The 143,167-nt window shown below is 47.7% G+C and overlaps 3 protein-coding genes across 7 annotated transcripts in view; 1 reads left to right on the forward strand and 2 right to left on the reverse strand.

Annotated features, from left to right (window-relative positions):
- Nucleotides 1-20,093: 20,093 nt before the first annotated feature.
- DHRS7B (dehydrogenase/reductase 7B) lies at nucleotides 20,094-88,828 on the forward strand. 3 transcript variants are annotated; one of them, XM_030827421.1, is made up of 7 exons: nucleotides 20,094-20,173; nucleotides 70,527-70,705; nucleotides 76,778-76,887; nucleotides 80,754-80,970; nucleotides 81,530-81,622; nucleotides 85,524-85,676; nucleotides 87,751-88,828. In XM_030827421.1, exons 1-7 carry the CDS (start codon nucleotides 20,154-20,156, stop codon nucleotides 87,954-87,956), a joined length of 978 nt encoding a protein of 325 aa, XP_030683281.1. In that variant the 5' UTR covers nucleotides 20,094-20,153; the 3' UTR covers nucleotides 87,957-88,828. The 3 variants fall into 3 exon arrangements, with proteins under 3 accessions (XP_030683281.1, XP_012359228.2, XP_030683282.1); XM_012503774.2 differs by lacking the exon at nucleotides 20,094-20,173 and adding an exon at nucleotides 64,329-64,646; XM_030827422.1 differs by lacking the exon at nucleotides 20,094-20,173 and adding an exon at nucleotides 70,157-70,170.
- A 5,956-nt stretch (nucleotides 88,829-94,784) lies between these two features.
- Nucleotides 94,785-111,281, reverse strand: TMEM11 (transmembrane protein 11). 3 transcript variants are annotated; one of them, XM_003281118.3, is made up of 3 exons: nucleotides 109,723-111,281; nucleotides 106,567-106,858; nucleotides 94,785-95,671 (listed from the first exon to the last, which is right to left on the reverse strand). In XM_003281118.3, coding segments are annotated over exons 2-3 (519 nt in total). In that variant the 5' UTR covers nucleotides 106,569-106,858; nucleotides 109,723-111,281; the 3' UTR covers nucleotides 94,785-95,154. The 3 variants fall into 3 exon arrangements, with proteins under 3 accessions (XP_003281166.1, XP_012359230.1, XP_003281165.1); XM_012503776.2 differs by lacking the exon at nucleotides 109,723-111,281 and adding an exon at nucleotides 109,085-109,553; XM_003281117.4 differs by lacking the exon at nucleotides 106,567-106,858.
- A 24,406-nt stretch (nucleotides 111,282-135,687) lies between these two features.
- The window catches only part of NATD1 (N-acetyltransferase domain containing 1), a 14,665-nt gene continuing 7,185 nt past the window's right edge, over nucleotides 135,688-143,167 (reverse strand). Inside the window, exons 2-3 of the mRNA XM_030827423.1 lie at nucleotides 140,919-141,037; nucleotides 135,688-140,235 (exon numbers count right to left, since the gene is read on the reverse strand). Of these exons, the coding sequence (XP_030683283.1) occupies nucleotides 140,119-140,235; nucleotides 140,919-141,037 (236 nt within the window). The 3' untranslated portion in view covers nucleotides 135,688-140,118. The remainder of the gene's footprint in view (nucleotides 140,236-140,918; nucleotides 141,038-143,167) is intronic.

Here is a 143,167-nt window from a genome sequence, read left to right on the forward strand (position 1 = left end):
TAAGACCCTGTGTCAAAAAAAACAAAAATGAGCCGGGCATGGTGGCTCACTCCTGTAATCCCAGCACTTTGGGAGCCCGAGGCAGGCAGATCATGAGGTCAGGAGATCAAGACTACCCTGGCTAACACCGTGAAACCCCAGCTCTACTAAATATAAAAAAAAATTAGCCGGGCGTGGTGGTAGGTGCCTGTAGTCCCAGCTCCTCTGGAGGCTGAGGCAGGAGAATGGTGTGAACCCGGAAGGTGGAGCTTGCAGTTAGCCGAGATCGTGCCATTGCACTCCAGCCTGGGCGACAGAGCGAGACTTTGTCTCAAAAAGAAAAAAAAAAAAAAAGATGTCCTGCCATTTTGATCTGGCCCAAAGTATACCTTCCATGTATTGATTTATGTCTTTGCTTATGGCTCCTGTCTCCCTCAAATGTATAAAACCAAACTGTAATTCAACTACCTTGGGATACTTTCTCAAGACCTCTTGAGACTGTTCCCTGGGCCAAGGTCATTCATATTGGCTCAGAATAAACCTCTTTAAATTGTTTACAGAGTTTTGCTTTTCCATTAATGCTGTGTTATTGTGAAACTAAATGCTGTGTCTATATCCCAGATAAATCAAATAATATCACTAAGGTAATGGCTAATATGAAAACCCAAATAACCAATCTTTCGTATCCAAAACGTTCTCTAAGCAACTGGCTAAATAGCTGGTTTGGCTCTTGGGAAACTTGGTGGTAAAAGTCATGACTTATTCTAGAAATTACAAACATTTGTTGTGTTTTTTCTTGTTTTTGTCTAAGTTGCTGTTACAACATTTGTTTACAATTGAGTCAGTGTGGCTTGGCACAGAGTTTCGCACCTGTAATTCCAGCACTTTGGGAAGCTGAGGTGGGTGGATCACTTGAGGCCAGGAGTTCAAGACCAACCTGGCCAACATGACAAAATCCTATCTCTACTAAAAACACAAAACTTAGCCTGGCGTGGCACACACCTGTAATTCTAGCTACTCGGGTGGCTGAGGCAGGAGAATCACTTAAACCCAAGAGGCAGAGGTTTCAGTGAGCCAAGATCATGTCACTGCACTCCAGCCTAGGCAACAGAGCAAGACTCTGTTTCAAAAACAACAACAACAACAACAACAAAAAAAAAACCAGCTGGGCGTGGTGGCTCATGCCTATAATCCCAGCACTTCGGGAGGCCGAGGCAGGCAGATCGCCTGAGGTCAGGAGTTTGAGGCCAGCCCGGCCAACATGGGGAAACCCTGTCTCTACTAAAAATACAAAAATAAGCTGGGCGTGGTGACGTGTGCCCGAAATCCCAGCTGCTCGGGAGGCTGAGGCAGGAGAATCACTCGAAACTGGGAGGCAGAGGTTGCAGTGAGCCGAGATCACACCACTGCACTCCAGCAAGCGAGACTGTCTCGAAAAATAAATAAATAATTGAGTCAGTGTGACTCGAAAGACTAAAATAATGATCACTTGAATAAATCACATTAATTAAAAATGTAACCAAGTAACCTGGCTCAGGTCACAAAGTCACTTCCTTCATGTATTTTTTAAATTTAGCCTATACTGGCCGGGCACGGTCGCTCACGCCTGTAATCCCAGCACTTTGGAGGCCAAGGCGGGCGGATCACCAGGTCAGGAGATCGAGACCATCCTGGCTAACACAGTGAAACCCGTCTCTACTAAAAATACAAAAATTAGCTGGAAGTGGTGGTGGCGGGTGCCTGTAGTCCCAGCTACTCGGGAGGCTGAGGCAGGAGAATGGCATGAACCCGGGAGGTGGAGCTTGCAGCGAGCTGAGATCCTGCCACTGCACTCCAGCCTGGGCGACAGAGCGAGAGTCTGTCTCAAAAACAAACAAAAAATTGGCCTATACTTCATGAGTCTTATAGTTCATCCAATTCCACTGTCTTTTTTTTTTTTTTTTTTTTTTTTTTTTGAGACGGAGTCTCGCTCTGTCGCCCAGGCTGGAGTGCAGTGGCGCAATCTCGGCTCACTGCAAGCTCCGCCTCCCGGGTTCATGCCATTCTCCTGCCTCAGCCTCTCCGAGTAGCTGAGACTACAGGCGCCCGCCACCACGCCCAGCTAATTTTTTGTATTTTTAGTAGAGACGGGGTTTCACCGTGGTCTCGATCTCCTGACCTCGTGATCCACCCGCCTCGGCCTCCCAAAGTGCTGGGATTACAAGCGTGAGCCACCGCGCCCGGCCTGTCCAATTCCACTTTCACCATAAGACATGGTGTCTTAGGAATAAGTCTTCCTAGTGACATGGGACTAAACTCCCGGACATAAAAAGAGTCTGAGAAATCCCAGCTACTTGAGAGGCTAAAGCAGGAGGATCACTTGAGCCTAGGAGTTTAAGGCTGCAGTGAGCTGCAGTGAGCTGATTGAGCCACTGCACTCCAGCCTGGGTGAGAGTAAGACCCTGTCTCTAAAATAAATAAATAAATAAATATTTTTTAAAAATTAAAAAGGAGTTAAAACTATTGAGTTCATCTACAATGCTTTCTTCAAAAGATCTTGATGAAAAGGGGAGAATGTGAAAATAAAATGTAAAAGCTGTTGGAACACCCAAAAAACACATTAAGACTCGAGAGAGATGTGACTGTGATTTGAGTCACATGTCGTTACAATGTCTGCTCTCAGATTATAGATTAACTCGCTTTCTTAGCTTTCTTGTCCTGTACAATGACTAGAGAGAACTAAAGGACATTAGGGACAAAACCCTCCTGCCTCCTTCTTTTTTCTTTTTCTTTCTTTCTTTTTTTTTTTTTGAGACGGAGTTTTGCTCTTGCCCAGCTGGAGTGCAGTGGCGCCATCTTGGCTCGCTGCAACATCTGCTTCCTGGGTTCAAGCGATTCTCTTGCCTTAGCCTCCCAAATCGCTGGGATTACAGGCATGCACCACCACACCGGCTAATTTTGTATTTTTGGTAGAGACGGAGTTTCTCCATGTTGGTCAGGCTGGTCTCGAACTCCTGACCTCAGGTGATCTGCCTGCCTTGGCCTCCCAAAGTACTGGGATTACAGGCGTGAGCCACCGCGTCTGGCCCTGCCTTCTTAATTAACGACCCTTGTTAAAGATTAACTTCCTGGCCAGGTGCAGTGGCTCACACCTGTAATCCCAGCACTTTGGGAGGCTGAGGCAGGCAGATCACTTGAGCCCAGGGGTTCAAGACCAGCATGGGCAACATGGCGAAACCCTGTCTCTACAAAAAAAATACAAAAATTAGCTGGGCATGGTGGCATGTGCCTGTAGCCCCAGCTACTCAGGAGGCTGAGACAGGAGGATCACTTGAGCACAGGAGGCAGAGGCTGCAGTGAGCTGAGATCATGCTATTGCACTCCAGCCTGGGTGACAGAGCAAAACCCTGTCTCAAAAAAAAAAAAAAAAAAAAAAAACCCTGTCTCAAAAAAAAAAAAAAAAAAACTTCTCTTTTTTGTCCTGCTATGCTTAGACTAGATGACAGAAACCTCATGATTATTATACCCTCTGCAAAAAAAAAAAAAAAAAATGTCAAATATACCCTTCCCAAAAGAAGTACTACCTATAATTAATCAATTTGCTGTAACCATGTGCTATCCTTATATGAATAATGTAATCTTGCAAAACTCCTCTGTCTCTGCCTATACAAATGAAATCGCTAAACGTCCCTATTTTGAAATGCTGACCCCATTCCTTTGGAGTTGGTGGTGGTGGTCTAGCCTCACACTTTGTGACTGAATAAACTCTCTTTAAATTAGATTCTGACCCTTTTGATTATTTTACTTTGATGGAGTTTACAAAGTATAATGCACGTTAATTTTTTCTCAGTTACTTAAATTTTATTCACCTGGTTCAAAAGCATTAACTTAATACATTAAAATAGCAATAAATACAAAGGATAAAATTCATTTAGTGACCTGTTCCCTCATCCTTATCCCCCCATCCCAGTTTCCATGTCCCGTCCTTTGTGTGGTTTCTGATCCTAGCTCCTTATGGATCTGTGTTTTGATTGGGCTGCAAATATTCACTCCTGTCACCTCTCCCCATTGTGGTAGAGTTCACTTCTCTTTTTGGCTGACTTTGGGCTTTGCCATATAGTGTACTTCGTTTGGGCACAAGTGAAAGTGTGTCATATCCAAGCGGAGGCTTTAGGAGGACTGACAAGTTCCCCCTAGACCTCTTGCACTCTTGCCATCTGCCGTGACAAGGACTTGCCCTGGGTAGCCTCTGTACCTTCAGACTGGGTCCCAAAATGAGAGACACTTGGAGCACATGTGAACCTAATCAGCAGCCCAAAGCACCTGACCTACAGATCTCTGAGCAAGAAAATGTTGGTCGCAAACCAGTTTTAACAATGGTGGAGGCAGTATTTGTTAATATTATCGCAGCAAAATCAAGTCTCACTTTGCTTTTTTAAACTTTATATATGTCACTAAGATATGTAGTGACTTCTCCTGTTGGTGCATAGAGTTACTTCTTTGAGTTTCACGGTATTACAGTGTGTGGCTATACTCCGATGGATTTAACCAGGCTTCCATTAATGGATATTTGAGTTGGTTCAATCTTTTGCTATCAAAAATAAGGATGTATTACATAGTCTTGTACATACATCATTTTGCATATGTATTTGTCAGGGTTCTCTAGAGAGACAGGACTAATAGGATAGATGTGTATCTGAAAGGGAGTTTATTAAGGAGTATTGACTCACATGATCACAAGGTGAAGTCCCACAATAGGCTGTCTGCAAGCTGAGGAACAAGGAAGCCAGCCCAAGTCCTAAAATCTCAAAAACAGGGAAGCCAACAGTACAGCCTTCAGTCTGTGGCCAGAGGCCCAAAAACCTCTGGCAAACCACTGGTGTAGGTCCAAGAATCCAAAAGCTGAAGAACTTGAAGTCCATTGTTTGAGGGCAGGAAACATCCAGCACAGCAGAAAGATGAAAGCTGGAAGACTCAGCCAGTCTAGTCCTTCCATGTTCCTCTGCCTGCTTTTATCCTAGCTGTGCTGGCAGCTAATTAGATGGTGCCCACCCAGATTGAGGGTGGATCTGCCTCTCCTAGTCCACTGAATCAAATGTTAATCTCCTTTGACAACACCCTGACGGACACACCCAGGAACAATACTTGGCATCCTTCAGTCCAATCAAGTTGACACTCAGTATTAACCATCACAGCACATATGTAATTATAACTATAGAATCATGGAAGTGCTCAGATGGGGGGATACATGAAATTTGAAATATTGAAAGATGTTCCTCAATTGCCCTACTTAGGGATTGTACTTAGAACAATGACACTGATCATCAATTAATGCTGGATTAAATGAAGAAAACGCTTTAGTATTTCTGTCACTTGCGTTCCTGGTCTCATCCTCTTCTCTGAGGGTCATCTTCTACATCTTCTCTTCCTCTTTCTGTGCCCTAAGTGATCACCAAGGATCTGTCCTTGACCTTGTATCAGTCAGTATAGATTAGGGTATGCTGTGTGAAAAATGACCGCCCCCCCCCACAAGACAACAGTTCGTTTCTTGCCCACGTTACATGTCCATCGTGGGCCTGCTACAGTACTACACATCACTTTTTTCACTTCAGGACCCAGGCTGTTGGAAAAGTCTCTGTTTGGGACATTGATGGTCTTAGGGCAGAAAGAAGAGAAAGAGACATGGTAAATCACACACAGTTTCTGCTCAGAGGTGACCCATGTCACTTCTGCTTACATGTGACCGATTATGCAAATCTCATGGCTGCTCCTGGGTTCTGAGCAGGAATGTGTTTAATCCAGATGTGGGGGTGCCACATCTGCGTGAACAAAAATTCAACCTACCGCAGTCCTATTCTCTTCTTACCCCACAGTGTAGACGTGGGGCCCACACCCATTCCTTAGGGAAATCTCATGTACCCCTGTGGTCTCTGCTCCATCCTCAGGCCTGACAAACTCATAGAGCCAAGCTTGCTGAGCTGCCCTATTAAGCTCTCTTGCCAGAATGTCAAACCCAACATATCCAAAAAGGAGTTCATCCCATTTCCCCCTAAACCTGCTGCTTCTGTGAGACCTTCATCACCCTGCATCCTCCCCAAGTCCTTGCTGCTCTTCCCCCTTCCCTTGGCTTCCAGTCCATTGCCAAGTCATGTTTACTTTATGCCTACCATGTGTCTCGATTTCAGCCTCTCTCCTCTCCATTTGTGGCCTCAGGACCATAATTTTGGAATTCACTTCCTTTATTCATCCCAAATTACCCAGCACATAGTAGGTATGCAAGAAATACAAATATTTAAAAACCTGTGGTGCTGGGCATGGTGGCTCACACCTGTAATCCCTTGGGAGGGATTAATCGCCTTGGGAGGCCGAGGCGGGAGGATCACAAGGTCAGGAGATCGAGACCATCCTGGCTAACATGGTGAAACCCCGTCTTTACTAAAAATACAAAAAATTAGCTGGGCGTGGTGGCGGGCACTTGTAGTCCTCAGCTACTCGGGAGGCTGAGGCAGGAGAATGGCGTGAACCCAGGAGGCAGAGCTTGCAGAGAGCTGAGATTGTGCCACTGCACTCCAGCCTGGGCAACAGAGCAACAGAGTGAGACTCCATCTCAAAAAAATAAATAAATCTCCAACAAGTATTTTGGGAAAACTTGCAACAAGCAAAGCGCTAGGGATACATCTGCAAACCCAAGCTTCTGCCAACAGTATTACCGCAGCTTCCCACCTGAACTATCTGCCTTGACCCTCTCCCTTCTTCCATCCACCTTTCAGAGGAGCAGCTGAGGGAGTTTTTCTCATGCAACAGGATGATCTGGTGGATTTCCTGCTACAAAGCCCATCATGACTCTCCTCTGCTGCCTGGAGTCCAACCCTTCCCCAATCTGACCCTATCTTCTTTCCCAATTCTCATCTTCATCCTCCCTGCACAGCAGCCAAATAAAAGGACTAACCATTCTCTGAGTGTTCCTTTATGTCCTTGCTAATGTCACAAAGGGTGAATTGGGCATGTCCAAATTCTCCTATCCTTCAAGGTCCCACATAAATATCTACTCTTTGATGAAACCTTCCTGGATGCTCACCTTACTCCATCCCCACTTAAATTTCCACAGCTGTGTATTTGAAACTCGACATGCCACCTTTTCCTGTGACAGCTAAGTGTGTACATATGTTCTCTTCCCCCAGCTCATGAGCTTCTTGTGAGCCGGAGCTGTGCCTGCTTAATCCTTGTCTTGCCATAGTACCCTGAATGTAGTAAATGCTCTGTCAGCATTTATTGAATGAATGAATTTGTTATAGACAAGGAGAAGTAAGAAAATGAAGTGCATTGGGCTGGGCACGGTGGTTCACGCCTGTAATCCCAGCACTTTGGGAGGCCAAGGCAGGTGGATCACCTGAGGTCGGGAGTTCGAGACCAGTCTGACCAACATGGAGAAACCCCCATCTCTACGAAAAATACAAAAAATTAGCCAGGAATAGTGGCACATGCCCGTAATCTCAGCTACTCGGGAGGCTGAGGCAGGAGAATCGCTTGAACCCAGGAGGTGGAGGTTGTGGTGAGCCGAGATCATGCCATTGCACTCTAGCCTGGGCAACAAGAGCAAAACTCCGTCTCAAAAAGTAAAAGAAAGAAATTGAAGTGTGTTTCCCCATAAGACACCTGAACCACAGATCTAAAATAACGCCTTGCCAGTAGTCTTCCGAGCACTTTGCAATATACTAAGCCAGGCCTGAAGTCCTTGACTGCAAGTAGCTGCACCCCTAGACTTCATGGATCTCATTTTATGTCTCTGTACTCTCTGCAGTCACTAAGGGTGGGAGCCTTTGCTTCCCATTTCATCTTACAAATCAGACAGTTTATTTTTATTATTTTTTTGAGACAGAGTCTCACTCTGTTGCTCAGGCCAGGGTGCAGTGGTGCTATCTCAGCTCACTGCAACCTCTGCCTCCCAGGTTCAAGCAATTCTCCTGCCTCAGCCTCCCAAATAGCTGGGATTACAGGTGTATGTGACCACGGCCAGCTAATTTTTGTATTTTTAGTAGAGACAGGGTTTTGCCACATTGGCCAGGCTGATCTCGAACTCCTGGCCTCAAGTGATCCACCTGCCTTGGCCTCATAAAGTTCTGAGATTACAGGCATGAGCCACCGTGCCCAGCCCAGGTCAGACAGTTTAAATTAACACAGAAATGCCAAGGGTCTGCCGTGCTGTAGCTGATGGGGCTGTTTGTGGGCAACAGGGATACAAATAGGTTTTTACAGATCCTTAAGCAGAGCGTTTAAGAATCATATGTGTTTCTTAAAACCCAAAATACCTTCCTGGTGGCAGAAAGTCTCTCTGTTGCTAAACAGCAGATGCTGTTTAGCATCTTTTTAGCACTTTTTGAGCCTGGATAATTTAATTCTTTCCTGGGAGAAATCTTAAGATCAAAGCTTATTTGGAGGCTGGGTACAGTAGCTTATACCTGTAATCCCAGCACTTTGGGAAGCCAAAGTGGATGGATTGCTGGAGCCACAGAGTTCAAGACCAGTCTGAACCACATGGTGAGACCTCGTCTCTACAAAAAAAAAAAAAAAAAAAAAAAAAAAAAGTACAAAAATTAGCCAGGTGGCTGGGCGCGGTGTAATGCCAGCATTTTGGGAGGCCGAGGCGGGCGGATCACGAAGTCAGGAGATCGAGACCACAGTGAAACCCCGTCTCTACTAAAAATACAAAAAATTAGCCGGGTGTGGTGGCGGGCGCCTGTAGTCCCAGCTACTCAGAGAGGCTGAGGCAGGAGAATGGCGTGAACCCGGGAGGCAGAGCTTGCAGTGAGCCGAGATCATGCCACTGCACTCCAGCCTGGGTGACAGAGCAAGACTCCGTCTCAAAAAAAAAAAAAAATTAGCCAGGCGTCGTGATGCACTCTGTAGTCCCAGCAACACAGAAGTCAGAGGTAGGAGAATTGCTTGGGTCCAGAAGGTTAAGGCTGCAGTCAGCCTGTGATTGGGCCACTATACTCCAGCCTGGGTGACAGAGAGAGACCCTGTTCCCAAAAAACAAAAAAAAACACACACACAACACACACACACCGACACACACACTCACACACCTTATTTGGCTCAAAGGCAGATTTTCCCGGGCCTCAAGGAGGGATGTGGTCACCTCTGGAATACAAAGATGCTTAGAAACCCATAGCCTCCTGTGTGGGTAAATCCATGCTAAAGGAATAGAGAAACACTGAACTGAACAACTTCTGAAATGTCCTGTGTTAGCATCACGGTGTTAACGGTGAGGGGTTAAGGAGCTGCTTCCCTGAGGGACTGGAACAGATGGAAGAAACCGACCTCATGACCAGTAGGCCATGCACGATTCTAGAAGGAGGAGCTTAAACGGTGGGGTAGGTGGTAGCTTATGCACCCCAGTATTCTTCCTGGCAGGAAGGTGGGAAAGGGACAGTGAAGGTCAGTCACTTGCCTCGGGAACATCAATACAGACGCCTGCTGGGAAATGGAAAGAATGGGGCTTGAAGGGCCAGGACAAGATGACTCCTGGGAGATGCGCCGAGGCTCCACTGCCTGCTGGAGGAGTGAGGCTGGTAGGAGTGGGCCAAGCAGGGGTCCCCGCTTCGTATTCAAAAAGGCCTTAGAGTTTAGGCTTTGGACCTTACTGCTGTATGAGGCCGCAGCGTCACAGAGAAGACAGTGATGAGAAAAACATCACTTGCACTCCAGCATCACTACACAGCTTCTGAGGCGCTACCAATTAGTAGATTTTTCCATGAATTCTGAAACTGTCTTATAAAAATCACAAATGTATTACACTGTATATTTGCACGTTAAAATCGTTTTATTAAATTGACTGCTTTAAAAATATTTCATAATTATCAAAATCTCATTTTGGCTCTTTTTTCCCCCCTTTCATTTATTAAATGTGTTCCCCAAAAAGTGGAAGCTTTGAGGTTGAATATACATGAGAAAAGCAAGTAAAACTATCTCTCATCAAGCCAGGATTAAGATGTGGCAACTGTTAAACTGACAGGCTGATTCAAACAAAACCCAGACAGCTCCCGGTGAGCATAACATAGACTTGGTTTCTTATTTGGGATGCCAAGGTGGGCGGATTACCTGAGGTCAGGAGTTCGAGACAAGCCCAGCCAACATGGTGAAACCCCATTGCTAGTAAACATACAAAAATTAGCAGAGCATGGTGGCATGTGCCTGTAATCCCAGCTACTCGGAAGGCTGAGGCAGGAGAATCACTTGAATCTTGAACTCAGGAGGCAGAAGTTGCAGTGAGCTAAGATCATGCCACTGCACTCCAGCCTGGGCAACAGAGTAAGACCTGGTTCCTTAGGAGGTCTCCTACACATTCTGCACAATCTCTGAGGGAAGATGTGTGCGTGTGTGTGTGTGTGTGTGTGTGTGCATCAGTGGGGAGGCGGGTTGCTTCTGTGTTCATGGGACTCCACTGTCAGAGAATTTCCTCCCTGGACTAGAACCAAGCCAGCCATGTCATTGTGCTGCAGAGCTGCACCCACTAATCCCACTCCTGTCTGGGAAATCCAGACAGTGTAACTGTTTGCAAGGGTGCTCTGGAGCCAGACTCTCCAGGTTCAATGCCAGTGTCTGAGGTTTTTTCCCATTTGACATCAGCTCATAGTCTGACACAGAGATGTCTTCAACAGGAGTAGAATTATTTAGTAGAAATAATGGAGTGCAGAAAGGCTGTTTTTTTAAGGTAAATGTGGCTTCTCTGCGACCCATATGCATGGTGAAAATGCTCTACATCTGTAACGAACATTGGACATTTGCTGTATTAGTCACTGTGCTGAACACCTGAAATGTGGCTAGTGGGACTGAAGAACTGAATTTTAAACTTTACTGAATTTAAACATAAACAGCCACATGTAGCTAGTAGCCACCACATGGGACAGCACTGGTCTAGCTCCCAAGTGCCAACAGCTTCCTGTGGAAAAATCAATTTTATTAAAATATGTGTCCTACCCTGCGCTCAGCCTTTCTGGATGTCCCTCTTCAATATAATACCCGATTAAAGATTTGAAGAAAATACAGTATAGATATTGTTTGTAGAATAGCCGTAAGACCCTAAAATACAGTTTTATACAAAATTTGATAAATCCTGGCCAGGCGCAATAGCTTCTGCTTGTAATCCTAGCACTTTGGGAGGCCAAGGCAGGCGGATCGCTTGAGGTCAGGAGTTAGAAACCAGCCTTGTCAACATGGTGAAACCCCGTCTCTACTAAAAATACAAAACAATTAGCCATGCCTGGTGGTGGGCCCCTGCAATCCCAGCTACTCGGGAGGCTGAGGAAGAAACACCACTTGAATCCGGGAGGCAGAGCTTGCAGTGAGCCGAGATTGCGCCACTGCACTCCAGCCTGGGTGACAGAGCGTGATGATTCCGTCTCAAAAAATACATAAATAAAAATTATAAATCCTTTCTCTAAGGGAAGAGATATGGCCTTCTTATTTCTTTTTCTTTTCTTTTCTTTTCTTTTTCTTTCTCTTCTTTTTCTGAGATAGAGCCTCACTCTGTCACCCAGGCTGGAGTGCAGTGGCGTGATCTCGACTCACTGCAACCTCTGCCTCCCTGCTTGGAACGATTCTCCTACCTTAGTTTCCCGAGTTGCTGGGACTACAGGCACGTGCCACCACGCCTGGCTAATTTTCGTATTTTTAGTAGATACGGGGTTTCACCATGTTGCTCAGGCTGGTCTCGAACTCCTGGGCTCAAGCAATCCGCCTGCCGCCTGTCTCGGCTTCCCAAAGTGCTGGGATTACAGGCTGAGCCACCGCGCCCGGTCTGGGCTTTCTTATCTCTGACAGTCACAATTTCTGTGAGGCAGCCACCAACACTAGCTTTTAAGTTTCAGGGAGTTGCAGTGAAACTCTCTTTCCTGCCAGGAAGCTGACATTTTCCAGAAACCGCAAATAACAGAACATTTTGTCTCTGTGTCAGCTTCGTGCACCCTAGTCTTAAACCAACAATGTTCTTGAAAATGCATTGTTTTTCTTCTCTTATCGCTTCTTAGTTGTTCTAATAATTTGGTAGCTTCAGTACACCATTTATGTTCACCTTACACCTCCCGGAGGAGGAGATGGCTTGATACTCGCGAACACAGGACTACAAACTATTGATTCCATTCCGCGTGCTTCAGGAAGGTGGCGCTGTTTCTGTGCAGTTCATCAGGTATCGCAGAAAAAGAAATTTGGTGGAGACGTTTCCGCAGCCTCCAAGCAGCAGCATTCACAGGACAGGTCAGCAGGAAACAGATTTTATTTTATTTTATTTTATTTTATTTTATTTTTATTTTTATTTTTATTTTATTTTATTTATTTTTTTGAGACGGAGTCTCCCTCTGTTGCCCAGGCTGGAGTGCAGTGGCGCGATCTCGGCTCACTGCAAGCTCCGCCTCCCGGGTTCAAGCGTTTCTCCTGCCTCAGCCTCCCGAGTAGCTGGGACTACAGGCGCCCGCCACCACGCCCAGCTAATTTTTTGTATTTTTAGTAGAGACGGGGTTTCACCATGTTAGCCAGGATGGTCTCGATCTCCTGACCTCGTGATCCACCCGCCTCAGCTTCCCAAAGTGCTGGGATTACAGGCGTGAGCCACCGCGCCCGGCCAGATTTTATTTTAAAATTCCCAGCAGCGGGGGTGACGGGGTGGGGGGGGCGGGGGAGGGACTTGTTAGAGTTCCTGTCACTAAAGGAAATTCTTCCTAGAGCTATACTAAACTTAGTTATTACTGAAACAGTTTTTTCTGGCTTCATCAGAGGAAAAATATAGTTATGCATCCCAGTATTTTTGCAACAATTCCACCAACAACAGCAATAAAAACGGCTACAATTTATTGAATACTAACTTCTGTGGCACTTTACAAGTGTTATCATCTTTGGCCTCACAATTTCTTTACTATCTTAAGGATGAGAGGCTAAGGTTTTGGGGTGTTAAGAAATTCAACATCTGTCTAGCTGTTCTAATAGGTGTGTAGTGATACCTCCACACGGTCTTGATTTGTATTTCCCTAATGGCTAGTAATGTTGATCATTTTTCTATGTGCTTATTTGCCAGTTGTATATTCTCATCAATGAAATGTTTCTTCATGTCTTTGTCCATTTTTTAAATTGAATTGCTCAATTTTTTCACTTTGAGTTTTGAGAGTTTTTTTTTTTTTTTAATTAAAAAAAATAGAAACAAGATCTCACTATGTTGCCCAGGCTGGTCTCAAACTCCTGGCTCAAGTAATTCTCCCACCTTGGCCTCCCAAAGTGTTAGCATTACAAGTGTGAGCCACTCAGTGCCTGGCTGAGAATTCTTTGTATATTCTAGATATGAGTCCTTTTTCAGATATATAGTTTGCGTATATATTCTTCCAGTGTGTACTTTGCCTTTTGATTCCATTAACAGTCTTTTGCAGACCAAAACATTTTTAATTTTGATCAAGTCCACTTTATGAATTTTTTCTTTTATGAATCATACTTTCAGTGTCATTTTGAAGAAATCTCTACCAACCCCTACTTCCCACACATTTTCTCCCGTACTATCTTCTAAAATTTTTATGCTTTATGTTTAAATCTATTATTCATTTTGAGTTAATTTTCATAAATGGTGTGAGGTTTAGGTCAAGGTTCTTTATTTTTATTTTTAAATTTTTGTCTATTGACATTCAATTGTTCCAGCACCATTTATTGAAAAAACCTATCATCTCGTTGAATTGTTTTGAATCTTTCTTAAAAACCAGATGGACATACTTGTGTGGGGCTATTTCTGGGTTCTCTATTCTTTCCCATTGACCTATGTATTCATCCTTCGATAACACCAAACAATCTTGAGCTATATAATTAGATTTGAAGCCAGGTGTGGTTGCTCTCCTCTGTAATCCCAGAACTTTGGGAGCCCACAGTGGGAGGATTGCTTGAGCCCAGGAGTTTGAGACCTGCCTGGTCAACATAGCAAGACCCTGTCTCTACAAAACATATAGAAAAAGTTAGCCGTGAGTGGTGACATGCACCTGTAGTCCCAGCTACCTGGGAGGCTGAAGCGGGAGGATCACCTGAGCCTGGGAGGTTGATGCTGCAATGAGCTGTGTTTGCGCCACTGCACTCCAGCCTGGACAGCAAAGTAAGACCCTGTCTCAAAAAATAATAATAATAAAAATTGAAATCAGGTAGTTCCATTTTATTATTGTTTTCCAAAATTGTTTTAGCTGTTTATTCTATTTATTCTAGTTCCTTTGCTTTTCCACATACATTTTAAAAAAATCTTTTCTACATCTTCAAAAAATTTTGCTGGCATTTTGATAGGAATTTTGTTAAACCTGTATATTAATTAAAGGAGTATTGACATCATTACTATGTTGAGTCTTCAGTCCATGAGCTTGAAATGTCTCTTTCTTTAGATCTTTAATTTCCTTTCTTTTTTGAGACAGGGTCTCACTCTGCCGCCCAGGCTAGAGTGCAGTGGTGTGATTTTGGCTCACTACAACCTTTGCCTTCCGGACTCAAGTGATCCTCCCACCTCAGCCTCCCAAGTAGCTGGGACTACAGGCTACCATGCCCAGTTAATTTTTTGTATTTTTTTTTTTAGAGATGGGGTCTTGCCCAGGCTGTCTTGAACTCCTGGACTCAAGCCATCTGCCTGCCTCGGCCTCCCAAAGTACTAGGATTGTAGGCATGAGCCACTGTGCCCAGCTGATCTTTGATTTCTTACAACAATCTTTTGTAGCTTTTAGCTTATAAGTCCTGTACATGTTTTGTTAAACTTACACCTAAGTATTTTGATTTTTTGAGTGATTATAAATGGTACTGCATTTAAATTTTTAGTTTGCATGTTTGTTGCTAGTATATGGAAATACCATTGATTTTTCTTTTTAAAAAAAAAAATTTTTTTGAGACAGGGTCTCACTTTGTCACCCAGGCTAGAGTGCAGTGGTGCAATCACTGCAGCCTCAAACTCCTGTGCTCAAGTGATCCTCCCACCTCAGCCTCCCAGGTAGCTGGGACTACAGGCACATGTCACCAAGCCCCACTAATTTTTAAAAAAAATTTATTTGTAGAGATGGGTGTCTCACTATGTTGCCCAGGCTGGTCTTGAACTCCTGGGTTTAAGGGATCCTTCCATCTTGGCCTCCCAAAGTACTGCAGTTACAGGTGTATGCCCCCTTGTTCGGCTGTGTTGGCATCTGTTAATTATGTTTTCTTTTCTTTTTTTTTTTTGAGATGGAGTTTTGCTCTTGTTGCCCCAGCTGGAGTGCAATGGCGTGATCTCGGCTCACCACAACCTCTGCCTCCCAGTTTCAAGCGATTCTCCTGCCTCAGCCTCTGAGTAGCTGGGATTATAGGCATGTGCTACCATGCCTGGCTAATTTTTGTATTTTTAGTAGAGACGGGGTTTCACCATCTTGGTCAGGCTGGTCTTGAACTCCTGACCTCAGGTGATCCACGCCACCATGCCCGGCTGTTGATTGTGTTTTCTCATTTAAGTTTCGGTTTTCCCATTTTTTGGTATAATGAGTGCTTTTTGGTGGAAACCTGGACTTTGGGGTGTCATAAGACCCTGGACCTTATTTAAATCTCGTGTTTTAGCAGGCTTCCTGATCCACTTTGGAAGGGGAAGGGGATGCCTCTTCATTATTGCCAAGTGGGGGTTTCCACTTGGCCTTTGTTGACACGTGGAGGGAGGTTGTTTGGCGCAAGTGGGAGTTCAGGCTCTCCAGTTGGCCTCCAGGGATACCACCCTTGCTGGGATGGGGAGGGGACCTCCACTGATATGTGGGGTGGGAGGTGGCCTTGTTGCAACTGAGTGATGTTGAAAGTCTTGACTCTCCACTTGGCTCCCTATGGGGACAAGAGTGACTTTATTTTCAATGCGAATCCGCTAACTCCAATTCCAGGAATGCCTCCAAAATGTCTAGTTGATGTATTATTGCTTATATAGGAACACCTATTCACTGTAACTTTTGCCTTTTTACAGAAACAACCCTTGATGCTGTTGCAGAAATCATAGGTTGTGACACCCACAGCATTCTCTCAACCATCTACAATTCCTTCAAGAGTAAGTATATTTTTTCCCCAAGATATAAGCCCTGGTTCTGGGGGGCTACTGTGTGGAGATCCACCTGCCTTGCGGACACCCAAGACCATGCTTCTGTCTGTAAGCTCCCTCTAATAATTATCCTGTACTGACAAACTGGATTTGTCTGCTTCCTACATTTTCTCAGCTCCTTGGGCATTTGGGGTGGCTTTGGGGTTAGCTTTCATGGAACACTCTCTCTGACACCACCTCAGAGAATGGAATGAGTGCTTTCTTACGATCAAGTGGGGTGGAAGTCCAGGTTCTCCATACGGTTTCCACTGATACCATGCTGGGGGAGAGTCTCCTTACCTCTCGGTGGGAATGAAAATCCAGCCCTCGGCCGGGCGCAGTGGCTCACGCCTGTAATCCCAGCACTTTAGGACGCTGAGGTGGGTGGATCACAAGGTCAAGAGATCAAGAATATCCTGGCCAATATGGTGAAACCCCGTCTCTACTAAAAATACAAAAATTAGCCAGGCGTGGTGGCGTGAGCCTGTAATCCCAGCTACTCAGGAGGCTGAGGCAGGAGAATTGCTTGAACCCAGGAGGCAGAGGTTGCAGTGAGCCGAGATTGTGCCACTGCACTCCAGCTTCGGTGAAAGAACAAGACTCCGTCTCAAAAAAAAAAAAAAAAAGAAAAAGAAAAAGAAAAAGAAAATCCAGCCCTCCACTTGTCCTTCTCTGACACCATGCCAGGGAGAGGGGATGGTGGTGCCTCTTTACAGCCTAGCATGGGTGGAAGTCTAGGCTTTCCAAGAGGCAAGCATGGGGATGGGGCCTTTTCTGTGGTTTGGGCTGGATTAGAGCCATTATTGTGTAAACGTTTTCTGTCTTCTGAGGCTGCCCATTTCCTGGTCCTGTGGCTAGAAAGAGAAGGCTTTTCTTAGCGCATTGTCTTTGCCTGTCGGCATTTCCAGGTTGCTTGCTTCCTAGCACCCAGTCTGGGATATATAAAGCAACACCCACCATGTTGTTCCTTGGGTCCCAGGGTGGCTAGCTGGTTTGCCTTCTCTCCAACTTTCGGAGTCTTAGATTGTTTTATATATAATGCCCACAATTTTTAGTCGTACTTAGTAAAAGGAATAGGGAAAATTGTGTCTAGTTAATCTTCCTGGAAACAAAAATCTTCCGTCTTGTTTTCATGGAAGGCCACGGAACTGTGCTAACCACTAGAATCTATTTGTTTTGTTTGTTTGTTTGAGATGGAGTCTCGCTGTGTTGCCCAGGCTGGAGTGCAGTGGCGTGATCTCTCCTCACTGCAACCTCTACCTCCTGGGTTCAAGTGATTCTCCTGCCTCAGCCTCCTGAGTAGCTGGGACTACAGGTACACGATACCATGCCTGGCTGATTTTTTTGTATTTTTAGTAGATGGGGTTTCCCCATGTTGGCCAGGCTGATCTCAAACTCCCGACCTCAGGTGATCCACCTGCCTCAGCCTCCCAAAGTGCTGGATTACAGGTGTGAGCCACTGCACCTGGCCCACTGGAATCTATTTGTATAATACCCTGGCTGTGAAGTTAGAGTTCTTACACTTGCATTTGGCAGATGCGATTCAAATTGGTTACCAAAACATTGAAATGTATCGAGTTGCTTATAAAACAAATTCCATGCAGGATTGAAGAGTGGGTTGGCTAACAGGGTAGCAGGCCTGGGAAATGAACCCCAGGAAACTGACTTAGTCATGCAATGAAGACTCAGGTGTTACCAACGGAGAGTGTCCAGGTTCTTGGCGTTTTGAACAAACAATTGGACAAAACGCACAAACAAAGCAAGGAAAGAATGATGCAACAAAAGCAGAGATTTATTGAAAACAAAAGCACACTCCACAGGGTGGAAGCCTGCCTAGCAGGTGGCTCAAGAGCCCGGTTACAGAATTTTCTGGAGTTTAAATACCCTCTAGAGGGTTCCCATTTGTTACTTTGTGTACACCCTATGTAAAAGAAGTAGTGGCCTGTGATCAGCCTGATTGGTTGCAAGAGGGGACCAATCAGAGGTCCCTTCAATTTTTCATCTGCCAGGCAGAAAAGTGGGGCAGGTTACAAAGGGACTAGCTTCTGTTCCTTTTGTTACTTGGGCATGGAAAGTTCGGGTTTTCCTTTTGATTTAGTTCTAGGAAGTCAGCGTGAATTGGCCTTAGGTTCCCTGCCTCCAGACCCTATTTTTCTGCCTTAGGGTTCATATTGGATTTGTTACAAGGATATTCAAACTTTGTGAACTGCCAAGCAGGAATCTAGAGTTTCTAGAACATTGGAGAGGGGCCAGGAAGGTATAAAAACTTTTGTGAAAACGTCAAAAATAAATATTTAGTTAAAAATAAAATTTCCCATTTTCAGATTTTGTGAATATCTGTAGGAATTTCCAGGATATATTAATTTGCTAAAGTTAATAAAAGCAAGAAACAGAAGGACATTTCAGAATGCTATTGTTTGTGTAACAAGGGGATGCTGAATACATAACATAATTGTTTGGTTATGAATAAACTGACTCTGGAAGAACACACATAGCTAATAGCATTGTTACCTAGGGGGAGGTGAAGTGGGTCCTGGAGAACAGAAAGGGAGATTTTCCACCTTACACACATTTGCCATCTTACGAATTTGAACGATAAGAGTCCCCCTGCCACTTCCTTCCTCTGCCCTGCCCCTTCCTTCGTCTGCCCTTTACTCTCTCAATATCCTCTTTTCTTTTTTTTTTTTTTGTTTTTTATTTATTTATTTATTTATTTTTTTGAGACGGAGTCTTGCTCTGTCGCCCAGGCTGGAGTGCAGTGGCGCAATCTCAGCACACTGCGAGCTCCGCTTCCCGGGTTCACGCCATTCTCCTGCCTCAGCCTCTCCGAGTAGCTGGGACTACAGGCGCCCGCCACCACGCCCGGCTAATTTTTTTGTATTTTTAGTAGAGATGGGGTTTCACCGTGGTCTCGATCTCCTGACCTCGTGATCCGCCCGCCTCGGCCTCCCAAAGTGCTGGGATTACAAGCGTGAGCCACCGCGCCCGGCCTTATTTTTTTTTTTTTGAGACGGAGTCTCGCTCTGTCGCCCAGACTGGAGTGCAGTGGCGCAATCTCGGCTCACTGCAAGCTCCGCCTCCCGGGTTCACGCCATTCTCCTGCCTCAGCCTCTCCGAGTAGCTGGGACTACAGGCGCCCGCCACCACGCCCGGCTAATTTTTTGTATTTTTAGTAGAGACGGGGTTTCACCGTGGTCTCGATCTCCTGGCCTCGTGATCCGCCCGCCTCGGCCTCCCAAAGTGCTGGGATTACAAGCGTGAGCCACCGCGTCCGGCCTCAATATCCTCTTTTCATGCTTTTTTTTTTTTTTTTTTAAATCACTTCAGGTCCTTTAAAAAATTTATTTGCAAGAAGTACGTATATATCCTGAATACAATTCATTTTCAGATATATGTATTACAAATATCTTGTCTGTTCTATTCTTTCCCTTTTCTCAATGGGGTCTTTTCGGTGTCTTATAGTTACTGACACCCAATTTATCAGCCTTTTCCTTTAGGACTGGCACTTTTTGTGTTCTGCTAAAACGTTATTTTCCTCTCTCATGGTCATGATAGTCTGCGATTTTATTGTCTAGAGTTGTGTTGTTCACATTCAGGTCTACCATCCATCTAGAATTATTTTACTTGAGATAGGAGTCAAGGTTCATTTCCCCCCAATCGACCTTCAATTGACCTAGCACTATATATTGAAAAAAACTCTCCTTATTGCATTACAGTGGCTACTTGTAGGAGGAAAAAGTGACTACATAGCTGTGGGTCTGTTTCTGGCCTCTCTCTTTTTCATTCATTGTTTTTACTTTTGTGCCAGTTATCACACTGTTCTGATTACTGTGGCATTATAATCATCTTGATAACTGTATCGTGAGTTCTCCAACTATGTTCTTCGCCGAAAGTCCACGGAACACCAACCACGACCTTCGGAATTTCCCTCCGGAAGATGAAGGCACTGTAGCGATGCAGGTGGACCCTATCATATCTCAGGTCCATCGGGTCCTGCGTACACCTTGAGGGACGCCCGCCCAACGCGCATGCGCAGCCTCAATGCTGGGTTGGGCGGAGCCTCGCCGGCTGCATACACGTCACTTCCGAGGCGGGAGGATGAAGTTGATTGATTATGGTCGCTCCGGCAACCAGGTAGGGGCTGGGGAAGAAGGAACCTCCGAGATGAGGGGATAGGGTCTGGCCTTGAGCTGAGGCGACTCCCTGGCCTGGGTGAGGGGAAGCGGTGTAATGGTCGAGCTAAGGCCGCGGGCCCTGGGCGGCTTCCGGATCCCCGCGACGCCGAACTCTGAAGGAAGACTCAGCCCAGGCGCTTGGGGGACCAGGGCCCTGGCTCCCGCGAGTGTGTGGCGGGGAAGAGGTCTCTTGAGTCCAGTTTCCACGGCTGGGAATGGGTGTCGCGCCGGGCGCTGTGTGTGAAAGGCCTCTGTGCCAGAGGGCTCCTGGCTGTTTATTCCTGCATTTCTGCGAGACGTAGGGGAGGCTCCGCAGCGTCTGCGAGTGGCAGGACCGAGGGTTGAGCGCTGGGGGCCAGTGGCACCTTAGCCAGTGACGGCGAGTTAGGACTAGCAAAGAAACTCTGGTTTTTCAGAAGGCAGGAGGAGGGTGCTGACTCGAGCGTCCACGGGAATGGCTGTTTGAGATGTCTTGCTCTTCCAATACTTACTCTGCGGCTTCCTGGCTGTGTGGCTTTGGGCAAATGTTTTAAACTCTGAGTGTTTCTTCAGCTGTAACTTTGGGAATAACAAGCCCACTCATACGGTTGTTGTGAAGCGTAAATCAGACTGCGCTTGCAAGGTGCTCAGCTGGTGTCTGGCACATAGTAGGTATTCAACAAATGGTAGCTACATAATGCCCCTTTTTTCAGTTTCCAAACCTTCGGTGTAATGATTTGAGAATCGTGAAGTTACTTTTGAAGTAACGTCTAGATTTCATACACTCATATATTTAGTAAGCAGAGTACTTGCTTACACTGTTGCCGTTTGCAACGATGTGTTTGCATAATGGAAGCTATGTTTGTGCCTTTGTCAAGGGTGTGGAATATGCCTTCCCTACCATGTACATGTCCCCTTTTCTCCATTTCTTAATAATAGTTGATTTTTTTTTTAGTGTTTGCTATGTTACAGGCACTGTACTAATCCCTTTACTGAATTACTCAATCCTGTAATAACCCTAATCATAGGAACTATAATTTTTATTTATGGAAGGAGAAATGGGCTTAGAGATGTTAAGAAATTAATCCAAAGGCATAGATCTATTAGCCAGGCAAGGTGGCACACTCCTGTAGTCCCAGCTATTTGTTGGGGCTGAGGCAAGTGGATTGCTTGAACCCGGGAGACAGGCTGCAGTGAGCCGAGATCACGCCATTGCATTCAAATCTGGGTGACAAAGTGAGACCCTGTCTTGGCTGGGCGCAATGGCTCACACCTGTAATCCCAGCACTTTGGGAGGCTGAGGCGGGCGGATCACCTGAGGTCAGGAGTTCGAGACCAGCCTGGCCAACGTGGTGAAACCCCGTCTCTGCTAAAAAATACAAAAATTGGCTGGGCACTGTGGCTCACGCCTGTAATTTCAGCACTTTGGGAGGCCAAGGCGACTGGATCACGAGGTCAGGAGATCGAGACCATCGTGGCTAACACAGTGAAACCCTGTCTCTACTAAAAAAAAATACAAAAAAATTGGCTGCGCATGGTGATGGGCTCCTGTAGTCCCGGCTACTCGGGAGGCTGAGGCAGGAGAATCGCTTGAACCCGGGAGACAGAGGTTGCAGTGAGCTGAGATTCCGCCACTGCATTCCAGCCTGGGCGACAAGAGCGAGACTCCGTCTTTTTTTTTTTTTTTTTTTTTTTTTGAGACGGAGTCTCGCTCTGTCGCCCAGGCTGGAGGGCAGTGGCGCGATCTCGGCTCACTGCAAGCTCCGCCTCCCGGGTTCACGCCATTCTCCTGCCTCAGACTCCCAAGTAGCTGGGACTACAGGCGCCTGCCACCACGCCCGGCGAATTTTTTTTTTTGTATTTTTAGTAGAGACAGGAGTTTCACCGTGTTAGCCAGGATGGTCTTGATCTCCTGACCTCGTGATCCGCCCGCCTCGGCCTCCCAAAGTGCTGGGATTACAAGCGTGAGCCACCGCACCCGGCCGAGACTCCGTCTTAAAAAAAAAAAAAAAAAAAAAAAAAGTGAGACCCTGTCTCAAACAACAACGACAACAACAAACAACAACAACAAAGGCATAGAGCTAGTAAAGGCCGATCCAATACCATGTCACTCCAGAACCTAGGGCTTAGCTACAAATTTCATTCATTCCTTCAGATACTTATTGAACGTTTACAGTGTACCAGCATTGTGCTGGGTGTTGTGGATACAATGATGATCAAAACAGATAAAGCCCCTGTCTTTAAATTGCTTATAAATCTAGCAAGGGAGATAGTAAATATATAAATAAAACTAAATATTAATTACGATTGTGATGCATGCTGTGGAGGACAGTAGAGGGTGCTGTGAGAATACATAATGGAGTCACAGGCATGGGGCGGGGGGTGGGGAATGAGGAGAGACAGGGAAGGCTTTCCCAAGAAAATAATATTTAGCTGAGACTTCAAGGACTGAGTTGGAGTTAAATTGGACAGAGCTAACAGGAGGAGGGAAGGGCATGTGTGAAGTCTTGAGACTAGGAGGAGCTTGTATCTTGTTACTTAAAGACCCGTGTGAGGCTGAATGTGGTGGCTCACACCTATAATCCCAGCGCTTTGGGAGGCTGAGGTGGGAGGATCATGTGAGGCCAGGAGTTTGAGACTAGCCTGGGCAACATAGGGAGACCCCATCTCTACAAAAAATAAAAAATTATCTAGGCGTGGTGGTGTGCACCAGTTGTCCCAGTTACTCAGACGGCTGACTCAGGAGGATCACTTGAGCCCAGGAGTTTGCGGCTGCAGTAAACTGTGATAATACTACTGCATTCCAGCCTGGACAACAGAGTAAGACCCTGACTCAAAAAAAAAAAAAAAAAAAAAACAAAAAAAGAAAAAAATAAGCATTAAACCAGACTGGGATGTATTATGGATAATATACTAACGCAGTTTCTTTCAGAAAAGAAATCCCACCACTTACTTGTAGGTAGCTGAGCAGATACAACCCATTATGTAGTTTCAAGATTAATGGTAATTTGTCTTCTTATAAGAAGACTTGACAGCACCATTTGCTGTACATGCTTTCATAGTTCATTCTAAATTCACCTGGTAATTGGGTTGGTCATCTGTGCTACCTAATTACTTTTTTCCAAAGGAAAACATAAAACAGCTCTACGATAAAACAAGTAGTTGAGGTGCCTAGGCTAAACTTCCACAGTGATAGGGATAGGGCTGGGGCATTGTCTTCCTGGATATTTCCGTTTAAAATAGGGGGTTTGGCTGAGCACGGTGGCTCATGCCTGTAATCCCAGTACTTTGGAAGGCTGAGGAGGGCAGATCACCTGAGGTCAGGAGTTCGAGACCAGCCTGGCCAACATGGCGAACCCCGTCTCTATTAAAAATACAAAAATGTGTAGTGGCGCTTGCTCGTAATCCCAGCTACTCAGGAGGCTGAGGCAGGAGAATCACTTGAACTGGGAAGCGGAGGTTGCAATGAGTTGAGATTGTGTCACTGTACTCCAGCCTGGGCTACAGAGTGAGACTCCATCTTAAAAAAATAAAAAAATAAATAAACGTATGTATGTATGTATGTATATATGTATGTATGTACGTACGTATGTAAAGGGGGGGTTCCAGGCCCTTCAGAAAAACAGTTCTGGGTTTTACTGTATTTACTGGGTTTAAACAAGCTAAGCTATGGCTAGTTTATTTAGCCTTTAAAAAGATTTGCATACATATCAAAGGGACAGAGGAATAATTTATAAATACTGGGGTTTTCAAAGAAATGCTGTAAGGAACAGGAAGGAGAGAAGATCTCTTTCCCTTTGGAAATAGGGAAAATTCAGTTTTAAAATTTTTACTATATGTTTGCATGACAACTAAAAAAAAAATTTACTTACAGTACAGTAAAATGTTGGACTCGAGCAACATCCATAATGTTGGATGGTGTAGGGATTATTCATTCTCACCCCATTATACACATAAGAAACCTTTCTTTGGTAGCCAATGTTATTTTAATGCAAAAATGAACTCTCTATTCTGGAAGGCCATAAGCATGAGGGTGAAAATTGGGATTGAATGGTGTGTAAATTCAGTGTGAAAGCTTCTTGCCACCCACCCAGATAGGAAATAAAACAAATTCCTTAGGATTTTACCTGAGCTCTCCCTCCTATCTTCTAAAGTTCCCAGTGACATGGGACTTGGCCATTTAAACTGCTTAGTGGAGGGAGAGGTCGGTGATGGCCGCTGAATTTACTACTGGAGAAGAGTCTTGATCCACACCTCAAGAGAGGGTTCTTGGATCTTGTGTAAGAAATAATTTCAGGCCAATCCATAGAGAAAAGTGAAAGGAAGTTTATTAGAGAAGCAAAGAAACAAGAGAATGGCTACTCCATAGGCAAAGCAGCCCTGAGGGCTGCTGGCTGGCCACTTTTATGGTCATTTCCTGATTATATGCTAAAGAAGGGGTGGATTATTCATGAATTTTCCAGGAAAGGGGTGGGTAATTCCCGGAACTGAGAGTTCCTCCCCTTCATAGACTATATAGGGTAACTTCTTGACATTGCCATGGTATTTGTAAACTGTTATGGTGTTGGTAGGAGTGTCTTTTAGCGTGCTAATGCATTGTAATTAGCATATAATGAGCAGTGAGGATGACCAGAGGTCACTTTCATTGCCATTTTCCATTTGATGGGTTTTGACCGGCTTCAGCAAGGTCTTTGTGACCTGTATCTTATGTGTCCTCCTATCTCATCTTGTGATTTAGAATGCCTAACCTGGGAATACAGCCCAGTAGGTCTCAGCCTTATTTTACCCAGCCTCTATTCAAAATATAGTTGCTCTGGTTCAGATGACTGATAAATTGATTGAATATTGCTTACCAGTGGTTTGAGCTTCCTTGCTGTACTTAGCTAGTGTTTTATTAAGTAAGACTATGTTTGTACTAGGAACACTAAGTCCTGAAGGGGATATAAATTTTTCCAGTTTATATGAGCAGCACTTAGTGGTCATTAAATTGGATACTACTACATTAAGAAACTACCGTTGCAGAATTTTCTATGAGTATAGCATTATAATCCAGATTGGTTTAAAATGTTAGCTAAACTGAATCAAAGAAACTGTACTGAGTTCCTGTTAAGCAGCTAGCTTGTTTATGTTCAATTGTTGCTTAGAAGCCTTTGTATTCTGTTTGAGTTGTTAAAAGAAAAACTTTAGACAAATTAAATTCAACAGAGTTTAACTGAACAAAGAATGATTTGCAGATCAGCAGCCTCTGGAAGTAGAATAGGTTCAGAGTGACTCTGGGGCAGCTACATGGTTGGATAGTATTTATGGATAGAAACAGCAAAGTGACATACAGAAAATGGAAGTGAGGTACAGGCCAGGCCTAGTGGCTTACACCTATAATCCCAGCACTTTAGGAGGCCAAGGCAGGAGGATTGCTTGAGCCCAGGAGTTTGAGACCACCCTGGGCAACATAGGGAGACCCCATCTCTACAAAAAAAAAATATATATATATATATATATATGCAGGTGTACCACTCATGCCTGTGGTCCTAGCTACTCAGGAGACTGAGGTGGGAGGATTGCTTGAACTTGGGAGGTTGAGGCTGCAGTGAGCCATGATCACACCACTGCACCCCAGCCTAGGTGGCAGACGGAGACCTTGTCTCAAAAAAAAAAAAAAAGGGAAGTGAGGTACAGAAACAGCTAGATTGGTTGCAGCCTAGTGTTTGCCTTATTTGAGCAGTTGGCTGCCTATGACTGGCTGAAACTAGGCTGCTGTGATTGGCTGAGACTGGGCTACTTGTTTTTTTGTTTTGTTTTGTTTTGAGACGAAGTCTCGCTCTGTCGCCCAGGCTGGAGTGCAGTGGCGCGATCTCGGCGCACTGCAAGCTCCGCCTCCCAGGTTCACGCCATTCTCCTGCCTCAGCCTCCCGAGTAGCTGGGACTACAGGCACCCGCCACCACGCTCGGCTAATTGTTTTTTTGTATTTTTAGTAGAGACGGGGTTTCACCGTGTTAGCCAGGATGGTCCCGATCTCCTGACCTCGTGATCTGCCCACCTCGGCCTCCTAAAGTGCTGGGATTACAGTCTTGAGCCACCACACCCTGCCGAGACTGGGCTACTTGTTACAAGAGTAGGTTAAAGTTTGTTTGCACATCCAGTTAGGTTACAGGTTACTAGCTATGGAGGAACATTTAGGTTAAACTTAAAATATGTAAGGAGGCAGCTTTAGGCTAAACTTCTTGTAACAAGGTGATTAGAGCTAAGCTTAGGGATCTGTTCATCTCTTAGACAGTATTAGAATCCTTCCTGTTTAAAGTTCCAACTAAAGGATTTTTTTTTTACATGACCCCCTGTTTGATGCACTTAAGAGTTAAGAATGTGGGCTTCAGAGTCTGAATACATTGGTTGAAATCTCTTTTCCATCATTTGCTAGCCATGTGACTTCAGGTACTTTTCTTATTTAGCAAATGAAAGTAACTGTCATACCTACCTTAGGATTGCTGTGAGGATGAAATGAGATCATGGATATGGAGAATGTGTAGTTCAGTGTCTGGCATATTGCAAATACTTAAAAAAGTTAATAATTGTTATTAATATTTTTCCTTTTCAATAGCTATATATGGTACTGTGAACCCAGAAAATCTGAGACAGGTCTTAGTTAATTCAGAGAGTTTATTTTGCCAAGGTTGAGGACGTGCCCATGACACAGCCTCAGGAAGTCCTGATGACATGTGCCCAGGGTGGTTGGGGCACAACTTGGTTTTATGCATTTTAGGGAAACATGAGACATCAATATATGTAAGAAATACTTTAATTCCATCTAGAAAGGTGGGACAACTCAAAGTAGGGCCCCCGCCCCACCCCCAGGGGCTTCCAGGTCACAGATAGGTGAGAGACAAATGGTTGCATTCTTTTTTTTTTTTTAGACAGAAATCAAGCTTTTATTTTATTTTATTTTATTTTTTAATTATTTTTTGCACACAAAAACAATAAACATTTTCTAAAAATACATACAAACAAAAAGATGCGTATCAAACATATTAGGAAGGTTACACATGGGAAGTCGGGGAATAGAAATGGGGGGTGGGAGTTAAAATAAGGTAGAGAGGGACTTTATGTGGATCAGTGATAATAACTCAATCCTCTATTTGACAAAGAAGAGGGAGAAGGAAGAGGAAGAAAAAGAAAGTGGGATAAAGGATCAGAAAGGGAGGAAAATAGAAAAAATTAGAGTATGACTCCAGGGTAGACCTGTTTTGTTGTCACTGAGTTGGTTGGTTGGTTTGTCTGTTGTATTTTTCATGTTTCGCCAAGTTGGCCAGACTGGTCTCGAACTCCTAGCCCGAAGTGATCAACCCGCCTCGCCCCCCAGAGTGCCGGGACCACAGGCGTGAGCCACCACGTCCAGCCCCCACATTGCTTCTGGCCTCCATTGTAGACCTCCCAGACGGAGCGGCCGGGCAGAGGCGCTCCTCACTTCTTCCCAGACACGGGGCGGCCGGGCAGAGGCGCTCCTCACTTCCCAGACGGGGCGGCCAGGCAGAGACGCTCCTCACTTCTTCCCAGACGATAGGTGCCGGGCAGAGGCGCCCCTCACTTCCCAGACAATGGGTGGCCGGGCAGAGGTGCTCCTCACTTCCCAGAGGGGCGGCCGGGCAGAGGCGCTCCTCACTTCCCAGACGGGGCGGCCGGGCAGAGGCGCTCCCACTTCTTCCCGGACGGGGCGGCCGGGCAGAGGCGCTCCTCACTCTTCCCGGACGGGCGGCCGGGCAGAGGCGCTCCTCACTTCCCAGACGGGCGGCCGGGCAGAGGCGCTCCTCACTTCTTCCCGGACGGGGCGGCCAGGCAGAGGCGCTCCTCACTTCTTCCCGGATGGGGCGGCCGGGCAGAGGCGGTCCTCACTTCCCAGACGGGGCGGCCGGGCAGAGGCGCTCCTCACTTCTTCCCGGACGGGGCGGCCGGGCAGAGGCGCTCCTCACCTCCCAGACGATAGGTGGCCGGGCAGAGGCGCTCCTCATTTCACAGATGGGGCGGCGGGCAGAGGCGCTCCTCACTTCCGGTGGGGCCGGCAGAGGCGCTCCTCACTTCCCAGACGGGGCGGCCGGGCAGAGGCGCTCCTCACTTCTTCCCGGATGGGGCGGCCGGGCAGAGGCGCTCCTCACTTCTTCCCGGACGGGGCGGCCGGGCAGAGGCGCTCCTCACTTCTTCCCGGACGGGCGGCCGGGCAGAGGCGCTCCTCCCCCCCCCCCCCCTCCCCCCAGACGAAGTGGCCGGGGGCGCCCTCATCCAGGGGGCCGGGCAGAGGCGCTCCTCACTTCCCAGACGGGGGGCCGGGCAGAGGGCTCCTCACTTCCCAGACGGGCGGCCGGCAGGCCCCCCCTCCCAGACGGGGCGGGCAGAGGCGCTCCTCACTTCTTCCCGGACGGGGCGGCCGGGCAGAGGCGCTCCTCACTTCTTCCCAGACGGGGCGGCGGGCAGAGGCGCTCCTCACTTCTCCCGGATGGGGCGGCCGGGCAGAGGCGCTCCTCACTTCTTCCTGGACGGGCGGCCGGGCAGAGGCGCTCCTCACCTTCCCAGACGGGCGGCCGGCGAGGCGCTCCTCACCTCCCAGACGATAGGTGGCCGGGCAGAGGCTCCTCATTCACAGATGAGGTGGCCGGGCAGAGGCGTCCTCATTCCCAGCGGTGGGTGGCCGGGGGGCCTCCCTCCGCGGGGGGGCGGGCAGAGGCGCTCCTCACTTCCCAGACGGTGGGGGGGGCAGAGGGCTCCTCCTTCCAGACGGTGGGTGGCCGGGCGAGGCGCTCCTCACTTCCCAGACGGTGGGTGGCGGGAGAGGCGCTCCTCACTTCCCAGACGGTGGGGGCGGGCAGAGGCGCTCCTCACTTCCCAGACGGGGGGCCGGGCGAGGGCTCCTCACTTCCCAGACGGGGGGCCGGGCAGAGGCGCTCCTCACTTCCCAGACGGGGGGCGGGAGGGCGCCCGGGGGGGGGGGGGGGGGGGGGGGGGGGGGGGGGGGGGGGGGGGGGGGGGGGGGGGGGGGGGGGGGGGGGGGGGGGGGGGGGGGGGCAGAGGCGCTCCTCACTTCCCGGGGGGGGGGGGGGGGGGGGGCAGGGCGCTCCACTCCAGGGGGGGCCGGGCAGAGGCGCTCCTCACTTCCCAGACGGGGGGCGGGCAGAGGCGCTCCGCTCCTCACTTCCAGACGGTGGGTGGCGGGCAGAGGCGCTCCTCACTTCCCAGACGGTGGGTGGCCGGGCAGAGGCGCTCCTCACTTCCCAGACCGGACGGCCGGGCAGAGCGCTCCTCACTTCCCAGACGGGCGGCCGGGCAGAGGCGCTCCTCAATTCCCAGACGCGGCGGCCGGGCAGAGGCGCTCCTCATTCCCAGACGCGGCGGCCGGGCAGAGGCGCTCCTCACTTCCCAGACGGGGTGGCCGGGCAGAGGCGCTCCTCACTTCCCAGACGGGACGGCCGGCAGAGGCGCTCCTCACTTCCCAGACGGGGCGGCCGGGCAGAGGCGCTCTTCAATTCCCAGACGCGGCGGCCGGGCAGAGGCGCTCCTCAATTCCCAGACGCGGCGGCCGGGCAGAGGCGCTCCTCACCTCCCAGACGATGGGCGGCCGGGCGGAGGCGCTCCTCACTTCCCAGACGGGGCAGCCGGGCAGAGGTGCTCCTCACTTCCCAGACGGGCGGCCGGGCAGAGGCCCTCACCTTCCCAGACGGGCGGCCGGGCAGAGGCGCTCCTCACTTCTTCCCGGACGGGGCGGCCGGGCAGAGGCGCTCCTCACTTCCCGACGGGCGCCGGCAGAGGCGCTCCTCACTTCTTCCTGGATGGGGCGGCCGGGCAGAGGGCTCCTCACTTCTTCCCGGACGGGCGGCCGGGCGGAGGCGCTCCTCACTTCTTCCCGGACGGGGCGGCCGGCGGAGGCGCTCCTCACCTCCCAGACGGGGCCGGGCGGAGGCGCTCCTCATTCCGATGGGTGGCCGGGCAGAGGCGCTCCTCACTTCCCAGACGGTGGGTGGCCGGGCAGAGGCGCTCCTCATTCCAGACGGGGGGGGGCAGAGGCGCTCCTCACTTCCCAGACGGGGGGCGGGCAGAGGCGCTCCTCACTTCCCGGACGGGGGGCCGGGCAGAGGCGCTCCTCACTTCCCAGACGGGGGGCCGGGCAGAGGCGCTCCTCACTCCCGACGGGGGGGGGGAGGCGCCTCACTTCCCGGACGGGGCGGCCGGGCAGAGCGCTCCCACTTCCCGGACGGGGCGGCCGGGCAGAGGCGCTCCCCACGTCCCAGACGGGGCGGTGGCCGGGCAGGGGCTCGGGAGGCTGAGGCGGGCAGAGCACTCGGCGTCAGGAGCTGGCGAGCAGCGTGGCCAACATGGCGACCGCGCGCCTGCAGCCAAACGAGAAAAAGCAGGCAGCGGTGGCGTGCGGCGGCAGTCCCAGGCAGTCCGCGGCGCGGGCAGCAGCGAGCTGAGTAGATTGCAGCCTGGGTCACAGAGGGAAAGAAAGAAAGAAAGAAGGAAGGAAGGAAGGGAGGGAGGGAGGGAGGGAGGGAGGGAGGGAGACAGACAAATGGTTGCATTCTTTTGAGTTTCTGATGAGCCTTTCCAAAGGAGGCAATCAGAATATGCATCTATCTCTGTGAGCAGAGGGATGACTTTGAATAGAATGGGAGGCAGGTTTGCCCTGAACAGTTCCCAGCTAGAAGGAGCCCAAGATATTTTCCTTTCACATTTCCCCACTTTTCTTTTTTAAAATCGTTTGGAGAAAGCATTTCAGAAGAAAATGAATCTCTGGTCTCAAGTTTCATCTGATCTCTCATGGCTAGGATGGTTTATTCCTAGATAGTTAGGTCCTGAAAGCTCATTCTTAGCAGGTGGTGAAGTCTCATGTCCTGTGAAGAGAAAATGGGGGGAGGAAGAGAGAAAAACAAAACAAAAGAACAATCCTGGAAAAATCGATATAGGCCACATTACTCTGAAGTCCATACATTAGTAGGCAGGTATGAAAGGGGCTTATGTATGTAAATAGGTTGCCGTTATTTTCTTCTGAAGTTTAAGTTGTCTGGCTTCAGTTTTCAGGGCTTTAAGAAAGCCCAGCTTAGTTTTCAGTGACTCCAAATTAGGAAAAATGGAAAAAAAAAAAAAAAAAAGGAAAAACTGAAAACATTATTTTGAAGACTTATAGCCAAGAAAAATTAGAATTCAGTTCAAACTGTAGAAAATAATGAAAATTGAAAAAACATTAGGCAAGACTAGAATCTAACAACAGGTTTACTATACTTTTGAAACATAATTTTTCTCTCTCTGGTTTCCCAATTTTGCCAAAGACAAGTCATGCTAGGACTAGTTTGCTTTATTATACTTGACCTAATTATTTGTATACAGTGCAGCAAGAATAATTTTTTTTTACATAGGCTTTTAAATTGCTTTGATGGAACTTGTTCCATAGGAGGAATCTCAGATAAGACTTTCTAAAGCTGAGCCATGATTTGTGTCATCAAATACCTATGAGCTGGGTGAATTTCCTCTCCTCTTCAGGTTCCAAGATAAACCTGGGGCTTCTGGGACTGTCAGAAAGTGCCATTCTTTACTTACCACAGGTCAGAAACCCTGTACATGGACTGTGTACACAAAATATGAGGCCAGGTTTTCCAGGGGCTTTATTGGCTCTTTATGGCACGTTTGATTCCTTAAAGGAAAGCACTCCATTCCAGTCAAAGCCTTGGTAAAATAACCAGTTTCTCCAATTGTGTCCTGTTACAAATGAAAACAGAGTCTTATAGCACTGATGCAAATAAATGTATTGCCATAAGAATACTCATAAATAGTTTCCAGATTCTGTCATAATCAGGTAGAGATAAACAAATATGCTCCAAATGTTGTTCATAGGAGTATGCTGAATTGTTAAAAGCTGTCAGTAGCTCAAAAGAAAAGTTTTAAGACTGAAAAACAAAACAAAGGATCAGCAAACATTTTAAGCAAAAATTCAGTCCATGCAGTTAATTCCTGTTCTGCTTGATACTCGTGAACATTTTAGCTCTCCGTGAGTCCTGAAAGTTTCTCCTCTATTCTGATATCACAATCTCCAAAGTTATCAGAAACCTGCGTTCAGGAGCACCTGTTAGAGTTTTGTAGCTGATTATAAAATCACCTTCTGAAGAGGACCAAAACAAGACAACAATTGTCCGTGGATGACAAAAAGTTTTAGGGCAGCCATAGTCAAAGACACAATTGACAAGGAAATTTGTTACCTCTGTGACACACAATAATTTTAACATAACAATTATGATTATTACTGATAATGTATACTAAGTTATATCAGAATTATAGGAGTTTCCCATAATTTTGGAACACACACCAATAACATATTTATACAAATACAGCCCAAAGGAAACCGAACACCATTTCATATTTGACAATGCCTCCTGTATAATTTTTGTACCAGATAAGCCAAATTATGTTATTTTTTGGACTTTAGGGAACCTCTAATGTCTTAAAGGATTAATTAGGTCAGAAAAAGACATAATTTATGATTTGATTTGGGAAAGTTTGTCAAATATCAAAGGTTTTAAACACCTGATATCACAAAATAGGATCACAGGTCATTGTAAAATAAGTCATTCACTTAACCAAAATGATAAGGATTTCAAAAACAAAGAGGTGAAAACCTTTATTTGTTGAGAGAGAAGAATTAATTTTGCAAACAATAAGCCTTAATAAAACCAGCATGAAGCTAATTAAATTTGTTTTTCAAAATTTTATAAGTAATCTATAAGATTTTAATCTTGACCGTAAGATATGGCTTCCATAAGCCTTTTATAACCTTTATTAAGGAGTTGGTTAATGCTTCAAGAAAACCTTACTAATGTGACACAGGGGCCCATATGCTGGTTTTGCATCAGTGTGCCTTTGACATTAATAATTAATTTATAGAGAAACTGAATTTATTTTATCTTTCAATATTGGCCCTTACAATCTTACGTGCCCACCTCTTCCACAATAGTCCCTGGGCTTTGAGGAGTTGAATAGCTTTAACTTCTTGCCCTGTGTCTCAGGAATGCAGTTTATTTTGATTGGCATCTTCTATGGGGCCTGAAGACAAGGCTTTAATTGCAGTCAGTGTTTAAGATTTAGTAAGACTGGCCGGGGATGGTGACTCATACCTATAATCCCAGCACTTTGGGAGGCCAAGGCGGGCGGATCAACTGAGGTCAGGAGTTCAAGACTAGCCTGGCCAATGTGGTGAAACCCCGACTCTACTAATAATATCAAAAAAATTAGCTGGATGTGGTGGTGCACACCTGTAATCTTAGCTATTCGAGAGGGTGAGGCAGGAGAATCACTTGAACCCAGGAGGTGGAGGATGCAGTGAGCCGAGATCGCACCATTGCACTCCAGCCTGGGCAACAAGAGCAAAACTCCGCTTAAAAAAAGAAAAGATTTAGCAAGACTTGGTGTCCTGTTTTAGATCCAGGAGCCAAAGCCCTGTAACTCAATGTCACAAGGACTTTAAAAGCACATACAGGAAGATACATGGAGACTGAATCGCTTGAACCTGGGAGGTGGAGGTTGCGGTGAGCCAAGATCACACCATTGCACTCCAGCCTGGGCAATGAGTGAAACTATGTCTCAAAAGAAAAAAAAAAAGAAAAGAAAAGGTTTTGTGGGGGTTTTTTGTTTGTCTGTTTGTTTGTTGTGAGATGGAGCCTTGCTCTGTTGCCCAGACTGAAGTGCAGCGGCCCGACCTTAGCTCACTGCAACCTCCGCCTCCCAGGTTCAAGCAATTCATTCTCCTGCCTCAGACTCCTGAGTAGCTGGGATTACAGGCATGTGCCACCATGCCCAGCTAATTTTTGTATTTTTAGTAGAGACAGGGTTTCACCATGTTAGCCAGGCTGGTCCTGAACTCCCGACCTCAGGTGATCCGCCCGTCTCAGCCTCCCAAAGTGCTGGGATTACAGGTGTAAGCCACCGCACCCAGTCAAAAAAATTTTTTTAATCTCAGTTTTTTTATTTCTAAGCAAACCAAAGCTTAATAATAACGTGGCAACTTGGTCATATTAAAGTTTTTTGGCTTTTAAACTTTTTTTTATTTTTATTTCTTTTTTTTTGTGAGACAGAGTCTCACTCTGTCACCCAGGCTGGAGTACAGTGGTGTGATCTCGGCTCACTGCAACCTCTGCCCCCAGGGTTCATGCAGTTCTCCTGTCTCAGTCTCCCGTATAGCTGGGATTACAGGTGCCTGCCACCATGCCTGAGTAATTTGTGTATTTTTAGTAGAGACAGGGTTTCACTATTCTGGCTAGGCTGGTCTTGAACTCCTGACCTCAGATGATCCACCTGCCTTGGCCTCCTAAACTGCTAGAATTACAGGAATTATAGGTGTGAGCCACTAGGCCTGCCCATTTTTCTTTTTTGTCTTTTTTTTTTTTTTTGAGACAGAGTCTTGCTCTGTCACCCAGGCTGGAATGCAGTGGCGCAATCTCGGCTCACTGCAAGCTCCACTTCCCGGGTTCACACCATCCTCCTGCCTCAGCCTCCAGAGTAGCTGGGACAGGCGCCTGCCACCACGCCTGGCTAATTTTTTTTTTTTTTTTTGAGACGGAGTTTCGCTCTTGTTGCCCAGGCTGGAGTGTAATGGCGCAATATTGGCTCACCACAACTTCCGCCTCCTGAGTTCAAGCGATTCTCCTGCCCGAGCCTCTCGAGTAGCTGGGATTAGTGGCATGTGCCACCACACCAGGCTAGTTTTATATTTTTAGTAGAGACAGAGTTTCTCCATGTTGGTCAGGCTGGTCTCGAACTCCCAACCTCAGGTCATCCGCCTGCCTCGGCCTCCCAAAGTGCTGGGATTACAGACGTGAGCCACCGCACCCGGCCTCTGGCTAATTTTTTGTATTTTTAGTAGAGATGGCATTTCACCATGTTAGCCAGGATGGTCTCCGATCTCCCAGCCTTGTGATCTGCTTGCCTTGGCCTCCCATAGTTCTGGGATTACAGCCACCGCACCTGGCCTCTGGCTAATTTTTTGTATTTTTAATAGAGACAGCATTTCACCATGTTAGCCAGAATGGTCTCAATCTCCCAACCTCGTGATCTGCTTGCCTCGGCCTCCCATAGTTCTGGGATTACAGGCACCCAGCCTTTTTAAAAAAAAAATATATATATATATATATATATATTTTTTTTTTTTATTGCGACTTATACTGACCATTCATGACATGCTTGAACTTTCTCATTTGTCTTGAACATCCCTTTTTTTTGTTTGTTTGTTTGTTTTTTGAGACGGAGTCTCTCTCTGTCACCTAGGCTGGAGTGCAGTGGTGCGATCTTAGCTCACTGCAAGCTCCAAGCTCCGCCTCCCGGGTTCACACCATTCTCCTGCCTCAGCCTCGTGAGTAGCTGGGACTGCAGGCTGCCACCACCATGCCCGGCTAATTTTTTCTATTTTTAGTAGAGACCGGGTTTCACCATGTTAACCAGGATGGTCTTGATCTCCTGACCTTGTGGTCTGCCTGCCTCTGCCTCCCAAAGTGCTGGGATTACAGGTGTAAGCCACCGCCCCTGGCAACATCCCTCCTTCTTAAACAACCAGTCATTTTATTTTAGGACTAAATTTACCATACAAGATTCTTTCTCATAAAATTATTTTTCTTTAAGCTTTCTTACCACACATACAAAAATCCTATTTATTTTTAGAACTTTCTTTACATCTCTTTATTTTCTGGTTCCTTGTTTTATATGTAACCTTTAAGTAAGCTGTGAATTAGACAAAACTTGTTCACCTTTTTTTAAAAAGGACACATCCTTTTTTTTTTTAGCAAGAGTGTTTTCCTACAATACATATTTATTGGAAAATACCCAAATAATTAAATACCTATTATTTAACTTAATATAACTTTATATTCTAAATTATGACCAGTTTATCTACAGGTATTTATCCCATTACATTTACCTAATTATTTTATTTTGTTTACATACATTATTTATGAAAACTATGATAGTCATAATTTAAAGTTATGAAACCACCATTGCAAAATTGTAACAGTGAAAAATGATTGGACCTAACTAACTAAACTTCATCTTGCTCTTAACTTCCAGTCTGTCCTTGTTCATTCCTGGGCATAGGTTGAACTAACTTTGGGAGGAACTTAGTTTATAGTTTAGCTTTGAAACAAAGATGATAACAGTCCTTTCCCAAAAGAAACCTCCTTATTGCCTGTGGACTAGACTGCCTAAAGCCATGAGATTAGAAGTTATGGTAATTTTACCATATTTAAGATGCAGCTATTTTCATTAAACCAGTATTAATGTCTTATTTATTAAAAATTACACAAGCGGCCGGGCACAGTGGCTCACGCTTGTAATCCCAGCACTTTGGGAGGCCGAGGCAGGCGGATCACGAGGTCAGGAGATCGAGACCACGGTGAAACCCCATCTCTACTAAAAATACAAAAAAAAATTAGCCGGGCATGGTGGTGGGCCCCTGTAGTCCCAGCTACTTGGAGAGGCTGAGGCAGGAGAATGGCGTGAACCTGGGAGGCGGAGCTTGCAGTGAGCAGAGATTGCGCCACTGCACTCCAGCCTGGGTGACAGAGCGAGACTCTGTCTCAAAAAAAAAAAAAAAAATTACACAAGCAAAGATCATTCTGTTTTGGGCTGGGTTTAATGTTTTGTAACCCCCATGCCATATTTTGACATCTTAATGTATCTGGCAGAGAACTATGAAATTGCTTGATTAGGCCATGCATGGTGGCTCACGCCTGTAATCCCAGCACTTTGGGAGGCCTAGGTGGGCGGATCACGAGGTCAGGAGTTTGAGACCAGCCTGACCAACGTGGTGAAACCCTGTCTCTACTAAAAATACAAAAATTAGCTGGGCATGGTGGCACGTGCCTGTAATCCCAGCTACTCAGGAGGCTAAGGCAGGAGAATCACTTGAACCCGGGAGGCAGAGTTTGCAGCGAGCCAAGATCGCAGCACTGCACTTCAGCCCTGGGTGACAGAGCGAGACTCCATCTCAAAAAAAAAAAAAAAAAAAAAAGAAATTGCTTGATTAATAAATGCAAGCAAAAATGAATGCTGGCAATTGTTAAGACATTTCTAATATTCACCAATAATTTTGAAACTAGCTTTTTATTAAATATTTTACTTAAGTTACATGAACTTGAAAAAGCATTTGACTAGTCTTTTTTAGTATCTGATTTAAGTGCTTTTTTAAAGCCAGTTACTTAGAGCTCTTTTATATGTATTTTTAGTAGTGAAACATTGTGTACACAACACATACATACATAGACATATAGGCATGCCAATAGAAGTACATTTTGTAGATTCATAGAAACCTTTTTTATCCTATCAGACTTTCAGATTCTTTTTTTTGTTTGTTTTTGAGACAGAGTCTCACTCTGTCGCCCAGGCTGGAGTGCGGTGGTGTGATCTCTGCTCACTGCAAGCTCCGCCCCCTGGGTTCATGCCATTCTCTTGCCTCAGCCTCTCGAGTAGCTGGGACTACAGGCACCCACCACCACGCCCAGCTAATTTTTTGTATATTTAGTAGAGACGGGGTTTCACCGTGTTAGCCAGGATGGTCTCGATCTCCTGACCTCGTGATCCACCCGCCTTGGCCTCCCAAAGTGCTGGAATTACAGCTGCATCCGGCCTCAGGTTCTTGATAACCTGTTTTACAACCCTGGGCAGCTGTCAGCTAAGTAGCCTTAAATTTGCATGTTAAAGGAACCAACTCAGGTGAAAGTCAAATAGCAAAGTTTACATTATAAGGTGCGGAGAGAAAAAGTTTGGGTTATAGAAATTTTAAAGGCCTTTTAAATACACACACACACACACACACACACACACACACACACACACACACCCTGACACCCTATAGCTTTTACTTCAGAACTTTTAGCCACGAGATAAATAGAAATTTACTGGCTTGCAAAAATATCTTGTTGGATCTAAACAGTGGTTTTTATCTTAATAGAAAAAGAACAGCAGATTGGGAACAGGCAGAAAAGAAAAAATAGATAAAAAGAGTACTTAGGAACTCTGTAGTTTGCAGGCCAACCTTAGGCCTCCTTTTCCTTAATGTGAATGTGCACAGAGACCATATTATTTCCATTTTACATAAACTTTGGCAAGTAGAGGTGCCATAAAACCTATGGAGTGCTCATAAGGGGGTCATTCTCCTTTTCTCCTCATTCTTCGATTATTTGCTTCCTGCCCTTTTTCTTTTTTTTCTTAAAAGGGGGAACTGAGCTGTAGCCTAGGGTTTTTGTGTGGTGGATCAATATGTGCTCCTTGTGGGCAGGACTACACAGCATGTCACCACTGAGTCGTTTCCACCCTTTTACGTGTCTCAGTTTCTCTCTCCAGAGGTCTATGACCTCAGAGAGGGCTCAGAACGCTGGGTGATCAGTCCTTATATGCGTTTCCTGGACGAGCCATTTTAAAAATTAATTTCTGTTGGGGATTTCCCTGCAAGGCTGCTGCATGTGATTGTGGGGGGCGGAACTTAACCCCCAGACACCCCCAGGAGGCCACCGGTCACCCAGGGGTGCCTTTTGGCTGGGAGGAGCAAAACGCCCTTTTTCTTCTCAACTGAGTAAACTCAGTCTCCATTAACATATGAAAACAGCAGTTCAGTTCCTCACACAAATGCACACAGAAAAACTGAATTAAGATTAAATTTGAGAGAAGAAGCAATAAGGAAGACCCTGCATCTCTGAACTAGAATTAGGATCCTTAAACAACGACTTCAGACAGGATACAAATAGCAAACACACACACACACACAAAACAGCAATAGGATCACTGAGCACTCGAATGGTAAGGAGGAATTACGACCAGTTAGTTGTTAATATTAACTTTAACCAAGACAAACCCCAGTTCAGTTACTTACCTAGGGATGGGTCTCAGGCTTAAGACTGGTTTCTACCAGCAGGAAAGCAAAAAAAAAAAAAAGCAACCTTATCTCAAACTCCACAAAGGAGTTACTGCCTTCCATCATCATGGAAGCAGGAAAATCACTTGCCTTCGTTGTGCTGGAAGCAGGTCAAACTCCAAAAAAAAGAGGAGTTATACAGCAAAATAAACTTTAGATCTCGATCAAATTTGGGGAGATCAGGGATTCTCTGCAGGGAGTGCTCTCAGACCCCAGCAAATTGTCCTATTGGTTTGCATCATAAAGGTAGCTGGTGGTGGTACCAAGCACCAATAGGAAATTTGTCAAAGGTCAAGGGCATCTCCACTCAGAATACCCCCATGGTTACCAAAATGTGAACCCAGAAAGTCTGAGACAGGTCTCAGTTAATTTAGAAAGTTTATTTTGCCAAGGTTGAGGTGTAGCAGGACCAGCTGCGGACAAAACCCCTCAGACACAAAGATAGTGAAGGGAGTGGCTTTAATCAGCTAAGAGCATCAGCAGGCTAGTGTCTTAAAATCCGAGCTCTTCAGGTGCTCAACTTATGTCCTTTTTAAGGGCTCACAACCCCAAGGGGGTCTGCGTGAGAGGGTCATGATCGATTGAGCAAGCCAGGGGGTACGTGACAGGGGCTGCAAGCACTGGTGGTCAGAGTGAAACAGAACAGAACGGGAGGTTTCACAGTGTCTTTCCATACAATGTCTGGAATCTATAGATAACATCAGTTGCTAGGTCAGGGGTTGAATTTTAACTACCAGGCTTAGGTCAGGCAGGCCCAGGCCTGGTTTCGGGTCTGGTTCCTAGGCACTGGGCTACCTGCCTTTAGTTTCGCTTCTCTTTCCTTTTCTGAGTATAAAACAATATAAAACAATATGAGAGGGTCTCTGTCTTCCTTCAGAGGATGTGCCCATGACACAGCCTCAGAAAGTCCTGAAGACATGTGCCCAAGGTGGTTGAGGAACAGCTTAGTTTTATACATTTTAGGAAGACATGAGACATCAATCAGTATATGTAAGAAGTACATTAGTTCCATCCAGAAATGCAGGGACAACTCAAAGCAAGCAAGCTTTCCCACCCCCTCACCCCCTTCCCCCGCCCCGCCATTAGCCTGGGGGGCTTCCAGGTCACAGGTAGGTGAGAAACAATTGGTTACATTCTTTTGAGTTTCTGAAGTCTTTCCAAAGGAGGCAATCAGAATATGCATCTATCTCTGTGAGCAAAGGGATGGCTATGAATAGAATAGGTAGATTTGCCTTGAGCAGTTCCTAGCTTGAAGGAGTCCAAGATATTTTCCTTTCACAGTAATAGGCTAAAAATTACTTGGGGTTTTGTTTGTTTGTTTGTTTTGAGGTGGAGTCTTGCTATGTTGCCCAGGCTGGAGTGCAGTGGCACGATCTTGGCTCATCACAACCTCCACCTCCTAGGTTCAAGTGATTCTCTTGCCTCAGCCTCCTGAGCAGCTGGGATTACGGGCACCTGCCACCACGCCCAGGTAATTTTTGTATTTTTAGTGGAGACATGGTTTCACCATGTTGGCTAGGCTAGTCTCGAACTCCTGACCTCAGGTGATCCGCCCACCTCGGCTTCCCAAAGTGCTGGGATTACGGGTGTGAGCCACCGCACCCAGCCTAATTTTTGTATTTTTAGTAGAGATGGGGTTTCACCATGTTGGCCAAGCTGGTCTTTGACTCCTGATCTCAAGTGATCTGCAGTCTTGGCCTCCCAAAATGTTGGGATTACAGGCATGAGCCACTGTGCCCATCCAAAATTACTTGTTTTTAAAGTATGATTTGGACATGTGTAATATTGTTTCACTCAAAGCTGTCATGTGAGAAATAGCCACAGGATGGGCAAAATGTTAATTATATTAGAAATAAAAACGTACTTCAGATTTGTGAAGTTGGCATATGTAGTGTTTTCTACAACATTTTCAAAGGAATGAAGGATTGTGACATTACAACATTTTGTAATATATAAAAAGCACCTGAAAGGAGCATAGTTCCTCTCTCCCTACCAATTGTCAGGTATTTACAGAGGGTCAGTTTTTTTCCTCTCATTATAACCCACGAGATTTACAAATTATGACAGTAAAATAGTGGTTCTCGTATACCTGTGTGTGCCCCTTCTGAGGATCCAATCTGGCAGCTTGCACAAAAGAGTTGTAGTTATTGCTGACTGCTGACTCTTTGGGGTAGCAATTGGGGTCCTGAAATCCCAGTTGCTGAAAACTAGAAGATTACAGCGAGGGAGCCTAACATGTTAAAAGTGTTTGCCCTTTTTCACATCTGCTTTTCATTTGTTGATCATTTCAGATGTTTATTCAGCATCAAGCTTGTGCATGGCACAGGAAACAGAGAGATGAATCAAGTGGCCTTTCTTAGGCCACCAGAGAGAGACCACCTGTGGACAGGTCAAGTGCAACCAAGGATTCTAGGAGCTACTGCAGGAGGCTCCAGACAATTCTGGGCTTTCTCATGATCTAATTTCTTACTCTTAGGTTGAGAAACACTCACTTGATGTAGACATGCAGCAGTAGAAGATGCTTGTAGCAGCTGAGGACAGGTCTGAGGACAGATCATTCCAGCAGACTCCATTCAACATGTAATGCTTTATAGTGAATGAGGAACTGTTACCTCTTTAGGTCTTATAACTGCCTTGAGATGCAGGTAGAATGAGAATCTACTCATTCTGGAGGTGAGAAAACTGGGGCCCAAAGGGGATAAGTTCCCAAATCAAACAGAGGAAGTAAATGGTGGCAATATATATATATATTTTTTTTTTTTTTTTTTGAGACGGAGTCTCGCTCTTTCACCCAGCCCGGAGTGCAGTGGCGCAATCTCGGCTCACTGCAAGCTCCGCCTCCCAGGTTCACGCCATTCTCCTGCCTCAGCCCCCCGAGTAGCTGGGACTACAGGCGCCCGCCACTGCGCCCGGCTAATTTTTTGTATTTCTTTTAGTAGAGACGGGGCTTCACCGTGTTAACCAGGATGGTCTCGATCTCCTGACCTCGTGATCCGCCCGCCTCGGCCTCCCAAAGTGCTGGGATTACAGGCGTGAGCCACCTCGCCCGACCAATGGTGGCAATATTTTTACTCCAAATCAGTTGTTCCGACATGCAGGAACTATAAATCTAACAAGCATTTCATTTGTCATGCTGGACTGCCTTAGTTTAAGGAATCTAGATTTATAAAAACCCAGGTTTACTGATTCACCCAAGTTTAAATGGTGAATATTTGCATTGCAGAAGGATTTTCCAGGCTGGGCATGGTGACTCACACCTGTAATCCCAGCAGTCTGAGAGGCCAAGGTGGGTGGATGACCTGAGGTCAGGAGTTCAAGACCAGCCTGGCCAACAAGGTGAAACGCTGTCTCTACTAAAAATACAAAAATTAGCCAGGCATAGTGGTGCATGCCTGTAATCCCAGCTACTTGGGAAGCTGAGGCAGAGGAACCGCTTGAACCCAGGAGGCGGATGTTGCAGTGAGCCCAGATTATGCTACTGCCCTCCAGTCTGGGTGACAGAGTGAGACTCTATCTCAAAAAATAATAATAATAATAAGATTTTCCAATAAAAGTAGGTATTGTAACTTGGAGTGTACAGATGGGCTTCAAGGGTTTTGTAGGTCTCCTGAAATCATTTCTACAATTTTGTATATACTTGCCTTTTAGCAGACACAGTAATAATCATATATAATAAATATGTATATATTAATATGCATATATAATAATCATATATAATAATCATGTATAATAATCTATACAGAGAAATGGTAGAGACCCCCACCACTCTAGTGGATTAAAAAAAAATCAACCTGTAGGCCATGCACAGTGGCTCATGCTTGTAATCTCAGCACTTTGGGAGGCCGAGGTGGGCGGATCATGAGGTCAGGAGATTGAGACCATCTTGGCTAACATGGTGAAACCCCGTCTCTACTAAAAATACAAAAAATTAGCCAGGCATGGTGGCAGGCACCTGTAGTCCCAGCTACTCAGGTGGCTGAGGCAGAAGAATGGCATGAACCCAGGAGGTGGAGCTTGGAGTAAGCCGGGATCGCACCACTGCATTCCAGCCTGGGTGACACAGCGAGACTCCGTCTCAAAAAAAAAAAAAAAAAAGAAAAAATCAACCTGTAAATTTTTAAATTGTGGTACTTAATGGAGTGCTTCTCAATAACTCTTCAGAAAACGTGTTTAAAAAGAAAACATTTAAATGCAGGTTTATGGGAAAATGTTACATTTCTTAGTATGTTCCATGTGGTAGAATATTGTACTGTGTAGAAGCATCTCAACTAATGAAAAGGGGAATTTTGAAAGGTCACTTCATTTTCCATTGCTGGATAAGGAGAGATAAGGAAATGTAAACTACAGATGGTTCCCAACTTATGATGGTTCTACTCAACCATTTTTCAACTTTATGATGGTGCAAAAGTCATATGCATGTAGAAACTATACTCTAGTACCTATACACCCATTCTGTTTTTCACTTTCAGTACAGTATTAATGAATCACATGAAATAGTCAACACTTTATTATAAAATAGGTTTATCTGAGATGATTTTGCCTAACTGTAGGCTAATGTAAGCATTCTGAGCATGTTTAAGGTAGGTTAGGCTAAGATACGATGTTTGGTAGGTTAGGTGTATTAAATGTATTTTTATTTATGGTATTTTCAACTTATGATGGGTTTATTGAGACAACCTCATGTAAATTGAGGAGCATCTGTAGTTAATTTGGTTGCCCATTAATGTTGGGCACAAGGAAGAATAATAATTTATCCATTTTCTTCGTTCCTTCTCTTTACTGTTTCTTATATTACCTAACACCGCCTCCAGATAGATAACCCAGCAGTTGTAATAATATCATTTAACTAGACCAAATAAAAGGCCTCCTAACCTACATATAAGCCTGGGCGCTGTAGCATCATTTAACTAGGCCAAATAAAAGGCCTCCTAACCTACGTATAAGCCTGGGCGCTGTAGCATAGTACATGTTTGTAATCCCAGCACTTTGGGAGGCTGAGGCAGGCAGATTGCCTGAACTCAGGAGCTCAAGACCAACCTGGGCAACATGGCAAAACCGGATCTCTACAGAAAATTATCTGGGCACAGTGGTGTGCACCTGTAGTTCCAGCTACTTGGGAGGCTGTGGTGAGAGGATCATTTGAGCCCCGGAGGTCAAGGCAGCAGTGAACTGAGATCACGCTACTGCACTCCAGCCTGGGTGACAGAGTGAGACCTTGTCTCAGAAAACAAAAACAAAACAGAAAACAAAAAGCATGCATATAAGTATTTAATCCTTTCTGCAATCTTATAAGGCAGATATTAGATACATTTTGCAGATGAGGAAACTGGCTGAAACATTAAGTAACTTGTTCAAAGGCACTCACTTAGTATGATGTTGGTATTTGATCCAAGGTCTGCCTGGTTCCAACAATAATTTGCTGTATCAACCATTTGAAATGGTCATTCACACCTCAAATATATTTATATCTCAGTAGAAAAATGGCAGCTAGCAACTTGATCTTAAGCAAAAAGCAAGTCAGACTTGAATTTAAAGAGAAATTATTTTATGGAAAAAACAATGAATTGCAAGAAACAAAATGTTGTTTCTTACTGAATAAGAAGGAAGATGTGGTTGGACAACTATAGCAACTGACCCCAGGCCAAGGGTATTGGTTAAAGTGAGGAAACATTAATTCTTACAACAAGAGGAAAGTTTTGCAATCATCTACTGTCTTTTTTTCTCATAAACTTGGAATTAAGGATATTTCCTTTTTCCCCAAACATTTTTTATTTAACTTGGCATATGTAATGTCTTAAAAGGGATCTCGAAAGTTTCTAATTGACGTGCACTACTATGAAGACATTGGATAGGATTATTTCAGAGACATAATTTCTATGTGATTAGGGTTTTTTGTTTATTTTATCAAGATTTTAATTTCTAGCAGTGGGATAATTATATTAATAAGTTCTTGGGAAATTCGTGGCACTTAGAGTCTGTTGAGGTGCTGAACAGAGCTGGGGGTCTTGCTGTAGCTAGTGATCTCAGGACATTTTAAATGCTGCCACCGTTGTAGACCAAAACCAGTGTGCCTTATATCAGTGAAGACTCTGAAGCCTTGGGCTATGGCAGAACTTGGGGCCCTGAAGTACACATGGAAGTCAGCCCACTGAACATGGAGCTGACAAAAAGAGTGGAGAAATAAGAATATATATTTGGACTACTTCTGGTTCCAAAGTAGCAACATAGAAGCAAGCTGACTTCACTTACCTCCACAGACAACCAAAAACAAATGTATAGGGCTGAGATTATCACCAGAAATATCCCAGAACTCAAACATGAAGATGAGACAGTTCTCGAGGCAATGGAGAAGTGAAAAAGCTCCGAGCAGATGGTAAGAGAATTGGACTTCCATATCCATTCTGCCTGGCACCAAGTGTGAGGAAAATTTCCCTGCAAGTCACCATTTTTGCACCGGAAAAAATAAGACTGAGATGAACAACCAACATCCTTATCATCTTGGATTCCCTAGCAGGAGACTTGTCCCTGCCTTAATCCACAGGAAGCATCTCAAGTGCCTGAACGGAGAAATCCCTGAGGACAGGCAGAGACAAAGGTGGGAGACAGGACTGCCATCCCCAGCCCTGGAAACTCTGCTCTGTAATTCAGCCAAAGGAGATGGCAAAGCATAATGGTTGCTCAGCAACACAACTCTATAGGAGGTTTCACCTACAGGTCCCTTGGGCACAGTGTGGGAGGATCAAGAATTCAAAATAGGCCAGCACCATGGCTCAAGCCTGTAATCCCAGGACTCAGGGAGGCTAAGACAGGAGGACTGCATGAGCCCAGGAGTTTGAGACCAGTCTGGGCAACATGGTGAGATAGTGTCTCTATTTTAAAAAATAAAATAATTTTTGAAATTTATATTTTTTGTAGAGACAAGTTCTCACCATGTTGCTCAGACTGGTGTCAAACTCCTGGGCTCAAGTAACCCTCCCACCTAAGCCTCCCAAAACACTGGGATTACAGGGAGAAGCCACCATTCCCAGCCCTAAAAAATAATTTAAAAAAAAAATAATTCAAAATAGTAGTTTCGAGGAAACTCAATGATCTCCAAGATAACACACACAAAAAAAAATTCAGAAATTTATCAGAGAAACTTAAGATATTGAAATAAAAAACAGAAATCTCAGAACTGAGAAATACATTTGCTAAACTGAAAAATTCGTTAGTGGCTTTCAGCAGCAGAATGGATCAAGCAGAGGAAAGAATCAGTGAGCTGAAAGATGATTTGAAAATACATGGCAGGGCGTGGTGGCTCATGCCTGTAATCCCAGGACTTTGGGAGGCTGAGGGTGGATCACTTGAAGTCAGGAGTTCGAGACCAGCCTGGCCAATGTGGTGAAACCCCGTCTCTACCAAAAAGTATAAAAAATTAGCTGAGTGTGGTGGTGTGCACCTGGAATCCCAGCTACTTGGGAGGCTGAGGCAGGAGAATTGCTTGAACCTAGGAGGCGGAGGTTGCAGTGAGCCAAGATCCTGCCATTGCACTCCAGCCTAGGCGACAGAGCAAGATTGTAAAAAACAAACAAACAAAACCAGAAAATACACAGAGGTGAAAAAAAATAATGAAAAGCCATGAAGATTGCCCATAAGATATAGAAAACTACCTGAAAAGGCCCAAGCTAAGAATTATTGGTGTTTAAGAGAGAGTTGAGCAAGAGCAAAGGGTAGAAAGCTTAGTCTAAGAAATAACAACAGAAAACTTTACACAACTTAAGAAAGATATAAATATTTGGGAACAGGAAAATCACAGAACATCAGATTTGACCCAAATAAGACCCCAAGGCATATAATAATCAGACTCTTAAAGGTCAACAAAGAGAGAATCCTAAGAGCAGCAAGAAAAAAGAAGCAAATAACATAAAGGAGCTCCAATTTGTCTGGCAACAGACTTCTCAATGAAGAAGCCTCATGGGAACCATGATGTGAAAAAGCATGCAGGAAACCATACAGGCCAGGGAGGTATGGAACAACATTTTCAAAGTGCTGAAAGAAAAAACAACTGCCATTCAAAAATACTGTGTCCAGCAAAATTGTCCTTCAAATATGAAGGAGAGAGAAAGTCTTTCCCAGACAAACCGAAGTTGAGAGAATTTACCACCACTAAACCCATCTTGCAAGAAATGCTAAAGGGAGTTCTTCAAACAGAAAGAAAACATGTGCAAAAAGGAAAACATTTGAATGTCTAAAACCCGCTGATAAAGTTAAGTACATGGACAAACCCAGAATACTCTAATACTGTAATTGTGGTGTTCAATTCACTCATAACTCTAATATGGAATCCAAAAGACAAATCTATCAAAACAATAATAGGTATAGCAACCTGTTAAGAGGTAGATAATATAAAATTATGTAAATTGAGACAACTAAAAGTCAAAATGTGGGGGGATGAGGATAAAGTGTAGAATGGGTTTTTTAAACACATTTTTCTTTGTTTCTTTGTTATTTAAGATAAGTTGTCATCTCTTTAAAATGACTTATTACATCTGTGAGATATTTTTTTGTAAGCCTCATGGGAACCACAATGCAAAACACTTATAATAGGTTTACTAAAAATATAAAGCAACAAAACATTCTACCAGAGAAAATCTCTTAACCACAAAGGAAGACCAGAAGAAAGTAAGAGAGGAGTTGCAAAACAACCAGAAAATAAGGAACAAAATGGCAGTAGTAAGTTCTTATCAATAATAACGCTGAATGTTAATGGACTCAGTTCTCCAATTAAATAGCATAGAATTTTCTTTAGCCAGGCATGGTGGCTCATACTTGTAATTCCAACACTTCGGGAGGCTGAGGTGGGAGGATCACTGGATCACTTGAGTCCAGGAGTTCAAGACCAGCCTGGGCAACATAACAAGACTCCATCTGTATTTAAAAAAAAAAAAAATTAAGGCATAGAGTGTCTGAATGGATAAAAAGTCCTTGGAAAAGGGGCAAGGTATCTGGTATGGCAGACAAGGAGGCTGGTAAATCTCCTAGAAAACCAACCTATTAAAAAAGTATGAAACAGGATGAAATTATCAAAAACAACCATTTCATGGGTGTGGAGATTGACCAAAGACATGCAACAAATCAAGAAGCATTTCTTTGTCCAGGCATGGTGGCTCATGCCTGTAATCCCAGCACTTTGGGAGGCTGAGGCGGATGGATCACCCGAGGTCAGGAGTTCGAGACCAGCCTGGCCAACTTGGTGAAACCCCATCTCTACTATAAATACAAATATTATCCGGGTGTGGTGGTGCATGCCTGTAATCCCAGCTACTTGGGAGGCTGGGGCAGGAGAGTCTCATGAACCCAGGAGGCGGAGGTTGCAATGAGCTGAGATCGCACCATTGCACTCCAGCCTGGGCAAAAGAGCAAAACTCTGTTTTTTAAAAAAGAAGCATTTATTCATGAAAAAACATGGAACTTTAAGTAAGAGCAGTAGGAGTGTGTGTGACATACATGCCGAGAGCTATAATAAAATTACCACAAATTTAGTGGCTTAATAAACCACATATTTATTATTTTACAGTTCCAAAAGTTGGAAGTCCTAAAATTAAGCCATCAGCAGTGCTTGATTTTTTCTGGAGGGTCTGGGATAATCCCCCTATCTCAAGATTCTTAAATTAATCACAGCTGCAAAGTTTCCTTTTACCATATAAGTGAAGTAACATGCCCACTGATTCTAGAGATTAGGATTAGAATGTGGACATCTTTGAGAGGTATTATTTAGGCTATCACAAACATTAATATACATATCCAAGAAACTTTGTGAGCTCCAAGTAGGACAGACACAAAGAGATCCACCACATCTAGATACATCCTAGTCAAACTGTTGAAAGCCAAAGGCATAAGCTCAAAAGCAGCAAAAAAAAAATTACTCATCAGATACAAGGGAACAACAGTTATATGATTAGTGTCTGGCTTCTCATTATAAGAAATGGCAGCAGGGCTTTCAATTTTCAGTCCAACAGGTAGGTAGCTTAGAATTTGCCATTTGTAGGCTGGGTGCAGTGGGTCACGCCTGTAATCTCAGCACTTTGGGAGGCCTAGGCAGGTGGATCATGAGGTTGGGAGTTCAAGACCAGCCTGGCCAAGATGGTGAAACCCTGTCTCTACTAAAAATAAAAAATAAAAAAAAATTAGCTGGGCATGTTGGCGGGCACCTGTAATCCCAGCTATTTGGGAGGCTGAGGCAGAGAATTGCTTGAACCTGGGAGGCGGAATTGGCAGTGAGCCGAGATCACACCACTGCACTCCAGCCTGGGTGACAAAGAGTGAGACTCTGTCTCAAAAAAAAAAAAAAAAAAAAGTTTCCACTTGTTCCTAACAAGTAAAAAGCTTAACAAACCAAAAAATCCACTCTTCTTAGATACATCAGAGACATGAAATCATACCACACACTGTTGCCCCCAAAATAAGAGACAGATAGGTGGATACATGGAATCACACTTACTGGAGCAGAAACCTGTGTTGGAACCAGTCCTGTGGTAGGAAAACATGAAGTGTAATTGACAAATTGCTGGAGACTCAGTGTGGACAAGTCTGAGAGTGATTTAGTTGAATGTTGTTCCCACTAAAATCTCATGTTCAATTGTAATCCCCAGCGTTGGAGATGGGGTCTGGTGGAAGGTGGTTGGATCATGAGGAATCTTATGAAATGGTTTAATGCCATCCTCCTGGTGCTGTCCTTGCAACAGTGAGTGAGTTTTCACAAGATCTGGCTGTATAAAAGTTTGTGGCATCTTACCCCTTGTTCTCTCTTGCTCCCACTCTCAACTACTCCGTGTTCACCATCCACCATGATTGTAAGCTTCTTGAGGCCTCCCCAAAAGCTGAGCAGATGCCAGCACCATGTTTGCTGCAAAGCCTACAGAACCATGAGCCAATTAAACCTCTTTTCTTTATGAATTACCTAGCTTCAGGTGTTTTTTTTTTATTTTTATTTTTTGAGAAAGGGTCTCACTGTGTCACCCAGGCCAGAGTGTATTGTCCTTATCTCAGCTCACTGTAGCCTCAGCCTCCTGGGCTCAAGTGATCCTCCTGCCTCAGCCTCCCGAGTACCTGAGATTACAGGCACATGCCACCACACCTGCCTTATTTTTGTACTTTTTGAAGAGACAGGATTTCATCACGTTGCCCAGGCTAGTGTCGAACTCCTGGACTCAAGCAATATGCCTGCCTCGGCCTCCCAAACTGTTGGAATTACAGGTGTGAACCACCACACCCAGCCCAGGTGTTTCTTTATAGCAATGCAAGAACAGCTTAACACAGAGAGTTAAAAACTTCAGTGGGACCCAGTCATGGGGGGGTGCTCATGCTTTCCGTAAGTTTTACCTCCAAGAGTTCTACCAGCCCCTCACAATGAATATTGGAGAGAAATCCCTTTGTGCTTCCAGCAGAGAAAGGGGAAAAAAAAGCATCACTTTGAAATATGTGAGAGCATTCTGCTTATCTTAACAATGCCTGCCCTCAGGAGAAACTATTTTACCAGAGCCTAACTTACTTTGGGGAAGGGTAATACTCAACCTCAGCTCACTCTATTCGTTCATGTGGGGAAAATTAATACCCAACTCCAGCCCTCTCTAGCCACCCTGTCCCACCTAAAGGGGGAAAACTGAGAGGCACTGGTGAAATTTATAGTTCACAGGCTCACCAAAAAACTGAGACCTAATCATAGGACTGTAGAACACGTCCCCTTCCTCCAGCACGTTACCACTATATTACTAAAGGCCTGCTTACCGCAGTTCTTTTTACCTAGTGCATCCTGTCCACCTTTTGATAAAAAAAATTAACATGGCATACTAAAAGGGAAAATACACAGAAGAAACTGAAGAAGCATTAGAACCACAGTTTGATACGGCAGGAGTGTTGGATTTATCAGACCAAGAATTTTTAAAAATCATGACTAATATGCTAAGGGCTTTAATGGAAAAGTAGACAACATGCAAGAACTGATGTGTAATGTAAACAGAAAGATGAAAAATCTAAGAAGAAAAACAAAATGCTAGAAATCAAAAATATAACAGAAATGAAGAATGCCTCTGATGGGCTCAGTAGACTGGATATGGCAGAGAGAATCTGTGAGCTTTGAGGATATGACAATAGAAACTTCCAAAACTTAAAAGCAAAGAGAAAAAAGACTGAAAAAAAAAAAAACAGAAACAGAATATCCAAGAAATGTGAGGTAACTACAAAAGATGTAACATACACATAATTGGAATGCCAGAAAGAAGAGAGAAAGGAATAGAAGCAATATCTTAAGGAATAATGATTGAGAATTTCCCCCAAAATTAATCTCAGACACCAAATCGCAGATCAAGGAAGCTCAGAGAACACCGAGCAGGATGTCTTAGTCCTGTAGACTGGGTAATTTATAAAAAAACAAATGTGTTTCTTACAGTTCCAGAGGCTAGGAAGTAGAAGATCAAAGCACTAGCAGGTTCACTGTCTGGTGAGGGCCTGTTCCTTATAGAAGGTGCCATCTAAGTGTCCTCATGTGGCAGATGGGATAGAGTGGGTGAAAAAAAGGGGCAAGGGCATGTAATCCCATTCATGAGGGCAGAGCACTCATGACTCAATCACCTACAAAAGGTCACAACTCTTAATACTGTTGGATTGGGGATAGAGTTTCAACATGAATTTTGAAAGGGACAAAAACATTCAAACCATAGCACAGGATAAAGGGAAAAAAGACTATACAGACATATCATAGTCAAACTACAGAAAATAAAAGATAAAAATCTAGAAAAAAGCCAGAGAGGAAAAATACTACCTACAGAGGAGGAATGATAAGAATTACATCTAGGTTGGGCACGGTGGCTCATGCCTGTAAATCCCAGCACTTTGGGAGGCTGAGGTGGGTGGATCACCTGAGATCAGGAGTTTGAGACCAGCCTGGCTAACATGGTGAAACCCTGTCTCTACTAATAGTACAAAAATTAACTGGGTGTGGTGGCACGCACCTGTAATCCCAGCTACTCTGGAGGCTGAGGCAGGAGAATCACTTGAATCCAGGAGGTGGAGGTTGCAGTGAGCCGAGATCGTGACATTGCACCCCAGCCTGGGAGACAAGAGCCAAACTCTCTCTCCAAAAAAAAAAAAGAATTAATCTGACTTCTCAGAAATTATGCAAATGAGAAGAGAATGGTGTGAAATATTTAAAGCATTGAGAGAAAAAAGAAAACCCACCAACCTGGAATTCTGTACCCTGCACAATTATCCTTCAAAAGTAAAGGAGAAATAGAGACTTTCTCAGACCAAAAATAAATAAATGAAATTGGAGGAATTTGTTGCTGGTAGACCTGCCTTGCAAGAAATGTAAAAAGTTTTTCAGAGAGAAAGAAAATGATATGAGTCAGAAACTCTGATCTACATAAAAGAACAAAATTGGAAAAAGAATAAGTGAAGATAAAAGAAAAACATTATTTTTCTTATTCCTAATTGACCTAACAGATAAAAGTTTGTTCAAAATAATAGCAACAATGTATTTTATTATGTATGTTTTTATATACCAATACATTATGTATATAAATGAACATAAATATGTGTTTATGTATTTTTAGTTATAAGTGAAATGAATGACAGCAACAGTATAAGGGAAGAGAGGGAAGAATCAGGAGTATTTTGTTATTATATGATACTTGCAATACCTGTGGAGTGGTATAGAGTTATTTGAAAGTGGACTTGGATTCATTGGAAATGTATACTGTAAACTCTAGGGCAACCACTAAAAAAAGTTTTTTTTAAAAAAGAAGCATAGTTGATAAGCTATGAAAGGAGAGAAAATAGAATCATATAAAATGCTCAGTTAACCACAATGGGCAGAAGAACTGTGGAAGACAAAACAAGGAGCAAAGAACAAGGGTAACAAATGAAAAAAAAATTAACAAATATGGTAGCTATTAATCCAGCTATGTCAATAATCACTTTAAATGTCAGTGGTTTTGTCAGTTACATCATTTAAAAGGCAGAGATTGTGAGAGTTTATCAAAGAACAAGACCCAAATATATGTTGTCTACAAGAAACCAACTTTAAGTATAAAGACACATATAGATTAAACGTAAAGAGATCAAGAAAGATCCACCATACTAACACTAATTAAAGAAAGTGGGAGTAGCTATATTTCTATATAGAGCAGACTGCAGAGCAAGGAAAGTTATCAGGGATAAAGAGCATTACATTATGACCACAGATCAATCCTCCAATAAGATAATAATCTTTAATGTATATACACATAATAGAGCATCAAAATATGTGAGGCAAAAACTGATGGAACTGCACGGAGAAAGAGATGAATCCACTATTATATTTGGAGACTTCAATGCTCCTTTATCAGAAAGATTTGGCATGCAGAAAATTAGTAAGAACATAGTTCAACTCAACAGCGGTCAGTTGGATATAGTTAACATGTATAAACTACTTTGTCCAACAACAGCAGATTATACATTCTTCCCAAGTGAATGAAACATTCACTTAGACCACATTCTAGGCCACAAAACACACCTTAATAAATATAAAGGAACAGAAATACATTGTCTGCTTCCAGACCACAATGGAATTGAACTAGAAATCAGTAACAGAAAAATAACTGGAAATCCCCCAAACAGTAATTAAACAACATACTTGTAAATAACACAGGGGTTAAAGCAGAAATCTCAAGAGAAAACTGAAAATATTTTGAAGTAAAAGAAAATGAAAACACACCTTACCAAATTTGTAGAATGCAGCGAAAGCAGTGCTTAGAGGGAAATTTATAGTTTTTTTTTTTTTTTTTTGAGACCGAGTCTCGCTCTTGTTGCCCAGGCTGGAGTGCAGTGGCGCAATCTTGGCTCACTGTAAGCTCCGCCTCCCAGGTTCACGTCATTCTCCTGCCTCAGCCTCCCAAGTAGCTGGGACTACAGGCGCCCGCCACTACGCCCAGCTAATTTTTTGTATTTTTAGTAGAGATGGGGTTTCACCGTGTTAGCCAGGATGGTCTTGATCTCCTGACCTCGTGATCTGCCTGCCTTGGCCTCCCAAAGTGCTGGGATTACAGGCGTAAGCCACCGTGCCCGGCCCGGAAATTTATAGTATTGAATGTATATATTAGGAAAGAAGAAAGATCTAAAATCAACAATCTAAATTTATACTTTAGGCAACTAGAAAAAGAAGAGAAAATTAACTCCAAAGTAAGCAGAAGAAAATAAAAATTAGAGCAGAAATCAATGAAATTGAGAATAGGAAATCAGTAGAGAAAACCAACAAAACTAAAAGCTGGTTATTTGAAAAGATAATAAATAAAATCAATAAGCCTCTAGTCTGGCTAAGAAAGTTAGCTAAAAAACTAAGGCACAAATGACTAATATCAGAAATGAAAGCAAGGACATCACTACAGAGCCCATGGACATCAAAAGAATAATAAATGTAGCCAGGCGTGGGGATTCATGCCTGTAATCCTAGCACTTTGGGAGGCCGAGGCAGGCGGATTACCTAAGATCAGGAGATCGAGACCAGCCTGGCCAACATGGTGAAACCATATCTCTACAAAAATACAAAAGTTAGCCAGGCATGGTGTTGTGCACCTGTAGTCCCAGCTACTTGGGAGGCTGAGGCAGGATAATCGCTTGAACCTGGGAGGTGGAGGTTGCATGAGCCAATATCGCACGACTGCACTCTATCCTGGGTAACAGAGCGAGACTCCATCTCAAAAAATAATAATAATAAAAAAATAAGCCGGGCGTGGTGGCTCATGCTTGTAATCCCAGCACTTTGGGAGGCCAAGGCAGGCGGATCACCTGAGGTCAGGAGTTCGAGACTAGCCTGGCCAACATGGTGAAACCCTGTCTCTACTGAAAATACAAAAATTAGTTGGACATGGTGGCATGCACCTGTCATCCCAGCTATTCGGGGGGCTGGGGCAGGAGAATCGCTTGAACCTGGGAGGTGGAGGTTGCAGTGAGCTGAGATCATGCCATTGCACCCCAGCTAGGGTGACAAGAACAAAATTCCATCAAAAAAAAAAAAAGAATGCTATGTATAACTCTGTGCCTATTACTTGATAACCTAGATGAAATAGACCAATTCCATGAAAAGACAATCTGCCAAAACTCATGCAGTAAGGAATAGACACTCTGAATGGGCCTATATCTATTAGAGAAATGGAATCAATAATAATAACTTTCCCAACAGAAAGCACCAAGCCCAGATGGATTCACTGATGAATTCTACCAAATAATTAAGAAAGTATTATACCAATTCTCTACAATCTCTCCCAGGAGATAGAAGCAGAGGGAATACTTTCTAACTCAGTCTATGAGACCTCCATTACCCTAATACCAAAACCAAAGATATTACAAGAAAATAAAAATATGTACCAATATCTCTCATGAACATAGATGCAAATATCCTCAACAAAATATTAGCAAATTGAATGCAATAATGTATGAAAATGACCAAGACCATGACCAAGTGGGATTTATCCAAGATATGTAAGTCTGGTTCAATATTCAAATCAGGCTAGGCACAGTGCTCATGCTTATAATCCCAGCACGTTGGGAGGGCTGAGATGGGAGAATTGCTTGAGCCCAGGAATTCAAGACCAGCTTAGGCAACAGAGCAAGACCTCATCTCTACAAATAAAATCAGCCAGGTGTGGTAGTGTACACCTGTGGTCTCAGCTACTTAGGAGGCTGAGGTGGGAGAACTGCTTGAGCCTGGGCAGTTGAGGGTGCAGTGAGTCGTGATCACACCACCACACTCCAGTCTGGGCAAGAAAGTGAGACCCTATCTCAAAACAAAACAAAACTAATGCAATCTGGCTGGGGGTGGTGGCTCATTCCTGTAGTCCCAGTACTTTGGGAGGCCGAGGCCAGTGGATCACTTAAACTTGGGAGTTCAAGACCAGCCTGGGAGGCCGGGTGCGCTGGCTCACGCCTGTAATGCCAGCACTTTGGGAGTGAGACCCTGTCTGAAAAAAATAATAATCCATCACATCAACAAACTAAGGAGGAAAAAAAGTCACATGACCGTATCAGGAGCTGCAGAGAAAGTATTTGACAATATGTATCTCTGATTCATGATTAAAACTCTCAGCAAATTGGAGTAGAGGGGAACTCCCTCAACTTGATAAATACTTTAAAAAAACTACAGCCAACATCATACTTAATGGTGAAGAACTCAGAGCTTGCCCATTAAGATCAGGAACAAGGCAAGGATGTTCCCTCTCACCACTGCTTTAAAAAAAATTTTCCCCACCCAAATCTCATATTGAATCATTACTGTTTTTTAACATCATACTGGAAGTCCTATATAGTGCAGTAAGACAAGAAAATGAAATAAAAATTGTAGAGACTGGGAAGGAAGAAATGAAAATATATTTGTTCACAGATGGCAATCATTTATGTAAAAAATCCGAAAGAACAAGAAACTAAACAAAGTTGCAGGATACAAGGTTAATGTATAAACATGAATCACTTTTCTGTATACCAGCGGTGAACAAGTAGAATTTGAAATTAAAAAGACATTACAGTATGAACAAGTTTTTTAATGAGACAGACTATAAAACTGTGATGAAATGTATCAACTAAATAGATATCCCATGTTCACAGATAGAACAACTCAGTAATGTCAAGATATAATTTCTTCCTAATTTATATATGGAGTCAATGCAATCCCAATCCAAATCCCAGCAAGTCATTTTATGGATATTGACAAACTGATTATAAAGTTTATGTGGAAAGGCAAAAGACCAAGAATAACCAACTCAATATTGTAGGAGAAACAAGTTAGAGGACTGACACTACCTGACTCCAAGACTTAGTATAAAGCTACATTAATCAGGACAGTGATATTGGTGAAACAACAAGTAGATCAATGGAACAGAATAGAGAACCCAGAAATAGACTTACATAAATAGAGCCAACTGATCTTTGCCAATGGAGAAAAGATAGTCTTTTCAGCAGATAGTATTGAAACACTATCTGCATGCAAAAAAAAAAAAAAAAGAATCTAAACACAGACTTTACAACTTTCACAAAAGTTAACTCAAAATAGATCATAGACCTAAATGTAAAATGCAAAACTATGAAACTGCTAGAAGATAACGTAAGAGAAAATTTGATGACCTCGGGTATGGTGGTGACTTTTGGGCATGATCCATGAAAGAAGTAATTGATAAACTGGATTTCATTAAAATTAAAAACTTCTAGTCTGAGAAAGACTATTTCAAGAGAATGAGAAGACAAACCACAGACTAGTAGAAAATATTTTCTTTTTCTTTCTTTCTTTTTTTTTTTTTTTTAAAGACGGAGTCTCGCTCTATGGCCTAGGCTAGAGTGCGGTGGCGTGATCTTGGCTCATTGCAACCTCCGCCTCCCAGGTTCAAGTGCCTCAGCCTCCTGAGTAGCTGGGATTACAGGCATGCGCCACCATGCCCAGCTAATTTTTTTTTTTTTTTTTTTGTATTTTTAGTAGAGACGGGGTTTCACTGTGTTGGTCAGGATGGTCTCAAGCTCCTGACCTCATGATCCTGCTGCCTCAGCCTCCCAAAATGTTGGGATTACAGGCGTGAGCCACCGTACCCGGCCAATATTTTCAAAAGGCACATTTTAAAGGACTGTTATCAGTTGGAATGGTGGCTCATGTCTATAATCCCAGCACTTTAGGAGACCAAGATGAGAGGATCACTGAGCTCAGGAGTTTGAGACCAGCCTGGGCAAGATGGCAAGACCCTGTCTCTGCAAAATTTTTTCAAAGTTAGCTGGGCACAGTGGTGTGTGCCTATAGTCCTAGCTACTTGGGAAGCTGAGGCAGGAGAATCCCTTGAGACCAGGAAGTTGAGGTGGCAGTGAGCCACTGCACTCCAGCCTGGGCCACAAAGCAAGACCCTGTCTCAAAAAAAAAAAAAAAAAAAAAAAAGACTATTATCTAACTTATACAAAGAACTGTTAAAACTCATCAGTGAGAAATAGGGCCAGGCATGGTGGCTTATGCTTGTAATCTCAGCACTTTGGGAGGCTGACGTGGTGGATCATTTGAGGTCAGGAGTTCAAGACCAGCCTGGCCAACATGGTGAAACCCTGTCTCTACTAAAAATATAAAAATTAGGCCGGGCATGGTGGCTCACGCCTGTATTCCCAGCATTTTGGGAGGCCGAGGTGGGTAGATCACAATGTCATGAGTTCGAGACCAGCTGGGCCAACATGGTGAAACCCCATCTCTATTAAAAAAAAATACAAAAATTAGCCAGACATGGTGGTGTGGGCCTGTAATCCCAGCTACTCGGAAGGCTGAGGCAGGAGAATTGCTTGAAGCCGGGAGGCGGAGGTTGCAGTGAGCCGAGATCGCGCCACTGCACTCCAGCCTGGGTGACAGAGCAAGACTTCACATCAAAAACAAAAAAAAATTAGCTGAGCGGTAGTGGCAATGTGCCTGTAATCATAGCCACTCGGGAGGCTGAGACAGGAGAATCACTTGAGCCTGGGAGGCGGAGGTTGCAATGAGCCAAGATCACGCCAGTACACTCTAGCCTGGGCGACAAAGTGAGACTCTGTCTCAAAAATAAAAAAATTAAAAATGAACAACACAGTAAAAAAAATAGACAAAAGATCTGAAGAGACCTGAGTGAAGAAAATATACAAGTGGCAAATAAGCATATGAAAAGATGCTCTGCATCATATTTCATAAGGGAAATGCAAATTAAAATGACAGTGAGATACCACCACACACTAAATAGGATGGCCAAAATCCAGAACATTGACATCACCAAATGCTAGCAAGGAAGTGGAGCAAAAGAAACTCTTATTCATTACCAGTGGGAATGCAAAATGCTACAGCCACTTTGGAAGACAGTTGGTAGTTTCTTACAAAATGAAATGTACTCTTACCATACACTGCAGTAATCACACTCCTTGATATTTACCCAGATAAATTGAAAACCTGTATCTACTCAAAAACCTGCACACAGATGTTTATAGCAGCTTTATTCATAATTGCCGAAACTTCGAAGCCACCAAGATGTCTTTGAATGTATAAACTCTGGTACATCCAGACAACTGAATATTGTTCAGTACTAAAAAAAAAATGAGCTATGAAGCTATGAAAAGACATGGAAGAAACTGAAATGTATATTACTAAGTGAAAGTAGTCAATCTGGAAAGGCCATATGTTTCCAAGTATATGACATTCTGGAAAAGGCAAAACTGTGGAGATATTTAAAGGTTCATGGGTTGGGGAGGAGGGAGAGATGAATAGGTGGAGCACAGAAGATTTTTAGGGCAGTGAAACTATTCTGTATGAAACTACAATTATAGATATATGTCAGTATACATTTGTCCAAACCAAGAGAATGCATAGCACTGAGAGTGGGCACTAATGTAAACTTTGCCCTCTGGGTGACAATGATGTGACAGCATAGGCACATGGGTTATAACAGTGTAACACTGGTGGGGGATGTGGCTAATGGGGGAGGCTGTACTTGTGTGGACACAGGGGTGTATGGGAACTCTACTTTCTGCTCAGTTTTGCTGTGAACCTAGTTTGTCTTAGAAATTTCATTAATAAAAAAATGGCAGCTATGAGGCAGTAGAACAGTATGTTCAAAGAATATACATGAAATTCTGTATCTAAACCTATCCTTCAAAATTGAAGGTAAGATAAAGACATTCCCATATAAACAAAGACTGAGATAATTGGTAGATTGTAGATTTGTCCTTCAAGAAATGCTGTATTAAAGGAAGTCCTTTAGGCTAAAAGGAAATGACTCCAGACATCATCTTGAATCCCCAGGAAGAGGGCCTTGTGAGAGAAATAAGAAGAGAAGACATGTATCTGTGAAGGAAAGTGGGAAATCGAACAGTGGGTGAAATAGATTGATTACTTACTGTATGACTGTCCGAAAGAGACACAGTCGTGTCCTCAGGAAATATTTGCTAGGACGCTTGGTAAAAGAAAGTGATAGGGCACCTGCTAGGCTATTTTTAAGTGAAATCATAGATGTTGGGAGTGGCACAGCCTTCTCAGCTCATGACACTTTCCTCCCCAGTCAGTCCTTCCAGCATGTGCCCTTCCTCCTCTGTGTGTGCTGGCATTAAAAGTCAGTGTACTAAACGTTTTCAGGAGAGTTGTTATATAAACTTTCGAAACCTCTTTTAGAATACAAGGCATTTTCTAGTTAAATTTTACAAAAATGTTTTTCACACAGCTCTAAAAATAACTTGGAATTTAGGGTGAGCCATCATCCTAGATAAATTACAGTAAGGCATATTTGTCTGAGAGAAAGGGAGCGAACAGAGACATGATGATTTATCTAACTCTGTGAGGAAACCAAGACAGGAATTTGTTAGAATTCAAAGTATTATGATTTCAACCATGAGACTACATGAAATTAAGCAATATTTAATGTTTAATCCCTAGTGAATAACATACTTTCGCTCCAGGATGTGATTTGTTTGCGGCAATTTGTTTTAGTGATATTTTGCTGAGATAAAGCTGCAGGAATGTTTGCTTTTCTTATGGCAATTGGCGAGTAGTTAAAATGGACTGTGAGAACTTTTGTTCTTCAGGATTTCTGTTTAATACTGAGTGTAGGCAAATAAAACAACACATCTGGGCTCTGTTTTTTTCTGTAATCTGATGGTGTTGGATTAGATTATTTCCATGATACAATCTTATTCAACAAACACTTATGAAGTTCTGACCACATAGATGGTGTGGGAGTCAGAATAAAAGGCCAGACCCTCAGAGAACTGCCGTCCTGGGAGGCACATGGCAGTAAAGGGAAATCATTGTGATGTTTTGTGAGATGCCATGGAGGCTACACTGAAAAGGAAGTGATTAACCCTCTCCAGGTATGGAGGGCAGGGTTGCTGGGTGGCTTGAAAGGTTTCAGGGAGGAGATGGTGCCCAAGCAGGACTTGAAGACTGGATAAGAGTTATCAAAGAGGACAGCAGGCAAGAACAAACTTCTAGAGGCCCAATTTTTCTTTTGCTTTCTACTTATCAAAAAGTATTTAGCATTGAGAGTGTTTTCTATACTGAAGGCTCTTAAAATTATTATTTAATATTTCTTGAACATCCTTGGTACCATTTAAAATACAGGTTTAGGCCGAGCACAGTGGCCCACACCTATAATCTCAGCACTTTGGGAGGCTGAGGCGGGTGGATCACCTGAGATCTGGACTTCGAGACCAGCCTGGCCAGCATGGAGAAACCCCATCTCTATTAAAAACACAAAAATTAGCTGGTTGTGGTGGCGGGCACTTGTAATCCCAGCTACTCAGAAAGCTGAGGCAGGAGAATCGCTTGAACCCAGGAGGCAGAGGTTGCAGTGAACCGAGATCACGCCACTGCACTACAGCCTGGGTGACAGAGCGAGACTGTCTCAAAAAAAACCAAAAAACAAAAAACACAGGTATAATCTAAATAATCAAGTTAAATTAGAAATGGCTTTGGTACATTGTCGCGACACTAAGGGGACATTTACTTCTGGAGTTTTTGTCAGTTCTGTGTATTTTACTTCTTGAGTCTTTGTGCTGACCACTCTATTTCAGTGAATTGAGTTCCCTTTAAAAAGCATATCAGAAAGTAAAACTGCTTTTGTTGTGTTTCTATTCATGCTACAAATCTCCCAGAGTCTGCTTGCAGTGAAGTGTTAGTAATGAGGTCTCTTCTGTCCCCACTTCAATGCCCCCATGAAGAAAATCCCATGAAATGTTACAAGGCGTTTTAGTGGATGGAAAAGCAATATAAATGACCAGATTACCTAGTGCTTAAAATTGCATCAGGTGGCCTCCTCATGGCCCTTGCCACATGGTAATTAAATGTTTGTTACTGATTGTTCTCCTCACTGCCTTAGTCCACGCACATGGTGGCATCAGGGGCTGGGTCTTGTTGATTCACTGATATCCAAGCTCCACATCCTTAGGGCGTGATCACAGCTCACTGCAGCCTCTACTTCTGGGTCTCAAGTGATCCTCCCACTTCAGCCTTCCAAGTAGCTAGGACCACAGACGTGCGCCACTACGCCCTGCTAATTTTTGTATTTTTGCTAGAGACGGGGTTTTACCATGTTGCCCAGGCTGGTCTCAAGCTCCTGAGCTCAAGTGATCCTCCCGTCTTGGCCTCCTAAAGGGCTGAAATTACAGGCATGAGCCACCGCACATGGCTATGCTGCTCCATCTTGAGTACAGATATTGTCAATTGTTGTGCTTCTTTTTTTTTTTTTTTTGAGACAGAGTCTCATTCTGTCTCCTAGGCTGGAGTGCAGTGGCATCATCATAGCTCACTATAACCTCAAACTCCTGGGCTCAGGCAATCCTCCCACCTCAGCCTCCTGAGTAGCTGGGATTACAGGCATGAGCCACTGGGCCAGCCTTGCTTAATTAAGTTTCTGAAACTGATGCCGGTAGATAGTTCCTCTTAGATACTCTAGTTGCTGCTCTAGCATCTCCTTTTAAACTAGATTTCTGAACTCCTAGATTTCTGACCTCATATTTATGTTGGCATCTTGTCTGCCTTGTTGTTGTTATATGTAATTTTTAAAGACAATAATCTGATATAGGAGTCACAAACCAGCAGTGGCCTCTGCCAGGTGCGGTGTTCGGCCAGCACAGCAGTTTGAATTGTTTTGACTTTGAATGAAGTCTTCAGGCAAGGCTTGTACTTTGGACAGCCCACTACTCTGTGTTGTTTCACATTGATTGTTTCTTTCATTATCACAATTATTTAATTTTTGTGTTTCTTTGTGTATTGTCAGTCTTCCATAGGGGCTGCCTCCATGAGGTCAGACAGCTTTTCTCCTTCGTTCATTGCCCTCCACCCCAGCCCTAGCCCAGTGCCTGGTACCAGAGGGCACTTGAGAAGTATAGTTGAGTGGATGAGTGCACAACATCCAGGATCTGAGGTGATCCCTGGTGTGGGTGTAGAGGAATAAGGTTGGTTTTTCTACCAAACATACTCAAACATGACGAGCCCTTAAAGCTGCCAGTTTGGCTGCTATTGCTTGGAACGTTTCTGAAATCCTCTCTGGGAATTGCCTTTTTTCAGTCAGTTTATGATTCAACAGCACAGTTGTTCAAGATTTTCATATTTACAAAGTGCTTTCCTATGCATTTTCCTATTGGAGCGATCATCCCCATTCTGATGTGAGTGTGCTTAGTTTCGAGTAGTGAATGAATCTGCCTGTGTTGCACAGCAAGTATGCAGCATGGTGGTCTTGTCCCCCTCCCCCGTGCTGACTTGGTGCTTTCTCTTCTTCACCACCACAGTCAGTGCCTTGTCCAGTTTCTGTCAGGGGTGGGTGCGGGGGGCCTGGGCCTCTGGTGTGTTTTCTAGGAAAGAGAGTGACATTTTTCCAGTGTCTTCTGGTAACACTATATTCACTTTTTTTTTCTTTTTTTGGGGGACAGGGTCTCACTCTGTCACCCAGGCTGGAATGCAATGGCACCATCTCCACCTCCTGCGTTCAAGCTGTCCTCCCACTTCAGCCTCCCAAGTAGCTGGGACTACAGGCGCGTGCCACCACATCTGGCTAATTTTTAATTTTTGGTAAAGACGGGGTTTCGCTGTGTTGCCCAGACTGGTCCCAAACTTGTGAGCTCAAGCAGTCCACCCACCCTGGCCTCCTAAAATGGTGAGATTACAGGTGTGAGTCACTGTGCCTGATCTAAATTCACTTTAAGAAGCACGTTAAGGCCAGACGTGGTGGCTCATGCCTGTAATCCCAGCATTTTGGGAGGCTGAGGCGGGCAGATCACGAGGTCAGGAGTTCGAGACCAGCCTGGCCAATATGGTGAAACCCCGTCTCTACTAAAAATACAAAAATTAGCCAGACATGGTGGCGTGTGCCTGTAGTCCCAGCTATGCGGGAGGCTGAAGCAGAAGAATTACTTGAACCCGGGAGGTGGAGGTTGCAGTGAGCGAAGATCGTGGCACTGCTTTCCAGCCTGGGCAACAGAGCAAGACTCCATCTCCAAAAAAACAAAACAAAACACATTAAAAACCAAAATTGTGTGTGTACAAGTTCCTAGGTAGCCATAGTAAGTGCTATAATTGATAAGGAGGGCTTTAGGCCATAATGAACAGGCAGACTTGGCACGGGCTCTGCCTCCTGTTTGCTGTCACCGCACTCCTGTGCCATATTACAGGACCCGGGGCTGGGCTTTGGCACCTTTCCCCCCCACCCCCACCACACAGGATTGCTGGGAAGCATGTGCTCGGCGTCTTACTGGAGAGCAGAGCTCACTTCAGTGTGGCTGCTCTTCCCAGGATTGAACGCTCAGGAGCCTGGTCTGAAGTCTCCAGCCTTCCTTCAGGTTTTATTTTTACTAAAGCCAGCCTGTACTCTTTTAAACCAGGGAGCTGAAGGCTGGCTTCTGAAAATACACCCCACAGGCCACTCTGCCGTGGCTTGTTCAGGCATTCCAGGGAGGGCTTGTTGACCTGAAGGTGTCCTCTGGCCCAGGTCAAAAGACCGGAGAAGACACTGGCGCCAGGACCCGCCACTGGCAAGGTAGCTGCCATCTGAGGTAGGATATTGTTCTTTTTTTTTTTTCCAGTCGAAGGCGGCCTTAATGTGGCTTCTCAGACATTTGAGACCAAAGAAAGAAAAAAAGAAAAAGCAGTTTGACCCTGCCTTTACTTTCTGAAAATGACAGAAGCTTTCAGATATATTTCAAGATATGGGTCATAAGCATGACCCATAGTTTATGTCACCTTAAATAGAGCAGCTGATTAGAACTGGCCATTGGTTATAAAATAAAAGAGTAGGTGTAGGTTTGTGGGAGCAGGATCCTAACTTCTTTAGCAATACTAAGCCACTCCTTGCCGTGTGATTTCAGTGTCTTTCCTTCCAGTTGGAACTCCTCTCTGCCCTTTAGCCCGATTTTCTTGTGTGTAACATGGCAAATCATTTCATGGCTAATCCTTCTTACAGACCTGAAATTGTTCTTTTTAAAAAAAACTTTGGTGGGTTTTGAGATCCCCTCCTTTGATTCTCAGATGTCACTGTTAGTAGTTTAATTTCTATGCGTGGTTTCTGAGTAGATTCCAACAACCTATTTTTATTAACAGTTCTTTAAAAAAAAAAGTGCTTGAGAGAAAGGAATCTTAGGAATGGATTCCGTCTGTGAAATGCAATGGAGAATTTTGGCCAAAGTAGAAGGAATGGAATGGATGACATAAAGGGTGACATTTGTGCTCAGAGTTGATTTCTTGGTGATAGTCTCATGTCTAATTTGAGGTTCCAGAAGCCCTTTAAAGGGTGGATGAGCTGCATAAACAGATGTGAGGGAGTTAGTGGTGGGTTCAGCAGAAAGTAAAGGAGCAGCAGAATCACAGGGAGAAGCCCTGAACTCTGGCTGCCCGGGCCCAAGGAACACTCACTCTTAGAGGGACTTTGCTACCTTTGCACTCTTTTAACCTGGGTCTAGAGCTCATGGATCTGGCAAGGGATGAAAATATAAGCAGACAGCATTAATATGTGAGCCCCTGAGCTCTCTCCCTTCCTCATGCCAGTTCGTGAGTCTCATCATCAGTGTGAGACCATGTTTCAGGTCTCTTGCCCAAGGATTAAGAGGTGTGACTGTCACTGCACACATTCCATGTGTAGGTGGTGCCCTCTGCTTCCAGATGCCGTGTGCACTGTAGTTTCTCTTTGAAGGGCTCTCACCTTCTTTTTCTGGCTTCACTCTCTCTCCCCATGTCTCTGTCCTGGTTTCCGCCATGGTTCACAGTGGTGCTGGACAGACTGTCCCTTCTTTCTACAAGCTGATCTCCAAATGCTGAAAATCGTGAGCCAGATATTTTTTCCCAGTCCCTTTTTATACCATCAGTCTTGCCTTCTCAGTCCATGATCTGGCTATATATCTGAAACTAGCAGTTAATAAGGATTTTGGTATAAAATGCATGATTGATAAATATATTAAAGTTTAGGCCGGGCACGGTGGCTCACGCCTGTAATCCCAGCACTTTGGGAGGCCGAGGCGGGCAGATCACAAGGTCAGGAGATCGAGACCATCCTGGCTAACGCGGTGAAACCCCGTTTCTACTAAAAATACAAAATATTAGCCGGGCGTAGTGGCGGGCGCCTGTAGTCCCAGCTACTCGGGAGGCTGAGGCAGGAGAATGGCGTGAACCTGGGAGGCGGAGCTTGCAGTGAGCCGAGATCGCGCCACTGCACTCCAGCCTGGGTGACAGAGCAAGACTCCGTCTCAAAAAAAAAAAAAAAAAAAAAAAAAAAAATATATATATATATATATATTTAAGTTTATACATATATATAAATCCTTCTTGTATGCCATTTTCAAAGAAAACAGGCCTCCCTTTGACCTTGCTTTATGTAGATTTATTTCCTAATCTGGAAATGTGGCCAGCTAGAACACTGTTCCTTTCTTCCACTGTGAAGCTGTCCTTTTAGCTGGTAGAAAGCCCTGGACGCCACAGCAAGGTGGTGGGGCTTTCCGTGGCTAGCTCTCATGGTCATCCTGACTTCCACAGACAAGCTAGGAAAGTGTTGGCACAGCTGTCTCTAAGAACCCAAGAAGGCCCAGCAGTGTGGCCACATGCCCTGCTGAGTGGAAGAACAGTTAGGAGGGCTTTCAGAATTTGAAAAACTCTGGAAAGAGTCGGGATTATCAATATGAACAACTTCATCTGGTCAGGAAAGTTATGCTGGAATTGAACCTGATTCTCAGATAAATGGCTCACTCTGGAGTGTCTTTTCCCACCATGGTCATTCTTTGTTAGCAGGGGAGAGTTGGCACTGGATTTTGTTTTTTGTTTGTTTTTGAGACAGGGTCTCGCTCTGTCACCCAGGCTGGAGTACAGTGGTGCAATCTTGGCTCACTGCAGCCTCAACTTCCTAGGCTCAAACAATCCTCCCACCTCAGCCTCCCAAGAAGCTGGGACTACAGACATGCACTACCATACCTGGTTAGTTTTTGTGTTTTTTGTAGAGACGGGATTTCACCATGTTGCCCGGGCTGGTCTTGAATTCCCGGGCTCAAGTGACCCCCCTACCTCAGCCTCTCAAAGTGCTGGAATTACAGGCACGAGGCACTGTGTTTGGCCTTGGCACTGGCTTTTAATTTACTTTGCATTCTGATTTGATAGCAACCTACCAGACTGAATGCAGATGTGCGCTCTCCCCACAGAAAGCGGCCCGGGCCAAGGATGGATCCCATTCACCCGGCGCCATGTTTGCCTCAGGCAAAGTGGTCTCCAGGGCCAGGAGACCAAGGCTGGCCTGTGATGTTGTGTCAGGTGCTCAAGGAATCCCAGAAGTGTACAAGACGGTGTGTAGTTCTCTCTCTTTTCTTCATGTCATAGATTGCTGGCTTGAGTTTTAATTAGTTTGCATGAAAGTGCAATTTGTTGGGAGCTTTAATCATCTTCCACTGGGGAGCCTTGCTGGGCTGGTTTATTTTCATCCTGCTCCTCCCTGGGTGTGAAAACGGGGTTGAGGGACATTTTAGTACCTGTCTGCTCTCTCCTGCTTTGCTGGCCTTGATAACCACATTTTCTAACACAAAACTTGGGATATGAGAGCCTGACTTCTGCCAATATTGTGGAGTTTTTTCCTATTTGTTAATTTGATTAAACTGAAGGGTTTATGAAAATATAGAAGTTAAACAACATTGGACACTTAATACATTTAATGAGCTTCCTTTATTTGGAAAGAACCACTGTTCACAAGCCAGGGGCCCCTTCGGACAGTCTTGGGAGTCTGATTGCTGGGAGGTGAGGTCCTGATCCAGGAACTTTGAGTTAGTCATGGTCATGATGATGCTGGTGGCAGCTGTGTTCCCTCTGTGTACACAGATGAATTCATCCAACCTAATAACAAACCCAGGAGGGAGGTCCTCTCACAACTTCAGCTCAGAGGCGAGGACACTGAGGCCCAGGGCAGTGAGGCCCCTTTGCCAGGCTGCCAAGTGACTGGGCCAGGGTGTCACCCAAGCCAGGCTGGCTTGAGGGTTCATCCTCATGACCCCTGCACCGCCGCTGTTGTGCTGCAGTTAGTGTTTTTCAGGTGGTCTCTGAGTTTTGGGAAGTGACAGGCTGCATACTTGGCTCTTGACCCCCATGACCTTGGTGGCATTCTGCCTCAGCCCCAGGTTGTCGATTTGAAATGGGGTGGACTTCACAGTCACTGGCCTCCAGGGGCCCATGGAGGAGTGTTCAGAGGGGTTTCCACCCAACACGCCCAGTGGGGCTCTGGGTCCCGGCCCCAGAGGCTGAGCCCTACTATCCTTCCCTGAGCTGAGGCCCCCACCCCTTTCACACCTCAAGCTCATCCTGGGCAGTGGCTGGGCCCTGGGCCATTCTGGACAAGGCAGGGTGGTCCTACCCTGAGACCTACCTGGTACAAAGACCTGGGATTGCAGTGAGAAAAAAGCTTTTACCAAATAGCCATCCAGCCGGGTTGAACTCTTCCCAAGCCCCCACCCCTCAACCAGCTTATTACATGCAAGTTTTAAGCTGTCCTTACCTGGAGCCTTCTCTTGCCTTTTGTCAATTGCTATAATTTTCTGGTAAAGCTATATCGACAAACTGGCAACCATTCCTGCCTCCCACTGTTTATCCCTCCTTCCCCTAGGAAACCCTCCCACATTCCCTGTTTTCAGGATCTTGGTCCCGTTCAGGACTCCAGACAGCACCCACAGAACCCTGGAGTGGCGCAGGCCTCGGTGCCTACTCTACACCTTTCCTGAGGACTTCTCAGATTCCACACGAAGGGTCCTTGGGACCCAGCATAGCCTGCAGGCAAGAACACCTGGCCAGAGCTTCCTCTTGGGGCAGGGATGGTACCAGTAGTGCCTGGGTGAAAAGCTTGGTGCTTTAGATACCACCTTAATCCCCAGTTCATCCAGCGGAGGCTTGGCATAGTGTAGGGCAAGTGGGAGCTTTATCCACACAGCAGATAGTAGCTGAGGTGTTTTCAGAGGTGGATTAAGTGGCGGTTGGTGGGAAACTGTCATTTTTACAGTCCAAGAATTTGGCTGTTTTTTATGGTGGTTAAGAATTCAGGTGTATCTGGAAAAGCAGGTGAAAAAGTAAATGCTAAACTAGTTGAGTTGACAGTTCCGTTGCAGTAGAATCCTCTTGTAGGGGGCAATTTAGCATAGATCAGGACAGCCACCCTGAACATGAACTTCAGGATCAAAGCGACTTGGTGCATAGATGGATGCATGTTGGGAGTCCACAGTGTTCCTGGCTTCACTCTGGCATCCAGAGTTGATGTCCTCTTAGGAAAGGAAGCAGAATTTTTTTTTTTAATATGTGGGCTTGAGATGGGATATTAAGTAGGTGGGTGAGGGTTTTACATCATTGCTCCAAGCTGATGAATAATGTAGAGCTAGTCTGGTTTGCCAGAACTCTCTTCTTGGATTCCAGCCTCTTCCTTCCTGAGAAGGATTCTGTGCTCGTAAACCACAGCCCTGGAGGTGGACTGTGGGGGGCCTTTTGTCTCATAGACTCTGGCTCGCTTATCAAGTGGCCTTCCAGGGCATTGCTTCCCAGCGACAGCACATGGTGCTCACCAGCTCCTCCTCAGCCTTCCTTTAACCCTGTGTCCCCCTCTTAGCTCCTGCTTTGGGCACAGGGGGACAGGTGAATGTGGAGGAATGGGGGAGGTTCAGGGGAAATAAGGGCAGGTGGGAAAAACACACATTTCCCAAGAATCAACTGCACACTGTTGCACAGACACTCATACAGCCTCCAGATTTCATGGCTCACTGGGGAATGCTGGGCAGGAACATGCCACAGGCACAGCGGGGCAACACGCTCACCGGCCGGAGCCCATGCTGGTGCTTGGGGCAGGGCCCTGCACTGAATCCCCTTTGGGTGTCTGTGAGGCCTGTGGTCAGAAGTCCATCTGTGGCCCTCACTGTAACAATCTAGGGGCTGCTCCACCCAGAAACGTCCATCCTCTGAGTGTCTGCTCTGAAGAGGATAAGAATTGGTACGACTTCCTTTTTTCTTTCCTCAAAAAACCCCTTTCTAGTTTCACAAGTATTCAGGGATTGAAAATGAAAACAGGCGTTACTTGAGGTAAGGCCAACATAGGTTTCCGAAGGAGAGGCAGGTGAGTCCTGACACGCCACCTCTTCCTGTAACACTGTGGGTGACTACATCCTAGGCTGAATGGCAATCTCCGCTTGTTCCCTGAGGGGCAGCATGAGGCCTGTGGCTTTTCTGTCCGCTTATGTCAGTACTGAGAGGAAGAAAGTTCTACAATGCTAAACAGTCGGCCGAGAGTGCAGGGCCTGGGTCAATACTTGCTAGGGCTTAGAGCTGGAGTCCACAGAGGGAGATCTGGGATTCATATCAGGTGAGAGGAAGAGCCTAGGAAAGTCCCCTGAGCTCTGCTACTTTGTCACTGGTGTGTTTGGTTTTGGTTCTTCCAGGAAGAGTCTGCCGAAGGTGAAGGCCATGGACTTCTTCACCTCCACAGCCATCCTGCCCCTGCTGTTCGGCTGCCTGGGCGTCTTTGGCCTCTTCCGGCTGCTGCAGTGGGTGCGCGGGAAGGCCTACCTGCGGAATGCTGTGGTGGTGATCACAGGCGCCACCTCAGGGCTGGGCAAAGGTGGGTCCTGGAGGCAGTGCTGCCAGGGGGCGGGGGTAAGTCAGCCAGGGATGAGGAGTGGCCCAGCTGCACAGGGACCGCCAGTGCAAATGCCCGAAGCGGCAGCACAAGGCCAGATAATGGAAGTGGGCCGGATGGCACTGTCCTTGGTCCAAGTGGAAAAAGCAGGAGCCAAGGCACAGTGAGAAATGACTCAGTGTCAGGGTAGGAGGCAAGCGTGAGAGAGGCAGCCTGGCCCCGGGTGTGGGGTGGGGTGGGGTGGGGTGGGGCGGGGTGGGATGGGATGGGATACCTGCCCCTCACAGGGCAGCCCTGCTCAGCCCCAGCTGCTTGCTGAGGTAGGAATTTTATGTGAAATCTCCCAATTTCCAAATATGGACAGCTAACTTAAAACGTGCTTTTACCTCTATGAGGACCAAATGAAACATGTCCTTTCCTAGATTCAGCCAGGACTTGCGGTTCACAGCTTTGGTGCACGCTTTCTCTGGGCCTTGCCATCCCAGGCCAGGCCCCCAGCTGTCCCCTCAGCATGGTCTAGGCAAGGTCAAAGACAGGATAAATGGTGCCTCAGCTGTTCCAGGGTCTCCAATCTAGGTCCATTCCAACTCAGTGAACACCATGAGCTTCTAAGTCTCAGGAACGGTGTACCGGGACCCTGGCCTGGAGTGTCAAAACCTGGGTTCCCCCTTCTGCCATTTCTGGAAGCCTCTGAGTTACAGGGCTCCATTGTTTTCCTGCCACACACATATATTGACTTGGCATGTTGCACATGCACACACCATACCATCTGCCATCCACGCTTACTCTGAGTTCCATGGAAGAAAGCTGAGGAGTTCCCTGAATTGTGGTGACCCCACCCGCTGCTACATCTTCTGGTTGGTGGTAGCTCAGCTGGAGCTGATGGAGCGCCTGCTAAAGTGGGAGGCTCTGGGTCAGGTTCTAGAACAAACAGATGAAAGACAGGGTCCCTTCCTTCAAGGAGGTCACAGTCGACTGTTGTAAGGAGAAAGGCAAGGACTTATCTCAATATATTGCCATTGCAGTAACATATGCTCTCAAACCAGCCTGGTGGCAACAAGGCACATGTATATGTGCTGACTTGTGCTAAGCATTTTTACATGCATTATCTCACTGACTTCTCACAGCTAAGATTCAGAGAAGGAATGACTAGGACTTCCAGCCAGAAAGTACAAAACCTAGAGTCAAACCCACATCTCTCTGTCTCTAGAACTCACAGTCTCAAAGCTTCAGCAGGGGAGATGGCCAGGTAAAAGGAATAGGTGGGCTGGTAGACAGAACATTCCAGACAGGCCCAGAGGTGGGAGAAGCACAGTCCCGCAGGGACTTATAAACAGTTGGGTGTTGCATGAACACAGAGCAGCAGATGGGTCTTTGTGGTGGAAGTGGCTTGCAGTTGGCCAGGGGTGGCCTGGGAAGGCTTTAGGGAGTATGGATTCATTTGTGCACCACTGTGGATGTTAGGTGAGGTCTCCAGGGGTGAACACCGTGTCTGTCATTGGATATCCAGACCTTTGCAGGGACAGCTGTCTGCAGGCCCTTTGCCATCGTCAGTCCTCTGACCTTACTCAGTTACTATATATAGGGTGGTCAGCAGCCACTTCTCTTGAGCTCAAAGAGAAGCATTTTGTGAAAGTCCTTGAAGAGCATTTGCGGGCTGGCAGAGGTGGAGCTCTGAGTCGCAAGTGCTCCCATCCATGCATGTTTGAGAAGCATGCTGTCATCTTCATTCTGCATCTCCTTTCCTGACACCAAGACTATGAAGGGAACAGAAAATGTCATGGAGGTCACCAGACCTGTCTATGTATCATAAGATGTCAGGCCTTTCCTGGATTCCAGTCACTGCTTATATTCTGCCCCATTTAACTTTTTGGGAACAAAAGTCCCTCCATCCAGATAAAGTAGGGCAGATTCTTAACTGGCCATGTCAAGTACAGCCACTGTTGATGCCACCAAGGACGTTCTGATGTTGCCTTGCTTCTGTGAGGAGGCAGAGCTGTGTTGTCCTCAGTGGCTCTGCCTGCCGTGTCAGCCACACAGAAGGTTTGGAGTTATGCAATGAGGCTTCAGTTTTCCGTTTTTCTCCTATCTTGTCTCTTGTTTTGTATACTTAAGCCTCTTGAGCTTGTCCTTGTAGAATAGTGTGGGACCACTGACTAAAGGAACAGAACGTTCTGGATATCTGCTTCCTCCAGCTTTAGCCACAGGGCTGTGCACAGGTCTGTTGATTTCCAGCCAGGCATGCCAGCGGCACTGGACAGTCATCTGCAGCCCTTCACGTATGGTACCTTGGAGTTGTTTTCCTTGGACCCTCCTACATTCCAGTATCAGCTTTTCAATAAATGAAAATGGAATCCTTCCAATCTGTTGTTTTCATTTCTGTCACTCCCTACACAAACTTTCATTTCCTCTCTTTTTAGCTTTGCTAGGAAGCAAAACTCAAACAGAATTGAGGCAGTCATCTCCCCAAAGCTGTTTAGACTCCAGCGGGACTCCCACCTTTGAAGGGTTCTGTGTCTGCACCGTTTGGTGGCACCTTACAAATGTCCTATGTATGGGTCAGGACAAGACAAAATGGGGTGAGGAAGTCAGCAGGGCCCAAGGTTCCTAGCCTTTGGAAATGATTTATAAACCGGATGAGCAGTTCTAGCCTCAGGAATGCTGGCATCTGGCTTGGAGTGCAGCCACCACCCCCCTCATTCCTGTGGGGGCTCTGCTGCTCTGCTGAGAAGCGCACCAGGGAGGCGGGGTTGGGGCGCTGGGACCAGGCCTCACTACCCAGGGTGGATGCTCTCTCTGGGCTTTTGCCCTTTGTCAGGATGAGCCAGTGAACACACCAACCTCATCTCCTTCAAAGAAGATGGTGTGTCTAGATTGAGTCTACTTAGCACCTCTTTCCCGAAGACTGTCGGGTGTACGGAGAGGCGCCTGGGGGATGAGCAAATGCTGTGTGGGGAGCTGAACAAGAAGCTGTGGAGCACACGGAGGCTTCACACCATGAGACAGATGTCAGGGAGCCTTCTCTCAGACCTCTCAGGACCCCTGGTGCTGAAGGAGTTTCTTCTCCTCCCATGTTTTGAACCTATCTAGCTTTAAGGAAGTTTGACACTTCTCTAAGGGCAGGCCTGTTCAGACCAGTACACATCGCCTGCCCCTCTGACATTTCCTTCCCAGCTGAGGAGATGGCAGCCCTGATCCTCCGACCCTGCAGCATTGACCCGTCACCACATGGCTCCCAGAGATGGAACTAGCCTGCAAAGGCCATTCCCTTCCATGAACCAGGAGCTAGGGTGCCACATAATCACCTGGGCCTCTAAGATTCAGTCTGGAACTAAGTCAGTGGCTCACTGGTGTCAGGTCAGGGTCAGCCAGGGGCCAAGGTATCCTGTGCAGATCTGCTGGTGAGCACTTAAGGGAGACTATGCCTCAGGTGAGGACAGGAGTGCCTCTTTAAACCAGCATGTGGCCGGGTGCAGTGGCTCATGCCTGTAATCTCAGCACTTTTGGAGGCCCAGGCAGGAGGATCGCTTGAGTTCAGGAGTTGTAGACCAGCCTGGGCAACATGGTAAAACCTCATCTCTACAAAAGTTAGCCAAGCATGGTGGTGTGTGCCTGTAGTCCTGGCAACTTGGAAGCCTGAGGTGGAGGCTCACTTGAGCCTGGGAGGTTGAGGCTGCAGAGTGCCATGATGACACTACTGCATTCTAACCTGGGTGCAGAGCGAGACCCTGTATCAAAAAAAAAAAAAAAGGTAAAAAACTATGTTTCAGTTTTCATCATCAGTTTTTAGAACATTATTATTTACACGTATTTTTATATTTTTATTTTTTAAGACAGGTCTTGCTCTGTCACCCAGGCTGGAGTACAGTGGTGTGATCATGGCTCACTTGACTTCCTAGGCTCAAGGGATCCTCCCACCTTAGCCTCCTGAGTAGCTGGGACTACAGGCATGCGCCACCACACCTGGCTAATTTTTTATTTTTTGTAGAGACAAGATTCCTATGATGTTGCCCAGGCTGGTCTCAAACTCCTGGGCCCAAGCAATCCTTCTGCCTCAGCTTCCCATAGTGCTGGGATTACAGGCATGAGCCACTGTGCCCGGCTAGAACTACATTTTTACAAAGTAGTTCAGAAATATGGCCAGGCACAGTGGCTCATGCCTGTAATCTCAGCATTTTGGGAAGTCATGGCAGGAAGATCGCTTGAGCCCAGGAATTTGACACCAGCCTGGGCAGCATGGCAAAATCTCCATCTCTACAAAAATACAAAAATTAGTCAGCCATGGTGGTGAGTATATATGGTCCCACCTACTCTGGAGGCTGAGGTGGAAGGATCACTGGAACCCAGGAGTTCTAGGCTGCAGTGAACTATAATTGTGCCACTGCACTCCAGCCTGAGCAACAGAGTAAGACCCTGTCTCTAAAAAAAAATATTTTTAATAAATAGAAATACAAAAATGACAATTGACACTGCTGTAGTGCTGTTTATCAAACACTGTGGTAAGAGATTACCTACCTTAACTCATTCAATCTCACAGTCACACCCCCAGGGACTGAATGAGTTAAGGTAGGTAATCTCTTACTACCGTGCTTGATAGATAAAAAGCATCCTAAATAAGAGGAAAGTCAGAAACAAAGAGGTTCTAACTTACCGGAGTTGGAAGTCTAGCTCAAGTCCACTCTCTTGGCTGCTGGGCTGTCCTGCTTTTCATAAACTGTATGTACATTTTCGGGGCACTGAACATTTACATAGGATATGCTGCAGGGGAGGGTAAGCAAGAAGCAATGACACCACCCTCTGCCTCCTCTCCTCCCATCACTCCGTTTCCTTTCTGACTCCCCACAGAGTAGTCCTCCAACCCCAGTTCTGATGGTTTACCCTGCTGTGTCCAGGGGGCTTCTTGTCAGGCCCTCCTGCTTAGCCACAGGAGAATTACCCGTGACCCTTGCTGGGCCCCCCACTCAAGGCTGATCACGGCCTTCCCTGGGATTTGATCAGAGCTGGGAAGAGACAAGACAAAACTCTGCATGTGAGCTCTGGGGCCTGCCCACGTGTGAGAGCACCCAGGCACATGAGAGCACCCAGGCAGCCAGCGCTTGGGTCCCTCCTAGGTTTCGGCCATCCGGCTCTCCTTTCCATTCTTGAACTTCCCCACAATCCCTCTGGCATATTCTCTTTTTGCTTTGCCCCAGTGTGAGTTTAGTTTATGTTTCTTGCCACCAAAAGAATATAGAGCACGTGTCTGACTAGCTTTGGACTGTCCCTGCTGTGGTCTTAGTTGAAGTCTTCATCGATTGTCACCTGGAAGAGTGCGGTGGGCTTGGTGGAGTCTGCTTTCATCCAGTGTCCCCACTCCCTCCCACCCAGCAGGACTGAGCCTTTTCAAAGGCAGGCACCCTTAATAGTCCTGCGTGTGGCAGGTGATTGCGTGAGCTGACTTGACCCCTCGCCAGCCAGTGAGGCTGTTAGACCCTCCACCTTCTGTCCCAGCTCTATCCGCCTGCGGCCCTTCAGGCACTCTGTTCCCTCTGCCTGAAGCACTCCCTGGGAAACAGCCCATCAGATCTGGGAAGGGCCTCGGTCCCCTGCCCCAGCTTTTCTACAGGACCGTGTGAGTATTTCTGGGAGAGCTGTGCCTGGGTAGTGCCACCACACAGCCTTGGCAGGGCACAGCACCATAATAGCTGGCCCTCACTGACCTTGCCAATCAGGACAAGACCCTGCCTGAGTGACCTTGCTGAGCTCCCTCAGCCATGAAGATAGGTGATGCTCACAGCTGATCCAGGTGAACAAGAGCCTCATGGGGCGTTCTGAGCATGATACTTAACACATCTGTCCACCTTGGCCCTCCTTTCTCTTTGCCCTGTGGATTGTTGTAGCACTGGGCATGAGCCCGTCATTGGGCCCTAGCTCCCAGCTTCATGCTGGGCCACACAGCAGGGGCCAACACAGACATATCAAGGGTGTGAAGCAGCAAACAGCGATGCTGGGTGAATTTAAACTGAACGGCACTGGGGAAGAATGGCTGTTCAAGGCTTTTTTCTCTTCCCTTAGAATGTGCAAAAGTCTTCTATGCTGCGGGTGCTAAGCTGGTGCTCTGTGGCCGGAATGGTGGGGCCCTAGAAGAGCTCATCAGAGAACTCACCGCTTCTCATGCCACCAAGGTGAGCCAGGGGCGTGCTTTCCATGGGGAAGGAGTGCAGGTCGTCTTCTGTAGGCACTGAGGAGATAGTGGCCCACTCCTGGACTGCTGAGCTGTAGGACATCCATGTGTCACACTGTCCCAGGGAAGGCAGCAGGTCTCCATAGCGAACCGGGCCCACTGCATGGGGAGAGAGAACTGTCCAGTGGTTTACATCCCGATGCCCCTACTGGCTAGCACTGTGAGTTGAGAAAGTTCTCTTTTCTCCCTTTCCTTTTACCTGGCTAAGCTCTACTCATTGGGTAGGAGTGGGGGATGGTGATAACTTTAAAAGGTTTTTTTTTTTTTTTTTTGGAGATGGAGTCTCGCTCTGTCACCCAGGCTGAAGTGCAGTGGCCCAATCTCAGCTCACTGCAATCTCTGCCTCCTGGGTTCAAGCGATTATTCCGCCTCAGTCTCCCAAGTAGCTGGAATTACAGGCGCACACCACCACACCCAGCTAATTTTTGTATTTTTGTAGAGACGTGGTTTCACCATGTTGGCCAGGCTGGACTCCTGACCTCAGGTGATCTGCCCACCTCAGCCTCCCAAAGTGCTGGGATTACAGACGTGAGCCACCGCGCCCGGCCAAGTTTTATAATTTTAAATCTTACATTTAGGTGATTGATCCATTTGAGTTAACTTTTATAAATGGTGTTAGATAAGAGTCCAATTTCATTATTTTGCATGTGGTTATCTACTTTTCCCAGCACCATTTGTTGAAGACTGTCTTTCCTCACTGAATGGGCATCCTTACAAAAATCAATTGATTACATATTTGAAGTGTATATTTCTAGCTTCCTTGTGCTATTCAGTCGGTCTATATGTCTGTCTTATGTCAGTACCATACTGGGTTTTCTCCCCCTTAGGAGGACGGGGTGGAGCATGAGGGTAGGAAGGGGGAGGAAAGGGGGAGGAGGAAGGGAAGGACTCATACTGTTTTAATTGCTGTAGCTTTGTACAAGTTTTGAAGTGAGGAAGTGTGAGTCCTCCATCTGTCCTTTTTCAGGAGTGTTTTGGCTATTCAGGGCCCATTGTAATCCCATATGAATTTTAGGATTTTTTTTTTCTATTTCTGCAAAAACTGCCAGTAGGATTTTGATAGGAATAATATCGAATCTATTGATCCCTTTGGGTAGTACTCTCACATCAACAACATGGTCTTCCAGTCCATGAATGCAGGATGTCTTTCCATGAACTTATATCTTCTTTAATTTCTGTCAGCAGTGTTTTATAGTCTTCAGTGTACAGTCTTTCGTCTCCTTAGATTTATTGCCAAGTGTTTGTCTTAGTCTGTTTTATGCTGCTGTAACAATAGCAGAGACTGGGTGATTTTTATTTTTATTTTATTATTATTTTTAGAGACATAGTCTTGCTCTGTCATCTAGGCTAGAGTTCAGTAATGCAATCATGGCTCACTGCAGCCTGAAAATCTCAGGCTCAAGCAATCCTCTGCCTCAGCCTCCTGAGTAGCTGGGACTACAGGCACACACCACTGTATCGGGTTAATTTTTTCATTTTTTGTAGGGACAGGGTCCTGCTATGTTACCCAGGCTGGTCTCGAACTCCAGGCCTCAACTGAGTTGCCCACTTTGCCCTCCCAAAATGCCAGGATTACAGGAGTGAGCCACTGCACTTCACCGGACTGAGTAATTTTTAAAGAAATCTAGTTTTCAAAGTTTGGAGGCTGAGAAATCCAAGTTTGAGGGGCCAGCATCTGGCAAGGGTCTGGTGTCTGGCAGGGGCCTTCTTGCCACATCTTAACATGTAGGAAGGCATCACATGGGCGAGAGAGAGGGAAAAGGGCTGATGTTATCCTTTGATAAGGAAGCTCCCACAATAACAGCATTAATCCATTCATGAAGTTCCCACCTCTCAACACTGTTGCATTGGGGATTAAGTTTGTAACACATGGGTTTTGGGAGACACATTCAAACCATAGCATATTTAATTTTTTTAATGATACTGTAAATAGAATTGCTTTCCTGATTCCCTTTTCAGATTATTCATTGTTTGTATATAGAAACACAGCTGATTTTTGGATGTTGCTCTTGTACCTTGCCACTTTGCTTAATTTGTTAATTAACTCTTATTAGCTTTTTGTGGATTTATTGGAATTTCCTATATATAGAATCATGCCATCTGCAAACAGAGGTAGTTTTACTTTTTCCTTTCCAAATTGGGTCACTTTTTTCTTGTCTAATTGTTCTGGTTAGCACTTCCAGTACAATGTTGAGTAGCCGTTGTGAAAGCAGGCGTCCTTGTCTTGTTCCTGATCTTAGAGGAAGGCATTCCATCTTTTTCCACTGAGTATGTTATCTGTGGGTTTTTCATAAACACCCTTTGCCATTTGAGGAATTTCTGGTCTAGTCCTAGTTTATTGAGTATGTTTACCATGAAAGGGTGTTAGATTTTGTAAGATCTCTTTTCTGCATCAATTGAGATGATCGAGTGGGGTTTTTTCCTTCATTCTATTAATGTGATATATTATAATGCTCAATTTTCTTTTTTTTCTTTCTTTTTTTGAGAAGGAGTTTTTGCTCTTGTTGCCCAGGCTGGAGTGCAATGGCGTGATCTCGGCTCACCACAACCTCCGCCTCCTGGGTTCAAGTGATTCTGCTGCCTCAGCCTCCCGAGTAGCTGAGATTACAGGCATACGCCTCCATGCCCAGCTAGTTTTGTATTTTTAGTAGAGACAGGGGTTTCTCCATGTTAGTCAGGCTGGTCTCGAACTCCTGACCTCAGGTGATCCACCCGCCTCGGCCTCCCAAAGTGCTAGGATTATACACATGAGCCACTGTGCCCGGCCAATTTTTTTTTAATTTAAAGAGACAGGGTCTTGCTATGTTGCCCAGGCTGGCCTCGAACTCCTGGGCTCAAGCGAGCCTCCCTCCTCAGCCTCCCAAAGTGCTGGGGATTACAGGCGTGAGCCACTGTACCTGGCCATGATTGATTTTCCTATGTTGAACCAACCTTGCTTGCATTCCTAGGATAAATCCCACTTGGTCATGGTGAATAATCCTTTTAATATGCTGTTAAATTCAATTTGTTGGTATTTTGTTGAAGATTTTTGCATCTATATTCATAAGATATTGCTCTAGAATTTTCTTGTGATATCTTTAATCTGGCTTTAGTATCAAGTAATGTTGGCCTCAGACTGAATTAGGAAATGTTTTCTCCTCTTCAGTTTTCTAGAAGAGTACGAGAAGGACTGGTGTTAATTCTCCTTTAAATGTTTGGCAGAATTCACCAGTGAAGCCATCCGGTCCAGGACTTTTCTTCGTTGGAAGGTTTTTGATTACTGATCCAATCTCTATCTGTTATTAAGTCTCCTGAGATTTTTTATTTCTTCTTGAGTCAGTTTAGGTAATTTGTGTTTTTCAAGGAATGTATCCATTTATTCTAGTTTTTCTAACTTGTTGGCAAATAATTCTTCATAGTATTCTTTTATAATCATTTTTATAATCTTTATAATCTATTTTATCATCTCATCATTTATGTAAAGTCGGCAGTCCCACTTTCATTTCTGATTTTAGTTACTTGTGTCTTATGTTTTTTCCTTGTCATTCTAGTTAATGCTTTCTCAATTTTGTTGATCTTTTCAAAGAACCAACTTTTGGTTTCGTTGATTTTTATTGTTTTTCTGTATTCTGTTTGTTTATCTCTGTTCTAATCTTTATTATAATATTTCCTTCCTCTGCTGGTTTTGGGTTTACTTTGCTATTCTTTTTCTAGTTCCTTAAAGTATAAAGTTACATTATTGTTTTGCGCCTAAGTGATCCGTGGGACACATAGCTTAGATGGCCTGCCACTCAGAAAGTGAATTTGATATCTGTTGTATTTGACCAGGTGCAGACACACAAGCCTTACTTGGTGACCTTCGACCTCACAGACTCTGGGGCCATAGTTGTAGCAGCAGCTGAGATCCTGCAGTGCTTTGGCTATGTGGACATACTTGTCAACAATGCTGGGATCAGCTACCGTGGTACCATCATGGACACCACAGTGGATGTGGACAAGAGGATCATGGAGACAAACTACTTTGGCCCAGTTGCTCTAACGAAAGGTAACAGTCTTGAGAAAAGAGCAGGGATAAGTGATATGCTGGCATTCTTTTTACTTCACTTGGATCCTTTTCGGCTAAACGTTCCCCATCTCCATCCTCTCTATTGCCCTGGAGTGGGTGTTAGGTGTTATCGTTACAGTTTGGGTATTTGCTTTATAGCTTCCAATCAAGATGTTCTCTTTAGTGACAGCCACATTTGTGCAGCATTACCTACATGTCTTTCTCATGGTGCCTGCAAACCCCTACAAGGTGGGGATATTTTTATGTCCCACCATGGATTTCAGTCCAGGGGAGAGGCTCCATCAGGAAAAGGGAACTGAGCTAACCATTTGCAGTGACCTCCGTCCCTGTTTCCTTGCCTCTCTCCTCTCTCCTGATGGCCTGCTGGCACTCTGCTGGGCATAGGAGGCTGGAAGTTCCAACATAGTCCTCTACCCTAAGGGGTTTTCACCATTCTCCCTCACTCTGACTAAATATCAAAAGCAAGGTCGCCTTGATCAGCATCAGGTGCAATGACTGGAAGTAGGGTGCTTGTCTAAGCCTCTGCCTCTGTCCTCAGCACTCCTGCCCTCCATGATCAAGAGGAGGCAAGGCCACATTGTCGCCATCAGCAGCATCCAGGGCAAGATCAGCATTCCTTTTCGATCAGCATGTGAGTACTTCTCTCTCCCACAAAATGCTTTGCTTTATTGTTTTTTCCTGATTATAAAAATAACACATTTACTATCTAGAATTTAGACATCGTAGAAATAAACTATCCAGAATGCAAAGGCACTTTAGAATGTGTTCTCCAGAGCCACATGCCTGGGATCAAATCCCAGCTCTACTTTCTGTCCCCTGTGTGACCTTGGGCAAGTATCCCCACTTCTCTGTGCCCTGCCCTCAAGTGTAAATGGAGACAGCCTCAGTCTTAGTCCAGAGGACTGCTGTGAGTGCCGTGCTTGGAGCTGCCCCAGACACTAAGCACTAGGCATGTACTAGCCACTCCTACTGTTAAGATTTTTAGCTTGTCCCACAGATATAACCATGCCATCACTTTGGGGCATATGCCTCCACAGTTTTTTCTACATATAATTCAAACATGCAAAAATGGAATGGCATTATTCATATTGCTTTGTGGCTTGTTAATCTCACTTAATGTATCTTTCTACATCAGCATGTGTGGATTTATCTCATCCTTTCAATACAGTAATCCATTGAATGAGTGTGACATAATTGATTTAGCCATTTTCCTGGACACTTCAGGATTTTTTTTCTCCCTCAGTCTTTGACCGTTAGCAGCAGTGTGCTATGTAGAACATTCTCAAATATTTATATCTCTGGGCACTCAATGGGAAAGTTTCAATAAAAAGGGTTTTAAGGTAATTTCACAAACTGTCCTTTCTTTGCATCACCTCCTGAAAGGAAATACTGCCTATACCAGCCTCATCTCCTCTCAGCCACCCAAGGGCTAGACCCAGCCACAGCCTGGTCAGCAAAGGCAGGGAAATCTGAGCTGCTGCGGCACTTTGCAAAGGCAGCCACAAACATCCAGTTCCATGACACTATAGGGCCAGCTGTGAACTGGGAGTGTAACACAATTTATTCTTTCTTACAAGATCTGGATCCCAGCTCTACCTTTTGGTTCTGGTTGTATTTTCTTGGACATATTACTTAACTATTCTGATCCTGTTTCCTTACATATTAGTGAGATTTACAATCATCATACATGCTTGTATATACATGATTTCCCTGTTTGTTAATACTCTCTTTCAACTTTGGATAGGACAGCCATCTAAGGCTTCTCAAATGGTTCAGGAAAAAAAATTATATATAGAATCATAAATGATAAAGCAAATGAGTTAAAATGTTAATAATAGGTAAATCAGGGTAAAGAGGTTTTTTTTTTTTTTTTTGGAAACAGAGTTTCACTCTTCTCGCCCAGGCTGGAGTGCAGTAGTGCGATCTTGGCTCACTGCAACCTTCGCCTCCCAGGTTCAAGCGATTCTTCTGCCTCAGCCTCCTGAGTAGCTGGAATTATAGGCGCGTGCCACCACACCCGGCTAACTTTTGTATTTTTAGTAGAGACAGGGTTTCACCATGTTGGCCAGGCTGGTCTCAAACTCCTGACCTCAAGTGATCCGCCCACCTCAGCCTCCCAAAATGTTGGGATTACAGGCGTGAGCCACTGCGCCCAGCTGGAGTTCTTTATACCAAATTATTTTCAAGTTTTACTTTGATTTTCAAGTTTTACTGGCAGGGTAAATGATGTGGACTGATTTTTGTTGTCTGTTTGGCCTGCTGACTGCAGTAAGGCATACAATGGTTGGTCTCCATATTCAGCTTTATAATGACCAGGCTGAATATGGAGTGCCTCTTGGGCAAGTTGGTTAACTCAGATAAGTAGCGGCCTTCTCACCTATAAAATGGGGAGAACGGCATTATCTCTCTCACACTGCTAAAGTGAATACCAAGTCACGTGATCCACAGTGTCCCCAAGCCTGGGCTGTACTCTTGGAATCATGGCTGATAGGAGCAGTCCTCTCCATCCACCCACAGCCAACTCATCCAGCCCCCAGCAACTGTGCCCCAAACCAACAGAGCAGGCCCAGCAAGGCACTGCAGCAAGCTGAGACACTGCTGAACTGCCTCATGTGACTTGCTGCAACACTCCCTTTCTTTCTCTCTTCCTGTTTCCTTAGCTGACGGATGCCCCTTCTTTCCTAAGGCTAAAACATTTACAATTCTGAATTGGAGGAAACTGATTTACTGTGGAGACGCTGGTGTGTTTCCCAGGATTGTCATTATAGGGTCACTGTGTTCCCATTCAGAGCACCTTTTATTGGGTTGTGAAGCCCTTGCTCGAGAGCAGGCACAGCTCTGTTTCTTGCAGGTGGAGTAAGCTCTATAGCTCTTCTAGATGAAGAGCCACTGCCTGGACATTTGTCAAAATGAGACACATAAGAAGGCAGGTTTGGATTTTTTACACCCATGAAGGCCCACTGATGGGGCCAATTCTGTCACTTGGTAACTCACTGGGGAGGACTAGGCAGCCAGAGCTACATGGCAGGTCTGCAGGGCCAGCATGGGAGCTGTCCAACCTGCCACTAGGTGAAGAAAGCTACTTGCAGGAACAGTGGAATAGGTTAAGAGTTTATTTCTGTATTAAAAGATATATATATATATATATATATATATATATATATATATAAAATGTGTAAAATCACATGAATATACATAGAATATATAAAAAAAAATAAATCACTGGGCATGACTGCTTACTCCTGTAATCCCAGCACTTTGGGAGGGTGAGGTGGGAGGATTGCTTGAGGCCAGGAAGTCGAGGCTGCAAGGAGCTATGATCCTATGATCATAGCTCTACTCCAGCCTGGGTAAGAGAGAAGATGTCTTCTCTAAAAAACACAAAACAGAAGGCCGGGTGCGGTGGCTCACGCCTGTAATCCCAGCACTCTGGGAGGATGAGGTGGGTGGATCACGAGGTCAGGAGGTCAAGACCATCCTGGCTAACACAGTGAAACTCTGTCTCTACTAAAAAATACAAAAAAGTAGCCGGGCATGATGGCAGGTGTCTGTAGTCCCAGCTACTCGGGAGGCTGAGGCTGATCTCCTGACCTCGTGATCCGCCCACCTCAGCCTCCCAAAGTGCTGGGATTACAGGTGTGGGTCACCGTGCCCGGCTTAACTTTTAACTTGGAATAACTTCAGACTTAAAGTTGCAGGAACAACACAAATCACTCCCATGCACCCTTCATGCAGATTCCCTAACTGTTAACCTTTTACCTTATTTCCTTTATCATATTCTCTCTCTCTGTGTATATGCATTTTTATTTATTTATTTATTTTTGAGACGGAGTCTGGCTCTGTTGCCCAGGCTGGAGTGCAGTGGTGCAATCTCGGCTCACTGCAAGCTCCGCCTCCCGGGTTCACGCCATTCTCCTGCCTCAGCCTCTCCGAGTAGCTGGGACTACAGGCACCCGCCACCACGCCCGGCTAATTTTTTTGTATTTTTAGTAGAGACGGGGTTTCACCGTGGTCTCGATCTCCTGACCTCGTGATCCGCCCGCCTCGGCCTCCCAAGGTGCTGGGATTACAAGCGTGAGCCACTGCACCCGGCCCTGTGGATATGCATATATACCGTTTATAATATATATAAAACTATATGTGTATATAGTTTATAATTTTTTTCCTGAACCATTTGAAAGGAAACTGGAGACATGATGCTCATTTATTCCTATTTCAGTGTGTTTCCTAAGAACAAGGGCACAGTACACTTCTCAAAGTCAGGAAATGAACATTGTTATAATACTGTAATCTTAAATAATAAAACCAGGTTTTAAAGCTGGGCACAGTGGCCCACGCTTGCAGTCCCAGCTGAGGCAGGAGGATCACTTGAGCTCAGGAGTTGGAGTCCAGCCTAGGCAACATAGCAAGACTTGATCACAAATAAAACCAGGTTTTAAAAACAGAGAACGTGAATGGTAGTGAATAGTTGGGCACCAGGCCATGCCCACCCCAGCACACTCACTCACCTGCCTCTCCGTCCACATGTGTAGACGCAGCCTCCAAGCACGCAACCCAGGCTTTCTTTGACTGTCTGCGTGCCGAGATGGAACAGTATGAAATTGAGGTGACCGTCATCAGCCCCGGCTACATCCACACCAACCTCTCTGTAAATGCCATCACCGCAGATGGATCTAGGTATGGAGGTGAGGCCCGGTTTCTCTTTTCTCCTATGAAAATCTGTCGGTCAGCCACAGTGAGACATGCTGCTCTTACCTCAGTGATTCTTTGGTCATTTTCATTTGGAATAGAACTTTTAAAGTGAAAAAACTTGACAGAGGTGTTGGTCTAGATATGGACTATTGAATAATCTTCGTTTACCCCACCATGGCCTACCCTTAGTGTGAACGTCACCATTGCAGCATTCAGAACAGGACCTCTGTGGGCAGGTCTCAAGGGCTAAAAGGAAGTTGCCAAGCTGAAATGCCACCAGACTTCCAACTAACCCATTCGCAGATCCCGATTCCAAGGAGTATTATCGGCATCGGGATTGAGTGAATTGACCTCATGGCAAGTGTAGGGTGTTTGATGGTCTGTCCCTGTCCCATAGGCTTGAGAAATGACTGATTCAGGGCCAGTCTTCAGGGTGAGGCCGAGTGCAGCAGTCTCAGCACCTTCATCTTGTCTCATTTGGAGACAGTGCAGAGCTGACCTGCAGTCACCACTCGCGGGCAGAGCAGCCGGCCCCAGTATGCAGGCTCAGGCCAAGCAGAGACCAGTGTGCCCATGATCACTGGAGCCCTTGGAGCTGGTGCTGCCTCCCCATGCTTGGAACAGGGCCTGCTCACCCCTCCAGTGCTGTCCTGCCATGTCCTACTCCCTGAAGTGAGCTCTTGGGGTTTGTGCTGTGATGTCTGCCAGGGGCCTCATGGTCCTGCGCCCAGCCCAGCCAGGCCTGAACCAAGACTGCCCATGTCCTGGCAGCAGCTGCTCTCTCACACAGCAAGTCTTGTTTTCCCCACAGTAGACTCTATACAGAGGCATGGGGCTTCATACAGCTTTACATCTGTTTATACCTAGAAGATACCACTTAAAAAATTCTCTCTGTGGCATTTAAAAATAAGCCGTAATCCAAAACTTCCTACTTTTCTGCATTAACAAAAACACAATAAGAACAGACATTGGTGAGGGAGCTCAGGCAATCTGGACAACTTAAGAGTGGTTTCATATGGCTAGGCACTGTGGCCAACACCTGAAATCTCAGCACTTTGCGAGGTCAAGTCAGGAGGACCACTTCAGCCTAGGAGTTTGAGACCAGTCTGGGCAATAGTGCAAGACCTAGCCTCCACAAAAAATATGAAAATTAGCCAACCGTGGTGGCACCACCTGTAGTCCAGCTACTCAGGAGGCTGAGGCAGGAGGATTGCTTGAGCCCAGGAGGTCGAGGCTGCAGTAAGCCATGATTGTGCCACTGCACTCCAGCCTGGGCAACAGAGCGAAACCCTGTCTTTAAAAAAAAGTGGTTTCTCATGGTCTGTGCTAGTGGCCGCTCCTGTGTGCTTGCCAGCTGGTCCACTTTGCTGGCAAAATTGTCAAATTACTAGGGTAGAAGGAACATCAGTTGCTGTTAACCTAACACCTCCTCCTAATCTCCCAGCTGTCCCTTCTAACACCTAAAACAAACTAAGGATTTCTTCCTGTTTCTCATCCAATTAATACTTGACATCGAGAACAGGGACATCTGTCTGCTCCTCACTCAGTGAGCTTGTGCATATGGGGGTCAATAGTCCCCACCCACCTCTGTCTGGCCACCCTGAAGCCAAGCTACCCAAGATAAATGAGGTGGCACAACATCCTTTAGTCTTTGGTGGTTCTAATAGGCACACATTTCCCAGGTCAGGAAGCTGCTTTTCAGATGCGGTGTGAGGGGCTCACTCTGAAGCCCCCACCCAAGCTGGCCCTGTGCCTTTGCTGTGGACCACCAGCAGACAGACTCACTTTGGTTCCAAGCCCTAACTGGGCTCCTCAGTCTACCTCGTTTCCACATCCCATCCACCTCTCACTTCCCCCACTGACCCACATCCAGCTGCAAAATGGTTCCTCTTTTCCTTGGAGCATGGAATCATCAGGGATGGTGGCACACCACCGGCTTCCTGGCCCTGGGAAGAGCTTCATGGTGGGAAAGGCAGCAGGCTGACCTGACGGCTCACATCAGCTCCACTCCTTAAGAGGGACCTCTGCTTCCAAGTTCATGTGTTTCTTTTGTTTTATTTATTTTAGTTATGGACACCACCACAGCCCAGGGCCGAAGCCCTGTGGAGGTGGCCCAGGATGTTCTTGCTGCTGTGGGGAAGAAGAAGAAAGATGTGATCCTGGCTGACTTACTGCCTTCCTTGGCCGTTTATCTTCGAACTCTGGCTCCTGGGCTCTTCTTCAGCCTCATGGCCTCCAGGGCCAGAAAAGAGCGGAAATCCAAGAAGTCCTAGTACTCCGACCAGCCAGAGCCAGGGCAGAGAAGCAGCACTCTTAGGCTTGGTTACTCTATAAAGGACAGCTGCATTTGTTGAGACTTTAATGGAGATTTGTCTCACAAGTGGGAAAGATTGAAGAAACACATCTCGTGCAGATCTGCTGGCAGAAGACAATCAAAAACGGCAACAAGCTTCTTCCCAGGGTGAGGGGAAACACTTAAGGAATAAATATGGAGCTGGGGTTTTACGCTAAAAACTAGAAATAAACATCTCAAACAGTAAGAGTTGTCGTCTTCTAGGACTAGAACCTTGTGTCCTTTGAATTCTCGCCCTGCCAGCTCCTAGAAATTATTTCAACCTTGGAATCAGATGTTATGTCACCTGACCCAGTTGTTTCTGTATTTGACTTAAACCTAATTGTTGTGGCAGAAAGACCACCTCCAGTACTGAGGGGAGAAAGTTGTAGTTTCAAGAAGTCAGTAGTCACGCCCATTTCCAGGTCCCTATGATATCTCATCCAACTTAAAAAGTGGGCCACTATGTAATGGCTTATTTGGTGTATCCCAAGGGATGCCTGCTTTAGCACCTCATAGGAATTCCTGTTTCTCTCTTAACTCTCACCACATCCCTGTAGGATGCCAGGCACCACTCCAAGCAGAAGGTGAACTTACTAAAGAGAGGGCAGCCAAAAGGGAGAGGAGGACCCTGCGTGGCCCCGTGCATCCTCTAGAAGCGAAACCATCAAATTGGCCAGCTGGGCAGACTCTACAGCAGCCCCTGGTCTGGTGGAAGTGAACCATTTGTTAGCTGTAACTAGTTGGATCATAGCCAGAAAGAATGCCTGTTTCTGCCTTTCTGATTTATTAAAAATACATGGTTGAGGCTCACTGAGTAGGTCAAGTTCATTTCTAGTGTTTAGGAAGAAACTTTTCCTATTATTGAAACTGAAAATTGAAATGTAGGTCCACTGTAGACTATCCCCAAATTGGATTACAAATCTCCTAGCATATCATACTGACATCTTGCACCACATCCCAACTCTGGCCTTGTTGAGCCTATATTTTATGACCATTATATAACATGGTCAGCAACATGTTATTTTTTTTAATTTTATTTATTTATTTATTTTGAGATGGAGTCTTGCTGTGTCACCCAGGCTGGAGTGCAGTGGTGCAATCTCGGCTCACTGCAACCTCTGCCTCCCTGCAACCTCTGCCTCCCAGGCTCAAGCAATTCTCCTGCCTCGCCCTCCCGAGTAGGTGGGACTACAGGCACATGCCACCACACTCAGCTATTTTTTCTATTTTTAGTAGAGATGGGGTTTCACCATGTTGGCCAGGCTCGTCTCAATCTCTTGACCTCGTGATCTGCCTGTCTCGGCCTCCCAAAGCACTGGGATTACAGGCGTGAGCCACCGTGCCTGGCCCGAGCTTGTATTTTAAACAGCTGCCCTAGACAGATGATAAAAATGGCCACAGCCAGCCTTTGGTTAGGATGTCAGAGGGTTTCAGGTTTCCTTGTAATAGGAGGACAAATGGGTGATTAGATCTGGTGACTTGTCCCAGCTCCTAACACTTCCTGGATGTTCCAGGAGCCTCTGGGTAAAATGTGGACACAGATGTGATGGGTCATTCTTCATTTTCCAGGTAAATTGTCAACCTCCCTCCTGACATGGAAGAGAAGGGTCTCCTTAGTGTTCACACTGGAGACAGTAGACCCAGGCAAGAGCTGGAAACGAGACAGCAGCAGCACCTGTCTAAAGCTCAGCCTGAGTCTAAGGTTGAATGAAAGTGCTGCGCACACACCAGGTTTCCAGGAAATGGCAGCAATGAAGGGCGCTCTCCCTCTACATGGAAACGAGAGGACTTTTCTCCTTGGATGCTGTTGGCTGCCACACTCAGAGGCACCTGGTGTCCAGGTGCTGTCCTTTCCTCTCCATTATATAACATGGTTAGCAACTGGAGGTTGATGTGATAGGCTGCCCTCAAAGGAATGCAAGTTTACCAACTGTGTACTCCGTCATCAGAAGACAGGAACATCACATATGTTGCTGAGGTTTTTGGTTTTGGGGCCATTGTGACCTGACTCACAGCTGGGGTGCATGGAGCTTGGGCTGGCATTAAAGATTTCTTAACCTACATACCACCTGTTAGTTGTAATTGGTTGGATTGCAGCCAGAACAAACAACTGCTTTCACGGTTTTTTTTCTTTTTTGTTTTGTTTTTGAGACGGCCTCGGCCTCCCAAAATGCTGGGCTTACAGGTGTGAGCCACCATGCCCAGCCTCTTTTTCTTTTTCATTTTTTTTGAGACAAGAGTCTCGCTCTGTTGCCCAGCTAGAGTGCAGTGGCATGATCTCTGCTCAATGCAAGCTCCGCCTCCCAGGTTCACGCCATTCTCCCGCCTCAGCCTCCTACAGGCGCCTGCCACCACGCCCAGCTAATTTTTTGTATTTTTAGTAGAGACAGGGTTTCACCATGTTAGCCAGGATGGTCTTGATCTCCTGACCTCGTCATCCACCCGCCTCGGCCTCCAAAGTGCTGGGATTACAGGTGTGAGCCACCACACCCGGCCTCTTTTTTGAGATGGAGTCTCACTCTTATCGCCTGGGCTGGAGTGCAATGGCGTGATCTTGGCTCACTGCAACCGCCACCTCCTGTGATTCACCTTCAAGTGATTCTCCTGCCTCAGTCTCCTGAGTAGCTGGGATTACCGGTGTGTGCCACCATGCCTGGCTACCACCTTTCTAATTTATTAAAAATACATGGTTGAGGCTTACTGAGTAGGTCAAGTTCATTTCTAAAGTTTATTTCCTCCCAATTAAATAAAGTGGTTAGCAACTGGAGATTGACGTGTTAGACCAGCCAGATCTCAATATTGGTTGTTTACTTACCCAACATTCTAAAAACCTCAAATCACTTTCTAAAACTTAACTTTATAAACTTTATAATTTTGCCATATAAATAGAAACTATAACACAAACTGAAGAATTATTAAAATCTAGCTAAATAAAGCTGTTTGCCAAAGGCAGAGTCTGAGGCCCACTGTTCTTGAGGAGGAGGTTGGCAAGTCCCAGAGGGGACCTGTTAAAGTCAACCAACACCAGACAGACGCTCTTCTTGGCCTCAGAGGCTAAGGACTAAAAGGGCCTGCAGCTGTGCTCTTTCATGTCCATGTTGCTCCTACAGTTGTCTTGGGTCGCTGGAGTTCAGTGTCCCTTCCTGGAGACAGCAATGGTTTGGATAATGTGGGACTTAGCCTTTAGAATTGTCCCAACTTAGCAGCTGAAGTGCCTTCCTGTGGGTGAGCCCCAGGTGCATTGCTCCGAAGCAAGAAGCCCAGCCACAGCCCGGTTCAGCTGATGGCCTTTGAGCAACCTTCATTGCTCTTGGATTTTCAAACTAGTGTTTGAATATGGACGTTTGCTGGCAGGGTTAGCGATGCTGCCGTTCCACTTTCTCTTTTCTGTCTTTAGAGGGTTTTTGCCCCTTTCTCTTTCATCCTTAAATTCTGCTGGGGAGGTCTAAAAAGCATGATTTTTAATTGGTTCTGCCTTCAGATATCTGATGAAGTTCAAAGACACTTTCCACTTTGCTCTTTAAGCCCCTTGGTGTTTCACATCATGCCAAAACCAGAGATGGAAAAATAAAACCAATTAGCTTTTCCAAACAGCAGCATCTCCATGCAGTGTAGAGGGGCCGCAGCCGATTAGTGAATCGAAGAAATAATGTACAGCCCTGGGCACCCTGCCCACCTCCCAGCAAGTCTCCCTTCCTTCCCTCAGGGCCCAGCAGTTGCTGCACCAGATGTGAAAACTTTGGAGGCAGCTGACAGACTGGAATGGGGAGATCCAGTTTGAGCAGTTGTCCTTTTATATAACGGCTCTTCACTCTTCTCTGAAATTGAGTGGGGATGGGTAGCTAAAACTAATTTACTAGATTAATGACACAATCTATTCCCTAAAGTGGTCCATGTAGGACTCATTTAAATGGATTTTGCACAGGAGGGCCCTGGTAACTTGGCCTTTGCTTTCTCTTGGCCATTACTGAATGCTGTTTAAAAAAAAGAAAAAAAAAATTGGCCAGGCGCGGCAGCTCACGCCTGTAATCCCAGCACTTTGGGAGGCCGAGGCAGGTGGCTGAGGCCAGGTGTTCAAGACCAGCCTGGCCAGCATGGCAAAACCCCATCTCTATGTGGTGACAGGCACCTGTAATCTCAGCTACTTGGGAGGCTGAAGCAGGAGAATTGCTTGAACCTGGGAGGCGGAGGCTGCAGTGAGCCGAGATCACGCCATTGCACTCCAGCCTGTGCGACAGAGAGACTCCATCTCAAAAAAAAAAAAAATTATTTTTTGAAGACAGGGTCACACTCTGTCGCCCAGGCTGGAGTGCAGTGGTAAGATCACAGCTCACTGCATTCTCAACCTCTCAGGCTTGAACGATCCTCCCTCCTCAGACTCCTGAGTAGCTGAGACCACATTTGCATACCACCACATCTGGCTAATTTTTTTTTGTAGAGACAGGTCTTGCTATGTTACCCAGACTGGTCTTCAACTCTTGGATTCAAGTATTTAATGGTCCTCCTGCCTCAGCCTCCCAATGTGCTGGGATTACAAGCACGAGCTACTGCACTCAGCCTTCAAATGCTATTTCTTGAGAAGTACTGTCACATATCACAGATGACCATAAGCGACTTGTCAGCAGCTCTGCCATGACTGATCATCTAGGCGGGACAATGGCAGGAACAGAGAAGTCAGCACTGACAGTGGGGAGGGAGGCGCACTTCTCGCTGCCAGCCTGAGGCACACGAAACCCCTGCCTGCTGTCCACACCAGCACCTCATCCCCATCTCCCTGGCCAGGGGCCATATAACTAAGATGGCATTTCAGAATCTAGGTTAATACATCCAAGAATCACTTGGTTCAGTGCAGCTTGGGAAATGGTGGAAGAGCTACCCGTTTGCAGCTGGTTTCTACTTCAGGGAAGGGCTCCTGCTCAGCTGACTTGAGGTTGCCTCGACTTGTCTGGCTTGTGCCTTCTAGTCAATTCCCCCATGAAATCTAACTTGTTGGCAGAGCACTTCCAGGCCAGGTATGGGGCTCCCTTTCCAAACCTGGGCATTATTAAGAAAAAAAAAAAACCTGCCCAGCAGGCTCAGATGCCAGCACTCAGACACCTGAGGGGTCATGGGCAGCTGCATTTCAACTCACACTGCTGTTGAGATGAGGCATGTTTTTACGGGATCAGTTGTGTGGCTAAGGCAGTTCCCTCTTTACCATTATTCCAAGTGCCCAGAGACTGCCACGTAAACAGTGGTGCACACCCAATACCGTCATGCCCCCAGCACTCAACTGAGTGATAAGTATTTCTAAATCTCTTGGAATTAAATCAAAGTTTCTTAAACTTTTTGTGGGCCACGGGTCCCTTTTAAAATCTTTAAAAGGTCTGAATCTCCCCTGCAAAAAATGGCCCAATCGCCCCTTGTGAATCCTTTCCATGCACCCTTTAATTACTCTGTGACATCAGGTCTTCTGATGGAGCCTTTAAAACTGGGTGAGAAACCACTTTGGCTGTCTCTTAACTATTGGCCTGGCCAGGCATGGCAGCTCACGCCTATAATCCCAACGCTTTGGGAGGCCAAGGCGGGCAGATCACTTGAGGCCAGGAGTTAAGAGACCAGCCTGGCCAGCACAGCGAAATCCCATCTATACTAAAAATACAAAAGAGTATCCAGGTATGGTAGCACAAAGCTATAGTCCCAGCTACTCGGGGCTAAGGCAGGAGAATCACTTGAACTCAGGAGGTGGAGGCTGCAGTGAGCCGCGATCACATCACTGTACTCTATCCTGGGTGACAAAGCAAGACTGTCTAAAAATAAAAAAATAAAAAAATAAAAAAAATAAAAAAACACACAAAAAAGACTGGCCGTCAGAAGGAGGTGCCATGTGGCTCTTCAGGGATGAATGGGGCTTTAGGAAGGCAGAAGTGAAGACAGGCGCCCCAGCCTTTTTGTGGAAGAGATAATTTCCCATTTACCCAAGGCCTTAGAGCAAGCTTGTCCAATCACCAATCAGCAGCCCACGGGCCTTATGCAGCCCAGGACGGCTTTAAATGTGGCCCAACACAAATTTGTAAACTTTCTTGAAAACATTACTTTTTTGTGATTTTTTTTTTTTTTTTTTTTTAGCTCATCAGCTGTCGTTAGTGTATTTTATGTGTGGTCCAAGACAATTCTTTTTCCAATGTGGCACAGGGAAGTCAAGATTGGCCACCCCTGCCTTACAGGAAATGTGGCAGGTGATGCAGTCTACCTTTTGGTGTGAGGGAGAAGCACCGGCTTGGCGCCTGTGGAACAGGGAGCACTGAGGCCAGGGGGTGCTTCCAAGATTGCTCCGAGGGCTCTTCTGTCAGCCTAGGGCAATGGGTTAATAAACTCAGGGTCCACAGCAGGAAGAGTTTTGGTGCTTCAAAGGAAACACAGGTGTTCAGATCTCTGAAGAGTGATCCTGGAGCCCAGAGTTCCCCTACGTGAACCCAAGTGGAGACCCAAAGGCCTCCAGGCCTCGTCACCTTACCCTACCATGTTCCTGAACAGCATGGTGGCAGTGCTGGCCTTCGGAATGATGAGGCCAAGGTGAGCCAGGAGACTGCTCCTGGGCGAGGTTTGGCCCCAGGACTACCTTGGATCTAGGCTTGTTGTCGCTGTAAGTGGTAACACTGGGCCGCAGCTAGAAGCAGGGCAGGGTGGCTACCACGGCACCTGCTCCTTCCACGTGTAAGCCACCACCCAGAGCAGATGTGCAGCAGCAGCTGCGGGCAGTCATGGAAAGAGAGAACAGCGGGAGTTGAAATTCTCATAATTTTAATGGTCAATAGCTTCTGGTGGGCTCTGGATGGTACAGTTAAACAATAGACTTAAAGACCTCCCCCAAAGCACGTCCACACCCCCTCGGCAGCGTCTGCCTCCATCAGCATTCCACTGCCCAGTCGGACTTCCACAGCCTCAGACCCCCCTCTTGGGTTATGGAAATCCACATCTTAGTGTAATGAGCTGAAAAACCCTGGGTACACCCGTGATCTGTTATTTTTTAAAAATAACAAATATTAAGCCAAACACCTGCCCAGGCTCTGCTGCCTCACAGAGTGTGGCGATCTGAATACTCTGTTGTCTCTTGTGGGCCGGGTGGTTTTGCTTCGCTCCCTGTTCTACTGAAATCATACGGCATAGAGTTCGTAAATCTTCTTTACACAGTACACCAGGGCGGCCAGTGCTATCGTGTTGTGCAGTCTCTTTCTGTGCAGGTCGTCCTTCCGGACCAGCACCACCGGGGTGGAGGAGGTGAGTGTGTGCAGAGGCAGGCGCGACAGTTTATAGGCGTCGTACTCCACTTGGTACTTGCAGCAAGGGTCAAACTGCCAGGAGATCCCATAGAGGGTGCAGCAGGCCAGGCTCAGCACACCAGCGGGCAGGGAGATGTAGTGGGAATAATCTAAGGGCAGCGCCAACGGGGTGAAGAGGCAGGCGGTGCCCGCCAGCACGGCCGTCTTGTGCAGGCAGTTGCCCACGGTGATCCAGCGGGCCGTCTCGTCGCCGATGCGAGTGGGCTCAATCACAATGTACTTGTACTGGGCTTCCAGGGCCTGCTCCAGCTCGTATTCAAACTGGTCTTGGGCATTCTCCCCATTGTAGATCTCGTGCACAATGTAGCAGTCTGTGGCCGACAAGCTCACCCTTTTGATGGAGGGGGCAGGAAAGGGAGAGAGAGAGACAGGATGATTAGGCTGAGGAGCACTTAACTGTGTTTCAGCGCTGGGGGAGGTCTGAGCCTGCACTGCGGAGAGCACATCTCACTTAGGTCCTCATCTCCTTTAGATCCCAACACAAGACAATCAGTAAAAAGGATTTTTCCTGAAAATAGTGAAATAAGCCTGGGCGCGGTGGCTCACACCTGTAATCCTAGCACTTTGGGAGGCCGGCGGGGGGAATCATGAAGTCAGGAGTTCGAGACCAGCCTGGCCAACATGGTGAAACCCCATCTCCACTAAAGATACAAAAAAAATTAGCCAGGTGTGGTGGCGCGTGCCTACAATCCCTGTAATCTACTCAGGAGGCTGAGGCAGGAGAATCACTTGAACCTGGGAGGCTTGCAGTGAGCCGAGATCGTGCCATTGCATTCCAGCCTGGGTGACAGGGCAAGACTCCACCTCAAAAAAAAAAAAAAAAGATATAAAAAGGCAGGAAAAGGAGTACCTCAACGTTTAAAATGACAAACACAGGCCTGGTGTTTAGCCTAAGGCTGTGGACCAACTGATCTGAGTCAGCAAAGGAGCCTAAAGGGGAAAGAACGATTCGGCAATCATATGAGCACATACGGCAGCACAGGGCCAACAGCCTGAAAGCCGTTCTTAGTTAACCAGGGCAACTGCAAGAGGATTCTTCACTGGAAACCACAGACCTCAAGACAGATAATGCTAAGCCCTTGCCCTCCGCATGGTTCCTAAGTAGTCATCCTGGGCCTGCAGAACACAGGCAGAAAGGAAGAGCTTTGCCTTGGGTGACTGAAATCCAAACTCCTTTCGCTCTCCTGGAGGCCAGGCTGCACAAGCCCTGGGTGCCCTTCCCAGGCCGGCAGCAGCCCCCTGCTCCTCCCCACTGCGGAGGGGATAACAGGAGACCCAGGACACTAGCCCACTGCATAGGAAAAGCGACCCTTTCCCTGAATTAGGAAAAGACAACGCTTCAAGAACAGTAGTGGGCTCCAAATTTAGTAAGCAGGAGGGTCAACTGAGGGGCTTCAAAACATCCAGCCCAGCAATGCCACCAATTCTGGCCCTGTAGGCCCAGGCCCCTGCACCACCGGCAGATGCCACTCATTTGCATAAGAAACACTGCCACGGAGACCACACAAAGTGCTTTCCCCCTGGGACTGGGGATACATGTCTTGACCTCAACCAGCACAACCCCCCGCACCCCCCGTGGGAACCACTTTCATAAAAGGCACTGGCTTGGACTTGGGCAAACGGAATTCTTTATCCTGAAAATGTCACTGTAACAAGGCTGGGCTAAGGCAAAGCCTCCTAATTCAATCATAGGCCCTAATTAAACTGCATGCACTGGGGAGAAATCAGTTCCCTGAGGGTGGGACAAGAGTCTCCTAAACATGGGTTGCTGCCAAGCCGCCTGTGACTGTGTGCCAGTGTCACGGCTGCCTTGCCAGGGATGAACTGATGAGCTGTTACTGTAAGACTGCACGAGCAGCTTATGAAATGGGGAAAGGAGGGTCTTCCTTCTAAAGTTCTTGGTGGAGTTTTTCCATTTGGTCTTAGAAGAGAGGTGAGGGAGAGGCCAGCTGTTACTCCCAGGCAGGATTCAACAGTTTTTATTTTTGAGACAGGTTCCTGCTCTGTCACCCAGGCAGGAGTGCAGTGGTGTGATCTCTGCTCATTGCAGCCTCGACCTCCCGAGTTCAAGAGATCCTCCCACCTCTGCCTCCCAAGTAGCTGGGACTACAGGTGTGTGCCACCACGCCTGGCTGCCTGGCTAAGTAAACAAATTTTTTTGTACAGATGGGGTTATGCCATGTTGCCCAGGCTGGTCTCGAACTCCTAGGCTCAAGTGTTCCACCCGCCTTGGCCTCCCAAAGTCCTGGGATTAACAGGCATGAGCTACCACATCCAGCCAGATTCAGCATTTTAGAAGACAACTACAGCAAACAAGCACACCCAAAGCAGGGTCTTCACTGGCTTTGGAAGGCTGAGGGTCGAGCAGTGCCCCCACGTGCTCATATGAGAAATGAGTGGCAGTGGCGCAATGGGCTGGCTGTGGCCCTGGGTGTACAGGGAGGGGCGGGGCCTCCACTCTCAGGTGGGAGCACTCCTGGCCAAGAAAACTCCCTTCTGGTCTCAAGTCCATCAGCCAACAGGAGCAGAGAGACCAGATAACAAGGTAGGGGTGGAGGGCCAAATTGTGTCCCCATCTTGAGACCGAAATGGAGTTGCTTCCAAGTCAGCTGTGCATCCTACTGACTGTCAAAGCCAGGCCAGGGACACCTTGGGGCAGGCACCAGAGGCGGGCTTCCTCCCTCAGGAACACTCAAAGCAAAAGGGAGGTGTCAAGCTGGGGTAACACAATGTTCTCGCCAACACCCAAATCCACCCTAGTGCGGTGCCTTTCTCTGCCCAGCAGGCCAGCGCCATCCTGAATGTAGTGAAAACCACTGTTGTCCCACAGAGGAAATTCCAGTGGAAACCCCGGCCCTAGAACAGACTGCCCCATCTGGAAACACAGCAGCGGGCAAATCCCACCCCCTCACCCCCTCCGGCCCCCCTGCAAGCCCAGCTGGCACCCACATCCACCCAGACCCCTCTGCAGGCTCCAACGCTTGCTGGGACGGATGGGTAGGTGCGTCCATGAGTCCCAACCAGCCTGGAAGCAGCGAGAAGCCAAGGCCCTCCAGGCTCCCTCCCACCTCACTGCTGTTGCCAGGTGTGGCTCGCCCCCCAGCACAGGGAGTGAGGAGACCGGGCATCCTCTGCCCTCGGCTGTGGGCAGTCCTGTGAATGACACAACCGTGAGCAAGCACATGGACATGGGGCACTCGCCATCCTGAGATGGTGGCGTGGGTCCGCCCCCACCCGCCTATGAAACCATGGCCCCGGCCTCCTGCAGCCTCGGCGTCTTCACGTGGGCCGGGCACTGTTGCTGCCCACTGTCTAAGACACCTATCCACAGCAGAAACACAAAGGGCATAAGCCACACTGCTTTCAAACAAAGGCAGGGTCCTGCACAACGGCGCCGAGGCCAGAGGCTCACCAATTCTGCTTTTAAAGCCAGTTAGGCAAAGGGAATCTCGGTTTCCACTGGGAAAGGACAACACGTGAAGTCTAGGGAAGTGGATTTCTAGGATTCTATAAGGCAACAGACCCTATACGGAGACGGCAAGGTTCAAACCAAAACACACACAGACGCACACAAAGCTGCAGGTTCCCTCTGTTGGAGTTCACCCGGCCATGACCAGGCAGTCAGCACTCCAACTTCCTGGTACACTGGTGGGAGTGGGGTGCTGTCAGTGTAGACACAGGTTTTTTAGCTGTCGCTGCTGGGCCCCTGGGTTCAGGTCTGCACTGCTGACAGGGACTGCTGGACTTCTCTTACTTCGGAAACTCGTGGCCATGACCAGGTGCGGTGGCTCACGCCTGTAATCCCAGCACTTTGGGAGGCGAAGGTGTGCAGATCACTTGATGTCAGGAGTTCGAGACCAGCCTGGCCAACATGGTGAAACCATCTTTACCAAAAATTAGCCAGGCGCGGTGCTGCGCACCTGTAATTCCAGCTACTCAGGAGGCTGAGGCACAAGAATCGCTTGAACCTGGGAGGCAGAGGTTGCAGTGAGCCAAGATTGTGCCACTGCACTCCAGCCTGAGTGACAGGAAAAAAAAGAAAAAAGAAAAAAGAAACTGCCGAGTACTCCCAGGAGACAGCCACGTCCAGCCAGCACCTGACCACCCAGCAGCCACCTGTATATGGCTTGCTTCTGCTTGTGGGTCAAACAAAACCTAATGAAGGAAAGAACCCAGTCAGAAGGTTGTCTCAAACCACTGCAGGGCATCACCAGCTGCCCCCCAACTGGCCCCATGGGCCTTAGGACCTGGATGACCTGAACCCTGGTGCATGGGAGTTTTTTTTCTCTCTCTCTTTTTTTTTAAGTAAGAGCTAGTTGGAATCTTTTGAGCCCTGGGCTTCCTAAGGGACTGTATTTTTGCTTTTCATTGCAGGTGTGAAATGACCAGTAAGAGAGGAATTAATAGAGTCTATGTTTAAAAAAAAAAAAGAAAGAAAAAGAAAAAGTGGCCAGGTGCGGTGGCTCATGCCTGTAATCCTAGCACTTTGGGAGGCCAAGGCGGGTGGATCACCTGAGGTCAGGAGTTTGAGACCAGCCTGGCTAACATGGTGAAATCCTGTCTCTGCTACAAATACAAAAATTAGCCGGGTTTGGTGGCACGTGCCTGTAACCCCAGCTACTTGGGAGGCTGAGGCAGAAGAATTGCTTGAACACAGGAGGTGGAGGTTGCAGTGAGCTGAGATCACACCATTGCACTCCAGCCTGGGGAACGAGTAAAACTTGTCTCAAAAAAAAAAGAAAGAAAGAAAGAGAAAAAGGTAGCAGCAGTAACAGCAAAGTCTCCAAGTGAAAGCAAGTTCAGGGGAAAAGGCAGGGTTCAGAAGAGTGTTTACAGTATGCTATCTGTAGTGTATTTTTAAAAGTCTCTATTTGCTTTTATATGCACAGAACATTTCTGAAAGGATACACAAAGACCTGATTTTTATGACTGGCCACTAGGGAGGGAACTGAGGGGCTCAGGAAAGAAAAGGAAGGGAGGCTCTTTCTAGTAAATGACTTTTGATCCTTTTGAATCTGGCATTATCTCTGGTACTTAAAGATCCTTAACATATGGAAGAAGAAAAGTAAAAGGATCAGTGTCACGATCCTAAACACACCATGCCAGCACTGAGAGAGCTTTGGATTCTCTGAGCCTTTAGCGCTGGGAGCAGGGGTCAGCCTGTTCCAGCACCTCAGGGTACTGCTGCAGACACCGAATGGGACCGCCCTCTGCTGCCTCAGGATAGCTTACAGGCACTTGTAAAGTGGGCGTCTTGAACTTCCTCCATCAGCCTTCAACCAGAGTCAGCCTTCAGGCCCTCATCTCTCCACTTTTGAGCCCAACTCAATCAGCTCTCTCGAAGTCAGCAAAGGAATCCCCTGACAACACTAGCATTCCAGTTAAAAGGCGGTCACAGTGAAAACTCAGCAGGGCAACTCCACGGCCCCTCTGGGATGTGGGCAGCCTGTGCCTGTCCCAGCAGCTACAGTCTGGAGGCGTCTCCCCAAAAGGCAAGAGCTGCACAAGAAGGTTCAGAGCAGGACTGTTCAGCGAGAGCAAAAGATGACAGGAGCGGGGAGAGCAGAATCACACCTCCTCCATGAGTGACATGAATCAGTTCCAGTGGCCTGAGCCAGGGATACAACTGTCACACATTCTAAGGCAGCAGAGCTCAGGGACGTGCCACTGAAAGCCAACTATAAGGACAGCAAGGGTGCTGTGGCGCACTTGGGCCACAGGGTCTCTGCTGCAGAAGGAGGCGGGCCAGGGTAACACTAGTTCTCTATCACGCTGGGTGGGGAGCACACGTGTCTATCACTTTGTCTTTTTTAAAGTGTGGTAAAATACACATAAAATATACCACCGTAAGCACTTTTAAGCGTACAGTTCAGTGGCACTAAGCACATGCACACTGATGTACAACCATCACCACCATCCACCTCCAGGATTCCTTTACCTTCCCAAACTGAAACTCTACCCATGAAATGACCCCCCCATTCCCCACCAACCCCAATCCCCTGCAAACTACCATTCTACTTTCTACCCCAGTGAATCTGACTATACAAGTACTTCATACAAGTGGGATCATATATAGTATATGCCCTTTTGTGTCTGGCTTATTCCACAGAGCATAATTAATCTTCAAGGTTCATCCATATTGTAGCATGTATCCGAATTTTCTTCCCTTTTAAGGCTCAATAATGTTCCACCGTATGCATAAACCACATTTTGTTAATCCATCCATCTGTGATGGACACTTCGGTTTCCACCACTGGCTATTGTGAATATGGGTGCACAAACATCTCTTTGAGTCCCTGCTTTTTTTGGGGGGTATATATACCCAGAAGTGGAACTGCTGGATCCTATAGCAGTTCAATTTTTTAGTTTTTTGAGGAACCTCCATACTGTTTTCCAGAGCAGCTGCACCACTGTATATTCCCACCAGCAGCGCACAGGGGTTCCTATTTCTCCATATCCTCACCAACACTTGTTATTTTCCGTTTTCTTTCTTTTGAGACAGTCTTGCTCCATCGCCCAGGCTGGAGTGCAACGGCGCTATCTCGACTCACTGCAACCTCCGCCTCCCGGGCTTAAGCGAGTCTCCTGCCTCAGCCTCCCAGATAGCTGGGACTACAGACATGTGCTGCCATACCCAGCTAATTTTTCTATTTTTAGTAGAGACAGGGTTTTCACCATGTTGGCCAGGCTAGTCTCGAACTCCTAAGTGATCTGCCCACTTCGGCTTCCCAAAGCACTGGGATTACAGGTAAGAACCACTGTACCCGGCCTCATTTTCTTTATTTTTATTTATTTGTTTATTTATTTATTTTGTGGAGATGCAGTTTCACTCTTGTCACCCAGACTGGAGTGCAGTGGTGCAATCTGGGAGCACTGCAACCTCCACCTCCTGGGTTCAAGTGATTCTCTTGCCTCAGCCTTCCAAGTAGCTGGGATTACAGGCACGTGCCACGACGCCCGGCTAACTTTGTATTTTTAGTAGAGACAGAGTTTCTCTATGTTGGCCAGGCTAGTCTCAAACTCCTGATCTCAGGTGATCTCAAAGTGCTGGAATTACAGGCATGAGCCACCATGCCTGGCCTGATTTGCATTTTTTAATGGCAGCTTTACTGAGATAGAATTCACAGAGCAACTCCCCCATCGGAGGTGAACGATGAGGTGGCTTTCCCCAAATTTGTGCAACCAACAGCATAACTGATCCTGGTGCATTTTCATCATCTCAGAAAGAAACCCTGTACCAATTAGTGGTCCCTTCACATCTCCCCAGCCCTTCCCAGCCCTCCACAACCACCAGTCTGCTTCCCGACTCTCTGGATATGCCAATTCTGGGCATTTCATTTAAATAGAATCCTGTAACGTGGTCTTCAACAACTGGTTTCTTTCATTTTGCATTATGTTTTCAAGGGCCATCATGCTGTGGCATGTTTATTACCTTTCACATATTGTAAACATAACTTTTGATGTGTTTAACATATAACTTTAAAACATCTAAGATAAGGCTGGGCATGGTGGCTCACGCCTGTAATCCCAGCACTTTGGGAGGCTGAGGCGGGCAGATCACCTGAGGTCAGGACTTCAAGACCAGGCTGGCCAATGTGGTGAAACTGTGTCCCTACTAAAAATACAAAAAGTAGCTGGGCGTGGTGACGCATGCCTGTGGTCCCAGCTACTTGAGAGACTAAGGCAGGAGAATCGCTTGAACCCGGGAGGCAGAAGCTGCAGTAAGCCGAGACTGCACCACTGCACTCCAGCCTGGGTGACAAAGCGAGACTCCATCTCAATAATATAATTAAAAAAACCCCTAAGGCAAGATATATAAGACAAAGTATCAAAGGTGCTATACATGAAAATAGCTCAGGCTGGGCGCAGTGGCTCACACCTGTAATCCCAGCACTTTGGGAGGCCGAGGTGGGCGGATCACCCAAGGTCAGGAGTTTGAGACCAGCCTGGCCAACATGGTGAAACCCCATCTCTACTAAAAATACAAAAATTAGCCGGGCGTGCTGACAGGCGCCTGTAATCCCAGCTACTCGGGAGGCTGCGGCAGGAGAATCACTTGAACCTAGGAGGTAGAGGTTGCAGTGAGCCAAGACCACGCCACTGCACTCCAGCCAGGGGAACAAGAGCAAGACATCATCTCAAAAAAAAAAAAGAAAATAGATCAACAGTGGTTTTCTTTGGATGGTGGCCTAATAGATGACTTGTCAATTTCTTCATGCTTTTCTGTATTTAAAAAAAAAAAGTGTTTCTTTTTTTTTTGAGACGGAGTCTCGCTCTGTCGCCCAGGCTCGAGTGCAGTGGCACGATCTCAGCTCGCTGCAAGCTCCGCCTCCCGGGTTCATGCCATTCTCCTGCCTTAGCCTCCAGAGTAGCTGGGACTACAGGCAATCGCCACCGCGCCTGGCTAATTTTTTGTATTTTTAGTAGAGACGGGGTTTCATGTGTTAGCGAGGATGGTCTCAATCTCCTGACCTCGTGATCCGCCCACCTCGGCCTCCCAAAGTGTTGGGATTACACACGTGAGCCACCGTGCCCGGCCAAAGTGTTTCTTTCATAATGGGAAAAATAATTATAAACTTATTCTTAAAAAGAAAAATTCTGTTCAACTCTGTATCCCTTGAGGTAAAGGGACCAGATACCCGTGGGAGGGCCTCCTTCCACTGCCAAGAAGAACGGGAGGTGGCTCACTGCCTGCTCCAGAACCTTCTCGGTGTCCATGAAAGGCAGAAGTCTGGATGCGGGCAGGTTCTCATGGCTGAGGTGTCATGCTGGTGTGTACCCGTAGTCCTGCCCAGAAAGAGGACAGTTCCAGCTCCCTGTTTCCCTTGAGCAAACACTGGCTAAGCTGCCAGGCCAGCCACCATCACCTTCCCGGTTTTGAGAGACCCAACAGAGGCAAATCTGAGTGGAAGCATCCACATTAGGCCCCCTCCTGGAGTGGGGCCTGGGCTCACAGGCAAGCCTGAAGCTCAATGAGGGCAGAGGCTGCATTTTCATTGTAGTTTCCCCAGCACTGGACCTGAATGTAATAGGATCCCAAAAGACACAAGTTGGAGGGACATTTGTAATGATTACAGGCATGAGCCACAGGAGTGACAGGAGGAGAAAAACAATTTGGTTATTAAGAGAATTGGTACTGGAAAAAAGTCAAATAAAAACAATTATGGTTACTAAGAGAACTGGTACCGGAAAAAAGTCAACCCATCCGTCAGGTTGCTTTTTGCTTAGTGAAAGGGTCACTTGATCACCTATGATACAGGAGGTGCTGGGCTGGACCTCCACCCGCTTCTGCCTAATTAAGCCCTGCTTCTTTAGGACCCACAGAAAGCAGAGGACTGAAGCAGTGAAAGCCCGTGCCCCAGACTTAAAGTCACGGGCATGTGGCCCCACGGCCTGAGGACGGCTCCCACAGGCCAAGGAACTTTCACGGGGCACCCAGCCCTTTCGTCTGCTTCACAGGACACTTTCCTATTCTGCGCGCTGGTAATTGCGCAGCCCTTCTATCTGGGGAGCAGGAACATGGCGCACCAAGTGTGGGAGTCGAGAGGGTGGATTCAAGTTCCCTCTCAGTTGCCTACTGGCTTTGTGTCCTAGGGCAAAACACCCGGCCCCTCTGAGCCAGTTCCCCATGTTGTCAAACGGGGCCAGAGGCCCTGGCTCTCCCAGAGGACTGCAGTGAAGACAGGAACAGTCGCCAAGCACTGCCCCTCTGCCTAAGGCACATGTGGCTGTTGACATTCAAATTAATTAAAATTAGACATCGTAAAAAATTCAGTTCCTGGCCGGGCACAGTAGCTCACGCCTGTAATCCCAGCACTTTGGGAGGCCAGGGCGGGTGGATTCCTTGAGCCCACAAATTTGAAGACCAGCCCAGACAATATGGTGAAAAACCCGCCTCTACAAAAAATACAAAAATGAGCTGGGCGTGGTGGTGCATGCCTGTGGTCCCAGCTACTCGGGAGGCTGGGGTGGGAGAATGGTTTGAGCCAAGGAGATGGAGGTTGCAGAGATCCGATATCACACCACCGCACTCCAGCCTGGATGACAGAGCCAGACCTGTCTCATAAAATAAATAAATGAAACCTCAGTTCCTCAGAGCCACATGTGGCTAATGGCTGCCCTAATGGACTGCAGGGACACGCCAGAAGGAGTCTGTCATGCCAGAAACTCCTACTGGACAGCCCTGCTCTGAAGAACTGTTATGACTACTACATGGCTGTCAGCTTTTCCTGAGAACTGTGCCCATAAAGTGGCTGCTGGCACCAGGGCGGAACACCGTGGCAGCCGGGAGGTTCCTGGGTGCGCTCGGTCATGGGGCGCTGCCCAACTCCCACCCCCGTACCTCGCTCATTGAAGAACAGGTGCACACCAACAAGGCGGGGCAGAGAAGCCACCTCCCCACCTCTGTGGACCCAGGCGCAGCCCTCCCCTCTTCAGAAAGGGGGGCCTTCCCTGGAACATGACCTAAAGGACTGAACTACCGAGGCACAAATTAATGCACTTGGAATCCAGGCTGCTTGAGTGAACCAAGGAAAACAAATTCTTGAAAACTTGAAGGCACATCAATGCTGAAGAGAATGAACCCCATCCTTACCTACGAATCCAACTTCTGCGGCCAGAACATGTGACTCTGCCTTTGTTAAGCAGCTGAGCAGAACCCCACAACCAGTGGCTAAACCCTCACACACTTGGGTGCAGATTCCGTATCCGCTCATCTCATCCCAGCCAGAAGGAAACAAAAACTCCCGCCACACACAAAAGTGAGCATAGGAGTCTTTCAAGAGAGATTAAATACTCCCAAACCCTGAGAGTCTAAAAGGGAAGGATCAGATCAGAAAGGGAAGCTGTCACCCCAGGACCATGACCCAACCTGCCCCTGGGGCTTGTGCTCCATCTGCTCACTGAATGAACCTGCAAGGGCCACCTGGGACCAGGCACACCTGAGCTCACAAAGAGGACAGGTCCTGGGGAATAAAGCATGGCAAGGAAAGCCATGGAAGTCAGCCCAGGAAACTGGCTGCCTATAAAACGCTGGAGCAGATGGCCGCGCAAGCCAGGGGAGGGGCAGGCCACAACAAATAACTTCGCCCTAAACCTGAACCTTTAGCCCCATGCATCTGGCCCTCTGCACACCCCAGGTTGCCTCATATCATGCTCAGAAGCAGATCAAGTACATCTTCACGTGATTATAAAAACAGGAACTCGAGAGCACACAGCTATACTCACATTCCAACAATCACGGAGGGCTCAGGGAGGTTCAGGGGCCCTGAGGGAGTGAAGCCAAGCAGCCCAAGTAAGACAGGCGGGGCTGTCTGTGAGCTGGTCCGGGCTGGCACACGGTGGCAGAACACAGATACCTGCACTGTGCTTTCCTAGATGGGCAAGTGTGTCTCAAAGACGCCGACAGGACAAGTGGCAATCTGTTTGATGTGCTCGTTGCCAGTGTGCTGAATTTTAGACAAGAATTCGGGTTACAGCTCAGAGTCTGATGTTCTTCATTACAAACACTGTTGGTTCCCTAGATTTAATGGAGTGGAGAGAAAAATCAACATGCAAGCACTACCATTTTGCTATTTCCACCCCTCCTATTTTAGTCGAAACCAAAACTGTCCATATCATAACTTTCTGCAATGATGGAAATGTCCTCCATCTATGCTGTCCAATATGGTAGCCACGAGCCAGCAGTGGCTATTGAGCACTTGAAATGTGGCTAGTGAGACTGAGGAGCTGAATTCTTCATTTTATTTAATTTTAATGAATTAAACGTAATTGCCACATGTGGCTGGTGACTACTGAACTGCTGTGTTAATTCAGCACTAATTCTAGAGCTGTGGTTCTAGACTAAACAAGGTAAAGCAAGAACCCACACACTACACGTGCTAAACTGGACCATCCAACACACAGCGCCGGCAGTAATACTGCAGGTAATCTGGCGCTGGGTGGGGCCTTTAAGTACAATGCATGCTTCAGAGTTGGTAGCCGCTGGCAAATCTGGCAAGTTTGCCCAAAGTGTCGCTCTGTTCTAGCCCCTTCCCCAAACCAATGTTACCCACAGCTTCAGCAAAAGCAGATGCTAACGAGGTGTGAGCAGCAACGGGAGAGAGCACTTGTATAATATGGAGCTGAGATTTGAGTCCGCACAAATGTGACATGGAACAAAGTCATTTTAGAGAGCCATAAACAGCCTACTTCAGTCATAAGAGCCAATAATACACTCAGATCTCATAATCTAGAGTGCTGGGCCATCAGCTAATCCGCCCTGCCCCACCTGAACAGTCATCACCAACTGAGCAGGAATGGAGGGATGCCCAGAAGTCAGCTCGCTAGCCCCACAGCAGGTTATGTTTCCATCCCCTGCTCAGCATAGGAAGAGCTTAGGGAAGCTGGGCTCGGGGAAATGACTCTTCCAACAGAACCTGGCCAGGGGTTTACAGCAAAAGCAAACAGAGAGGTAGTCCCACCCATACCACGTTATCTACGGGAGTAGATGGTGACATCCAAACTACAAAACCGAATGCCACATTCCTGCTGACACACAACATCTGAGTGTGTGAGTAGAGCCTTCAGTTCCAGGCCAAAGGTGCAACCTGAACACCTACAGAGACCAAGCAGGCAAATGCATTGAGTCAAGCTGACAGGTGATTTGAGTCAAGCTGTCAGGTGATTTGAGTCAAGCTGTCAGGTGAGGAACCAAGAACTGGAGAGCACTTGTCCTGACCAAAAAGAGTCAGCCACTACCCAGCTTTTCAGGGAGCGTTTTACATGAAATCTGCTGGCAACTAATTTAAATTCTCTTAAAAACTGTTGAGGTTCAACAGTCAAGGACTGGATCCAGCCTATGCACTGCTAATTTGCAGACTCCACTTTGAATACATACTTGTCTCAAGCCAAAGCAAAAACAATTCTCAGCATCTATTTTCTTAGATCAATAAAAGCTTAACCTGTGCTGGCAAGGCTCCTGTTCCCTGCCTGAGGCATCCCTATCCGGCTCTTTTCAGTTGCTTTTAGTCCAACAAGAGGGCGTACGTTTCTAATACTTTGTTTTCTAAACAGGTTATTTCCTATTACTGTTTGCATTGAATATCTTGAAAATGTTTGCTAGTTTGGGCATCCGAAAACCATTGAGGTAACTTATTTAAATGGTCCAATCTAAGAAATACCAGGCCGGAGTTAGAAAAACAAAAGTGTGTTTACCACTGCTTTTCCAAGGAAGAGGAAATGCAGAATGGGCAACATTGGATAACTGGGCTAAAGAATAAAGTGCAAGCAAGCTAAAGGATTCTATCACAACTGCCAAACAGGAAGAATCTTCCCAGCTGGGAAAGCCATCTGGCAAGCAATAGCAATGAACACGGGATGGAATCAGTCACAGAAAACGAATAATGCAGAGTAGTTGAGAGGAAGATAACTTTTCTGTTAGACAATCCTCACCAAAAAGACGGGGGGCGGGGGGGGGACGAGAACCAGCAAAACCAAAACTTTCCTTTTTAGCTGACCGCTGCTATAACAATCAAGCTTTAGCGGACAGTTAATCCAGGTGGCTCCACCAATACATCCTCTCCCAAATTTCTAGTGGCTGAACAGCTTCTAGTGGTTTCCACTAGCTGAAACTGCTTCCCAGAAGCAAAAACTGCAACTTGAACGTGAAACACGGAAACTACTCCAATCTCATCTTCTAGAAATCAGTTATTCAAATGGAGGTCCCTGTTGGAAGAAACACGCTCCTAGCTCCCTACCCACACACCATTCATTAGGAAAGGTCACTTTAAAGGACTTCTACGGCAGGAGCGCTTGCACAGAACCATCCAAAAGTCTCCAGAATCGACCCTCGAAGAAGTGGCCGGCTCTGGGCCCGGAAGAGACACATCTGGCGGGAGCTAAAGCTCCCTGGTAAACGTGCAGATCAAACTACCTCTGCCGCGGCCGCCCTGCTCTGTGAAGGCTTCCCCTTCTTTCTCTCTCCGGGGTCCCTGCCTTCCTCGACACGTCGGGGGCCGCGGCCGAGATGGCCACGCGCGTGGCCAGGCGGGAAGGGTGCTTCGGCAACCGATCGGCCCGCGGGCAGCTAGGCGGGTCCCTGAGGCCTGCGCTGGGCGCCAGTTCCTCTCAGCACGGCCCGGCCTCGGGCCCCGCCCCGCATGGCCGCTGCCTACCTTACTCAGCCCGGCTAACGCCCCTTCCCCTAAGCTCTCCGCCGAGGCCTTCGACCTCGCTCCCACCCGGATCCCGGATCCTCCGGAACTGGAACCCCGTATGCCCGGCGAGGGTAGGGGGAGCCCGGGGAAACCAGGGCAGGAAGGCTGCTGCAGCCCCCGGAGGCCGCGCTGGGCTCTCCGGCCCCTGAGCCGCCTGCACTGGGGGCAACAAGCCCTTGGATCTCACCTCTCTCGGGCGCTGCCGCCACTGCTACCCGGGCCAAGACGCCTCCTTCCCCAAGCGGCCATCTTGGAGACACTCTGCTTGCCAACGTCTCGCGCCAAGGCGGCATCGGGAGAGCAGGCGGGCCGACGGGAAGTGTAGTCCGGCCCGCGGTCCCGGGCCGCTCGGCAGGCGGAAGCCAGGCCCGGCCGAACTACCGCGCCCACAAGGCAGCGCGCCGGAAGCCCCGCCCCCGAGGTCGCCGGGGCCCGTAGTCCTTCTGCGAGGGCGCGCGGACCCTTGGAGCAGTCCTGGTTCGGGCATTTCTGAAGAAACTGAGTTCCCAGGGTTCGCAGCCTGGGAGTCACAGGCGCCCACCCACCGGTAGGTCCTTGGATTTCGAGAGCCAGTGGCTGAAGGAGAGAGGAGAGGCAAGTGCCTACAACTCCCAGAGCACCGCGCGGAGGCGCCCGACCCCGCAGTCCTGGCCCGCCAGGCCGCGTCTCCCGCTGGGGGCCGCCGCGCTGTCTGCGGACCACTAGCGGCCGGCCCCTCCGCGTCGCCTCGCCTGCCCTTCACAGCCTTGGCCCATAAGGTCACCGAGGGGCGGGAGGCGCCGCCCGGGCCCTCCTTGGAGGCAGGCGCTGCTTCCGCACCATCCTCCCCCCAGTTCTCTTAGACTCCGGGGTACTTTGGAGGCCGAGACAGAGACACCGTCCCTGCTGCCACGGAGGCCCCTGCTTGCAGGTTCAGGCTGTTAGAGAAGAGGGTCTGAAAACAAGGAAGGGGAATAGCTGTATGATAGCTGCTTGAAGGAGAGAGGGCCCAGCGACAGCTTTGTTTTAGACAGGGCCTCTAGGCCTCTTAGACTCAGTCCCTGCCACGCACCCACTCCTGCCCGGGCCGCTGCGACGGCATAATCTCGGGATCTTTGAAGGCAAATGGGGGGGGGCTAAACCATCCCACCTGACGGGAACCCTGCCACAGGACCCGACATATCCCTGTCTGGACACTGCTGTAACGCGTCAAAGTCAGGAAGGACTAACCGGAGCCCAGAGATTCCCAGGTGCTGCTGCCTCAGACCTGTGGACTCTTTGGGGGATCTCTTACAGTTTGTGAGCTTCTCAGTTCCTCTACTGCTCCCACAGACAACGTTGCTAAACATATTAATTGGTCCCATAAATACCTGAGCAAAACAAATGCGAAAATCTGCCCCGAATTCAGCCTAGAAGAAGCCCAGCCCTGCGTGTCACACTTCTGTGTAGTGGAACCCGCCTCCCCACCCCGCCGCAGGCCGCAGCAGGAGGGCCAGCAGACGGAAAGGCGACCCTCTCATTGTTGAGGATTCCTTTCGATTTCCTTCCAGCTCACATTCTACCACAGTTTTAGCTGCTTGCAATCCTCTCACCGTCCCTCATCACCTACAGTGTGTGATTCAAACTCCTTAGCACAATCAAGAAGCCCCTCCTTAGTTTGGAAGTTGCCTAGCTCTCCAAATTCAACTGCCTACCTTTCCCGTCTGGAACTTGCCAGGCTAGTAAATTCAGAGGGTTTGCAGTTACGCAGATGTTCTATGCTTTGCCTAAAATGCTTTTGCCTCCCAGCCACCTTTTTTTTTTTTTTTTTTTTTTTGAGACAGCGTCTTGCTCTGTCGCCCAGGCTTGAGTGCAGTGGCGCGATCTCGGCTCACTGCAACCTCCGCCTCCCAGGTTCAAGCAATTCTCCTGCCTCCTGCCTCAGCCTCCTGAGAAGCTGGGATTACAGGTGTGCGCCACTACACCCAGCTAATTTTTGTATTTTTAGTAGAGACGGGGTTTCACCATGTTGGTCAGGCTGGTGTCGAACTCCTGACCTCATGATCCGTCCCTCTCGGCCTCCCAAAGTGCTGGGATTTACAGGCGTGAGCCATGGTGCCCAGCTCTCCCAGCCAACTTTTCTCCTTCAAGACCTTGTACCTGTCTGGTCTCTAAAAAGTACCTGGCCTTCCTGTTGGGTCATACAGCCCTGCCTCCAAGTGTCAGCATAGTTCATGCTGGAGACCTCTGAACAATTCCATGGTATGACACTGTGGATATGGCTGTCTTTTCTTTGGATCAGTGTGGTGATTCAGAGGGTGTACTAGGGATTCTAGAACGCATTTCTGGCTCAGGGGCTGCTTGTGTAACTTCTGTTTCTCAGCTGCCTAGTTTGTATCATGGGATGATAGTACCTCCCCTCAGAGGATTGCTGTATTTCATGAGGTGATATGTGTATGGAACTTAGAAAAACAGCACAAGGTAACAGTAACAACTGATTATTATGTAATGCCAAGTGCTGTTTTATATTTTAAGTGATCTACATCTTGATCTTCACAACAACAGTATGAAAGTGATACCATTGGCCAGGCACGGTAGCTGACGCCTGTAATCCCAGCACTTTGGGAGGCCAAGGCGGGTGGATCACCTGAGGTCAGGAGTTCAAGACCAGCCTGGCCAGCATGGTGAAACCTCGTCTCTACTAAAAATACAAAAATTAGCCGGGCATGGTGGCATGCGCCTGTAATCCAAGCTACTCAGGAGGCTGAGGCAGGAGAATCACTTGAACCCGGGAGGTGGAGGTTACAGTGAGCTGAGATCGCACCACCGCACTCCAGAATGGACGACAGAGCAAGACTCTGTCTTAATAATAGTATCACTTTTTTTTTTTTTTTATCAACAATCTCATTTTGTAAATGAGAAAATCAACTTACAGACGACCCGAGTGACTTGCTCACACTGCCAGCCAGGAAAGTGCTAGGATTTGAGCCCAGACTGTCAAGTACAGAGATTACATTCTGCCCTTGTGCCTCTCCAGAAGCGCTGGAGGTAGGTCTAGTGCATAGAGTAAATGTAAATGCTCAACCATGGCCCTAATGAACATCCCATTTCTCTAGCTTTTTACTCTCCCCTTAACTTCTGAATGGCCATCTGCTTCTAATCTGCCAACTTGGTCTAAGATCCTCACGGTGTTTCCTCCTGATTACTGTTAATGCACGGAGGTTGTCTGGAAGGTTCATAGGCAGCCTGATTGACTCAGTATGTATTAGCTGAGCGCCTATGGAGGGCACAGCCTGAGTGGTGGGAATTAGTTCCTGGGGGCTGTCATGCAGTGGAGACTCCCGTGAGCCCTGTGTCCTGCTGTATGAAGGCAGCCAGTGGAAGGGCATGTCCTCGCTGGTGCTCAAAGTAATCTGCTATTTCTCTTACTACACTTTTCATTCATTCATTCTTTTTTTTTTTTTTTTTTTTTTTTTTTTTGAGACGGAATCTTGCTCTGTCCCCCAGGCTGGAGTGCAGTGGCGCGATCTCGGCTCACTGCAACTCCGCCTCCCGGGTTCACGCCATTCTCCTGCCTCAGCCTCCCACCAACATGCCCAGCTAACTTTTTTGTATTTTTAGTAGAGACGGGGTTTCATCGTGTTAGCCAGGATGGTCTCGATCTCCTGACCTCGTGATCCGCCCGTCTCGGCCTCCCAAAGTGCTGGGATTACAGGCTTGAGCCACTGCGCCTGGCCATTCATTCATTCTTAAATCGTTGTTGAAGGCATACTCTGCAGGTACTCTTGGGCACAGAGATACAGTGTTTAGTAAGATACACTGTTCCTGGGTCTTAACGGGCTTTACATTCCAATGGGATAAACAACTTAAGTAAATATTTTCAGAGAGTAGTACCAAGAAGAAAAGGAACAGGATGATATAATGGAGTGACTTGGAAATCACAGGTGGTAAGAGAAGTTCCCTCTAAAAAGGTAACATTTGAAGGCTGGGCACAGTGGCTCACACCTGTAACCCCAGCACTTTAGGAGGCCGAGGAAGGAGGACAGCTTGAGTCCAGGAGTTTGAGGCCAGCCTGGGCAACGTAGGGAAACCTTGACTCTACAAAAAATTTAAACATTAACTAAGTATGGTGGCACGTGCCTGTAGTCCTAGCTACTGCAGAGGCTGAGGTGAGAGGATCTCTTGAGCCCAGGAGTTTGAGACTGCAGTGAGCTATGTTTGTATTACTACACTCCAGCCTGAGGGACAGAATGAGACCCTGTCTCTTAAAAAAAAAAAAACAAAAACCCGACTGTATCAAAAGGTAATATTTGAGTGGGACTTGAAAGAGTGTGCATGTGAAGGACTGAAGACAGAATGTTCTGTGCAGAGCGAATTAATGCAATGGCTTTGCAGTGCAGATGGGCCTGGGGTGTTCCAATAAGGTTAGGACCAAGGTGGCTGGAGCATCATGAGACAAGCGTGATACTTAGCTTGCCTTTGGTTAAGTCACTTTCTCTATTTGAATTTCAGTTTCTCACCTGTAAAATATGAGTAATTTTACCTATATTAGCCAGTGTGTAATTAGAGGAGAAGCCATTTAATACAGGGTATTGTTTACAAAGGTGTTGGAAGGGCATGAGAACCAAGGGGAGAACAAGGGCACCCAAATCCTAGTAACTGGAGGTAGCTACTATGACCCCCGCAAGGCTGGAGGAGCAAAAGGAAAATTCGTTTCCAGAAACTGATTCCTCAGCTGCTGAGCAGGAGCCTGGAGCCGCACTTGCTGCCTGGTACTACTGACACACAATTGGAACCACCGCTGTGGCCTGGGGTGCCACCAGAAGCCAGAGATTAGAATCGCTTTCCCCATCTCATATCTTCCGAACTCCCACCAGTGCCTCCCACTGGCTGAGTCAGATGACAAGGGAGTCTGGGAAATGTAGTTCTCTGGCTTCCATCCCTGACCACGAAGAGTATAGAAAGGCAGGTGTAGGGGAGAAAATAGATGCCATTCACACAGCACCTATCTTGCAGGGCTGTTTTGAGGAGTAAAATCTCAGCCTATTTTTATTCCTCATAGCATGTAGTAGCATTCAGGGAAAGGCAAATCTTCCAAAACAATATCTTAGATATAATAGTTCTATATAAAGGTTTGAATTTACCATTAAAAGCATCAAAATGAGCATTTTAAAAGTAGAATTTTAAGTCTGAATGGGCAGTATATTCACATGGTATAAAATTCAAATTACAGTGTGCCGGGCGTGGTGGCTCACGCTTGTAATCCCAGCACTTTGGGAGGCCGAGGAGGGCGGATCACAAGGTCAGGAGATCGAGACCACGGTGAAACCCTGTCTCTACTAAAAATACAAAAAAATTAGCCGGGCATGGTGGCGGGCGCCTGTAGTCCCAGCTACTCGGAGAGGCTGAGGCAGGAGAATGGCGTGAACCCGGGAGGCGGAGCTTGCAGTGAGCCGAGATTGCGCCACTGCACTCCAGCCTGGGTGACAGAGCAAGACTCCGTCTCAAAAAAAAAAAAAAAATTCAAATTACAAAACAATATACAGTGAAAAATAAGGGGTTTTTTTGTTCATCTTCTTGTAACCTGGCTCTTTCCATCTCTGTCCACAACCCTTTGCAGGCAATAACTGGTACCTTTGTTATGGATCCTCTGCAGATATAAAGTAGACGTATATTAACAAATGTTTTCTTTGGCCCAAAGGATGCATATTATGCACATTCCTCCACTTCTTGTTAGTTTTTGTTTTTTCCACTTAATTCTATCTTGGAGATCACTCTGCATCAGTACATATCTGATTTGTTTTAGCAGTACATGATAATCCATTGTTTGGATATGCCAAAATTGTATCAGCCAGTCTCTGGGCAGTCTTTCACTATTTCAAAGAGTGCTGCAGTAAACATGTTTGCACCACTTCCTGGTACCCATTGCAAATAAAACTGGGATAATTTCCTGACGAGAACTTGCTGGGTCAAAGAGTATAGGCACTTGTTTTGGTAAGTGTTGCCAGACTGCTCCCCACTCCCTCCAGCAGTACATGACACCGCCTATTTCCCCACAGCTGTGCCAGCATGGTCTGTTAGCGAGTGTTTTCTTTTTGCAAATCTGATAAATTTAAAAGTGGTATCTCACTGAATGCAATATGGTAGCAGAGGACATTTGTGGAAAAACAGGTGAAATCTGGGCCAGGTGCGGTGGCTCATGCCTGGAAACCCAGCACTTTGGGAGGCTGAGGCAGGCGGATCACAAGGTCAGGCGTTCAAGACCAGCCTGGCCAATATAGTGAAACCCCGTCTCTACTAAAAATACCAAAAAAAGTTAGCTGGGCATGGTGGTGTGAGCCTGTAATCTCAGTTACTCGGGAAGCTGAGTCAGGAGAATCGTTTGAACCTGGGAGGCAGAGGTTGCAGTGAGCCAAGATTGTGCCACTGCACTCCAGCCTGGGTGATGGAGTGAGACTCTGTCTCAAAAAAGGAAAAAAAAAAAAAAAAAACCAGGTGAAATCTGAATGGGGTCTTGAGTTCAGTTAATAGTAACTGCCAATGTTGGTTCTTAGTTTTGACACATACCATGACTATGTGAGATGTTAATGTCAGGGGAACCAGGATGAAGGCTATACAGAACTGTACTATTTTTGCGACTTTTCTGTACATCTAAAATTATCCTTAAAAAGATTTCTTTAAAAAATGGCGTCTTGTTTTCTGTAAAATTTGAATTTCTCATGAGTGAACTGGAACATTTTGAATATGATGCTCTTTTTAAAAGGTGGCCTTAATAATTTGTATTTACTAAGGAAAAAAGTCAGAGTTTATTTACTTTAAAAAAATTCATTAACAGTGCATTTAAAATTTCTGTTACTGGAGACTGTATTTCTCCTTCCATCCATTAATGTGCCACTTCAATGTTTTCCCCCAGATATGCAATTTCACTTTACAGGATCTTATTCTTCAGTGACATGTCATAAGAGTTAATTCCACAAGCCACCCTGCACTGCTGTGATCCTAACGATATTTGAAAGGTTGATGTGTATCCTTTCCTACCTTTCCTCATTCTAAAATGTTTCCTCATTCTAAATGCCAAGCTGGTTTTGAACAGCTGACCTCAGGTGATCCACCTGCCTTGGCCCCCCAAGGTGCTGGGATTATAGGCATGAGCTAACATGCCCAGCCCTAATCTGCTCTTCTTATATGGATACTTGTCAGATTGGGTTAGGACCCACTCTCATGGCCTCATTTTAACTTAATTTTCTCTTTAATAAAAGTCCAAATGCAGTCTCATTCTGAGGTACTGGGAGGTTAAGATTGTGATATTTGAATTGGGGTGAGGGTGAGGGGCAGGGGCACACAATTCAGCCCATAACACGTAGGATTAAAAAAATTCTTCGGGCCCAGGGAGGTGGCTCACTCCTATAATTCCAGCACTTTGGGAGGCCAAGGTGGGAGGATCACTTGAGCCCAGGAACTGGAGGATGCAGTGAGCTATGACTGCACCACTGCACTCCAGCCTGGGTGACAGAGTGAGACCCTGTCTCAAAAAATAAAGTGAAGCCTCAGCCTCAGCATACAGTAAGGCAGTGTGTGCAGTGAATCGAAGTTCCAGTCATCATTCCTTCATTTCAGGGCTCCACACTGCCATCTGGGCATTCCTAGGCCTCTCTGGACTGGCCCTGCCCCACCCTCATGGAGGTAGCCTTTACCTGGCAGGCACCTCAGAGGCTGGTCCTATATGTCACATCATTGAGATAAAAAGAAATCCAAGGCTGGAAGCAGTGACAAATGGTGTGGACTTGGTGGAAGTTGCCCAGGGAGATGGATGAGGATGGTGACATCACACATAGCACGGCTTTTTCTCCAAAATCCCAGGACTTACCACAGTGGCCACACTCTGTCTCTCACCTGTTCACTTTCTTCTGCTCGCTCGCTCTCTCTCAGCCTCCCCTGTCCCACCTTTTCCATACACGAAGACTCTTTTCTCCCCCAGCACCCCTATGGTGGTTTAAAAGCATGGCAGCAAACTCCTCGGCATTCCTTCCTTCAGGATGGTGCCTAAGTCCCCTCCCAGGGAATTTGAGTGGGCCTATGACTGCTTCAGTCAGCAGGGTATAGAGGAAGTGATGCTGAATGACTTTTAAGGTTGGCTCCTAAAAGGCCATAGAGGCTCTGTCACTTGAGCTCCCTGTGCTATGATGGAAGTCTGAAGTCTTAATGCTGAAGAAGCCCAAGCCATGTGGAGAGGCCAGGTGTCGAGGCTCTAGTGAGCATCACAGCTGAGCAGAGACAGGGCCCTCTGCTTCTTGTGGTGCCCTCTAGATTCCCCACTCACAAACTCCACAAGCAGAATGAAGTGGCTGTGGTTTGATTTTCCTGGTTTCCTTGTTATACAGCAGTAGATCACTGAAATCAACCCCCTTCTTTTTTTTTTTTTTTTTGAGACGGAGTCTCGCTCTGTCGCCCAGGCTGGAGTGCAGTGGCGCGATCTCGGCTCACTGCAAGCTGCGCCTCCCGGGTTCATGCCATTCTCCTGCCTCAGCCTCTCCGAGTAGCTGGGACTACAGGCGCCCGCCACCACGCCCGGCTAATTTTTTGTATTTTTTAGTAGAGACGGGGTTTCACCGTGGTCTCGATCTCCTGACCTCGTGATCCGCCCGCCTCGGCCTCCCAAAGCGCTGGGATTACAAGCGTGAGCCACCGCGCCCGGCCAATCAACCCCCTTCTAAAGGCCTCTCTGCAGACATTCTCCACTTGGTGAGACCAAAGCTAGCCTAACAGGGCTCAGCAGCAGAGAAGCCCAGCCATTGGCCAAAAATGCCACTGGCTACCTTGCAGCCAGGATATCCTTGGGGAGCCTTGATCTATCCCACCACATCAACATTACCACCTCAGACATGGGAAAGGCACCAAGGTGTGAGCATGGGCAGTACTCCTAGGGAACCCCAAGCACACCCCACTGCCCCAAGATGCAAATGGAACTCCTCACTAGTTCCGTAGTTTTACAGTGTGAGTCCAGGAAAGCACAGATGGGCCCTCTTTTATGTTAGTGTCCGCCTTGGCAGAGAATGGAAACAGCAAGAGTGCTGAGCTTATGGTGCAGACTTGGAGATGCATTTGTCACTAGAACCTTAGAGCGTGCTTGTACAACCCTGGTGGTGGAGAGATGAATGGACGAGGCCCCTTCCTTCCATAGCTCATGTGGCCAGCCCCTCATCTAAGGCAGGGGCCAAAACAGCAGGAATGTGGAAGGGTGGCCAGCTGTCCTGGCTTGCCCGGGCCTGAGGGGAATCCCAGGGCATGGGATTTTTAGTTTTAATATTGGGAGAGTTTTGGGCAAACTGGGCCAAGTTGGTCACATAAGGGTGGGGCAAGCAAGGCAAAGATGGTTTGATCATTGCAGCCCCTCACTTCCTATAGCTCACTGCAGAGCCTATGTCATCCTGATAACAATGATGTGGAAGGTGAGACACCTGGCAGCATTTTGACTTCATGAACTGGGAAATGCACATGGGTGGAGGCACCTGCCCATGCTGCCCAGTGTCTCATGGTGGCCACAAGAGGCTGCGGCTCCTATTGCTCAAACAGGGCCCTGTTCTTGTCCAGAATTTCCACAGCAAGGCCCCTGCTCACACCAGACACTTCCAGGGAACCCTTGGCCAGATGACAGCAGTTGCTCTGGTAGTTAACGTTATGGGAAACAGATTCTAGAAAGCGCCCATGCATCCCATCACACTTTTTCATCTCTCCTTCTGTCCATCCTTCTGCCCACACCTAGTTAGGGCATGTGTGCTCCAGGCTGGGAGCCAGGGCAGCCCCATGGGTCAGCCCCATCCGCAAGGAACCCATGTCTGGGGAGACAGGCAGTCACGAATGAGATATTTTCAGGTGAGTGCTAGGCAGGCGATATCACTGAACATACTTAGGAGTGAGTGGGGAAGAAGGTCTACCTAGGTAAGAAGGTGTGTGAGTCTGCCCTAGCCAAATACCACAGACTGGGTGGTTGAAACAACACAGTTCCTGCTCACAGTTCTGCAGGCTGAAGTGCAAGATCAAGGTACTGGCAGATCCCGTTCCTGCTGAAGGCAGATGTCTGCCTTCTTGTGTCCCCACATAGTCGAGAGAGACAGAGACAGAGTTCTGTCCTTATAAGCAAACCCTTTCTGTCAGATTAAGATGCCACCCCATGGCCTCATTGCACCTCCGTTGCCTCCTAAAAACCCCATTTCGAAGTACAGTCCCATTCTGAGGTCCTGGGAGTTAGGTCCTTAACACAGGAATTCTAGGGGGACACAATTCGGCCCCTAGCACCCCTCTTCCCAGTTGGATCAAGGCCTCAAAATGAAGACAGGCTTGTCTCACCTCACCTGTCCCTCTGCTGGGAAGCTGCAAGACTGAGAGGGAGCTGGAGATAATAGGTTGATTTGGGACAAGGACACTACAGGGTGAGGACATGGCTCTGTGTCCGCAGGTTTTGGGGCAGCAGACTGGTGGAGGACCATGCTCAAGGGTTCTGAAGGGGAGCAGCTTCCTTGGCAGCCCGAGGCCCAAGACACAGAGGGCAGGGCACACAGATATGAGCTGGGGCCAGATACATTGCTGACTCTGGGTGGAAGGCGATGGAAATGAGGGTCTGACGCTATATTCAATCCTGTCCCACCCTACGTGATGGCTGGAGGGACAAGGGAACGCCAGTAGGATGGTGGATTCCTAGGGGTTTCAAAAGGAATGGGCAGGGCCAGCCATCACTGAGACAGCACCCAGGCGGTCTTGTAGGTTTTGCTTAGAGACTGTGCACCCCACTTGCCATTGCCAGGAGGGGCATCCACCGAGGCGTCCATGAATACGTGGATACACACAAGGAGGTGCAGCCACATGATGCAATGTAATTCAGCTAAAGGAGAGTGGAGCTCCGGTCCATGGACCTTGCGGAGGCACCTTGAAAACATTGTTCCAAGTGAAAGAAGCCAGACACAAAAGAAAATATTGTATGGTTCCAACTATGTGGAAATGTCCAGAACAGGCACATCCACAGAGACAGAAACCAGATATGTTACTGCCAGGGGCTGGGGGCGGGAGGGAAAATGGGGATGGGTTCTGGGGGGAATGAGGTTTCTTTTGGGGGATGAGAATGTTTTGGAAGTAGATAGAGGCGATGGCTGTGCCACATTGTGGATGCACCAAATGCCACTGAATTGTACTCTGAAATGGTTAATTGTACACTGTGTGAATTTCACCTAAATTTAAAGAAAAAAGTGACCATGAGAGCAAAATCTGTCCCAGCCATGGAAACCCCCGGGCTCACCTGGGTATCACTTAAACCGAAGTCTGTGGCCCCTTGCTGGTCTCCCTCCCCAGCCCGGACCGACAAATAGCAGGTCCTGGAGATATCTGGGCAGCATCCACACATCATTTCCATAGAGCACATGCCAGGGGCCCTGGCATGAGTGGGACAGAGATGAGGGAGACCACCACAGAGAGCCGCAGGATAGATACTGTGCCACTCACAAAGGTCCTTTAAAATTTTCCAGTAGCGGCTGGGCATGGTGGCTTATGCCTGTAATCCCAGCACTTTGGGAGGCCAAGGTAGGTGGATCACTTTAGGTCAGGAGTTCGAGATCAACCTGGGCAACACGGTGAAACCCCATCTCTACTAAAATACAAAAAATTAGCCGGGAGTGGCAGCGTGTGCCTGTAGTCCCAGTTACTCGGGAGGCTGAGGCAGGAAAATCGCTTGAACCGGGAAGGCGGAGGTTGCAGTGAGCCGAGATCACGCCACTGCACTCCAGCCTGGGCGACAGAGTGAGGCTGTCTCCAAAACAAACACAATTTTCCAGTAGCAACACTTAAAAAGTAAAAGAAGGTGAAATTATATTTTCTCTTTGAGACAGAGTCTTGCTCTGTCGCCCAGGCTGGAGTGCAGTGGCGCAATCTCAGCTCACTGCAACCTCCACCTCCCGGGTTCGAGCAATTCTTGGGCCTCAGCCTTGCAAGCAGCTGGGAGTACAGGCATGTGCCACCAAGCCTGGCTAATTTTTGTATTTTTAGTAGAGATGGGGTTTTGCCATGTTGGCCAGGCCTGTCTAGAACTCCTGACCTAAAGTGATCCACCTGCCTCGGCCTCCCAAAATGCTGGGATTACAAGCATAAACCACCATGCCTGGCCTGAAGTTAATTTTAATAATATATTTTACTTAACCCAGTATATATCCAAAAAGTATCATTTCATCATGTCAATTAGGATTTATGAGTGAGACATAGGTGGGAGTTGAACAATGAGAACACGTGGACACAGGGCAGGGAACATGACACACTGGGGCCGGTGGGGGTGGGGGGCAGGGGGAGGGATAGCATTAGGAGAAATACCTCATGTAAATGATGAGTTGATGGTTGCAGCACACCAACATGGCACATGTATACCTATGTAACAAACCTGCACGTTGTGCGCATGTACCCTAGAACTTAAAGTATAATAATAATTAAAGGAATTTGAGATATTTTAACATTCTTTTTCTTTCTTTTTTTTTTTTTTTTTTTTTTTTGAGATGGAATCTTGCTCTGTCGTCCAAGCTAGAATGCAGTAGTGCGATCTTGGCTCACTGCAACCTCCGCCTCCCAGGTTCAAGCGATTCTCCTGCCTCAGCATCCCGAATAGCTGGGACTACAGGCGCAAGCCACCATGCCTGGCTAATTTTTGTAATTTTGGTAGAGGCAGGGTTTCACCATATTGGTCAGGCTGGTGTTGAACTCCTGACCTCAGGTAATCCACCTGCCTTGGCCTCCCAAAGTGCTGGGATTACAGGCGTGAGCCACCACACCCAGCCAACATCTCTTCCCTCCCCTCCCCTCCCCTCCCACTTGGCTCCCCTTTTCTTCCCCCTTTATGAGACAGACTCTTGCTCTGTCGCCCAGGCTGGAGTGCAATGGTGTGATCTCGGCTCCCTGCAACCTCCGCCTCCCAGTTTCAAGCGATTCCTCTGCCTTAGCCTCCTGAGTAGCTGGGACTACAGGCACACGCCACCATGGCTGGCTAATTTTTTGTATTTTAGTAGAGACAGCCTGAGCTGTTAATTTTTTGTATTTTAGTAGAGACAGGGTTTCACCATGTTGGCCAGGATGGTCTCGATCTCCTGACCTCGTGTTCCGCCCGCCTCGGCCTCCCAAAGTGCTGGGATTACAGGCGTGAGCCACTGCGCCCAGCCAACATTCTTTTTCTTCATACTAACTTCCAAATTCTCTGTGGGGTTTTGCACTTGGAGTGTATCTCACAGATCCTGAAACCCAGGGACTCCTAGAAACTTCTCTCCAATTCTTTAGAGAGAACACTGCAGCTCGGAGGGGCCTCAGGGGGATCTGGTGTGACTCTTCCCATTTCCGCAGAGGAAACCCAGCGAAGCCCAGGGAGGTCCTAAGATGACCCTGGGGCCCCACTGCAAGCCTGCAGCAGAGCCAGAACCAAATGCCTGTCCCGCCACCCCTCGCCTCCCTGCCAGGGCCCAAGGCGTCTCTGCTTGTCCGGTTGGAGAAAGAAGCTGCCTTTTGAAGCTGCATTTCATCTTGTGGTTTGGGGTTGGAGTTGGGAGAAAATGCCTGAGAAAAGGTCAGGTGTGGTGGCTCACTCCTGTAATCCCAGCACTTTGGGAGGTTGAGGCGGGCGGATCACAAGGTCAGGAGTTCAAGACCAGTGTGGCCAATATGGTGAAACTCTGTCTCTACTAAAAATACAAAAAATAGCCAGGCGTGGTGGTGCACGCCTGTAGTCCCAGCCACTCAGGAGGCTGAAGCAGAAGAATTGCTTGAACTCGGGAGACTGAGGTTGCAGTGAGCCAAGATCATGCCACTGCACTCCAGCCAGGGTGACAGAGCAAGACTCTGTCTCAAAAGAAAAGAAAAGAAAATGCCTGAGAAGATAGGAGTTGGTGGAGATGAGGGGACACAGGTCCCCAGGCCTCCTGGACTTATGTGACTTGGGAAGGCAGAGTCAGAAAAAGGAGGATGGTATGCGGGAAGAGAGGCAAGAAAGATGCCAGGGAAGGAGAATAGCACGGGGCATGGGAATCCTTTGGGATTTGCTTCCATGGACTGGGGGGTGACAGGTCTTAGCTTCCTGTGGCCACTGTAGCAAATGACCAGAAATGGGGTGGCTTCAAACAGCAAGCATTTGTTCAGAAGAATGAAATCAGGGTGCTGGGAGGGCCGTGTTCCCCGAGAGGCTCTGGGGAGATGCTCCCTCCCTCTCCCACTTCTGGTGGCTGTGGCCTGCCTGGACTCGTGGCCTTGTCATGCCAGCCTCTGCCTCATGGTTGCATGTCAGCCTTCTTGGTCTCAACTCTCCCTCCGCCTCCCTCGTATAAAGACACTTGTTGGATTTAGGGGCCACCCAGATAATCCAGGATGATCTCATCTCAAGATCCTTAATCTGACCAGGTGTGGAGGCTCACGCCTGTAATCCCAGCACTTTGCGAGGCTGAGGTGGGAGGATCTCTTGAGCCCAGGAGGTCGAGGCTGCAGTGAGCTGAGATCACACCACTGCACTCCAGCCTGGGCGACAGAGCGAAGTCCTGTCTCAAAATAATCATCATCATAATGAAAGATCCTTAACCTAAGTACATTGACAAAGATATTTTTCCAAATATAGTGGCACTCATGGGTTCTAGGAATTAGGATGTGGGCATGTCACTTTGAGGGTCACCATTCAACCCACTGCAAAGTGACAGAGAACATCAGTCCAAAAGTAAGGAGAGACCCTGTGGCCATCAGAGGCGGTGTATCCTGTGGAGACATTCAGGCAGGTGACTTGGAACGGAGTTTCAGCGTAGTGAGCCCTTGGGTCCAGGGCCCGCATGCCTGGCTTGGGAGTGGATGAGATTAGGAGGTTACAGGGGCCTTCCTAAGAGGCCCCAAGAGTCTTCTAGACCTCAGCACCCCCATCTGGAGGGGAGCAGTGGGGCCCTGTCACCCTCACACCTGTGTCTCTATTGTCTGAAAGTTCAGCAGAAGGGAGTTCACCGCCTCTGTCAGCTCCTGCCTGGGGGCCACTCTCTCCTCACCCAGACACAGGCTCCCCAGCCAGATCACTCTGGAACTTTCCCTGGCAGCTCAGAGTGGCAGGAGTCAGAGCTGTGTTGACACTGCACATTTTTGAACCTGTCTACAGCAGCCTGGGTTGAGCACAACCTGGAGTTGCCATCAGGCGCCCCCTTGGGCCTGTGCATCAGTGAGGCCAAGGCGGCCGCCTCTGTACTGCCCTGCCAGTTGGCTGGCTCTTCCTGCTTCCTTCCTGCTGCTCGAGGCCTCCCAGGTCTAGCACACATGCATTCATTGCGGCCAGGAGTCCTGCATTGAGGCTCAGGACACCTGGGTCTCTGTCCCACCTGCCCCTAGCTAACCTGTCACCCCACCTTGGGGCCTCGGTTTCTCTCTTTAAAAAGGAGTTGAATTATGGAAGGTTTCTTCCAGCTTGGTCCTCTGTACGGGAGATTGTGCCAGGCACTGGTGGTGGACGAGAGTTAAGGAGGAAGGTGGCTGGATGTAGTGGCTCATGACTGTAATCCTAGCACTTTCGGGGGCTGAGGTGGGTGGATCACTTGAGGTCAGGAGTTTGAGACCAGACTGGCCAACATGGTGAAACTCTAGTAGAAATACAAAAATTAGCCGGGCGTGATGAGATGCACCTGTAATCCCAGCTGCTCAGGAGGCTGAGACATGGGAATCGCTTGCAGGAGGCAGAGGTTGCAGTGAGCTGAGATTGCACCACTGCACTCCACCCTTACTTTTTGAGACTCTGTCTCAAAGAAAAAAAAAAAAAGAAAAGAAAAGAAAAAGGAAGGTGATGGCAGGTAGGGGTTCCCTGAGAGACTGTGAGGGGAACCCAGGGCCAGAGAGAGCAGGGGAGGCCCAGCCAGAGACTGCTATCTATAGAGTGGGCCAGTGCCTGTCAGGTCACTGTATCCCTCCAGCAAACTCCCATCCTTATCTGTTCTGGAATGTTCTTGGTTGTGTCTGGTGGAATTGCTCTCCTAGGTATAAGCTCAGATTGGGTTTCTGCCCATCCTGGGGTCAGCTGAGACAGGGTAGTGTGTGTTGTAGGGAGAAGCACTGAGTGGCCCTCTGACATCCTTTGGCTACAGGGACCAAAATGAGTTTAGGAGGGGTGTGATCTGATAGATTTATTCTTTTTATTGTTTAATTTTCATTTTTCATTTTTCTTTTTTTCCCCCTTTTTTTAGAGATGGGGTCTCATGTTGCTCAGGCTAGAGTTCAGTGGCTATTGACAGGTATAATCTCACTGCTGATCAGCATGGGAGTTTTGACCTGCTCCATTTCCAGCAGAGGCCGGTTCACTCCTCCTTAGTCAACCTGGTGGTCCCCTGCTCCCAGGAGGCCACCATGTTGGTGCTGAACTTAGTGTGAACACCTGATTGGCATAGCACACTACAGCCCAGAACTCCTAGGCTCAAGCGATCCTCCCGCCTCAGCCTCCTGAGTAGCTGGACTACAGGTGTGCCCCACCACACCCAGCTAACCATTTTTTAATGAAAAAAAAAAAGTGTAGTTTTCTCCATTTTTTTCATTCAAAAGTCTTTCTTTCAGCTAATACTTGTGAGCACCTGCTTTGTGCTAGGCTTATTTGTGCCGTAAATTCTTTTTTTTGTTTGTTTTGAGACGGAGTCTCGCTCTGTCACCCAGGCTGGAGTGAGGAAGCCCTAATATATAATCTTCAGTCAACTGTTAATCTGGAAGCCTCACCACATTGCTTTTGGGATTAGCAGAATGCCATCCTGGGGAATCCCAGCAGAAAGGAAGAAAGGAGCACTGTCAGTCTTACTGGTCACCCCTGGCCAAGGCCCAGTCATGACCCTTCCTTGCATCTCCATTTGATCCCACCATAAACCTCAAGAAAAGTAAAAAGCATCATCATCTTAGGAAAAAGTGGCGGGGGGGGAGCTCAATATGTTGTTATGTTATAGCAAGACTCCAGATTATCTTTTTTTTTTTTAGACGGAGTCTCACTCTGTCGCCCAGGCTGGAGTGCAGTGGCACAATCTCGGCTCACTGCAAGCTCCGCCTCCTGGGTTCACGCCATTCTCCTGCCTCAGCCTCCCGAGTAGCTGGGACTGCAGGCTCCCACCACCACGCCCGACTAACTTTTTGTATTTTTTAATAGAGATGGGGTTTCACTGTGTTAGCCAGGATAGTCTCGTTCTCTTGACCTCGTCATCTGCCCGCCTTGGCCTCCCAAAGTGCTGGGATTACAGGCATGAGCCACCACGTCGGGCCTTGTGCAGTAAATTCTAAAAGCAATGCTCATATGGAAATGCAGGCATTTTGTGAGCAGTGCCTGGTTCCCTCCTGGCCGTGCAGCTGTGGGGCCTGGCTATCCTTACTCTCCAGTGCAGGTGGAGCTCCTGTGGAAAGCACAGAGGGTTTTGTTTCCAGGGCTATGAGTGCTGCCACTTGTCACTTGTATGCTTGCGCCAGGGCACCCAGTGGGGCAGGCGTGGAAGCTTGTTGCAGCACCACCATCCTCCCTGCCCTTGGAAACTAACACGACCTCAGCAGGACAGGCCATTTCTGGAAGGCAGCCTGTCCACATGGAGCACGTTGCCATGGATGGTATGATAGTGGTCAGCTGCATGGGTCATCTGGCCCAAGACTGGCCCAGGCATCTCTGATCTTAGGGCTGACAAGCACTGGACGAGGAGTAAGTGGTCTGGGCTCTGGCCCCAGTGACATCATGAGCTTGCAGTGGCCCTGAATAGCCGCCCCTGCTTCTGTGCCTTCTCTCTCTGCTTAGAAATGAGCCCTGCCGTCACGCTGGACCCTTCATCCACTCAATATTGTTCTTAAGTGGGTTCATTCTTTGAACACTGAAAACATATTATTTAAAAGGGAAACTGGCCGGGCGTGGTGGCTCACACCTGTAATCCCAGCACTTGGGGAGGCCGAGGCAGGTGGATTGCTTGAGCCCAGGAGTTCAAGACAATCCCAGGCACCATAGGGAGACGCTGTCTCTACAGAATATCAAAAAATTAGCTGGGAGCGGTGGTGCACGCCTGTAATCCCAGCTACTCAGGAGGCTGAGGCAGGAGGATTGCTTGAGCCCTGGAGGTTGAGGCTGCAGTGAGCTGTGATTGTACCACCGTACTCCAGCCTGGGAGACAGAGTGAAACTCCATCTCAAAAAATAAATATTTTATTTAAAAAACGAAGCTCTATGCAGCCACCTAAATGGAACACCTATATCATGTGCAGGTAACTGCAAAAGTAAATACAATGAAGACCAAAGCCAAAACAGATTATAAAGTTCTAGATAGACTTGGCTGCCCCCCTACATCTCGGCACCTGGGCTCTGCATTTATTGGGGTTAGGGGCGTGCTGGCCTGGAGCTGAGCCCTACTTCACCTACACAGGTGACTGGAAGATCTTTGAAGAGGGACGCTGTTTCCCAGCAGGTGAAGGCTGCCGTTGAACTCGGGGCTTTGCTCTAGGAAGGCCTGCCAGCCGGCGTGCCTCTGAGGAAATGCTCACCTGTGAGCAGGGAGCGCTCCCTAAAGCCTGGTGGTGGGATTCTCCCTCTCTCCACTGGGCCTCTCTCCACTGGGCTCCTTGTTCATGCGGCTGGAGACTGCCGAGGGTTTGGCTGCTGCTCAGGACCGCCTGGATTCCTCACAGAGAGTGGCAAGGAGGCACCAGGATACACCAGGAAATTCCCAGACCTGTAAGGTGGAAGGCCCAGGTTTGAGTCCTGCCTCTGGCACCAAGCCAGCTGGGGGACTTTATTATTCATGCAGTCTACAAATATTTATTGAGCATTTCCCGTGTGCCAGATACTGTGCCAGGGCTGGGTTTTGGCAGTAAACAAGATGGAAATGAAATTGCTTTGGCAATTTGGCAATCTGGCAATTTGGCAATGAATAAGATGGAAAATAAGATGGAAATCAAACCCCTTGCCCTAGTGGGGCTTTTACTGAAGTGACAGGAGATCGTCAGCAAGCAAGGAAACAAGTAGGAAACTTCCAAGTAGTGATATGGGATCAGAATAAGATGGGGTAATAGGATAGAGTGCCTAGGGAGCCAGCGTTAGATGGGGAGGTCAGGGAAGGCAGTGTCTGGAATATGGGTGTGATGCCTGGAGGCATAGCAGCCATTTTGTGACCATGAGGCAAGAAGCATGAGGACAAAAAACAACATAGCAAGGATGCTGCAGAGGGAGGTTGAGAAGAGCCTAGGCCTTTGATGACATCATTGCACCACTGCACAGACTCTGGACCTTCATCCTCCAGGCTTCATGATACATGAGATAAATGAAATGCCCTGTGAGTTAGGTTTTTCTAGCAGCTAAACATGTGTTAAACTAAAACAGACCTAAATGACAAGGAAGATCAAGCTAGGAGAATATGTAGAAGAATAACATTTCAGGTAGAGGGAACACATGTCCAAAGGCCCTGAGGCAGGAATAAGCTTGAAAGAGTTGACGAACATAAAGTCAGTGCAGCTGAAGTGTGATGAAGTGGAGGGACATGGGTAAGCAGAGGCAGCATTGGGGCCCTTGGGTTTTATCCCTCATGCAGTAAATAAGAGGGCATTGGGGACTTTTGAGCAGGAGAGAGACATGATGTGATTGAGGTTTTAGAAAGCTCTTTCTGGCTGCTGCATGGAGCCCACAGGGGGCAAGGCAGCAGTCAGGCCAAAAGGTCAAGTGAGGAGTGATGGACTCTGGCCTGATTCGGCCACAGCAGAGATGGAGTCTGGGGGCCATGCATATGATACACCACACACACCTCAACACACCCCCTTCTGCCCAGGCAGACCCAGGTTCTAGTCCTGACCCTGCCACTTGTCAGCTCTCAAACCTACCCATTTTCTCTCTCCTTACTCCCCCAATTGTAGTACAGAATGTCATCATCTCTCACCTAGCATCTGCCATGGCCTCCTCATCTGCCTTCCTACCTCTAGCCTTCATCCCTCCCATCCTTTCTCCACATCCCAGCCACAGTTATATATTTTTTCTTCTCTCTTTTTTCAGATAGAGGTTTACTGTGTCACCCAGGCTGGTCTCCAATTCCTGGGCTCAAGTAATCCTCCCACCTCAGCCTCCCAAAGTGTTGGCATTACAGGCGAGAGGCACTGTGCCTGGCCCAGCCACAGTAATTCTTTTAAAACAATACATTTAACCATACTGCTTCTCTGCTTAGAATCTTCTAGTGGAGCCTCAGCGTCAAGTCTAGATCCCTGGCCATGGCCTGTGTGTTTGTCAGGGCGTTGTCAGCTGTTGGAACAAATGGGCTGAGAAATGCTTCATAGTTGAGATGCAGTTCAGTCTGGTTCTTCCTCACTGTGGTGTGAAGTAGGTGTCTCTTGCCAGTGGATAGCTTTCCTCCACACGGTGATTCAGGGACCCAGGCTCCAACTGTCTTGTTCCCCTTCTGTATCCGGCCAGTTAAAGGGAAGCAGAGGTCAGGGAGGGGCCCTCCCACTCTTAGAAGCCTCAGTCCACCTCTGCTCACAATTGACTGCAGGGGGAGACTATGAAATAGTCTGTGTATCCAGGGAGGTCAGAAAATGGATTTTTAATGATTCACTATCAGTCTCAGCAACAGTCTGTCTTTCTGGCAATGAGATAGCAGTGTGCTCTTTCTTCTATCACACCCTCCCCCAGAGGGATGACCCCAAACCCCATCTGTCTCTGCCTGTGGCCCTGCACCTCCTGGAACATGCCATGCTCTCCGCTAGCACCATCCCGTGATCTCCAAGTAAAATCCAGTTCCTGCTCCCTCTGAACTGGCTGGGGGCAATTAAAGCTCTCATTAGGGAAGGGGGAACAGGGACACACAGCAGCCCCCACCCCACAATTGCAGAATCTGACTGGCGGTGTTGTGAAGCCCCTGTCCTACTCGTGGAGGGATTTCCCATCTCTGCTTTCTGGGAGGCCCCTCCTCATCCAGTTTTCTCCGTGGCGACATCTGAGGTGGGGACTACATGGTTTTTGCAGCTCTTTTCCTGCCTGTACAAGGGTAGAGGCCCAAGGCTTATTCTACAATGACAGGCTTTTGGTGTCTTTGGCAATACAATTCCCTCCAGATTTTAGGGAGTTTTCTTTCCAATAAGTTCCATGTGACCACACCCAAGGTACTTTTCTACTATCATCTTCCAGCAGCTTTATTTGTGTCTTTTTTTTTTTTTTTTTTTTTTTGAGACGGAGTCTCGCTCTGTCACCCAGGCTGGAGTGCAGTGGCGCAATCTCAGCTCACTGCAAGCTCTGCCTCCCGGGTTCACGCCATTCTCCTGCCTCAGCCTCTCCGAGTAGCTGGGACTACAGGCGCCCGCCACCACGCCCGGCTAATTTTTTTGTATTTTTAGTAGAGATGGGGTTTCACCGTGGTCTCGATCTCCTGACCTCATGATCCGCCCGCCTCGGCCTCCCAAAGTGCTGGGATTACAAGCGTGAGCCACCGCGCCCGGCCCCAGCAGCTTTATTTCTTTGCTTCCTCATTCCCATGTCTGTCTATGCTGCCTCTGTCTCTCTATTTACTGACACTGACCTTGAGAACATCTCAACAGTTAGTGGGGCAAGACCACCCACTTCATTTGATCGTTGCTGCAGGATTAAGGCCTTTGTCTTTAGACCTGAGAGTTTTAATGAGCCTTTGCTACTTAAAACCTTTTGATTTTTATTTCCTGCTATTTGAGATCCATTCGCAGTTCACTTTTCCAACACTACAAGGCCTCAAACTCTTCATATTTCCCTTTCTTCTGTTTCCACACTGTTTATATCTGCTTGAGTGCGTCTCTGTCTCACAATACCTTACTGTACACCAAAGGAATGACTAACATACTTTTTTTTTTTTTTTTTTTTTTTGAGACGGAATCTCGCTCTGTCTTCAGGCTGGAGTGCAGTGGTGCGATCTTTGCCCACTGCAACCTCCGCCTCCCGGTTTCAAGCGATTCTCCTGCCTCAGCCTCCCGAGTAGCTGGGACTACAGGCATGTGCCACCATGCCCAGCTAATTTTTGTATTTTTATTAGAGACGGGGTTTCACCATGTTGGCCAGGATGGTCTCGATCTCTTGACCTCGTCATCTGCCTTCCTCGGCCTCCCAAAGTGTTGGGATTACAGGCGTGAGCCACTGCGCCAGCCCAACATACATTTTTATTGCAGCTCACTCAGCCACCTTCCTCTGGAGCTACAGGCTTACTTCTCCCAGTCTGCCCTTCAAGCTATTGTAGGCTACAGCTCTAACAAACATTTCACCTCTGCATGACATGAGTCTCCCACTTTCCATTCTGCAACATCTATTTCCATGTTCCCTGCTGCCTGGACACTAAGCCAATGGTACGTATTTTAGGTTTCAAGTTATGGCAGCACTCTATTTTGATGTATTCATTAGTGCACACTATCTGCTGTAACAAATAGACCCCAAAATGCAGAATGATTAAAACACCACAGAGATGTGTTTCTCACATAAAAAGCCAGAGTGACAGCTCGTTAGTGGCATGTGGCTTTTCTCCTGAAGAGCTGAATGCAGTGATTTGGAAACCTGTGTTCTTTACAGTTAGTAGATTCACCCTTCCCAAGGCCTAGTAACCAATGGTATTCAGCAGTGGAGTGGGAAAGAGAAAGCCTGGAGACAGCCCATATCCATGCTCCTTGCAGAATGCAGACCTCAGGCCCCACCTGCTCTGTGGGTGGCAGAAGGTGCAGGTGTGTGCCTATGAGTGAAAACCCATTGAACTGCTAAGAATCTCTGCCACACTTCAGGGCTCTCCATCATCCAGCCATCCCACCTCTCCAGTCTCATCCCTTGACCTTCCCCCTGCCAGCCTCACTCATCTTCATTCGATTCCTCAAGGATGGCATGACTCTCTCATCTCTAGGTCTTTGCTCATTCTGGTTAGCCCACCTGGAGCCCTCTCCCCCTCACTGTTCTAGCCATTCACCCAGCCATCCATCCATCCACTCATCCACCAAACCATCCACCCACCTACTCATCCAGCCATCCACCCAGCCATCCATTCACCCACCCATCCACCCACTCATCTACCCATCCATCCATCCACCCAACCATCTATCCACCCACTCATCCGCTCATCCATCCATCCACCCACTCATCCACCCAGCCATTCATCCACCCACACTCATCCATCCATCCATGCCCCACCCATCCACCCACTCATCTACCCATCCATCCATCCACCCACTCACCCACCTACCCATCCATCCACTCATTCACTCATCCACCCACTCACCCATCCACCCACACATCCACTCATTCATCCATCCACCCACTCATCCACCCAGCCATCCATCCACCCACACCCATCCACTGATTCACCCACTCATCTGCCCATCCATCCATCCATCCATCCACCTACTCATCCATCCACCAGTCCATCTATCCATCTACCCATCCATCCATCCACTCACTCATCCATCCACTCACTCATCCACCCACTCCTCCATCCACCCACTCATCCACCAGTCCATCCATCCATCCACCCATCCATCACCCACTCATCTATCCACCAATCCATCCATCCACTCATCCATCCACCCACTCATCCACCCACACCCATCCATCCACCCACTCATCGCCCACTCACCTATCCACCCATCCATCCACCCACTCACCCATCCACCCACTCATCTACCCATCCATCTATCTACCCAATCATCTACCCACTCACCCATCCACCCTTTAATCCATACACTCACTCATCTACCCATCCATCTATCCACCCACCCACCCACCCATCCACCCAGTCATCCACCCAGCCATTCACCCACCCACCCATCCATCCACCATCCACCCACCTATCCACCAATTCACCCACCCACTCATCTATTCATTCATCCATTTACCCACCCATCCATCCATCCACCCACCCATCCACACACCCATCCACTAATTCACCCACCCACCCATCCAACAAATGTTTTGAACACTAAATGTGTGCCAGGCACTGATCCAGATGCTGGGATTCTGCAATGAACAAAACAAACAAACTCCTGCCCTCATGCAGTTTGTATTCTAGCTGGGAGAGACAATGAATAATAAACCAGATAAAATAAATAAATTATACATTGTGTAAGAAGAAATCAATGGCTGGAAAAAATAGGGCAGGGTAAGGGGATCAGAAGTGGAGGAGGAGGCAATTTAAATGTTGGGCAGGGGAGAACTGGGAAGGAAAGCCTCATCCAGAGGGTGATCACTGGGCACGGACCTGAAGGAGGTGGGGGAGGGAGCCATGAGCATATCTAGGGGAAGAGTGCCCTGGGCAGAGGGCATAGCCTCTGAGGTGGGAGCAGCTTTGCAGATATGAGGACCAGTAGGAGGCCCATATGGCTGGGGTGGAGTGAGAAAGGGGAAGAGTAGTGGGAGATGAGGTCAGAGACCATGAGGCCTGGATCCTGTGGGGCCTGCAGGCTGTGCCCCTTGCAAAGCTCCCTCATCTTTCAGGCCTCAGCCCACATCTCCTTCTTCAAGAGAGCCTTGCAGGTTCTCTGCATTGGGGCTGGGTGTGTCGCCTGTGTGTGCACCAATAGTCTGGTCACAGAGTTTCTTGCTACGTGTGTACTTTCTCATCCCCCTCCCCTGAACTCGGGTCTTGTGAAGATACAGCCCCATCTGCCTAGGTCACCCTCACTGAGCACGGTGTGGATGACATTGTATCTCCAAAGGGCAGTGCTCCACTTGAACAGGATGTAGGTTCTCTCCTCATGGCTTGTTGGGAAGTTTAATTGAGATGACCTAGTCCAGGGCACCTAGTTGAACTTTTTGTCTTAGTTGGCAGGTGAAACACCAATACATTTGTATGCCCTGGCTCTCCTTTCCTGGATTCCAGAATGGCCATGCAGAGGCTTATTCCTGCAGTCTCAGTGTCTTTCCACACCCAATGTATGACCCCATCATCAAGTTTCCTCCTGAATCAGGACAATTTTCAGGAACAAACCGCTCAAGGGGCCCCCTCTTTCAACTTCTGGGTTCCACCCTCTCCCTAATTCAGAAAATGATAGAATCTCACCCAACCAGATCTCCCACCTGACTCCATGTTTAATGGCCTGCAAGTGTCTCCCTCGACCCTCAGACAAGCTCTTCCCAAGGGGACCTTTTACTTTTAGCACTCCAGTGCATGATGTGCTGGTATTAGTGATGGCAGATGAGCTGGTATTGCTAATAACCATTCTCTCACCCATCCACACATCCATCCACCCACTTACCCATCCACCCACTCATCTACCCCTCCATCTATCAGCCAGTCATCTACCCACTATCCATCCATTCTTGGTCTGCCTGGTTCTGGGGCCTATCATCCTCTAGATGCTTTGCCTCAGCCTTGGTATCAATGGACTGGCATTTATGTCATATGCCACACCCCCTGCAGGCAAGAATATTTCTCCTTGCCCTGATTGTCTGTTGGTTGCCAGCCTTTCCCTCCTCTGATCACAGAGAGGCTGGAAGCCTGCAAACTATATTTGCTAGAGCCCTTACCAGTGGGCTTCCAATTTGTTTCTGCTGGTAGGAAGCACTGATCCATCAGAAGGCAGTAAAGTTCCTGGATCTGGGGTTATTTTTAGTGGTGGCAACAGCTGGCATGAACACCTGGGTCTTGTTCAGCCAGCAAGTTTCTACCAGGAGCACCCTAGCAAGCCCTGTGATCCCCAGACACTTCTGGGTGACACCTGTTCCTCCAGCCTCCATGTAAAAGCAGCTTCCTGCACTTACCAATATTTGGGCAATCTCACCTCTTCACTCTCGCTCCTCTCATCCTTCCAACAGTTTTCATAACCGGTCCCCTGCATTAAATCCACTCTGAAGTGCCTGGGCAATTTCCATTTTCCTGACTCTTCACTGACTGATAATGTCCTTGGTAGCAGGAATGACTTCCTAGAAATAGAGCCTTAATGCTGGAAATCGGGGATTGGTTATCTGCCTGGATTGGGCTGGAACGCAGTAATGACCTCACTGTCAGAGGGGATGTGGTACCCTGGAAAGTCACAGCATTCAGTGGCAAAACTAGTCCTCACAATATCACCTATTTTAAGCACCTGGGGTGAAGTGTCTCTTGAAGGCAAAGCTTGAGAGACCAAATGGCTGCAGCCCTTCATCATGTCATGGAGACAGCTGGAGAGACTGGTGGCTTCTGACTACACTGGAGTCAGAAGTGATAAACCCAGCTCAAAACATGGACAGAAAACCAGAGAGCATCTTTGACAACCAGAAAAGAATCTCTTTAATATCTTGTAGCCGTAAGACTGACACAACTGAAAACATAACCCTAAATTTGATCCTGCAAGTTGCAGTTACAACACAAGTTGAATTCACAGCCTTGCCGGAACTCTTATGTAAAATTTAGGGCATTGGATCTGGAAGGAGTGGGACCCTGAGAATCATTAAGGGATATTTGGGTGAACTTGAGCAAATCCAAGAACCCTGAACTGAGGAAGAGCAGTGTGAGTATATGGTCAGGGGCTCCATGAATATTCCTGCCTGCAACCCCAGCTTCACAGGCAATTCAGCCTTCTCCACACCGGCCCGGCACTGATTAGCTGCTCACCTTATGGCTCGAGGCAGGACCCACCGCAGCCTTGCAGCTGAGTGGGAAGCTGTATCTGTTTATTGCTTTCAAAGCCATCTGTCACAAGCAGACATAAGACCTCATATCACACAAGCTTGATGCCACCAAAAGGACGGAAGCTGGGCTGGGTCCTGAGCCCTTTGAGCAGTGTGGGCTTTGGCTTGTGACCCCCGACTCTGAGCCTCAGTATCATCTATCAAATAGGCCTAATAATGGGCGTGTCCCGGGACTGCTGTGAAGACGAAGTGGAATACGATTGCAACGGGGCCAGGTGAGGTGGCTCACGCCTGTAATCCCAACATTTTGGGAGGCCGAGGTGGGTGGATCATTTGAGGTCAGGAGTTCGAGACCAGCCTGGCCAACACGGTGAAACCCCGTCTCTACTAAAAATACAAAAATTAGGCAGGCATGGTGGCGGGCGCCTGTAATTACAGCTACTCAGGAAGCTGAGGCAGGAGAATTGCTTGAACTCGGGAAGTGGAGGTTGCAGTGAGCTGAGATCGCACCACTGCACTCCAGCCTGGGTGATAGAGCGAGACTCCCATCTCAAAAAAAAGAAAAAAATTGTAACAGGCCTCGCAATTTATCCTTCATTCTGAGTAGCCATATAACCCTGAGTGGGAACTAGGAGAAATTGTCCTCCAGCAGTCTGTTCCCTCCCTCAGTAGCTGGGGCGGAATGAGACATGGCCCTGGGCCTGGTGCAAGATTTTCACTTGTTTTGGAAGCATCTGCCACAGCTTTCCTTGATAGGCATGTGTTATCATGAGGTTGGACCTCACCTCCCTGCATTGGACCAGAAATCGTAAAGCGAGCGACTTCTTACGGCACAGTGGATCTCCTGTATGGCATCACTGCCCCTTCCTAGGAGACTGCACAAAGCCACTCTGCTTCATAGCTGGGCTGTGGCCTCGGGGGCTTTTGTGCCTGGAGGTGGCAGGGAACTGTGGTGTGGGGGCTGGGCCAACCAGGAAGGCAGAGCCACCCAGACTGGGGTCTGGGTTCCTGAAGTCACTGTTATCCTGCATGGAGACCTCAGCCAAGCCCCAGTGACACACAGGGTCTCGCTCTCCCCACTGAAGGCTGTGCTGAGGGCTGAGTGAAAAAGAGGCCAGACACCAGAGAGAGAAGCCCACCTCCCCCTCCCCACCTCGACCTCCACACCAGTTAAGGCTGACCGGCAGGTTGCTGTGGGGGAAGCGACAGAGTGCAGACAGCACTGAATGCCAGGCCACACCTTTTATGGAAACGTTCCTCTGAGACCTGTTGATGAGCCTGGAGAATGAGGAAGGGGGCAGTCCAGGGGCCAGCTGGGTCCACACCCTGCCGCGGGCCCTGAGGAGGGAAGGCACGAGTCACTGCCTATTTTGACCGGGCAAGAAATAGAAACCCTCAGGGTGAGGCGGGCAGGAAAGCAGCTCTGTGGGAGACCTGCAGGCCCCTGAACATCCCCTGCCCCACTCAGGCTCTCACCCAGGTGCATAAACCAGCCCCATGTGGCGGCATCCTCGCCAAGGACTCCCACGTGACCCGACAGGAGGGGTGAGACTGGGCTGCCAGGCAGACGGGGTAGCACCAGACGGGATGGGCTGGGGGTTCCAGGGCATAGTGTCTGTGGCAACCCAACCTTGGGAGACGTTATTGCTGTGCTGGAGACCTTGGGCCAGGCCCCTCGAAGCCCTGCCTAGCCCCCTGGTGTGGGTTAGCAGTACTTTAAGGCAGCCCAAGGTGAGGAGGCCAGGTCATACCTGCGGGAGCTTGGACCAGGCCTCCTGAGAAAGCCCTAGTCTCAGTTCCTGGGCCCAGGGCCTCTGCAGGCCTCCACCACCCCATGCTGCCTAGTTCAAGTATTTGTTGTGGGCTGGCCAGATCGAGAGTCACCTGCTAGAACACAGGAGTAGGAATCTTAGGTGGGAGTGGGAACAGGGTGGGGCCAGGCCCATTCCCTCCTGGCTCTCAAGGTCCATGCTGGCCCTCAGGGGCTTTCCTGTGGGGGGCTCCTTGTGCTGCCACTGCAAGGGACCCTCCTGCGGATGGGCTGGAGGCCACAGGGACATGGCCCCAGCTCACTGAGCTCCCGGGTGCTCATGATGGACTATGTGCTTGAACTTGGGGAGAGACGTGTGGATGGGAAGGGGGTGACCTTAGGGAGGGGAAAGGAGGCCCCTAGCCCTGCTGCCCCGGGACAGTAAGGGGAAGGCCCAGGCCTGGCTACCCATCCTCTGTGCCTACAATCTGCTCTTTCCTTAAATTCTGCCAGCAATAGGCCACCCCTAGCCCTGGAGGGGACCCGGAGCAGCTCAGCCCACCTCCTGCCAGCTGCGTCTCCCTGGAAGCCCAGGGCCTTCTCCGACCTCTCACACAAGCCCTTTGCAAAAGAGCTGACTTCCCGGAGGCCAGGGCAGGAGCATCTGCCACAGGGCAAGGGCCAGGGATGTGGGGGGTACTCAGGATGGTGACCCCTGCTGGTCCATGCTGTGACCCACCGCAGGGGTTTTGAGGAGACTCCAGGGCTCGGGAACCCCCATCAGCAGGCTGCCAGGCCTCCCTGCACATGCAGGTCTCTGTGGTCCTGCGTCCAGGCAGGAAGGCCCCTGGGCTGCTGTGGCTGGAGAAGGAATGCGGGGGGTCTCAGTGCCAAGACTGGGGATAGCAAGGAGGTGAGTGGAAAATGCAACCACAGGCCAGCCAGCGCCTGTGCATCGAGTCAAAGGGAGGAGTCAGCATGGCAACCACTGCCCCTGCACCGGGGGAAGAAGGCATGGGGGTCCTGGTCACCCTCTCCCTGTACTGCCCAGAGCCCAGCCTGACTCCCCCCGAAGCCTGGCAGGGATGCATCACTCCCAAGGGATGTGGTGTTGACTAACAAATGTCTCAGCCCTAAAGGGCCCCTGGCTCCAGGTCACCCTCCAGCTCTACAGAAGAGCAGGGACGAATCTGACCCGTTAGCGCTGACACAAGAGGGCAGGACCTGAGCCAGCCCCAGGGGAAGCCAGCATGCCCCGGAAAATCTGGTCCCACCAAAGCGTGCTGGTGTGTCTCCCAGGCTGCACCCAGGAAGGCTGGGTTGGGGAGAAGCCCAGGGCCAGATGGGCAGCAAAGTGTATCTGGCTGTAGGCAGCCACAAAAGAGGACACTGATGTCTGGCAGCAGCACAGAAACCCCTGTGGCTGATGTTTCTTCCTCTTGGATGCTGAGGGCGGTTTTTGGAGAATAGCCTTGCTCCCACCCCAGCTCCAAGGCATCTCCTTGGAGAAGGCTCAGGCAGGTGGCCAAGGCCAGCAAGGGGCGGGCCTGCAGCTGCTCAGGCCCCCTTGGAGCTCCTCCCAGCAGACAGGGGTATAGGGGATAGCAGCCCATGGGGATGGGGCCCTGGTTTCCTGCAGAACCTACATGAGAGGCCAAAATAAAGATGGGGGTACTAAGGAGAGGAAAACACCCCCGGCACCCACCACCAGCCTGCCTGTAGACCGCATCCTGTGTGTTCACGTGTGAACCGCACGTGCAGTTGAGCCTGGCCGGTGCTCACTCCTTCACTCTGCTGGTCTCTGTCAGGGAGAGCTGACCCTTTCCAGGGCCCTGCCGGCACTGGGCATGGGGTTCTGAGAAAGGGGCAGCGCCGGTGGCAGGTGGGGTCTGGCACTGCCACCCTCAGAAGCTGGCACACGAGGTTTCTTATTGCTCCTCTTGGCTCTGGAGCACACCTTCCTAATTTCCAGAAAGGACACAGGCCCAGGAGAGGTGGCAGCAGGGGTTCCGCATTGGCCCTCCTGCTGATCTCCGAGTGGAGCCCGGCGGGTGGGATGCAGGCTGGCTCTAGCCCCTACGTGCGACCCACAGGCCTCCCAGGAAGCCGCTGGTCTCTGCAGAGTGGGAGCTGCCGGGACTACCTGGCCTCCTTGCCGCCTCGGTTACCAGGTCACCGCCCATCATTCGATGAGTGTCCTTACAAAAATAACTCTGAGTCTGTTCCCAGTGGGACCAGGTTCCTGAGAGCACGTGGGGCCGGGCAAAGGCCACGTGAAAGAGTCCGGCAGGGAGCGCTCCCACCTGCAGGCCAGGGTTATGGCTGCAGGCGCTCCAGGTACTGCGGCAGGGGGTTCTCCTTGACGTACTTCTGGATGTACCAGCAGGTGAGATGGGCCTTCAGGTCCTCCTCCACCACGAAGTCCAGGGCAGCCTGGGAGCCGGGCAGAGAGGAGAGTGGTCAGGGCCTACAGCTGGCACCAGAAGGTGGCATTGTCTGCTCCCTCCCCAGGCCTGGCTCCCTGGCCACCCTTCCACTTTGCCCAGGTCAGTAACTCCCTTGAGTTTCAGTGTCACCTGGGATGATCCCCACAGACTGGTCCGGTACACAAGGGAAAAACACATCACCTCTCCCCTACAAGCCCCCTTGCCCCAGGCAGCATGGAGGGCAAAGTTTGCCCTTCAATTCTGCTGGCAGGGTGGGGGTGGAGGAGGGGAAGCCAGCAGACAGCCCAGCTAAGTCCCAGCAGCAGCCCTCAGGGGACTGATGGTCATTCTCTCTTCTTTGCTCTGGCTGTAACTCCCTTCATTAAGCCCAAACCTGCTATCCAGGCAGCCTGGGGTTTGGGATGCCCTGAGGATGAAGGGGTTGGGGGCAGGAATGGGGCTCCCGTGAAGCACCTGCCACACAGGAGGTGTGTGAAGATCTTGGAGGCTCAGCCACGACAGGGTCTTGCAGAACAGGAGCCTGGGCCCAGAAAAGCTGCTACCGGCCCAGAAAGGACCCAGGGCCAAGAAGCAGGCTGAACTGGCCACCAGGGCCACCGTCTCCTTGGAGGGAGGGTGGCAGCCCCCATGTCCCTGTCCCCACCTGGCCCTGCCACCTGCCTGCCTTACCTTGGCAAGGTGCTTGGCGATGCCACGCCCACGGTAGGCATCTGGGACCTCGGTGTGCTGCAGGTCCACGATCCGCTTGCCCACGTACTCATAGAGCAGGACGGCCCGGTCATGACATCCTGGGGGTTGTGGAGACAGGTAAGCCTATGCTGACTCTCATCCCAGCGGACTCAGGCACCGAGGCTGGGGTGGAGGGACAGGCATTTGGAGCCATTCAGCTGCTACAGCTGAATCCTGAATAGCCTCTCAGTGCCTCAGTCTCCTCATCCATAAAGTGGGGATACAATAAAATGTCCTTCATAGGGTGGTTTGGAGGATTAAATGAGGTAACCTCTGTGACATGCTTACAGCCATACCGAGAACACTTGAGCCCCACATGAACCTTTGCTACTGCGTCAGTCCTAGCAGCATCCCAGGGCCCTGCCACCCCTTTCTGTAGCCCTGCTCTCTGCATCCCCACCCCACCACATCTCTGGATCTGCGAGTCCCAGGACCCAGCACTGGACACAGAACAGGGCTCAGCAAATCTGCAACTAAAGCAGAGCATGCAGAGATTAGAGAGGCGGCGCTGTGCCACACATCAGGACCACATGCTGGACCCTGACAGAGATGCAGCAGGAAAGATCAGAGGCCTGTGGCAGAGTTCATGAGAAACTGACACTGGACACAGGAGGCAGGAACAAACGGGTTTTCACACTCTACCAGGCCTGCCAGGCCTGGAGCTCACCAGTCCACCCCAAACTCCTGCTGGGCAAACAATTAACTGAAGTTCTTCCTAATCACAGTTTTTAGTGTCTCATCTGTTTGTCTGTCCACCTACCCATCCATCAACCCACCCATCCACTTACCCATCCACCAAATGTTTCCTGAGCCCCAGGTACTGTTTCAGATGCTGGGAGTATAGCAACAAACAACCTAGACAAGGAGTCCTACCTCCATGAAACCGGAAGGGGAGAAAGAATAAATATGAAAAGCAAGTGATGTGTAGGATGCCAGGGAATGGGGGCAGGTGAAGACAGGAAGGAGAGGGCACCAGCCATTCTGAGCGAATGGTGTTCTAGGCAGAGAACAGCCAGTGCAAAGGCTCTGAGGCAGGAATAGGCCTGAATGAGGGGCAGCTGGAGTGGGGTGGGTGAGGGGAAGGGCAGAGATGGGGGCAGGGAGGCGATAGGGCAGGTCCTGCAGAGCCTCCTAAGCCTTCTGAGCTGGGCGCCACTAGAAGGCCCTCAGCAAAGGGACAGATGTGATTCACTCTTTAAAATCAGCTGTGCTTCACGTGTTTTAACTTCAAAGCCCCAGAGAATCTGCCGTTAAAGCCTGTGCTGGGCGACACGAGGGGAAGGCTGACAGGCCAAGAGGTCCAACCACTAGTCCAGGGCCACTGGAACTGGGGCCAATGGCAGCAAGGAGGCCTTCTGGCCCTTGGTCTCTCCTGTGATTCTCCCCAAAGCCTCAGGAAAGTGGCTACAATTCATCTCCCCATTTCCAGATGAGGAACTACTGAGATCCAGGGATCCAAGTCACACAGCAGGCCAAGATGACGCTGGAGCCCAGGCCTGCAGGTCCTGAGCCGCAGCCATTCTTTCTGCTCCGCCGACACACCTGCTACTTCCTGCACCCGCCATCGCCTAGGCACTTCCCTCTGCCTGATGCCCCTTCTCCGTTCCTGCCAGGCCCAGCTGAGGGTTCCCCAGCCCCACTCCCGCCACGGGCCCTGCTGCCTCCTCCTTGTGCGCCTGACTGTCCTTCTGTGGACTGTGCCTGCCACCCTGGCCAATGCCCAGCTGTGGCCACTGCCGCCTGTCCTGGGTGCACAGCAAGGATGTAGTTCTTGGCTCCCCACCTGCTGGGGTTAATTCAACTCACAGGACAGGAGAGCAGAGATCGGAGGCTATTCTGGGACTGACCCGGTCACCAAGGGAGCTACCTACCTAGCCTGGCCGTTTAATTACCCCAGGCTCATTGAGGGCCTGCTGTGTTCCAGTAGGGTTTGGGCTGCAGGGCAGGCAGCAGCGAACAAAACTGATGAAACTCTTCCTCATGGAGATCTTACCTACTGATGAAGACATACAATAAGTAATATCATTATAAATAATACAGGGGCTGGGCATGGTGGCTCATGTCTGTAATCCCAGCACTTTAGGAGGCAGAGGTAGGAGGATCGCTTGAGCCCAGGAGCTTGAGACCAACCTGGGCAACATGATGACCCAGTCGCTACAAAAATAAAAATAAAGTTGGCCAGGCACGGT

Source organism: Nomascus leucogenys, chromosome 14 (assembly GCF_006542625.1).
Source record: "Nomascus leucogenys isolate Asia chromosome 14, Asia_NLE_v1, whole genome shotgun sequence".
NCBI lineage: Eukaryota > Metazoa > Chordata > Mammalia > Primates > Hylobatidae > Nomascus > Nomascus leucogenys.

Excerpts from the sequence above, each read along its gene's own strand:
- DHRS7B (XM_030827421.1), top strand. The coding sequence starts at position 20,154 with ATGGTCGCTCCGGCAACCAG. Across the intron at positions 20,174-70,526 it reads ATGGTCGCTCCGGCAACCAG|GAAGAGTCTGCCGAAGGTGA; the intron begins GTAGGGGCTGGG and ends TGGTTCTTCCAG. Across the intron at positions 85,677-87,750 it reads AGATGGATCTAGGTATGGAG|TTATGGACACCACCACAGCC; the intron begins GTGAGGCCCGGT and ends TATTTATTTTAG.
- TMEM11 (XM_003281117.4), bottom strand. The coding sequence starts at position 109,784 with ATGGCCGCTTGGGGAAGGAGGCGTCTTGGCCCGGGTAGCAGTGGCGGC. Across the intron at positions 95,672-109,722 it reads GGCGGCAGCGCCCGAGAGAG|GGTGAGCTTGTCGGCCACAG; the intron begins GTGAGATCCAAG and ends CTCCATCAAAAG.